The 144179-nt window shown below is 45.3% G+C and overlaps 3 protein-coding genes across 5 annotated transcripts; 1 reads left to right on the forward strand and 2 right to left on the reverse strand.

Moving 5' to 3' along the window:
- The first annotated feature begins 14236 nt into the window (after positions 1-14236).
- Positions 14237-19143, forward strand: TTR (transthyretin). The gene is made up of 4 exons (XM_017661751.3): positions 14237-14396; positions 15206-15336; positions 16877-17012; positions 18880-19143. Exons 1-4 carry the CDS (start codon positions 14328-14330, stop codon positions 18985-18987), a joined length of 444 nt encoding a protein of 147 aa, XP_017517240.1. The 5' UTR covers positions 14237-14327; the 3' UTR covers positions 18988-19143.
- A 46721-nt stretch (positions 19144-65864) lies between these two features.
- Positions 65865-119929, reverse strand: B4GALT6 (beta-1,4-galactosyltransferase 6). 3 transcript variants are annotated; one of them, XM_073212720.1, is made up of 9 exons: positions 119677-119929; positions 100820-100936; positions 94951-95064; positions 83894-84018; positions 78803-78919; positions 73137-73324; positions 70045-70167; positions 69659-69760; positions 65865-66139 (listed from the first exon to the last, which is right to left on the reverse strand). In XM_073212720.1, exons 1-9 carry the CDS (start codon positions 119789-119791, stop codon positions 66121-66123), a joined length of 1020 nt encoding a protein of 339 aa, XP_073068821.1. In that variant the 5' UTR covers positions 119792-119929; the 3' UTR covers positions 65865-66120. The 3 variants fall into 3 exon arrangements, with proteins under 3 accessions (XP_073068821.1, XP_073068820.1, XP_036860639.1); XM_073212719.1 differs by having other exon boundaries at positions 65865-66630; XM_037004744.2 differs by lacking the exon at positions 65865-66139 and adding an exon at positions 66488-69136.
- Positions 110373-117190, reverse strand: LOC108394374 (RWD domain-containing protein 4-like). The gene is made up of 2 exons (XM_037004745.2): positions 112962-117190; positions 110373-112622 (listed from the first exon to the last, which is right to left on the reverse strand). Exons 1-2 carry the CDS (start codon positions 113177-113179, stop codon positions 112238-112240), a joined length of 603 nt encoding a protein of 200 aa, XP_036860640.1. The 5' UTR covers positions 113180-117190; the 3' UTR covers positions 110373-112237.
- Positions 119930-144179: the final 24250 nt, after the last annotated feature.

Consider the following 144179-nt stretch of genomic DNA (forward strand, 5'->3'; position numbering starts at 1 on the left):
CCCAGGCAGCCCTTAGGACCCCTCTTCCAGATCCCACCTCACTCCAGTCTCTCCGCTAAGGCAGGGGCGCATTGCAGCTGACTCAGTATACCCTCTGTGGAAGTCGCCTGCTCTAGGCCCCCCTCGTTCTCTGCTAGTGGTGGTCACAAGCCACAAGACAGACACCAAGCCAGTGGGACCAGCTGAGGGGATGGGAAGAGGGAGTGGGGAGCTGAGCCTGCAAAGGCAGGCTCTGGATGGGCCGTGAGGCCTGGAAATGTCAGGACTGAGAGCCCATCTTCCTTCCTCTCCTCCTTTCCCTGGGTCTTCAGCTCTTACGTGTTACTCTAGCCCCATTAAACTCTTTCCCCCACAAAGCCTTCCTTGTAGTGCTGCAGCCCCACACTGGTGCCACTCCTCTGCCCACGCGCATTGGGTGACCTCGGTGTGAACTGCCTGCCAGGCTCTACATTCCACGCCTCCCGTTCCAGGTGCATAAACCTCATTCCTAACAAGGGGTTTTAGCTGCTCAAGGACAAAATTAGGCTTGAAGTTTCCCTTGTAGCTGAGACCTGGTACTGTACTTTACCACAAGACATGCACTGACTGGGTGCTGGATGCCCCCCGCCCCCACCCAGCATGCACCCCACCCAGCATGCACCCCACCCAGCATGCACCCCACCCAGCACACCCGTCACAGATGCAGGCATTGAGGCTCTGGCTGGATTCACGAGAGCTGCCCCTTCAGGACCAAGTCTGTGACCCCAGGGACCTTGTACACATGGCACAGGGCCTGCTCCTCAACCCAGCCATTGAAGGTGACACTTCACCCAGACAAGGGGTTACTATTTTTCAAACATGCACACACACATTTGATTCATAAAATACAAAGTTATTTCATGGCATCGCTGACTTTTTTGACTTTTTATTAACTTCTCTTCATAAATTTTTTTCTAAATAGGTAGATATTAGAAGTACAGATCCAGGAAATATTTTTACATTGAAAAAAAAATTCCTATGTCTATTAGAAAGGGCTGGAACCACTGAGCCATACAGCACATGCCAAAGAGTCCCTCCTCCACCCTGCAATTCACCAAACAACAAGCTGCTCACTGGGGCCTAGGGTCCAGATGCCCTAGATGTAGACTCAACCTGCCGCAGAGTTAGTTCCTTTAAACAGGTATTTTTTGAGCTTGCTTAGGACAAAGTTTAAATGCTGCTGATGCAACTGTCACCCTTGACCTATTCACTGGGAGCTGCAATCACATAGTCTAGAGCTGTGATTTAAAATGTTCTACTTAGCCGACAAGGAGCAACAAGTTCCAGTCCTGCCCACTTCCCAGGGCAGACCACCCATCCCATCCTTGCGAGACTAGGGGAGGGAGCCCACAGCTCCGCCGTGTCTCCCAGCACTAACAGAAACAACAGGCTCCTCTCCCTCCTTGACCTAATTCACTGCCTTTATTTCTACTGACTATCTGGCAAGGTTGCCACCCAGCAGAGTGAGGCCCACGGAAATAAATGGGCATCACTTGAATGTCCTGAGAATTACATTTCCACATGCTTCATAATAAAGAGGCAGCTACCAAATTAATAAATGTCCAAATTCTGACAGCACTTTCAGATTTTATGATGTCAGTGTCTACATTCTGGGCAAACATGAAGTGGGTCTTAAGTTGTGTTGTGACCTAGTGATTCTCACCTCCAAGTCTGAGGCCTGGGAACAGACAGCCATGCGCTTGCAATCTCTCTGAAGAATATCAGCAACAAGCAGAGCCAAAGATTAAATTTCTTCAACAAAAATTAGCAGTCTGCCAACCTCCCCATCCACCTCCACTGACAAGGTCTAGGAACTGCTCTGTGCCAGTGAGCATCCTGTGCTTCTTGCCCCTCACCGCGGGGGTTCCCCCTCACAGGCAGATGCTGCTCTTATCGCTGCTCAGCAGAGAAGGCCATGAAACCTCACAGGTTGTGTAAGAAAACCCAGGTAAAACATTTCACGTGTGGCCAAGTGAGAGGCAGACCAAGCTTTCTGGACTGCGAGCCCATGCACGTTTTACTACTCTTTGTCACCGCCTCTCAAGAGAAATATGACTTCTTGCCCAGCAGCCCTCACAGCCAGGTGGGTGTGGACATATCTGGGTATGGCCCTTGTTTAAGATGGCAGCGAGATGCTTGGAAGGGTTAAAAAGTAGTGGTACCAAAAATTCAAACCGCCTCCTTCACACAAGAGACCCAGCCTAGGTTTTAAATCAATAGTCTCTCAACCTGCCTGGCTAAGACAGAGATTTCAAAAGCCAAATATGAGTAGAAATGTCCCACCTGCTTATATTTATAACCTGATTGAGAAATGGTCAGTGAGTCACCAGTCCAGAGCTCCGAGTGCAGAGGCTGTTTCTAGCTGCTCGAATGTCTGGGTGGTGGCTGTCAGGGAAGGGCCCTGGGGGCTGGGCCTGATACAAGAGGGGACCGCTTGCCTGTCTCGGGAGCTGACTTCTGTCCCGCAGCAGCCACAGAATGCAGTAAGAGATTGCAAACGCTGTGGGCTGACAGCAGCGGTGCCGTTAGGAAGCTGCAAACCCCAGGCAGCTGAGCAGGTCTCACCATCAGGGCTACTTCCAAGCAGTTCTCAGGACTAAACCACAGGGAGGAGGCCAAGGGGGGTTATTCATGACTCAAAAAAGCTATGGGCATATTTATTTATTTTTTTATGCAGATGTTTGTCCCAACCAAAGAATTGTAGTATTGGCATGAATGTGCGTTTAAAGAATAGAAGCTCAGTTGTGTTCCAAGAGAACAACTTGGGCTCTGCAGGCAGCGAGGGGCATGGTTTACTTCTCTAGGAACAGGCTCCTGTTCTCAGAGCGGCCTTGTCATTTAAATTCCTTACACTGGGAGCACAATGCGCGAATGAGCTCCTGAATCCCTAAGTGACTGTCTGTCCACCAAGCCACTGCCTGGCTCATTCTTCCGCCTGTTGAAATCTGGGTTGATCATTGTTCATGCACCAGTCTTCCTAAGCTATTCATATCTGCAGGTAGTTCTTTCTATACTGGTTAAAGAGACACTGACTCAACAGAACTCATATGTCGGGTCATTTGCTTAGCCTCTCTCAACACAGAATTTGGCAAAGAGCAAAGAGGTCTCTTGTGCCTCACAGGCACCTGGCCAAGTGGACATGTTCCTGAGCAAGGGGGGCACTAGTGGTAGCCATGCGCCTGGTCGCTAGCCAGCCTGCACAGCCCAAAAGCTCAGCCCTGCTCGCTGATGCCATGGGGATTTGTATCATCTTTGCAGGTGCTCACGGGGCCTGAGAATGCTCTGACCCCATGTGTGATCAACTGATTGAAGAGTTTATCTTAGAGGGAAAAAAACTAAGGGCCAGTGTGGTTAAGTAGCTTGGCCAAGCAAGGTCACCCAGCTAGGAAGTGGCAGAGCTGTTAAAGAAACCAGACAGTGGGCTTCATGGTCTGACCCCTCTCCTGAGCATGAGTTGTATCTAAGACAATGGTTTTCAAACTCCAGAGCACATCAGAACCCCTGGTGAGCTTATTACAGCAGACCGCTGGATACCCCACCACACACACACATAGGGTTCCAGGTTCAGCACATCTGGTGTGGGTCTCAGAACCATACATTTCTCACAAACTCCCAGGAAATGTGGATGCTCTTGGTCGGGGACCAGCACATCAAGAACCACTGAGCTCGGATGTTTGGTACAGAAGACATTGCTCCTCTGAGCCCCAAAACACAAAATATTCATCTAAAAACTCAGAATAAAGCAGTTTGTTCCAGTTTTCAAATTGGTTCTGGACTAAGTAAGTTAGGTGACATAATCCTCTAGGATGAGTGTTCTAAAAGCAAGTAAATATCCAGAGGAAAGGCTTCTATTCATCATGCTGACCACGTGTGAAGGAATTTGGGGTTTGAGTCTGTAGTCAAAGATGAAGAAATGACTCTTCGAGCAAATTCATGCCGGATAGATGCCCATGGAGAGTAACCCGGGTGAGGGTGAGAGTGGGCACAGGGGAGCAGGCCGAAACAAGGGTACCTGTCAGGGGGCTGGACCCAGAGATCAGAGCTCAGGTGCAGCTGGGCTCGAGCTGTGCAATAGAGAGCATAGGAAATGGCAGATGGCTGAGTTATGCGAAGAAACGCCAGAAGTTAGCCCAGAGGACAATGTGAGTGTTGATTCACTGAGAAGGCAAAGCCTCGCTTCAACCAGGTGCAAAGAGGTGACTGCATATTCATCTACTGACTGGCTCCATGAGCTGTTAGGGACACTTCCTACCACTGGGCCCAGCTCTGGGCGCCGGGGGTGAGAATAAGATGGCATTACCTCTGCTCTCAAGGCACTAGCGCCCCAGGAAAAGAAACCGTGAATACCAACAGCTCTGAGGGATGCCGTAGGTGTTTAGAAGAAGCACAAAGGAGAAGCTTCTGCCTGGGAGAAGCCTCTGCTTCCAGCCCGTTCTGCTTTCCTCGGCAGCGAGCTGTTGGTTTGCCCCAGAGCTCCAGCCCGGCTTTGTGTCGTTACTCTGTGTCCATGGCCTCCAAATGCTGGGATCCAGGCTGTGGGCTCAGCACTCCGAGTCTCGGTCTCCGGCTGGTTCCTCGCAAGCTTCACCTCCCACCGATCCCCAAAGGCCATCTGGGCACAGATGCCTGCCTCTCAGCCCCTTGGCCTCAACATGCCCAAACCTAGGTCCATTTTCTTTCATTCTAACTGTGCGTGCGAATGATTTTATCATCTGAACAGCCGCCCGGGGCTAAAATAATTGCATTGTGGGGCTCTTCGCTCCTCTCTGAAACTGCCGTAAGGCTACCCTCCAAGGAAGACTCTCTTTCACACGATAAAGGGCCTCTGGGAGGCTTTGCTCACCCATTAGACAGTTGGCTGTATGGGGAACGGATGAGGAAGGGGTGGAAGGGCACGGGGGTGGCATGCCATGGGATCTGTGCAAGGTTCCACTGCTGGTTGGAGGACCACAGCAATAGATGAAGGTGGAGAAGGAGCACAGCTTGGCCATCTCTAAACATCAGGCAAAGGACATTGACTTTATTTGGCTGGCCACCAGGAGTGAGAGAAAGCTTTTGAAAGACGTGGTGTCATCAGTTGTGTGCATTAAGAAGTTTACTTTGGCAATGGCTTATTGAAGAGATTATATGGAAGATTGATTAGCAGTCAGGAGGCCAACCAGGACACACTTGCAAAAAGCTACACCATCAGCAAGCAAGGTTTGAACTCGGTTGGCAGCTGTGGAAACTGAAAGCAAGAGATGGTGGAAATATTTTGGAAATAGAATTGAGATTACTTTTTAAATACGTGCCAAAAACAGGGAGAATTTAAGCCTAGCTCCTGTGGTTCTAGCCCTGACTCCCTAGGAGAGCATGAGGCCGCTTGGAGAAAATGACGGGTTACAGAGAGATGGTCAGGGGTGGCAGTAAGTGCAGAGTTCAGATTTGGGCACGTCGAGCATGAGGCACTGCTGGGGTGCCAAGGGAGTCACCGGGTCAGGGGCGAGTTGGGCAGAAGGGTGGGAGGAGGGTGCCCCTACACGGAGGTGCCCCTACACAGAGGTGCCCGAGCAGCTGAGGAGGAAACGGCCTCCATGGAAGGCTGGCAGAATACTTTGGCTTTCGTGCTGATAGAACAGCAGCACCCGTGGTCACCAAGGGCCCTGTGAGAGGGAAGTGGCAGGGAGACTAGGCCGTCACCACCGTGCCACGCAAGGAGCCACAGTGGTGGTGTGGACTCTGCAGCAGCCACGGGAACGAGTAAGGTGGAATCAGCCCAAGGATGGGGGAGACCTGTCACCTCGAGTGACATGAGCTGATTTTCAGGCATAAAGGAAAGAAAGAGGTGGGAGACAGTGGTGAAACTGAAATAAAGAGCAGATCATGGGTGATCCCAGGAGAAGGAAAATAAGTGGAGACCAGCATCTGAGCAAGAGCATTAGTCTGGAAAGAGGAATGAAGGGGGAGGGGTGACTCCAACGAAATACTAAGCTCTTTCTGAAGCAAAAGGAGAGTCAAGAACCAACTCACGGAAGAACGGAAGACTGAGTGTTTATTCCATCTTTGAAAATAAGTAGGAAGGGCAGCAAGGAGCTGTCAGGCACAGGTAGGCGTATAAGGGTTACCAGGCTGTAATGAAGGTGACACGGAATTAAATGAATTCTTTCAAGAGTGCGATCAAGGTATTTGGTCACTTTTCCCTTGGGCAAGCTCAGAACCTCTCCCGGGTGTTCTCCAGCCAGATGGTGGGGGGCAGCCAGCATGGGGAAATGGCAGAGGATCTAGGAGATGAGGCTTCCAGGTGCCGATGAGGGGGACACAGACAGGACCACGCCCGGGAGAAGCGCAGGCTGGGAGGAAGGCAAGGGAGCCGAGGGCATGTGGCCAGGGCTCCCGGGATTCCTGCTGCTCTGGGGAGAAGGCAGGTTTCAGCTAAGATGGAGAGTAGACGGGCCACGTGGGGCGCCAGTTACAGACACAAGGGAGTGTGGGCTTCACAGGACTGGAGTTTTCTGGGACTCAGGGGATGTAATGGGCAGAGGAGTGACCTACACAGCAGTGAGCCCAGGGAACACAAAGGCTGGAAAGTGAGAAGACACAGAGGAGTTGCATCCGCGGGGTTGCAGGGAGCAGGACTGATATGCAGCTTAACCCCTTCGGTTCAACGACTAGGTCTCCAGGTCCTGCCAGCTTGAGAAGTCTATCAGTCATCCCCATCTCTGAGCAATGAAGCAGATCAACCTAAGAAGGCCCCCAGTGTCACACCTCATGGTCCCCCCATCTAGAATGGCCTCCTCGAGGACACTAAGGGCCTTGTTTTAGGAAAGCGTGGCTGCTGCAGGGATGTCTGACTGGAGTGGAACCTGCTTGGTCTCCTTAGTATCTGTCCTTAATCATTCAAATATTACCCATTCCAAAACTGAGACCTTCCGCTTACTGAGCTACTGTTTTGATTCACTGCCTTATGTCTCTGTCTGAGACCCTCTCCCATCTTAGGTTCTCAGATGGAGAATCATGTTTACTCGCCCATGGTCCTTGGCACCCTGTGCCTCTGGCATCACCTGCTTAGCACTGTCTGTTGAGCTAGTCCCTTCCTTCTAAACCAGAGCCGCCTGCTGGCATTGCAGGAGGGCCTTTTGCTGAGGTCGGTTCTCCAGGTCTTGCCCTGCTGGCCCTCTCCCTGGGGGGCTTTTCCTGGGTGAATTCACCAGTTCACATTTTGACCAAGGTCCAAAGTCAACTGTGGAGCCGCCGTTTCATCTGAAATTTCAGAGATGGACTCTGGCTAGCCAGGCTTACAAACTCTGAAGTATAAATAAGAATTTCAGTGCAGGTAATAGTTCATAAGAAAACCAATAGTCACAGAGTTTAGAATAACTAACTTGTTCTCTATCTCCAGGGGAAGTCTTTGCAACGCTCTTTCCTACCCCAGTGAAAGTCCTGTCCATAGAACTATAAACAGCCAACCCTGCAACTTCCTCTTTATTTCCTTCTGCTAATAACCATTCCCAAGGATGTCTGCCAACCTCTCCCTTAGATACGCTAGTCGGTTCCACTAGATGACAGCCAGGCCATGATGGAGTAGAGGCCATTCTGTCTCTGCCCAAGTTCTTAGTCTCATTGTGCACAAAATTAAACATAGACGATTACCAAGGAAATCAATGACATGAAAATGATACTATTAAAATATTTTTCAAATTGTGATATAGTAATATGTGTGCATCCTTATTAATTATACCATTAATAACTACCTTAATTTCAAAATAATGATGAGCATAAAGGATATTTTATCCTAGATGTGATACAAAACTAGATACGACATGAAAATATCTGTGTTTCCACTGGTGACAAACTCCCAGCTACTGCTAATAACTATGTGCTTTGCCATCGACATGCACAGTATAAGGAAATGCTAAATTGCTGCCAGGTATTTGTGTACATAAGGATGTAATTTTTTCCCATGGGTTTCAGCCTCCCTGAATTTTACCCACAGATGCCAACCGTTTGTAGACCCCAGGTTAAGAATCCCTACTAAGGTGACTTGGAGTGGTTCCGTTTTTACCATTACATCCTGATTTCATAGTGTGTTTCTCACATTGCAGTTTCTAAGTTCTTGCACAACTCTTTCTAGTCCATCCACAGATTATAAGGCATGGTCTCTATCCTCTCAAGAACATTGTTTCTTACATTTAAAATAGAGGAGATCATCACCAAAACCTGGAGCCAAATGAGGGCTCCACCAGAGGGCTGAATGGATAAATAAATGGTGGGATAGCCATTCAAATGAATACCATTCAAAAATTAAAATGAAACAACTAATAAAACATGCAACAGCACGGGTGAATTTCAAAAGAATTCTGTCAACTGAAAGAAGCCAGAATCAAAAAAATAGTGTGTGATTCCATTCATATGACATTATAGGGCAGGCTGAACTCCAGGGACAGAAAGCAGATCAGTGGCTTCCAGCGGTGGGGGTCAGGGGAGGAAAGTCACTGCAAAAGAGGGTGACCAACTCTGGATTCTGGGTAGTTGTGTATTTTTGTCAAGATTCATGAAACTGGACACTTAAAAAAGAATTTTTCTCTCTGTAAAGGATACTGCAGTATATCTTTTAAAACCATGAAAAAATATATGCGACCTTGACATAACTGAAATCGTATTTTTCCTAGCTGTTCATAAGGAACTACAGCTGTGCACAGAGACTCAAGGATCCTCCATGACTCCAGGACGGGGGTGCAGGTGACATTGGCCTGGACGCTGGAGACCAGACAGCCATATCACTAGCTTCTTAAATGGCCCCTCAGCCTGCAGATTTTCCTCCTCCAGATGGCATCTTTTTCCCACTCAATCTTCACAGTTTCCATCCTGCCACTCTATCACCCAGAACTCTCACTAAACCCTTTATACTGATTTTTTAGTGGAGGGAGATTTGAAGGTGACGAATTTCCATCCCCAGTCCACTTTGGAGCCCCGTCCCCAGGATTTCTGACCCATGCCAGTGAGCTTTCCCAAGGACACCCTAGTGGCATTGGGCTCACTGACCCCGTGAGGCAGATCACGCATCATTCCTGTACGTGCAGGAGATCTGGGGAAGCATCCAGGACCCTCTCAGGTCCACATGCATCAGACCTCAGGCTCTGGAATTCCTCCGGACCTGCTCACTCTGCCGTCTCCACTACGCGCCTATTGCCTCATTCCTGGTCTTAACCTCTTTTTCTAGCCTTTAAAAGTGACGCTTCTGTGAGATTTTATACTTGGTTCCTAACTGTGGGTTTCAGGTTTTCCTCCATTCCACGCCCCACAGGATGCTTGCTGCTCACATCCGAGGTGGAGGAAGAGGCTCTGGGAGGAAGGAAGAAGGCTTCCCAGGTTCTCCTACAGTCTGACTGAAAGCATCTCAGAAAATTAGCCAAGTCCCTTTGCTCTAATTCCTTGCTTGCTCAGCAACCATGGACTATTAATTAAATTGGTATTATGGTTTTAAAATTAGTCTTTTATGATTTGCTTACCATTAATCAAACCTCTAGGGCTTATTCACCTCAAGGGCACTAACAAAATGGAATTTTTTAGCCTGCAAAGATCCAGAGCCCCAAAATACGGTCACCCCCCACCTCCAGCCCCCAGTCCAAGCACTCAGCCAGCCCACTCTCCACTCTGGCTGACCAGCTTACCTGCAATACCATTAGTGGGCATTTCAGGGTCAGTAGGTCATTGGTTAGCAGTTGACATGCACCCTCCACAAGTAAGTGAAGGAGAGTTTATCTATGATATTTTTTAAAATTAATAAATAAACCTGGCAATTACAAGGGAGAGGGCAAAAGATCCTTAAACTAAAAGCAGGCTTAAGTTGTCCATTAGCCACCGCACATTCTGGAGAAGGAGGAGGCGCATCACCACCAAAGTTGCCTTTTTTTAATCCAAATTAAACATCTAGGCAATAGCCTGATGGCCAGACTGTGAAGAAAAACAGCACATAACTAAGAAAAGACATAAACAGATAGCGTGAATGCTTCACTAATGCACATTTTGTTTTCTGGCTACTGTGGCTGCTGGTTCATAAGGAACTACACTGGTGACAAACTCCCAGCTACTGCTAATAACTATGTGCTTTGCCATCGACATGCACAGTATAAGGAAATGCTAAATTGCTGCCAGGTATTTGTGTACATAAGGATGTAATTTTTTCCCATGGGTTTCAGCCTCCCTGAATTTTACCCACAGATGCCAACCGTTTGTAGACCCCAGGTTAAGAATCCCTACTAAGGTGACTTGGAGTGGTTCCGTTTTTACCATTACATCCTTTTACCATTACATGGAGTACAGGTGCCCCAGCAACCACTCAGGACTCCAGGAATGTGGTGACCTGTGACCTCCATGCATCCCTCGAGGCTGATGCCCTGTAAACGTCTTCCTAAAAGAGCTTTCACAACTCAGATAAACAAAAGAAAGGCAGACCCTCTTATCTTTGCATGGATATGCTTATCCATATAAACCTCTCTCTTCATAAACTGCCTCTCAGGCAGATGACAGTGGACGTTTCTTGTGTTCATACAACCGTGCCTTCGACCAAGAATGCCTTCCCACTCCCTTTTTTTGCTTTTCCCCTCTACCTTAGGCTTGCTCTTCTCTCACCTAAACACTGTAAGCTTCTTCTCCTGGAACTTTCCTGCTTTAACTTCACACTCTCTGCATTTGATCTTCATGTCTCTGCCAAAGTGTTTCTCTTGTGTTATTTAAATTCAAACTCTATTAATAATTTCCAGATCAATGACAGTTCAGAAGGCAAACAAGTCAAGGTGGCCAAGGGCTTGGAGGGCACCCTAATACAGGACTAATAAAAGAATAAGTATCAAATGTTGTCAATAGGATGGAGAGGCAGGGTGGAGCTCATAGGATGAGATGATCAAATGTCTGCTGGGTTCCCATGTTTGGTTACCATTCATAAATGATAATCACAATGAATTATCACCTCACACCTGTTATAATGGCTCTCATCAAAAAGAAAAGAGGTAAGTGTTGGCAAGGATGTGGAGAAGGGAGCCGGCGTGCACAGCTGGTGGGACTGTAAGTTGGTGCATCCCCTGGGAGAACAGGATGGAAGTTCCTCAAAACATTAAAACTTCAACCGTCACTTGATCCAGCAATCTTACTTCTGGGCAAATAGCCAAAGGAAGTGAAAACAGGACATCAAACAGATATCTGCTTTCCCATGTTCCCTGCAACCTTATTCCCCACAGACAAGATACAGAAACAATAAATATAAATATTTATACCACATAAATAGAAACATACCATATAAATACAATGGAATATTATTCAGCCATGAGAAAGAAGATCCTGTCACTGCAACAGCGTGGGTGGGCCCTGAGGGCATCATGCTGGGTGAGATGAGCTCCAGAGAGAAAGACAAATACCACATGATGCCACTCATGTGTAGAATTAAAAAAAAGCAAAACTCAGAAACAGGGAGTAGAAAAGTGATTGCCAGGGCTGGGGCACACAGGGAGAGGAATTGAAGGGTACAGACCTTCAGTCATGAGATGAGTAAGGACTGAAGATCTACTGCAAGCAATTGACTATAGTTGTTAACACTGACCATGTAACTGAAATTTGCTGTATCAGCAGAGCTTAAACGTACGCACCTGCGCGCGCGCACACACACACCCACAACGTACATAAATATGTGGGGTAAAGGATGTGCTGATTAACTATATGGCTGGAATCTTTTCACAATGTGCACATACATCGTATCACCACAGTGCACACTTTACATATCGTGCAACTTTGTCAAGTAAACCTTAATGAAGCCGAAAAAAACAAACTTCATGAATGATACAGCATAAGCTGGTGACTATATGGCGACACAATATGGTGGCTTCAGGTCGGAGTGGGTCACGTCACGGTGAGGGGGCGGCCCCAGGAGCAGAGTCCAAACGCGCGGGCAGTGGAGGGCTTTCCCAAGGACTAAGGCTCCGCGTCTGGCCCAAGTCCATCCGGTCACGTGTCCTGACCACCCTCTTTGGGGAGAAATGCTGGCCAGTGGGAACATGTCAGATGCAGAGGTTCTGAGTGGTCAGGGTTCCAGGAACTGTGTGTGAAGAGGACTCATTCAAAGCGAGACTATTTGGCAAAAAGAGCGTGGGCCACCCCTCGCTATTTCAGCGACTGTCCGAAGATGAGCGATCGCAGACTCAAGCTTCCAAGGAGCCAGGGAGGAGCACCTACGGGGGGAAAGAGGGCCTGCGGTACACAAGTGCAGCTGGCGGCTGGCGGTGCGGCGGGACACGCTTCCCGGCCTCCGCTCAGACTGGCCCTGGGAGTCTGGCGCCTGAGGGCAAGAACCCCCTGCTTGTCGTTGTGCATCTAGGCCCAAGGCTGCCGTCTGTCCTAATTTCTCGAGAGGAGCCGGGAACCCAAGTATTTACACAATGTGTCTCAATTTTTAATTTTGGCAACTATTTCAGATTTTTCCAAGAACTATTCCACAGGCCAAATATACTACGTCCGAGGGCCAGCGGCAGCCTGGGATTGCTGGTTCTCGATGTTACAGGAGATATTTCTAGGCTTCAACAGCGCTAAGATGCATGGACGGAAGATTTGCTTGGGATATGAGAGAATTTTTAAATGTTTAGAATTCATAGTCAGAAAACAGATTCCCCACCCAAGTTCTGAGCAATGGGCAATAGTCCGGAGAAAACTGCATGGCAGTATATCAGAGATGTTAGAGAAGAGGTTTTCTCCCTAGCAGAGATGATGAGCCAAATCGTGTTATACTTTATACCAGGAGAGTGAATTACCATTTCCAAAGGGCTTTTGTATCATCTCATATTAAAAGTTATTAGCATAGTCCTTTGAAGTAGAGACATAGGTATTTATGTTTTACACATGCATAAGCTAAGTATCTGAGATATTAAATATAACTCAGAGAAGGTCATCCCAGGACCTGGGCAGCAGAACTGGGAATTAGACGACTGGTCCATCTAGCTCCAAATTCAACACTCCTTCCAGGCCTACTCCGGAGCCAGACACCAAGGCACACAGAGTCCATTCTGAGCTGTGCTGTCAACTGGATTTGCTCACTGTTGCTTTCCTGTGGTCAACTCACTCTACCCAAGTCTTCGCCTACACATTCCCAGGTTGCTGGAACACCTTCCGGTCTTTCCGCTACACCCTGCAAGCTCTTATCCATCATGATATCTTGTTTCTTCCAGACTGACTTTGTCAGCTATGGAATGTTCCTCAGCCCTCCATGCTCCAAACCGGACTCACCCTTGACATGATTTGTCCAGAATTTTTGCCTGTCTTCTCTATGTCTTCTACATATTTGTCTCTGTAAGGAGAAAACATGTCTTAATTAATCCATGGACAAAACCACATACACATATGTGCACACATATACACACAGGAGTTGGTACTTGATCAGTAAGTCATCAAATGACTGTAATTCCCAGACTTGTAAGCCGCCAGGAGGAAGAGAATCTGCTGTCAAGGGGGGCTTCTGATTTTCAAAGTCATCTCCATTTCCTTCCAGAAATTTTGATTCTCACTGAGATTTAAAACCCAGCCAGGTAGCCTAGTTTTTGCACAGCCAATACAGAAGGGTCGGTAAAAAATATATGGTCCTCTGAATTTCAGGCTTTTTGATGTCAGTTTGAAATATGTCATCATTCCTTGGGTTGAGATGAACCTTGTCTGGGAAGAATACAAAAATTGTTGAGAAACTGCTAACTAAGCAAAGCTTCCAAACAACTCAGTTTGGCTAAAACAGCCTTTTTAAAATGTAAGCCCTGCAAAGGGTGCTTCCTGGTGACTCACGGACATGTATCAGGGCAGTGGTGTTTTCTAATGCAGATGCACTGTATTTAACCCTGTGCAGCTAAGTGTCATTCAGTATGAAATAAATTACTATGATGTGAATCTGTCATCTAAAATGAAAGACAAAATGTATAGAAAATGGAAAACATGGATAAAAATCAGAAAGGGAGGGAAAATAAAATCCCAAGAATGTTGCTGGATCCCAAGAATCCAGCTAAGAATAATTTCTACTTAGTTTTGTTTGTCTGATTTGTTTTGTTTTGGTGACCTCGCTGGTCAAGTGACCTGTTAAGAATAAGAATTATTTCATAGAGCTAATGTTCCGTTGCTCTAATCTCTCTAGGCAAGGTTCATATTTGTATGGGTTACTTATTCTCCCTTTGTTGACTAAGTCAATAATCGGAATCAGCAGGTTTGGCATCCCGCTGGCAGGAGTCCGCAGCCTGGCTTGGGACAAGTGTGCATAAAAGCCCCAGGCTGGGGCGCCCTCCCAGAGGCCCCCAGCTCTCAGCAGGATGGCTTCCGCGGGCCTGCAGCTCCTTTGCCTTGCTGGACTGGTGTTTGTGTCTGAGGCTGGCCTGGTGGTGAGTATTCGATTCCATGAAATCCTTTTGTGTGTCTCCCATGCACACTAGATACAGAAGTGAATCCCAGCCATGCTCGCCGGCCTGGTTCCTAGGACAGGGTACCCGGCAGCTGTCAGACAACAGCCATTCAGGCTGGGGGCTCAGGCGTTGGTACCCCCAATGGCCCTGCTGCTCTGGGGCTGCGGGCCTGGCACCTCCCCAGCACTGCCCCACGGGAAGGTAAAAAGGAAGATACAATGTTCATGAAGTGATTTAGGTTAACTCTTCAGAAACACATCCTTTTACCAAGTTTGTTTCCCTTTAGCTAATCAAAATGTATTTGTTGTTTCATCTTTGAAAGGCTTGGCAGACAATATTCAGGTCAGGTACCTAATTCTTAAGCGTTCTGGAAGAATAAGCTAATACAATTAAATAGGTGATAAAGTTGCCTGACATTATTTTAGGACGACAAGTAAGAGGGAAGGGCTACAGCCACAACCGACTGAGACATTCTCAGGAAAAACGGTGTGACCCTCTTGCACATCAGGTACTTGCAGGGACTCTGCTCGGTGGCAACTGCCCCTGGGGCTCTGCTCCGCTAACGTTCACCACGCAAGGCCCCAGAGGATTACAGCTGCCCAGACTTTGGGAACAATCAGGTCTGTGCTGTGCAGGGCAGGGAAGCTCATTCACTGTGGTGCTTGTGTTGCTGAAAACGAGACAGGCACAGACTTCCTGCCTTGGTCCTGATTCCCAGCACCACGAACAGGAGACCCTTTGGCTCTGATCAGCCTTGCTGACTTTTCCCTGGTCCTCTCTACACCCAGGGCGCCGGTGAGTCCAAGTGTCCACTGATGGTCAAAGCTGTGGATGCCGTGCGAGGCAGCCCGGCAGTCGGAGTGGCTGTGCGCGTGTTCCAGCAGGCAGCCGACCACAGCTGGGAGCCGTTTGCCACGGGGTAAGGGGCACGCCCGTCACCAGTGGGCCGCAAACAGGCAGGGCCACGGGGACCCTGAGGGCAGGACGGCATGCAGCAGGGAGAGGAGCCTCTGCCCCCGGGGTGCGCCGCCAGTGTGGGCCCCACACCACTTCACATTGTGGAAACTGGACTCCGCGCCCTGAGAAATAAGCAGGCGCGCACATATACATGCACATACATACACAGTCTCACACATACAACGTATGCACACACACACATACACAAACACACATGCACATACACAGTCACACACATACACACAGTCACACATATGCATACACACAGTCACATGCACAGTCACACACATGCATACACAAATACATGCACACGCATACACAGTCACACACACATTCACACACATACAGCCACACAGTGCATACACATACACCCACTCACATACACTCACACACATACATATACAGTCACACACCGAATACACACAGACACACACACAGTTACAAAGTCACACACACACATACACATAAACACACATACGCACTTACAACATGCATGCACACTCATGTACACACAAGCACACACACATGCAGCTGTAATTCCAGGGGCGTCACAGATTCCCTGGTGCCCTTGCATAGCACTCGAGCTGAAACTTAGGGAAGGCGTACAATTCGTGTTCATTCATTCATGAAGGGAAAGGGACTGCAGGGTGGCGCTGACGGGGCCTCTGTCTGGGATTCATGTGCATCGCGGAATGCAGGGCCCCTGACAGGCCATGTGGGGCTGGGGCTGTGGCACTCAGGGAGGAAGGGCATACAACAATACATGGCAATTCAATAGTTTCTTTCTGTAAAAGAAGAAAAGTTGAAGTGTGTTGGTCTGAGTCAGTAAAAACAACTCCATTTTTATCTGTCTTAGATTTTGTGGTTAGTGGAGAGCAATTTCCAACGTCAGCCTTGAGCTGGTACTTGTATGGAAATAACGTCGCCTGTTAAATCCTTGTATTTGTGGTCGGCAGTCACCCAGGAGGTCACGTGTATAGATGAGGAAAGGGTCAGGAATGGCTGGCTTCCTCTTTGTGCTTTGGGGTCCCCTGAGAGATACCCTCACACCATAGGGGAGAAGAGTGAGACCCGGGGCTATGGGAGCTGCCATCAGGCCGCTTCCAGGGGCATTCAGCCGAACACCAGCCAGGAATCGCAATGACTCTCTTAGAAGTGAAACATTATCTTGCTCTGTATCTTATTCTCATAAGAAAAAAAACCTCCAACGCGCTTTTGAAACGTTTCTACAAATGTCTTGTTCATTAATTCAGACAGTTATTAGAATTTTCCCTTTCTTGACCTGGTTGAGAAATATATATAAATAGATGATAGATAAATAGATAGATAGATAGATAGATAGATAGATAGATAGATAGATAGATAGATAGATAGATAGATAGATAGTTTTTTTTCATATACATAAACTGTGTGTGTGTGTGCGTGTGTGCATGTGTGGGCGCATGGTGTGACAGCATTATTCCCTTAATGCCTGATTTAATCTGGATTTTTGTACCTTCTAGGAAAACCAATGAATTAGGAGAACTCCATGGGCTCACAACCGATGAGAAATTTGTGGAGGGGATATACAAAGTGGAGCTAGACACTAAATCCTACTGGAAGGCACTTGGCATTTCCCCATTCCATGAATATGCAGAGGTGAGCGCATAGCATGGAAGCAGGTTTTTCCCTCTGTTTCCAGTCCCAGGAAATGAGCTGTTTGCACTCGCGTGCCATGGAAACGTCTTAAGGAAGTAGTGACCCTGAGCGGTTCCCTTCCCATTGCTACAGTCAGACATGTGCAAAGCTAAAAAGCAAGTATTTTTCTAGGTTTAATGAAAACTCATTTAGTAACGTGGCCTGAACCTACGTAATGCGCTCTTGATGGTCTTCATTCATTCCGCTGTGTGTCCGCATGGCACAGGGCTGGTAAAGGGAGTAACGGGGATGTTTGCCAAAAGGACCCAGGCTGTGGAATATTTGTTTGCTTACAACCCACTAAGGGGGTTATGTATCAAAAGGTACATGCATCATTTTACTTTTCTGAAATCTGAAAATTCTTCATTCCAAAACACATCTGGCCCCCAGAGGCTTGGATAAGTAATTTTGGGCAATTCATATAGAGACAGTGAATTCAAAATAATAATGGCAACACAATAGATAACATTTATCAAGCATAAACCAAGTACCAGACACTGTTGTTTTTCTACTTAACCTGTTTAACCCTCATAAACAACCTATTGCATTGATCTAATTAGTATCCCCATTTTATAGATGAAGAAGTAAAGCATAGGGAAGTTAAATATCTTGCTAAAAGTCACAGGGCTAGTAAGGAGAGGAGCAGGAAAATTAGCCAACAGGGCCCAGGCTGGATGTAGCCTGACACTTCTTCTTATAAGAAGCCAAGCTAAAATCATAATAGCAAAACCCCACTTGTAACCCCTGGCTCACACTCCCATCCTCTGCGTATGTGGCAGTAGGAACCTCAGGTATACATGGGCCCAATCTCCCTGCCTCCTCCTTGTCTGGAATTCCTTAAGTCATTCAAAACAGATGATTGTCATGGAAATAGAATCCAGACATGTTGGTTGGAGTTAAAGATCAGCTAATCACTTCAAAAATAGCTTGGCATGAGAGGGGACCAGTCTCTCTGGCTTAGTCATAGATGAGTCCATCAATGACATACAATGGTTACTTGTCACACAGTGTTGCCAGGGGAACGAGAGGGGCCTGTTTGACTTCCAGGGCCCACAAATCACCGAGGGAGTCCCATTCACCAAGGAGCAGGCCTCTGGCTGCTCCTCGGCCAGGCAGCAAGACACAGCGCCCGGTCAGGGGTAGGGGCAGGGGCAGGGTTTAGATGGTGCCCACCAGAGGACATCTGCCTCTCTTCCGTCCCTAGAACCTCCCTGGAGCCCTGCCCGCCCTGGGTCTCAACCTGATGAGACCACCTGAGACGATTCCTGTCCCCCTGGCCATTAGAAACCAGTCCTCTTCGTTAGATGTTAGCCTCCTTGCTGGGCAGTCATTCCTTGAACATTCATTCAACAAACATTTTGGAAATAAAAACTTTGATGTGTTAAACATTTTGCTGGATGCTAGAGATTCATAAGTGAAAACACATCCTTTCCTGGGCGTAGAAGCGATGGGACTGGTGCAGGACATACCCGGCAGGGCCGTGAGCCCAGCTAGGAAGGGAGCCTGAATGGCCACAGGGAATGAGAGCAAGCAAGGAGACAGGCTCTCTGACTTCCCTCAGTCAGGCAGGGGCCATCCTGATTTGCAATGTGAATTTGCAAAAAAAAAAAAAAAGAGCCCTGATTATCCAGGCAGCAATGAACGACAACATGAGACTCCAGCAGCTTAACTCACTAGCATATTTGATTTCTGCCTTTTGCACAAACTGCTCCAGAACATGAAATCATAAAATAAAAATAAATGATTTGGCACAGGACTCCCAGTGGTGTCTCTGTGACTCACGTTCGGGGGCTCATTAGAAATGGGTCCTGTCTCTGTTCTCTCCCAGGTGGTGTTCACGGCAAACGACTCCGGCCGCCGCCACTACACCATCGCTGCCGTGCTCAGCCCCTACTCCTACTCCACCACAGCCCTCGTCAGCAGCCCCCAGAGCTGAGGAGCAGCCTCCGGGCACCGGAAGGACGGCCGACAGGATGCCGTGTGACCACTAGGATTCCATTGTTATTAGACTTTTATTAAAATTTATAAAGCTTTCACTTTGTAAGCTACAGTAGAAACGTGGCAGAAACAATAAAACATTCCTATTAAGGCACTTCCCATTTCATCTGAACTTGCTTTTTTATTCCCTTCTTGAACTCTCAAAAAAAAATATCCAGATTTTACCAAGAAGCAAGGGAACTTTAAAAAGTCTCTGGTTGAACTTGGAAATGGAAATTTCCAAAGTCTTTTAGGCTAAACAGACATTCAATATAGCCCACAGCCATTGAAAACGCACATTCTGAAAATGAGAGGGCTTTATTTTCCTCCAGCCTCCAGTGGATAACAAGACAAATTGTAAGGGCTCCCCCCTTTACTCTGCGCATTCCCCTCGATTTCTGTACAATTTCAAGAGCAGCACAGCTCTTCTGGGACAGACCTGCAGAGACTCAGGCCCACTAGTCCAGGTCAAACCTGTTACGCCCACCGCCAGCTGAGAGGCCACACACCCTCAGCTCACACTAACCCAGAGTTCATGTACTGAGAGACTGTCTTATATGCCAAGCACTGGTTTAGGTGCTCTGATTACACAGCATAGGTCCAGTGTCTGCACTGAAAGCTTACATTCTTTCGAGTCGATAACTGTCCATGTGATTTGACAGAGGCTCTGGTACAAGGCACAGCCAGGGTAGGAAAGACAAAGCAGCAAATAGCCTGGAGAATATATATGAGCCTCCCACGTGTATGGGAAATCAGAAGAAGTCTCACAACCTGAATGTTGGTTGGTTGTCAGGTAAAAAAGGGGAACGGTGTCCGAGGTAGAGAGCAAGGACAGCAAGGCCAGGCCGAGTGACACAGCTCGGCTGGGGGCAGGAACAGAAAGCACCTTGGAACCCGTGAAATCCAAGGGCTGTTGAGTGGGACTGATTAGCAGCCCCTAACTCCGGGCTTCAGCAAAGTTCCCCTGAACTCCTGCCAAATCTGAGGCAGATGTTCTCGGTCTGGGGGCTCTCAAAGATGTCCTCCAGGTGTCGACTCAGGCCCCAGTTCGATTTACTCTGTAGATTCAAGGAGCACCTAGTCACAGGCTACAGGAAGGGAGGAAGGTCTGGACTGTCCCACAGACTCCCACTGACACCCTGCCTGCTGGACCAGCTCACGGTCCCACTCAGGTGCTCTGCACAATGTGGCTCCCAGCTGGGTGTCGTCCCCCACAACAGCTCTACATTCTGAAAAAGCATCCCTCCAGGGGGGCAGTGAGCATCTCTGCCACACTTCGGCAGGTTGGGAGCAGAGGGAACCGGGGCTGGAGAGAAGCCTGATGAAAGGCTCTTGTTAGAGCCGCAAATTTATCACAGAGAGCATGGATCCACTGATGGAGACCCGGGGATCTGGGGTGGGCGGGTCACTTCCCGTGTGTAATTTCCAACTGGGATTTTCCAGGAAAACCTGGGTCAGACCTAACGCCCAGGCCCAGGAATAATGAAGCAGACTTCCCATTTTTCTCCATGGTCACATCTCCAAGGTCAGGGGGCTGCATAGAGGGAGTATGAAATTTGAGGAGGGGAATGTAGGTTTGGACTACTTAACATGTACTGAGTTTTCCCACAAACACATAGATGATGTTTGATTTTATTCAATGAGTTAGCAAATCCTTCCTCCATGTATATCAAGTTAATCCAGGTCAAATTGCCATTTTTGTACAACCAATGGTCAAATATTGGTAATTTCATAAGATTCAATCTAATACAGTGATTATATTGATCACTGACCTATTTACAGAATGCTACATTTCCATTTGGCTGCTATTAAATAGCTATGGGTTTTTGTAACCCAAGCAGTTTGAAAATATGAATCTCCCATATGTATACGTATGTATATGCATATATATCTGAGTTGAATTGAATTTTCCTGCCTCCATTTCCTCTTGGTGTCAGCAAACTTGATCTTGTCCACTGAATTCAGCTCAGCCTGACCTCCGCTTTAATCCCACCTTCTCTTTCTGGATTCCATCTGCCTTCTGGAAGCTCTTGTAGCATCTCTGCATAAGGTGTAATGCATTGTCTGGTCCCTCAGAGTCCTCTGTTCATGCTGTTTCCACTGAAATGATCCTTTTCTCCTTTTCTCTTGGTCATTTGGTGTTAATGTCTTGGCTTATGTGCTTTCATGACCACTGTTATGGGCTAAACTGTGTCCCCTAAAAAGATATGCTGGAGTCCTAACCCTAGAACCCATGATTATGACATTATTGGGAAATAGTCTCTTCAGATGTGATCAGTAAAGATGAGGTCACTCGGGTGGGCTCTAACCCACATGACTGGTGTCCTTACAAAGGGAAAATTCAGATGCAGACACACAGGGGGACGCCCTGGGCTGATGGACAGGAGTGCAGTGCAGGCTGGGGACAACTGCCAGCAACAGGCTCTCCCCCATCACAAGGAATGTGGCCCTGCTGCCACCTGGGTTTTGGGCTTCTAACCTCCAGAACTGTGAGGCAGTAAATTTCTGTGGTTTGAAGTCCCCTGACTTGTGGTGCTTTGTCATGGCAACACTGGGGAGGTGATAGAACCTGTCGGATTCTTCCAGATTTTACCCTGGATTTTTACTTATTGAAATCTTTGCCATTCTGGCAGTCAAAATTCACATTAAATATTAGTTTCAATTTCTTTTTTTACTTAGTGAGACTGGACATATTATTTTCTGTTTACTGGCCATGTGAACCACCTTTGTGAAGTGTGTGTCCACACCACAGACGTGTCATGTGGGGGGCCCACCAATGTGACACTGATGGATGAAACCCTCTGTGTACTAAAGATATTACAGGTTGTACTTGAAAAGTAGATGTGACACAGACAGGAATGGTTGGCCAAGCTGTAGAAAAGCCCAGCAGCCAAGAGACCTTGATCTTCACAAAGAGGAGGGTGGGAATGGGGTGGCCCATCCCAGTAACAAGGAATCGGTGGGTTAGGAGCAGGCCACAAAGTCCCTGAGGCCAGACTTTTCAAGCTTTTTTGGGATAGCAAAGCTGAGATGCAAAAGGCTTAGTAATTTGCTCACGGCCATGCAGGGAGCTTTGGAAAGCCCTGAAAGGCCAAGAAACAGATTATTGGCCAGAAGGCCTCCAGTTCCCAGTTAATTTAGGTGGTGAGAAGCTGCTCACCCAAAGCCTTAAGATAGCCAGGAATGCCGGTAAGAAAATCCTGCCCATGAGCCGCAAACACAGAAATGGTGCTTCTCACGCACCAGCCTCGGTGGCCTCTGGGCTGCTGCCCTCTCCTTCTCGTCAGGACACCCAAGAGAGAAAACAGTGTGTTAATTCCACGCATGCCTTCCTCACTAATGAGAAACACAGCATTTTGTACTTTCCTAAAGAAGAGGGTGTTCATCATGTTTATCAGTTTCCTAGTGATGTCAGGAAGGAGGACGTGGCCCAAGATTTGACCTTGAGATGAGTAATTTTAGGAAGAGCAGTGTGGTGGTGATGGATTCAATGTGTTGGCTAGGTTGGTCTTGGTGTCCAGGTTTAGTCCATGTTGCTCTGGGGGCATTTTTTGTGTGAACATTATTTTTAGACATGATTAACATTTTTTCTCCAGCTTTACTGAGACATAGCTGACACATGACATTGTGTATGTTTAAGGTAAAACAGGATTATTTATCTATTTACATACATATCTATATGCATACAGATACACATGCTCAATAAGGTTAGTTAACACAGTCACCACCTCACAGTTACCTGTGTGTGTGTGCGTGTGATGAGAACTTTTAAGATTTATGCTCTTAGCCACTTTCAAGTGTACAATACTGTATTGTTAACTGTGGCCACCATGCTGTACATTCCACCCCCAGTATGTATTCATCTTATAACTGAAAATGTGTGTTCTTTGATCATCTTAGACATGATTAAGTTTACATCAGTGGACTTCGAGTATGCATATTGCCCTCCATGTTATGGGCTGGCCTCACCCAATCGTTGATGTCCTTAACAGAAAAGACTGACGCAGCCAGAAGAAGGAAGCATTCTGCCTTCAGACACAAAACTGAGCCCTTAACTCTTCTCTGGGTCTCCTGCAAATTTCAGAGTCGTCAGCTCCCTCAATCACCTGAGCCAATTCCTTAAAATACATCTTCCTCTCTCTAAAATAAGTCTCTCATATATGGAGACAGTGTCTAAATAAAAAATATTCAAGTAAACATAATATTTGAATGAGACATTTACATGCAAGAACCTATTTCAAGATTATACATTTATGAACCTATATGCATTTATATGACAGAAACTATTTCAGGATTACCTTTGTTTAAAGTTTCTCCTTTGCCATGTATTATACTATCAGGAACCAGAGATCACCATCAGTGGGATGTCTTGAGATATAAACTAGAATTCACATAAAATTATCAGTCTGATTGCATATAGATGAATTGACTAGTACTTTTTTTCCCATTCAACTTCCCTGATATTTCAAGATGTTACATCACTAAAACCAAAAGAATAATTTCTGAGGTCTAACACCAGCCATTCAGCACTTTGGGGACACATGAGAGAAGAAATGGAAGAAATGTTGGAGATGGGAATATTGTACTCATAGTGCTTGACTTAAAGACTAGAAAGAATGCAGTGCTGCTGGACTATGTCTAAAAGTGGTTTTATCTCTCTAGCTATCCTCTCCTCTCCTCTCCTCTCCTCTCAGGGCCCAGACGGCACTTTGGGATTCGAGGAGGCAGGGGCTGGCACTGAGGACTAGAAGGAAAGCAGCAGGGAAGACACAAGGAATGAATGGAGTCATGTAAATCCCCACTGTGGAAGGGGAGGCCTGGACGTGAGCATGTGTGCTCAGCATGGCTGGAGAGCACGGGGCAGAGCAGGACCAGCAGGCTGGACAGTGGACACAACACGTAACAGATTTTACCATCTTCACCATTTTCGAGTGTACCTTTGATGTGTTAAGCATACTCACATTGTCGTGAAACAGATCTCCAGAAAATTTTCCTCATGCAAACCTGAAACTGCTTATCCATTAAATAAAACTTTCCTTTCCCCCTCATCACAGCACCCTGGCAACCACTGTTCCACTTCCTCTATGCATGTGGTTCTGTGGATCCTCATATAAGTAGAATCACACAATATTTGTCTTTTCATGACAAGCGTGATCCCATCTTAACTAATTGCATCCAAATGACCCTATTTCCAAATAAAGGCACATTCTGGGTCCTGCAAGTCAAGACTTAAACATAGGTTTTTGCAGCAAGCACTTTCAACCCATATCACTTGCTTTTGTGACCTGAACACTTTTGAAGAGGCTTATCGGTTTTTTTGTTAGAATGACACTCAATTTGGGTTGACCTGACATTTTTTCAGGATTGGAATGAGGTTATGCATTTTTCATAAGGAAACTGCGGAAATGATGCCACATCCTTCCAGCAGTTTGTGTCATCAATGTGGCATATTCTTTGCCCCGTTTGATGAACAGAAAGTCTCACCCAACGTGCTGGTGGGGTGGAGAGGCAGTCTTGCAGCCTGTGCACAAGGAGAGCGCGCGTGACGCGGCTGGTGGTGCTGGTAAAGGCCAGGATTCGACCAGAAATGCAGCGAGAACGGCGTCAATACTGTCCAGCCAAAATCCACCCAGAAGACAGCTGTGTCGCTGAACCAGTGGGTTTATCGCTCTTTCCAGCGAGAGAGAACACAGCACGGAGAATGGTGCGTGAGGCGCGGGGTCTCCCTTAGGGTGTGCTAGAGAAACTGCCATAGGGTTTGGGCCTCTAGTAGAGAGATATAGGGGAGAGTCTAAGGAAGGGGAACTTGGTCTAGATTGACACTGGCAGAAAACAGGGACAAGTTTATGATTCACTGTCTCCATGGTTTACCTGCATCGGGGACAGAGCAGTGCCGAGAAAGAGCTGTAGCTGGTAAAGCAGAAGCTGGCGCTCCTGTCAGTGCAAGGGGAGGTCTGGTATTTCATGGACGTCCCTGCGATTTTGTTTTCATATCACTTTGTCACGGTCGCAGAGCAACCCTGTTTGGCACTGAAGTTCCGTGGGGGTGTCGTGCCCCAGGGACAGCCCAGCCCAGCTGGAGCCCGTTGTAAGGTGGAACCCATCCCTCGCGGCCGGAGAAGCTTCCCCGCTGCCGCCTTTCCCCGTGTTTAGGATTGCAGGCCAGCAGATACTGGGGCTAGCTTTGTTGCGGGGAGACAAGAATTAGAGGGACTCACGAGCCTGGGGCATCCATCCCGGCCAGCAGACCGAGTGGGCCGGCCAGCAACTGAGCTCGGAAATACGCGCAGAGGCGCAGATCTGTGGTCAGCGATGGTGCGCTCAGTGTTGGCCATGCTGAGCTTGAAGCAATCAAACCAGCTTTTCATCTCGTACCTTGGAGAGTGGCATTGAGTGCACACACATAGAAAACAGCACCACTGTTAAAACACCCCCGGAGCATTTGGATGGCCCCTCAGGTAAGGGCTCAGACCATTTATGCTTCAACTGCATTGTCCTCTGAGCAGCGCCTCTCAGGGATTTCCCCCAGACTTCTCCCCTAGACCCTCGGTTTTCCAGCCACCCCTCCTCTTCACTTCCATTTCACTGTTGATAGGGTACCCCATCTCCGAACCCCGTTCCTTGTTCTTCCTGCCGCTCAGAATGGAAATGAACTCAGAAGCAATTCCATTTCCCTTGCTCCCCATTCTCTGTGGGCTAGAACTCCCCCAGTTAATTTAAAGCCAAAGCAGGTGGTAATTCATCCTTGGCAGTCAGCGCAAACGCTGAGGTCTGTCCTGGAACCGCTGTCAGCTAGCGAGGAGAGAGGGTGGCGGCAGCCTGCTCAAATGAGCCCTGCGATGTGGCGCCTCCTCGGGGCTCCACAGTCACCCCTGCGCCCCTGTCCTGGCTGCGCTGCCGTCACCCCAGGAGGCCGCAGGTGTGACCCGGGGTCGGCACTGAAAGGAAAGGAGTGACACACAGCAGCAATTCACCGGAGAATTCCGCTTTATTAGGGAAAGGTGCTGGGTCATATAGGAAGGGGCATGGGGTGATTGTGGTGTTACTTCTACGGGGCTGGTGGCTATTGGCTAGGTGCTGGGATTGGGAGGGGGGAGAGAGGTGATTGGGCTACAGGTGGCGCCGGCGGGAACCGAGGATCCCCCCTCTCTCCCCCCCCAAAAGAAGCTCGAAGCTCGCCATCTTACCGGTGGAGGCCCTTCATTCCCCCCTTTCTCCTCTATGGGGTTGTGGACGTTGCTTTCTCTCTGACTGCTTCCTGCTGAACGGGGGCGGAGAACGGAGTGAGGGCTTGAGGATTGGGAGGAAAGGGTTGATAGGACTCCCCACAGTAAGGATGAGTAGATGTGGACTTCTTCAGGTTTGGAAATCAATGAAGGTTCCCTGTAACCATAGGTCGAGGACCTGTTGATTCCAATGGTGCCAAGAGGATATGAATGTCAGGAGCCAGGCGTCTGCGGCCATTGTTTCTAGGAACAGTTTCCAGTGGAGAGAGGGGTCCATCTCAGAGTGTGGTGAGGAGGTCACGTGAGGGTGAGGGATCTTCTGTGGCCAGAAGCTGGTAGTTCCTGAGTAAAAGCTGGTGGAAAGCTTGATTAGGGATTTTTTCTGACTTGGGATTTGATGAACTTTATTATACAGGGTAAGAAGAGACAGGCGAGAAGAATGATTATTATGGGGCCTGCAATGGGCCAGAGCCAGGTGAGGAGGAGGTTTGTTAGTATTGAAGAGAATGGGTTGGAATTGGAAGCAGAGTGGAGGCTGGAGGCAAGGTCAGTGAGTTTGGTAATGTCCGTTTCTACAATGCTGGATTTGTTGATGTAATAGCACCACTCCTCTTGAAGGAAGATGCAGGTGCCGCCCTTCTCCACTGTAAGCAGATCTAAGGCCCGCCGGTTTTGAAGGGTGACTTTAGCTAGCGAAGTGACTGTCTTTGGAGAGAGGCCAGGGAATCGGCAGTGGATGTCAGGGCTCCCTCAAGTTTGGTGTTGAGATCTTTAATTGCCCATAGAGAGTGACCCAAGGCTTCTCCCGAAAACCCTGCCCCAGTGGTTGAGGTGATCAAAGAGATACCGACCATGATGGGAAGGAAAGCAGCCCTTTTTGTGCACAAGGACAAGGGAGGTTGGAGCTCAAGAAATTCTGCCATGCTGTAAAGTGTAAGCTGTGGGATTAGGGTGACGAGAATGCAGGGTGTATCGGAGTTGGGAGGCAGTGAGTTGAAAAGACTGCCATTACACCAAAAGAAGTGTCCCGGTAGCGTAAAAGTCTTAGAGCCGGAGGTAGGGGTGTAGATAGAGAGGCAGTGAAGTGCACTGGAGGGGGGTGGAGTTGGGCCTACACAGTGGTGGATGGTGAGATTATCTGCGTATTCTGGTTCCCATAGGGGTATGTCTGCCAGGGGGTGGAGGGGTTGTCCTTCTGCATGGAAGGAGTAGTTGGAAATATTAAAGGGCACGGCGGCCAGCAGTGGGCGCTGTAGTGATGCACACAAGAAACAATTGGCGATGTTGAGGGTGTGGTTGAGAAAGATGGTGTCTTGAATGAGCAGTAACTAAGAGTAAGAGGAATAGGCGCCGTCAAGAGTTTGGATAATGACTTTTTAGGAATGTCCAATAACTGATGCAACTTGAGAGATCTGGGAGTGAGAGGGAACATACTCTCGAGAGATATGAAGGGTACCGTGGGGGGTCAAGGACCCCCCGTAGTAAACTGAGGCTGTGACTCCGGCGGCTCATCAAGAGTCCCAGAGATCTGGGATTGATAAGGAGAATGAGCCGTTGGGATATTTCATGAAGAGGTTGGAGGAGTAATACTGTGGGTACTGGGAGTTACCCATGTAGTGAATGGTGCAAGACCAGTAGGGACATCCCCCGTAAGTGTCTTGCCATCGCCTGCAATAGGCTTGTCTTTGGTCATAGAGGAAGCAGAGGTAGGGAGAATAAAGGTAGCTGCTAGTGAACACTTCGGTGGAGGGAGGAAGGTGGAGTTATAAAGGCTCAGAGCAGCCTTCCAGAGGGCAGTCTGATGTGGCAATGAGGGCAGTAACTTTTGTTTGATGCTGTGTGTAAGTTTGTCTGACTTTGAATCGCCATACAAAGGAGGGTGGGGTGGTGGGGAAGACAATAGGAAAGAGGAAAAAAAGCGAGAGAGCAGTAAAGGAGGAAAAAGTCATGATTTGGGTATGGATGATGAAGGGGGTAACGGGATTTTGGAGTAAAGAGGACAGTAAGGTCATGAGTCTGGAGGGAGGGAGAGATCTTTTAGGTGATGTGGGGACAGAATGGTTAGGGGCCCCCTGAATGTCAGTTTATGAGCTTCCTTCTGCAAGAGCTGTCTAGCAGCTAATGCTTGTAGGCAGGGGGCCAATACCCGAACTGTGAGGTCTAATTGCTTGGAGAGATAAGCTACTGGGGCAAAGGATGGGTCATAATATTGGCCTAGGACTCCTAGAGCTTGACTGGACCTCTCATGAATGTATAATGAGAAGGCCTTCGACAAATCAGGAAGATGGAGAGCTGGGGCTTCCACAAGGGCTTGATGGAGCTTAATGAAGGAGTGTCGGGGTGAGGAGGATAATGGTTCTTCAGGGGGGCCCTTGCTGAGGTTGTATAGGGGTCTTGCCAACAGGGAGAAGTTAGGGATTCACGCTCTAAAATACCTAGCCAGGCCTAGAAAGGAAAGGATTTCTGTCTTGGTTTTGGGAACGGGCAGGTCAGAGAGGAGCCGTTTTCTGTCTAAGGTAATGGACTTTCTTTGTTGAGATAGAAGGAATCTGAGGTAAGTGACAGGAGGGGAAGAGATTTGAGCTTTGATGGGGGATACTTGGTAACCTCTGGAAGCTAGAAGGTTAAGTAGGGAGGCAGTGACAAGTTGAGACTGTTCTCACGAGGGACTGCAGAGTAGAAGATCATCTACGTATTGTAATAAAGTGGACTCAGAGTGATCATGATGAAACTGTTTGAGGCCTTGAGCTAGGACCTGTCCAAAAATATGGGGACTATCTCGGAAGCTTTGTGGCAAAACTATCTAAGTAAGTTGTTCAGAATGTCTTGTGCATGGGTCTGTCCAGGTGAGGTAAAAAATCTTGGGAGGAGGGGTCCAGAGGGATAGAAAAAAATGCGTCTTTGAGATCTAGGACTGAGAAGTGGGATGCCGAGGCAGGGATCTGCGATAAAAGGGTGTATGGATTTGGAACTAAGGGATGGCTAGGGACAACAGCCATGTTGATGAGGTGAAGGTCTTGGACAAGGCAGAAAGATCTGTTGGTTTTTTTAACAGCTAATATGGGGGTATTAAATGGGGAGTGAGTGGGTCTGAGGTAATTTTTGTTTAAGAGATCTTGAATGATGGGTTGGAGGCCTATGAGGGCTGAAGTGGTTAGGGGGTATTGGGCCTGACAGATATACTGAGAGGGGTCACATAATTTGATAGAGGCAGGAGGACATAGGGCCACAGAGGGGCTTGTAATGTTCCAAACTTTGGGATTTACAGGGTGTATGAGGGCAGAACCGGAGCTTTCATTGGGTAGAGGGGGTCATCGGCTATGAGGGCCATCAAAAAGGGAGTACTGGGGACTGTGGGAGTGGATATAGTTATGGAAATGTGGAGGAGGGAAAGGATGTCCATCTTAGTAAAGGGATGGGACACTGGGGCATAACCAGGAAGGAGTGGGAGAAAGGTATGGGATTGTCTTGGATTGTGCATAAAAGGGGGGGGGTTTTAATGGGAAAATCTGTTTACTTCCTACCCCGACTACAGGGGTAATGGCAGGTGTGGTAGGGCCCCGGTATTCTCGCAAGACTGAGAAGGTGGCTCCTGTATCTAGGAGGAAGGAGATGGGGTGACCGTCTACTGTTAAAGTAACCCTGGGCTCCTGTTTGGTGATGGAAATGGTCGGGCGAGAAGCCCCAGGCCCCGTCAATCTTCTTCTGCCAGCCCCACTACGGTGGGCTTAGGATGGGGGTTGTTCGTCCAGCCACCTGTTCGGGTGGTTGGGCAATGAGACCCCCAGTGGCCCTTTTTGTGGCATCTGGGGCATGGGGTGGTAGGAGATCTGGGGGAGGGTCACGTCCTTGACCAATGTCCCTCTTTTCCGCACTTAAAACAAGCTCCTGGGGCGGGGGGGGCTTGTTTGTACAGGGGTGCCCAGGTTGTGATTTTATCAGCTGGGCCAACATTTGGAAATTGGCCTGATCAGCCTTTTGTTTACGGTGTTCTTTCTCCTCCTCCGGGTTATGAAGACTTTAAAGGCCACTGTTAGGATCTCAGTCTGTGGGGTAGCGGGGCCCTGTTCTAACTTTTTGAGTTTAGCTTTAATGTCGGGGTAGCTTTGAGCTAGGAAGTATGTCATAGGGACATGTCTTCTTTCAGGTGTTTCTAGGTCTAGGCTGGTATACTGTAATAGGGCTTGAGTGAGTCTAAGAACTCAGAGGGGGTTTCGTCTCTCTTTTGAATTATGTCCTGGAGCTTTTGAAAATTGACTACTTTAGGAGCTGCCTTTTTCAGACCTGCTATTAAGCAGGAGGCAAAAATATCTCAAGAGCAGAGACCCACGGCAGTGTTATAATCCCAGTGTGGGTCTTGTTCGGGGACAGCAGTGGGGCCAGGGGGATTGGTGGGGTCAGTCAAGTGGGTTTCGGTAGCGTGCATTTGGGCAAAGTCCCAAAATCGTCTATGCTCTTCAGGGAGTAGAGTATTGGCCAGGAGCATGAAAATGTCATGATGTGTGAGGCTGTAAGACTGGAGGGTCCATTGAAACTCCCTGATGTATGTCGTGGGATCAGTGGAAAAGGAACCTAGGCATTTCTCTAGTTTGGCTAAATCTCCTAAGGAGAAAGAGACGTGAATGCGCATGATGCCTTCAGATAGTGCTACCTCCCGGAGGGGGGCGATAATTTTGGGAGGCCCTCAGGACTGAGTCTGAGGGGGACTGCAGGGTTCTCTGGCTCAGTCTGTGGAGGAGTGAGGCGGTCTAGCTGCACCTAGTCGAGCATGTCCTGAAGTGCAGAAGGGGGTCAAAGAAAATAAAGAAAGATAGAATCAGACCCATGTGTCACCAGCCAGCAGCCCAGCTGCTTGCCTCTGCCGCTCTAGTTGGGCTTGAACTCATGACTCTAAGGTTAAGAGTCCCATGCTCTACTAACTGAGCTACAGCAGGGCTCCAGTTAATTGCTTATGGACTGCATAAACAGAATGTTCTTTGTACTCCATTCTTGCCACATCAGCAAGTGGGGGAAGGGCATATTTAGAAGCAGGGGCGGTGTTTCTACACATCTTCAAGGTCTCCCTATTTTCAGAGTGTGGAGTCTTGGCTCATCTTCGAGGATAAGATATGTTTTTGTGGACAGATAACTTCCAAGGACTGCACTGGTTGTTCTCTAGCTTGTGCTTTCCCATGCTGCATTCAGACATGGGGGAAGGTGTTTTCCCATTCTCCCTACAAACATGTGAGAAGACAAAGGCGGTCCCTAACAGGGGAGAAACAGGTGATGAGGGCAAAGACGGAGGAGGCCCCCAGGACCTAGTTCAAGGGTGGGGGCTGAAAGGCTCAGGCTTAATCTGCAGGGGACGAAGGCGGAGGAGGTGAGATGGGGGAGGAGATGGTGGGAGAGGAAGGGAGAAGGGCTGTTGTAGGAGAAGAAGGGGAAGGGAGTGAATGGGAGGCTTCTGTGGGGGCTTGCAGTCTAGGAGAACTTGGGAGGGGGCGGGGGGAGGAGGAGGCGGAAAGCTTCGATATAGGGAATCTCCTTCCATTTTTTCACGCACTGGCAGTAAAGAGATTGTGAGTGATGTTAGGATCAAGAGTTCCCCCTGCGGGCCATTGGTTGTTAATTGTCTCGGAGGTATGTCAGCCAATCTTGGGAGGAATATTTACGGAGAAGTTTTGGTTTTATATTAGGCGTCAGGGAGAGGGTAGCCAGATGCTTAAGCAGGCATTCAAGAGGTGAATTTTCAGGGAGGGATGAGGAGGCTCCCATGGCTAAAGGACAGAGAAGGAGACAAACAGGGGAAGACGAACGGAGATCCTCAGACTGGAAGCAGACCACAAGGAGACAAAGGGCGTCCCTGATGATCCTTGGTGGTCTGCGGAAACTCGTATACGAGTCAGAATTTCTTAGGAAGTGTGGGTTGTCACCCAGACTTCCCTAAGAAGGCAGAGTGCCGGAGTCACGAGGTACCTAGCACTAGGAATTTTTGGCAGACAGAACGGATTTCGGCAGGCAGAACGGAAGGAGGAGGGAGGGAAAAGGGAGCGTTCTCATCTGCAAAGGAGTCACCTCGTTTATGGCTGTCGGAGGGGGGGCCTGAGGGTCCGCCGCATCCATGAAAGGCCTGAGGCGGGGAGAGTTCCCTCCTCATCCCCGAGCGTCAGGGCCTTGCAGGACGATCACAGTCAATGACATTGCGATAGCTCGGGGGAGAGTGGCCCACCCCGGGGCAATTTTGCCTAAAAAGTTTTGGCACTGGTGGAAGGAGCGGTGAATGCGTTTATGACTGTTGAAGGAGGGGCCTGAGGGTCCACCGCAGCAGTGAAGGCCTGAGGCGGGGAGAGTTCCCTCCTCGTCCCTGAGCATCAGGACCTTGCCGGACGATCATGGTCAATGGCACTGCGATAGCTTGGGGGAGAGTGGCCCATCTCGGGGAAATTTTGCTTAAAAAGTTTCAGCACTGAATTTTATTGTTGTTAACAACCATTTGATCAATGAGAGATGCCCTCTCAAAAAAAAAAAAAAAAAAGTTTCAGCACTGATGGAAGGGACTGTGAGTGCGTTTATGACTGTCGGAGGAGGGGCCTGAGGGTCCGCCTCAGCCGTGAAGGCCTGAGGCAGGGAGAGTTCCCTCCTCGTCCCCTAGCATCAGGGCCTTGCCGGACGATCACGGTCAATGGCACTGTGATAGCTCGGGGAAGAGTGGCCCACTCCAGGGGGAAAACTTACCTAAAGGCCAGAGAGGAGTGGTGAGTGTGATGAGCCAGTGCCGGAAAAAGAGGACGAGGGCAAGCTGCTGCTGGTGTCGGGGGGAAGATGGGGCCCAGTTGGGTGTCCCGTCTCCCGTGTTTCGGCACCAATGAAAGGAAAGGAGCGACACACAGCAGCAATTCACGGGAGAATTCCGCTTTATTAGGGAAAGGTGCTGGGTTATATAGGAAGGGGTATGGGGTGATTGTGGTGTTACTTGTACGGGGCTGGTGGCTATTGGCTAGGTGCTGGGATTGGGAGGGGGGCGAGAGGTGATTGGGCTTCAGGTGGTGCCGGCGGGAACCGAGGACCCCGAAGAGAAGCCGTAAGCTCGCCATCTTACTGGTGGGGGCCCTTCAGTCATGACGGGAGGGAACCCTGCGGCTGGCCCCGGGGCCCCAGTGCCACCTAGATGAAGACTTGTGCTGAGCCGAAGGAGCCCACCTCCACAGCCTCCCCGGGAAGGTGTGTTCAGAAAATGTGCTGGAATGTATTTCAGAGTACCTGCAGAACAGTCCTGAGCACAGAGTCAGGGCTCACTCCGTAGCTGCTGAAGGGATAAATGAAAGGCTTGGCTCCGGGGGAGTGGGGGGAAAACAGTTCTCATCTGAGCCCTCACAAGCCCCTTGGGGCTTACCAGGCTGTTTTTAGCTCCCCTACAGGCATGTGAGAAAGGACACCATTGATGCTGGGGTTCTTGTTTGTGGAGTCAGAGAATGAACTTCACAAACATCCAAAGTAGAGAGCCAGGGAGAGGCTTCTATTTAGAGATACAGTGAGGACAGAGCTCCTGGCCTGTGTCAGGAGGGGACAAGAGAGCCCGGGGTGGTGCGTTGTCTAGGGGATTTATAGGCAATTGAGAATTTTTGGGAACTGATAAAGGGCTTAGGGCATGGACTTGTACCACCTGTTCTTCCCCCAAGGTGGGCTTAGTTGTCTGTTTGCTAGGGCTGTTTACAGTGAAGTCACGGGTTATGCTGAGATAACCTTCTTTATTTAGGGAACACTCAAAATTCCAGGCCAAGTTGCTCCTGGCCTTTTGAGCTTTAACTGATCTCACTGAAGATGTCTATATTCCTAGTCTGTATCTTTACCCTAGACCTTGACTTTGCATAATGCGTAACACAGAGTTTAGATAGGGACTTCTTTGCACATTGTTACATTGTTCTGACTATAAATACTCTGCCTCGCTTTTCCCGGAGGCCCTCACCCTGCTCTGACTACACCCATGGTCCCCTGTCTCACCGTGACCTGCCAATCTCCAAGAAGCAACCAATTTTGGAGGAAACACTGAAAGACAGCTCCTGGGAGTAACTAGTTCAAACTCTGAGAGCCAGGTGCCGCATTCTGGATGGCTTCCAAGAACTTAGTCACTGAAAATGTTTAAAAATGGAAACAATCTATTCAAAGTTCTTTCTGCCTAGGGCCAAGGCCAAAAGAACAAAAGGGTGGCTTCAGCCTCTGGCAAAGCAGGGCCCCTCCCAGGCCCCCAACCAGAGAAGCCTCCTGGGAGGGAGGCTGTCCCGGGTGGGCTCTGCAGGGTCAGCCTCCTGAGTGGGAAGAGAATGGCCACCCTCAGGAGTCAAGGCCCTGCCTGCTTGGGATTCATACCCAGGAAAATAAATCCATGAATGCTCTGTAACGAACAGTCTGGCTACAGCGTCAGCATCCATTCCGTCCTCCTTACCTTTGCCAGGGTGTTCAGTCAGGCATGCACGGGGACCTGAAATGGCCCAAAGAGAAACCCAGTGCTTCTCATGCAGGGCAAAGATGTGGTGCCTCCCTGGAGGATGCAGCCCTGAGGAGTCCTGGCAGCTGTTAGGCAGGAAAACAGGTATGAGCGGGGTGGAAAGAGAACAAGGTCAGCAAAGCCCCCTAGAAAGGACTCATTTAACCAGTTAAAACTAGGAAGCCAGAAATGACTCAGAGTTAATGAGTTAAAGCTCAAAAGGTCAAGAGCAATGTGGCCTTGAATGTATGAATATTCCCCAGATATAGAGAAGTATCTGAGCACAGCCCATGTCTTCACTGTGTCAATTAGATCATTGTAAGATTTACTCTAGCCTGCTAAAAGGCCCACCTATAAACAGCATAATAAACACTGGGAGATCCCACCTTAGAGCCAAAATTGCATTTTGAAAAAAAAAAACCTAGTAAGCTTAAGAAAGATTCTTAACATATTCTTTAGCAAACAAATAACTCTGCCCACCTTGAAGGAAGGGCAGACAGTCTTGATTCATATGCTCCCAAACCAGGAAGCTATCCTGGGAGGGGACCAGAGCAATGCATTTCTTGTGTTAAGCTAATTTTGCAGAATTACCTGGAGGACTGATAAGAAATTTGTCTCATCAGACACTTGAGACCACTTAACAAGTCCACACCCCTAGCTTTTTGTCACATTCCTGAAAAATTCTTAAAAGGGGGAACCCCCAACCTTTCCAAGCCCTCCTCTCTCTGAGGTCACCTGCACTTTCTAAGTAACTTTAAATAAAACTTACTCTGCTTCACTACTGTGTCTCTGCCCTTCAATTCTTTGCCGCGGGGACAAGAACCGAGGAAAATACACAGTGCCTCCCCCCAACAGCAGCCGTTTGGTGAGGGCGGCTCTGGGTAACAATGCTAAGCAGCTGAAGCACAGTATTTTTCCAATCTTCACTGGCACTGACCAAGTTTCCTATTTTTTATGTGAGTGTCAGATTTTTTAAAAATCAATTTTCCTTTAGAAAATGAACAATTTAGAACAATGACTTTTTTAAAATTACATATATGTTTTTAAAGTTCTTTAAAATAAACTTTAAATTTTAGAATTAAAATTAAACTAGATTTATTGCTTTGGTTACTTTGCTACTTGCAACCTAGAATGTCTCAAAGACACAGCCAGAGGACTGTACATCTCCCCGGGGGAAGCTTGTAGAGGAGTGCAGGGAACAGGGCTGAGCCACCCAGTTTTCGTAGAAACTACGTGAGGCTAACATTCCTGGACCCTACTCTAAGTTAGATAACTAGAAGTAAACGACCCCCCTGGGGTCAAAACTCGTGATAAGTCACATAGGAATGCTTGTGCAAAGGTCAGGCACCTGGTGTATCCCTGTTCCAATTTTATTGGCCAAAGTATAGAATGTGTCTCAAATTCACTGGTTGGGGTAATGTGCAGGCTCTGGTGCAATGACTGTAGAAATCCCATATAAACCGTACCTAAAGTTGCTTGGGGGTCGGCAGCTCGGACTCGGCCTGCGTGTCAGGGGAGGTGCTGTCGACCCCAGCTTGCTGGCTGAATAAAGACTTTGCTTGGATTTTCATCTCCGTGTCTGTGTGTCTTGTTCTCTGGGAAACCCCGGAATCCTGTACCCTAACAAAGCTCACTACAAAAATCCAGTAACAGCTCTGAGACAGGCTCTCTCATGCATGCTACTAAATTGGAAGGTTCAATCTCCTGAACTGTGGAGAATAAAACTGGTGGTTTTTTTATAGGTAATTATTTTATTAAACTTTCATTGGAAGAAATTACTAATGTTCCAGAAACTAAAATTATAGTAACCCTTAGTTGTACCCCAAGAGAACATTTTTATTAGTAGAATACCATAAACATATTTATAGAAAGTTGCCACAATATGAAATTGTTTTCATGCCTTATTTTATCATGAACAATTTCTCATACTTCTATGTAATCTTTGTAATGTTTATTTTTTTTAAGTTAACTATCTTAAGTAATAAATTTAATTATACTTCCTTCATAACATGATATACTTAGTCTCAACTTTTTGTACTTGGAGTTAGGGCTGCAATGACGTCGTGGTGAAGCAAATGACTTTTTGCTTCTGTTGCATGAAGCAAGTGGCCTAACACTTCTAGGAATACATGACTCCTGCGCTGAGTGGGGCGGGGCCTTGGGCTCCCACTGCCTGGGAAGGAAACCTGGATCCAACATTACCGAGCTGTTTGATCTTGGACAGATATCATATGCTTTCTTGGTCTTTTTTTTTTTTTTTATTGTAAAATGGGAATAATCATACCACCACCTCCAGAGGGTTATTTCAAAGACTAGTCGCCATAATGCACCAGTACATAGCAAGTTCTCAAGAACTGTATTATTATTTGGAGTAATATTAGAGTATGAGCACATGAATGTAATAAATTTGGTAACACGATGCCTTCCTTGTTCTGCTTATTAAACTATCTTGCCACTTTAACAGATATATCATTGTATCACATGATTGCTTTAATTTTATTTCTGTGGTTACTATGAATGAACATTTCTTCTGTACTTTATTTTTTAATGTGTATTGTCTATTGTCTTTAATAATTTTTAAAGTCTGTCTAGTAGTCTAATGGTCCATGACAATTCATATAGGCATGTGTATTAGCTTAGTATCATTCCTGTAATAACAAGTTACCACAAATTCTGTGGCTGAAAACAACCCAAATTTACTCTTAGAGGCCAGAAATCTAAAATCAAGGTGTTGATGGAGCTGAGTTCCCTCTGGATACCTGGCCCCAGGTGCCCTCTCTGCCTTTTTAAGCTTCTAGAGGCCACTTCTTCTATGGACCCTGTGATTACATTGGGTTACTCAAATAATACAGGATAATTTCTGTATCCCGATATCCCTAAATTAATTGCAGCTGCAAAGTGCCTTGTTCTGGTTACAGGAATTACCCCGTGGACACCTTTGCGGGCAGGGGCATTGTTCCAGCTACAGCACACAGGGATGGAGTTATTCAGCTCATGCCTGCTGAGCACCTGCACCAGGTGCTGGAAAGCAAGAAAGGAAGTGAGGAAGATGGAAAAAAGGAAGAGGGAGGGAGGAAGACAGAGGAGGGGAAGAAAAGCAAGCTGGCACTGAGGTAAAAACATTCCCAGTGCCAGCATAACAGAACAGAAAAGGTTGTGCTGCTTGCTGGGGGCTGCAGGCCTGACAGGGCACAGAAGAGCTTCTCAGGAGCAAAGCAGGAGGCACCAGGCAAACTGCAAAGGCCCTCAGTCTCGAGCTTACGTCAACTGTTCAGTGAAGGCAAGTGACTGGGTTTAGTTAGAAGCCGGTATTTCATATCCAGCAGCAGGAGGCTGACGCTAAGGGGTGGAGGAGCACATGGGTCACGGGGAAGCAGCAAAATGATGGGGAAGGTTTTAAGCCCCAACTTGTGGCTGGGGAACCTCAAGGCTGCTCACTGAAAGCTGTCCAGGGAAGGGGTGGTAAATTCCATTTATATTTCTTTTCATTTTAATTGATGTAAGGCTGGAGGTACCAGAGGGAGGAAAGCAAGGACAGTGCAAACGGAACAAAGCACCAAGTAGCTCTGTGCCATACAAGGAAGGAAGGACAGCTCTTCAGGGATTCCAGTCCCGTGACCTGCTGACAAACCCCGGATGCAGACCCCCTCCATCCAAAAGGAGGAGACCTCTGGCTGTCCATCACCAGACCCTGGACCAATAAAAATTCCCCACATACACCTAGGGCCCACTTCCCGATCCCTTCCCTGTTTTCTTAAAAACTCCCCACCTCCCCTCCTGGGCACGACTTCCCCAGTCTGTGTTTCAGACTGGTGAACCTCACCCGGGAATTACACTCAAATAAACTGCCTGGCCCATTGTTGCCTCTTGTCGCCTGCTTATTTTGGCTAGAATTTATCTTACAATTGATATCTGATAAAACAAATGGAAAGAAAAGGAAATGAACAAGATAGTTGTAAACTTCCCCTCCTCATCTAAAAACCCGGAGGTGCCATGATGCCTTTTCACCTTGGGGATTGGTAATTGTAATTCTTCAGCTCCTAGGCCTGGAGTAAAAAATTATATTAACCCTCTGGAAATGACTTACAGAAGTTTTTAGATAAGCAGCTACTAGAAATGATTATTAAAGTTTAGTCAATTATTTCCTCCAACGAATACTAGAAAGCCTTTGGATAGACTGTTTCCTTACAAAAATGCAGTAGGAAACTGAAGTGCCCTCACCCATAAGATGGCGAACTTCCAGCTTCTCTTCCGGGTCCTCATTCCCGATGGCGGCACCTGAAGACCAATCACCTCTCTCCCCACTCCCAATCCCAGCACCTAGTCAATAGCCACCAGCCCTGTAGAAGTAACACCACAATCACCCCATGCCCCTTCCCATATAACCCAGCACCTTTCCCTAATAAAGTGGATTTCTCCGGTGAATTGCTGCTGTGTGTCGCTCCTTTCCTTTCATTGGTGCCGAAACCCAGGAGACGGGACACCCAAACTGGGCCCCGTCTTGCCCCCGACACCAGGAGCAGCATGCCCTCATCCTCTTTTTCCGGCGCTGGCTCATCACACTCACCACTCCTCTCTGACCTTCAGGTAAGTTTTCCCCCGGAGTGGGTCACTCTTCCCCGAGCTATCGCAGTGCCATTGACAATGATCGTCCGGCAAGGTCCTGACGCTCGGGGGCGAGGAGGGAACTCTCCCCGCCTCAGGCCTTCACTGCTGTGGTGGACCCTCAGGCTCCTCCTCCAACAGTCATAAACGCATTCACCGCTCCTTCCATCAGTGCCGAAACTTTTTAGGCAAAATATCCCCGGGGTGGGCCACTCTCCCCCAAGCTATCGCAATGCCATTGACCATGATCGTCCGACAAGGCCCTGACGCTCGGGGATGAGGAGGGAACTCTCCCCGCCTCAGGCCTTCACGGCTGTGGCGGACCCTCAGGCCCCTCCTCCAACAGCCATAAACGAGGTGACTCCTTTGCAGATGAGAACGCTCCCTTTTCCCTCCCTCCTCCTTCCATTCCGTCTGCCGAAATCCGTTCCGTCCGCAGAAAATTCCTAGTACTAGATACCTCGTGACTCTGGCACTCTGCCTTCTTAGAGAAGTCTGGGTGACGACCCACACTTCCTAAGAAATTCTGACTCCTATACAAGTTTCCACAGACCACCAAGGATCATCGGAGATGCCCTTTGTCTCCTTGCGGTCTGCTTCCAGTCCGAGGATCTCCGTTCATCTTCCCCTGTTTGTCTCCTTCTCTGTCCTTTAGCCATGGGAGCTTCCTCATCCCTCCCTGAAAGTTCACCTCTTGAATCCCTGCTCAAGCATCTAACTACCCTCTCCCTGACACCTGATATAAAACCAAAACTTCTTTGTAAATACTGCTCCCAAGATTGGCCGACATACCCCCTAGACAATAACAACCAATGGCCCACAGGGGGAACTCTGATCCTAACACCACTCGCAATCTTTTTGACTACTGCCAGTGCCTGAAAAAATGGAAGGAGATTCCCTATATCGAAGCTTTTCGCCTCCTAGCTCAAAATCCCAGCCTCTGCACCACCTCTTCCCTGCCCGAAGTTCTCCTAGCCTGCAAGCTGTCTCCCTCCTCTCCCCAAACTCCCAGTCCCTCTTCGATTACCTTTGACCCAGCTGACTAACCTCTGCCATACAGACTTCCCCCTTCAGCCCCTCCCCCTACAACCCCTCCACCCTCCAATGCCCCAGCTGCCTCCACACCCGCAGAAGCATCCCGCCCTCTCCCTTCCCCCTCCTCTCCTACAACAGCCCCTCACCCTTCCTCCACCACCGTCGTTGCTGCTGCCTCCGTCCCTGCAGAAGCCTCCCATCCTCTCCTTCCTCCACCACCATCTCCTCCCCCACCTCATCCCCTCTGCCTCCATCCCCCTCACCTTCCCCCCTCCTGCAGATTGAGCCAGAGCCTATCAGCCCCCCTCTAACTAAGTCCCAGGAGACTCCTCCATCTTTACCCCCTCAGACTCGGTCCCAAGGGCCTCCGAAAATTATGGCGTCTTTGCCCCCATCACCTGTGTCCCCCCCACAGACTGAGCCAGAACCCTTCAGTCCCCCTCAGACTCGGTCCCGAGGGCCTCCCAAAATTATCACCCCCCTCTGGGAGGTAGCAGTATACAAAGGCATCTAGCGCGTTCACGTCCCATTCTTCTTAGGAGATTTAGCCCAACTTGAGAAACACCTAGGTTCCTTTTCCACTGACCCCATGATATACATCAGGGAGTTTCAATGGAACCTCCAGTCTTACAGCCTCACACATCATGACATTTTCATGTTCCTGGCCAATACTCTCCTCCCTGAAGAGCATAGATGAGTTTGGGACTTTGCCCAAGCACATGCTACTGAAACCCACAGGACTGACCCCACCTATCCCCCTGGACCCACCGCTGTCCCCCAACAAGACCCACACTGGGATTATAACACCGCCATGGGTCTCCGCTCTCAAGATATTTTGCCTCCTACTTAATAGCAGGTCTGAAAAAGGCAGCTCCTAAAGTAGTCAATTTTCAAAACCTCCAAGACATAATTCAAAAGAGGGGCAAAACTCCCTCCGAGTTCTGAGACAGACTCACTCAAGCCCTATTACAGTATATCAGCCTGGACCCAGAAACTCCTGATGGAAGACATGTCCTTATGACATACTTCCTAGCTCAAAGCTACCCCGACATTAAAGCTAAACTCAAAAAGTTAGAACAGGGCCCCGCTACCCCACAGACTGAGATCCTAACAGTGGCCTTTAAAGTCTTCCATAACCAGGAGGAGGAGAAAGAACACTGTAAACAAAAGGCTGATCAGGCCAATTTCCAAATGTTGGCCCAGCTGATAAAATCAAAACCTGGGCACCCCTGTACAAACAAGCCCCCCCCCCCAGGAGCTTGTTTCAAGTGCGGAAAAGAGGGACATTGATCAAGGGCGTGACCCTCCCCCAGATCTCCTACCACCCCATGCCCCAGAAGCCACAAAAAGGGCCACTGGGGGTCTCATTGCCGAACCACCCGAATGGGAGGCTGGACGAACAACCCCCATCCTAAGCCTACCATAGTGGGGCAGGCAGAAGAAGATTGATGGGGCCCAGGGCTTCTTGCCTGACCATTTCCATCACCAAACAGGAGCCCAGGGTTACTTTAACAGTAGACGGTCACCCCATCTCCTTCTAAATACAGGAGCCACCTTCTCAGTCTTGCGAGAATACCGGGGCCCTACCACACCTGCCATCACTCCTATAGTTGGGGTAGGAGGTAAACAGATTTTCCCATTAAACACCCTCCCTTTTATGCAGAATCCAAGACAATCCCATACCTTTCTCCCACTCCTTCCTGGTTATGCCCCAGTGTCCCATCCCTTCACTAGGATGGGACATCCTTTCTCTCCTCCATGTTTCCATAACTATATCCACTCCTACAGCCCCCAGTACTCCCTTTCTGATGACCATCGCAGTCGACGACCCCCTCTACCCAGTGAAAGCTCCGGTTCCGCCCTCATACATCCTGTAAATCCCAAAGGTTGGCACATTACAAGCCCCTCTGTTGCTCTATGTCCTCCTGCCTCTATCAAATTACGTGACCCCTCTCAGTGTATCTGTCAGGCCCAATACCTCCTAACCACTTCAGCCCTCATAGGCCTCCAACCCATCATTCAAGATCTCTTAAACAAAAATTATCTCAGACCCACTCACTCCCCATTTAATACCCCCATATTAGCTGTTAAAAAAACCAACAGATCTTTCTGCCTTGTCCAAGACCTTCACCTCATCAACATGGCTGTTGTCCCTAGCCATCCCTTAGTTCCAAATCCATACACCCTTTTATCGCAGATCCCTGCCTCGGCATCCCACTTCTCAGTCCTAGAACTCAAAGACACATTTTTTTCTATCCCTCTGGACCCCTCCTCCCAAGATTTTTTCGCCTTCACCTGGACGGACTCATACACAAGACATTCTGAACAACTCACTTGGACAGTTTTGCCACAAGGCCTCCGAGATAGTCCCCATATTTTTGGACAGGTCCTAGCTTAGGACCTCAAACAGTTTCATCATGATCACTCTGAGTCCACTTTATTACAACACGTAGATGATCTTCTACTCTGCAGTCCCTCGTGAGAACAGTCTCAACTTGTCACTGCCTCCCTACTTAACCTTCTAGCTTCCAGAGGTTACTGGGTATCCCCCGTCAAAGCTCAATCTCTTCCCCTTCTGTCACATACCTCCAATTCCTTCTGTCTCAACAAAGAAAGCCCATTACCTTACACAGAAAACAACTCCTCTCTGACCTGCCCGTTCCCAAAACCAAGACAGAAATCCTTTCTTTTCTAGGCCTGGCTGGGTATTTTAAGCATGGATCCCTAACTTCTCCCTGTTGGCAAGACCCCTATATGACGTCAGCAAGGGCCCCCCTGAAGAACCATTATCCTCCTCACCCCAACACTCCTTCATTAAGCTCCATCAAGCCCTTGTGGAAGCCCCAGCTCTCCATCTTCCTGATTTGTCGAAGGCCTTCTCATTATACATTCATGAGAGGCCCAGTCAACCTCTAGGAGTCCTAGGCCAATATTATGGCCCATCCTTTGCCCCAGTAGCTTATCTCTTCAAGCAATTAGACCCAAAAGTTCGGGGGTGGGCCCCCTGCCTACAGGCATTAGCTGCTGGGCAGCTCTTGCAGAAAGAAGCTCATAAACTAACATTCAGGACGCCCCTTACCATTCTGTCCCCACATCACCTAAAAGATCTCTTAACCTACAAAAGTTTACAGACTCTCCCTCCCTCCAGACTCCTGACCTTACTGTCCTCTTTCCTCCAAAATCCAGACATTTCTTTCCTCCCCTGCCAGCCCCTGAATCCGGCTACTCTTCTTCCTCTACCCTACTCTCCTCATACTCCCTCACATGATTGCCTAGAAGCCCTTCACAACTTCCTTCTGTGCCACTCCACAATCTCCGAAGGAGCCCTCTCACACTCCAACCTCATCTGGTTTACTGATGGTTCCTCCTTTAAACATGAGGGCACCCACTACGCAGGATATGCAGTAGTCTCCCTCGAAGACATCATTGAGGCACAAGCCCTACCCCCTGGTACAACCAATCAACAGGCCGAACTCATTGCAGCCACCAGAGCTTGCACTCTGGCCCAGGACACATCTCTCACACCCTACACTGACTCCAAATACTTATTCCACATTCTCTTCTCTCACGTGGCAGTATGGAAAGAATGAGGCCTTCTCACCACAAAAGGAAATTCCATAACTAATTCAGCCTTACTTACTAAACTTCTAGAGGCTTCACAACTCCCACACCGACTAAGCATAGTCCACTGCAAATCACATCAAAAGGATGACTCCCCCATTGCAAGAGGTAACAACAAAGCCGACAGAATAACCCGGTCAGTTGCCCTATCAGAAGACATACCAGACAACAATCCGTCTGCCCTTGCGGTTTTAGCCTTATCACAAGACACCCTCTGTTCCCAGGACAAAGAGTCTCTCTTCCGCTTCTTACATGATCTGTTCCATCCTAGCCCCCAATCCTTGATCCATTTCTTACAATCCTTTTTTTCTCTCTCTCCTGAAGATAAAACCCTACTTAACCAAATCACCTGCAGGTGCACCATCTGCCAACACACTAACCCAAATACCCCCCTCAAGGCCTGACCCTTCCCAGCTCATCAAGCAAGGGGCAATGTCCCTGCCGCAGATTGGCAAATAGACTTCACTAACATGCCCCCTGTACGGCGTACCAGATACCTACTCGTGTTAGTAGATACATTTTCAGGATGGGTCGAAGCTTTCCCCACCACTAACAAACGAGCGTCTGTGGTTGCCTCTATCCTCCTCACCCAGATCTTTCCTAGGTTCGGGATGCCCACTTCCCTCCAATCAGATAACGACCCTGAGTTCACTGCCCAAATTATCCAGAACCTCTCCAAGTTGCTCTCGCTCCCCTGGCATTTACATTGTCCTTATCAACCACAGGCTTCTGGAAAAGTAGAAAGAACCAATAGGACTCTAGAGGACATCCTGACCAAACTATCTCTAGAACTATACCTTGACTGGGTTTGCTTACTTCCCTTAGCTCTACTCTGCATTCGGGCCCTCCCAAAGAAACCTTCCTTCTTGTCGCCCTTTGAGATCATGTACGGCTGCCTGATTCTACCCCCGGGGCTCCCTTCCCACAAAGGACCGATTCCTCCCAATATGGCCCTTCTCCTGCTCTCTCTCCTTCGCACTGAATTGTGGAAATATCAGGATTGGCGCTTTCCTGATCCATCCACCTCCCAAAATCCTCCTGTCTTACAGCCCGGCCAACTAGCGTTTTTTTGTTTTTTTGTTTTTTATCGAAGGGTAGTTGACACACAGTATTACATTAGTTTCAGGTGTACAACACAGTGATTTAACATTTATATACATGATAATTCTAGGTACTAGCTATCACCATACCAAGTTGTTACAATATTTTGACTATATTCTTTATGCTATACATTACATCCCAGTTACTTATTTATTTTACAATTGGAAGTGTGTATTTTTTTTTTGTTTTTTGGTGAGGGTATCTCTCCTATTTATTGATCAAATGGTTGTTAACAATAATAAAATTCTGTATAGGGCGGTCAATGCTCAATGCACATTCATTAATCAACCCCAAGCCTAATTTTCGTCAGTCTCCAATCTTCTGAAGCAAAACGAACAATTTCTTACATGGAGAACAAATTCTTACATAGTGAATAAGTTACATGGTGAACAGTACAAAGGCAGTCATCACAGAAACTTTCAATTTTGATCATGCATTATGAACTATAAACAGTCAGTTCAAATATGAATATTCATTTGATTTTTATACTTGATTTATATGTGGATACCACATTTCTCTCTTTATTATTATTATTTTTAATAAAATGCTGAAGTGGTAGGTAGATACAAGATAAAGGTAGAAAACATAGCTTACTGTTGTAAGAGAGCAAATGTAGATGATCAGGTGTGTGCCTGTAGACTATGTGTTAATCCACGCTAGACAAGGGCAATAAAACATCCACGTATGCAGAATATTTCTCTCAGAACGGGGAGGGGGGTTATGTTCTAAGCCTCACCTCTGTTGATCCCCATTTTCTCACCTGATGGCCCCCCTGCAACTGTGCCTGTCTTAGGTTGTTCCTCCGTTGAGGAATCTTACCCATCTCTGGCTAACCAGTCATCTTCCAGGGCCATACAGGGAAATGTTTAGTTGGTAAGTGAGAGAGAAGCCTTATTGTTTGAAAAGGTTAGCTTTTTACTTCTTTGCATGTTTTATGCCCTGTGGCTTCTATGCTCAGCATTTGTCTTGAGGTGTCTTTACCACTTGGAAGAATTATGATACTCGGTAAATTCAATATGAGGCACAAATTCTATTTAAGGGTTGTAATTAGGAAGGAAGAAGAAAAGCTATAGAGGTAGCAGGTGGAAGAAAACATGGGAAGATTGATTATTTCTTTGACATATCTTCTTGTAGAGTAACATAAGCATGTAAAGGTTTTAAACTACTAATTAAACTGCGCACACACATTAACATAATAGGAGTACAGTTACATAACCAAAGCATACTTGTAATTACCAGCCATCTCCAGTGAAACCAAGAAAACCAGTTAGGGACCTTAGGCATTTGTGAGAACTTATCTATAATACAGTGAATATTATCCAACTGAACTTGAATAGTCTGAGAAAAATCAGACAAATTAAAACACCCCATTCCTGGGGACTGTTCACATCCCATATGTTCTTTTAACAGTAGATAGTCTGTAGTTGTAAGATTTTGGAGTGCTACAATTTGCACTTCTCCTAATTCTTGGTTGAGTTCCAACAGTTTAGATCCAGTCAAATTTGTTTTGCTGTATGCACAGGTCAGCTTAGATATCTCCTTCTTCATTCCCATGGCAAGTCCAGGAATTGGTGGAATGAGTGCATCTACACCTGTAGCAGTGCATGGATCTTTGTTGGGGTTTTTTGATGGTCATCTTCTGGCATGAGTCTTCCCGAGAGTGCTGATGTTGGAAGTTCTTTTTCATATCATATCTTAGTTCATTTTTGGGGTAGCCAAATTAGGCTTTGATCCTCTGTATAAACACAAACAGACCCTATACCTACACTTTTATATGCCCTTTATATCATTGTGTAGAACTCATTGGAGGTCACCACACAGGAACTGCTTTTTTTTTTTATCATTGATCTACACTTACATGATGAATATTTTGTTTACTAGGCTCTCCCCTATACCAGGTGCCCCCATATACCCCTTTACAGTCACTATCCATCAGCATAGCAAAATATTGTAGAATCACTATTTGTCTTCTCTGTGTTGTACAGCCCTCCCCTTTCTCCCACCCCCCATGCATGCTAATCTTAATACCCCCTTTTTCTCCCCCTCCCTTATCCCTCCCTACCCACCCATCCTCCCCAGTCCCTTTCCCTTTAGTATCTGTTAGTCCATTCTTGAGTTCTGTGATTCTGCTGCTATTTTGTTCCTTCAGTTTTTCTTTTGTTCTTATACTCCACAGATGAGTGAAATCATTTGGTATTTCTCTTTCTCCGCTTGCCTTGTTTCACTGAGCATAATACCCTCCAGCTCCATCCATGCTGCTGCAAATGGTAGGATTTGCCCTTTTCTTATGGCTGAGAAGTATTCCATTGTGTATATGTACCACATCTTCTTTATCCATTCATCTACCAACGGACATTTAGGTTGCTTCCAATTCTTGGATATTGTAAATAGTGCTACGATAAACATAGGGGTGCATCTGTCTTTCTCAAACTTGATTGCTGCATTCTAAGGGTAAATTCCTAGGAGTGGAACTCCTGGGTCAAATGGTAAGTCTATTTTGAGCACTGTGATGTACCTCCAAGCTGCTTTCCACAATGGTTGAACTAATTTACATTCCCACCAGCAGTGTAGGAGGGTTCCCCTTTCTCCACAGCCTCGCCAACATTTGTTGTTGTTTGTCTTTTGGATGGCAGCCATCCTTACTGGTGTGAGGTGATACCTCATTGTAGTTTTAATTTGCATTTCTCTGATAATTAGCGATGTGGAGCATCTTTTCATGTGTCTGTTGGCCATCTGTATTTCTTTTTTGGAGAACCGTCTGTTCAGATCCTCTGCCCATTTTTTAATTGGGTTATTTGTTTTTTGTTTGTTGAGGCGTGTGAGATCTTTATATATTCTGGATGTCAAGCCTTTATCGGATGTGTCATTTTCAAATATATTCTCCCATACTGTAGGGTTCCTTTTTGTTCTATTGATGGTGTAGTTTGCTGTACAGAAGATTTTCAGCTTAATATAGTCCCACTTGTTCATTTTTGCTTTTGTTTTCCTTGCCCGGGGAGATATGTTCAAGAAGAGGTCACTCATGTTTATGTCTAAGAGGTTTTTGCCTATGTTTTTTTCAAGACTTTAATGGTTTCATGACTTACATTCAGGTCTTTGATCCATTTTGAGTTTACTTTTGTATATGGGGTTAGACAATGGTCCAGTTTCATTCTCCTACATGTAGCTGTCCAGTTTTGCCAGCACCATTTGTTGAAGAGACTGTCATTTTGCCATTGTATGTCCATGGCTCCTTTATCAAATATTAATTGACCATATATGTCTGGGTTAATGTCTGGATTCTCTAGTCTGTTCCATTGGTCTGTGGCTCTGTTCTTGTGCCAGTACCAAATTGTCTTGATTAATATGGCTTTATGATAGAGCTTGAAGTTGGGGAGTGAGATCCCCCCTACTTTATTTTTCTTTCTCAGGATTGCTCTGGCTATTCGGGGTCTTTGGTGGTTCCATATGAATTTTTGAATTATTTGTTCCAGTTCATTGAAGAATGTTGCTGGTAGTTTCATAGGGATTGCATCAAATCTGTATATTACTTTGGGCAGGATGGCCATTTTGACGATATTAATTCTTCCAAGCCATGAGTATGGGATGCGTTTCCATCTGTTAGTGTCCCCTTTAATTTGTCGTAAGAGTGACTTGTAGTTTTCGGAGTATAAGTCTTTCACTTCTTTGGTTAGGTTTATTCCTATGCATTTTATTTTTTTGGATGCAATTGTGAATGGAGTTGTTTTCCTGATTTCTCTTTCTGTTGGTTCATTGTTACTGTATAGGAAAGCCACAGATTTCTGTGTGTTGATTTTGTATCCTGCAACTTTGCTGTATTCTGATATCAGTTCTAGTAGTTTTGGGGTGGAGTCTTTAGGGTTTTTAATGTACAGTATCATGTCATCTGCAAATAGTGACAGTTTGACTTCTTCTTTACCAATCTGGATTCCTTGTATTTTTTTGTTTTCTCTGATTGCCATGGCTAGGACCTCCAGTACTATGTTAAATAACAGTGGGGAGAGTGGGCATCCCTGTCTAGTTTCCGATCTCAGAGGAAAAGCTTTCAGCTTCTCGCTGTTCAATATAATGTTGGCTGTGGGTTTTTCATAAATGGCCTTTATTATGTTGAGGTACTTTCCCTCTATTCCCATTTTGCTGAGAGTTTTTATCATGAATGGATGTTGAACTTTGTCAAATGTTTTTTCAGCATCTATGGAGATGATCATGTGGTTTTTGTCTTTCTTTTTGTTGATGTGGTGGATGATGTTGATGGACTTTCGAATTTTGTGCCATCCTTGCATCCCTGGGATGAATCCTACTTGGTCATGGTGTACGATCTTTTTGATGTATTTTTAAATTCGGTTTGCTAATATTTTGTGGAGTATTTTTGCATCTACGTTCATCAGGGATATTGGTCTGTAGTTTTCTGTTTTGGTGGAGTCGTTGCCTGGTTTTGGTATTAGGGTGATGTTAGCTTCATAGAATGAGTTTGGGAGTATCCCCTCCTCTTCTATTTTTTGGAAAACTTTAAGGAGAATGGGTATTATGTCTTCCCTGTATGTCTGATAAAATTCTGAGGTAAATCCATCTGGCCCGGGGGTTTTGTTCTTTGGTAGTTTTTTGATTACCGCTTCAATTTTGTTGCTGGTAATTGGTCTGTTTAGATTTTCTGTTTCTTTCTGGGTCAGTCTTGGAAGGTTGTATTTTTCTAGGAAGTTGTCCATTTCTCCTAGGTTTCCCAGCTTGTTAGCATATAGGTTTTCATAGTACTCTCTAATAATTCTTTGTATTTCTGTGGGTTCCGTCGTGATTTTTCCTTTCTCGTTTCTGATACTGTTGATTTGTGTTGACCCTCTTTTCCTCTTAATAAGTCTGGCTAGAGGCTTGTCTATTTTGTTTATTTTCTCGAAGAACCAGCTCTTGGTTTCATTGATTTTTGCTATTGTTTTATTCTTCTCAATTTTATTTATTTCTTCTCTGATCTTTCTTATGTCCCTCCTTCTGCTGACCTTAGGCCTCATTTGTTCTCCTTTTTCCAATTTTGATAATTGTGACATTAGACCTTTCATTTGGGATTGTTCTTCCTTTTTTAAATATGTTTGGATTGGTATATACTTTCCTCTTAAGACTGCTTTTGCTGTGTCCCACAGAAGTTGGGGCTTAGTGTTGTTGTCATTTGTTTCCATATATTGCTGGATCTCCATTTCGATTTGGTCATTGATCCACTGATTGTTTAAGAGTGTGTTGTTAAGCCTCCATATGTTTGTGAGCCTTTTTGCTTTCTTTGTACAGTTTATTTCTAGTTTTATGCCTTTGTGGTCTGAAAAGTTGGTTGGTAGGATTTCAACCTTTTGGAATTTACTGAGGCTCTTTTTGTGGCCTAGTATGTGATCTATTCTGGAGAATGTTCCATGTGCACTTGAGAAGAATGTGTATTCTGTTGCTTTTGGATGTAGAGTTCTGTAGATGTCTATTAGGTCCATCTGTTCTAGTGTGTTGTTCAGTGCCTCTGTGTCCTTACTTACTTTCTGTCTGGTGGATCTGTCCTTTGGAGTGAGTGGTGTGTTGAAGTCTCCTAGAATGAATGCATTGCATTCTATTTCCTCCTTTAGGTCTGTTAATATTTGTTTCAGGTATGTTAGTGCTCCTGTATTGGGTGCATATATATTTATAATGGTTATATCCTCTTGTTGGACTGAGCCCTTTATCATTATGTAATGTCCTTCTTTGTCTTTTGTTAGTTTCTTTATTTTGAAGTCTGTCTTGTCTGATGCCAGAATTGCAACACCTGCTTTCTTCTCTTTGTTGTTTGCCTGAAATATCTTTTTCCATCCCTTGACTTTAAGTCTGTGCATGTCTTTGGGTTTGAGGTGAGTCTCTTGTAAGCAGCATATGGATGGGTCTTGCTTTTTTATCCATTCTATTACTCTGTGTTTTTTGATTGGTGCATTCAGTTCATTTACATTTAGGGTGATTATTGAAAGGTATGAACTTATTGCCATTGCAGGCTTTAAGTTTGTGGTTACCAAAGGTTCAGGGTTTGCTTCTTTACTATTTTACCGTCTAACTTAACTCGCTTGTTGAGCTATTATACACGCGGTTTGATGATTCTTTCTTTCTCTCCCTTCTTATTCCTCCTCCTCCCTTCTTCATATGTTGGGTGTTTTGTTCTGTCCTCTTTTTAGGAGTTCTCCCATATAGCGCAGTCCCTATAAGGTGCCCTGAAGAGGTGGTGTGTGGGAGGCAAATTCCCTCAACTTTTGCTTGTCTGGGAATTGTTTAATCCCTCCTTCATATTTGATTGATATTCGTGCTGCATACAGTAGTCTGTATCTGTTTCACTGCATTAAGTATATCATGCCATTCTCTTCTGGCCTGTAGGGTTTCTGTTGAGAAGTCTGATGATAGACTGATGGGTTTTCCTTTGTAGGTAACCTTTTTTTTCTCTCTGGCTGCCTTTAATACTTTGTCGTTGTCTTTGATCTTTGCCATTTTAATTATTATGTGTCTTTGTGTTGCCCTCCTTGGATACCTTGTCATGGGAGTTCTGTGTACCTCTGTGGTCTGAGAGGCCATTTCTTCCCCTAGTTTGGGGAAGTTTTTGGCAATTATTTCTTCAAAGACACTTTCTATCCCTTTTTCTCTCTTCTTCTTCTTCTGTTATTCCTATAATGTGTATATTGTTCCTTTTTGTTTGGTCACTCAGCTCTCTTAGAATTCTTTCATTCCTGGAGATCCTTTTGTCTCTCTCTGAATCAGCTTCTCTGCGTTCCTGTTCTCTGTTTTCTAGACCATTAATAGTCTCTTGCATTTCGTCCATTCTGTTTTGAAGTCCTTCCAGAGCTTGTTTTATTTCTGTATTCTCCTTCCTTAGTTCTTGCATATTTCTCTGCAAGTCCATCAGCATGGTTATGACTTTTGTTTTGAATTCTTTTTCAGGAAGACTAGCTAAATTTATCTCCCCAGGTTCCTTCTCAGGGGAAGATGTAGCAGATGCCGAAGCTGTCTGCGTTAGTCTTGTCTGGATCATAATTGTTTGCCTTTTCATGTTGACAGGTGCTATTGACTGTCAGCTGGGAGGGCCAAACTTGTCACTTGCTACTGGCCTTTCTCTACTGGGACAACTGCGTCCCCTAGTGGCTTTTGTTGGGTAATTGTGTGTAGGCTGGGTCTTTGTGTCTTGCCCGGCCGAAGTGTAGGAATTTTCCTTTCTGCCTTTCTGTGGGCATGTTTTGCCTTAGGCTGTTTCTCTGCTTTTGCAGCACCGGGAGGGGTAATGGACTGGGGGGGGGGGTGGCTATTTGGCTGTTTACCTTCATGAGGGGTCTCAGAGCTGTTGCCCAGGGGGTTAGTGCGCCCAGTTTTCCCTATAATTTCTAGCCACTGGGCTGTGACCTGTGTTGTTTCCATCTAGCTATTAACTCCCTGTCCCTTTAAGACTTTCAAAGAGCACTGGCTTTTCTTTGTCACAGGGGCATCAGCTTCGGCACCCTCTCAGAGGTCTTGCTGCCCTATTTCCCTAGTTTCCAGCCCTCCACGTATGCAGTGTGTCTGCACTCTGGTGTGGGTGGCTGGGGCTGGGTGTTTAGCAGTCCTGGGCTCCCTCTCCCTCCCTCCGGGAGCTGGGGGGAGGTGTTCTGGGGTCCCGCTGGCCGGGGCTTGTATCTTACCCCTTTTGCCAGGCGCTGGGCTCTCGCATGTGTCGATGTAGTCAGGCTGTTGTCCTGTGTCTTCTGGTCTCTCTTTTAGGATTAGTTGTATTTGTTGTATTTTCAAAAATATATATGTTTTTGGGAGGAGATTCCCACTGTCCTACTCACACCGCCATGTTGGCTCTGCCCCCCATCCAACTAGTGTTTTATAAGCCGCCAGAGGATCAGCCCTCTCTCACCCCGAAATGGGAAGGTCCACACCCAGTTATTCTCTGCACCCCCTCGGCCGCCAAGCTCTCACTGCCTGATAACTCTGTCATCCCTTGGATTCATATCTCCAGGTTGAAACCAAATACCCAGGACCCACCTTCTCTGGACACCCAAGACCCATCAGTCACAATCCAGAGTCCTTCGGATACAGCCCAAGATGCTGTCTACTCTACCACGCCTCATCCCTCTGATCCCTTGAAACTCCGCATCTCCCGTTCACCCCCTTTGCAATCTATACCCAAATCATGACTTTTTTTCTTCCTTTACTGCTCTCTTGCTGTTCTTCCTCATTCCTATTGTCTTCCCCACCACCCCAGCCTCCTTTGTATGGCGATTCAGAGTCAGACAGACTTACACACAGCATCAAACAAAAGTTACTGCCCTCATTGCCACATCAGACTGCCCTCTGAAAGGCTGCTCTGAGCCTTTATACCTCCACTTTCCTCCCTCCACCGAAGTGTTCACTAACAGCTACTTTATTCTCCCTACCTCTGCTTCCTCTATGACCAAAGACAAGCCTATTGCAGGCGATGGCAAGACACTTACGGGGGATGTCCCTACTGGTCTTGCACCATTCACTACATGGGTAACTCCCAGTACCCACAGTATTACTCCTCCAACCGCTTCATGAAATATCCCAATGGCTCATTCTCCTTATCAATCCCAGATCCCTGGGACTCTCAATGGGCTGCCGGAGACACAGCCTCAGTTTACTATGGGGGGTCCTTGACCCCCCATGGTACCCTTCATATCTCTTGAGATTATGTTCCCTCTCACTCCCAGATCTCTCAAGTTGCATCAGATATCGGACATTCGGAAAAAGTCATTATCCAAACTCTTGACGGCGCCTCTTCATCTTATTCCTCCTACTCTTGGTTACAGCTCATTCAAGATACCACCATCTTTCTCAACCACACCCTCAACACCACCAATTGTTTCTTGTGTGCATCGCTACAGCGCCCACTGCTGGCCACCGTGCCCCTTAATATTTCCAACTACTTCCATGCAGAAGGACAACCCCTCCGCCCCCTGGCAGACATACCCCTATGGGAACCAGAATACACAGATAATCTCACCATCCACGACTGTGTAGGCCCAACTCCACCCCCCTCCAGTGCACTTCACTGCCTCTCTATCTACACCCCTACCTCCGGCTCTAAGACTTTTACGCTACCGGGACACTTCTTTTGGTGTAATGGCAGTCTTTTCAACTCACTGCCTCCCAACTCCAATATACCCTGCATTCTCATCACCCTAATCTCACAGCTTACACTTTACAGCATGGTAGAATTTCTTGAGCTCCAACCTCCCTTGCCCTCCCGCACAAAAAGGGCTGCTTTCCTTCCCATCATGGTGGGTATCTCTTTGATCACCTCAGCCATTGAAGCAGGGTTTTTGAGAGGATCCTTGGGTCACTCTCTATGGGCAATTAGAGATCTCAACACCAAACTTGAGGAAGCCCTGACATCCACTGCCAATTCCCTGGCCTCTCTCCAAAGACAGTCACTTCGCTAGCCAAGGTCACCCTTCAAAACCGGCGGGCCTTAGATCTGCTTACAGCCGAAAAGGGCGGCACCTGTATCTTCCTTCAAGAGGAGTGGTACTATTACATCAACGAATCCAGGATTGTAGATACTGACATTGCCAAACTCACCGACCTTGCCTCCAGCCTCCACTCTGCTTCCAATTCCAACCCATTCTCTTCAATACTAACAAACCCCCTCCTCACCTGGCTCTGGCCCATTGCAGGCCCCATAATAATCATTCTTCTCGCCTGTCTCTTCTTACCCTGTATAATAAAGTTTATCAAATCCCAAGTCGGAAAAATCTCTAATCAAACTTTCAACCAGCTTTTACTCAGGAACTATCAGCTTCTGGCCACAGAAGATCCCTCACCCTCACATGACCTCCTCACCACACTCTGAGATGGACCCCTCTCTCCACTGGAAACTGTTCCTAGAAACAATGGCCGCAGACGCCTGGCTTCTGGCACCCATATTCTCTTGGCACCATTGGAATCAACAAGTTCTCAACTTATGGTTACAGGGAACCTTCATTGATTTCCAACCTGAAGAAGTCCACATCTACTCGTCCTTACTGTGGGGAGTCCTATCAACCCTTTCCTCCCAATCCTCAAGCCCTCACTCCGTTCTCCGCCCCCGTTCAGCAGGAAGCAGTCAGAGAGAAAGCAACGTCCACAACCCCATAGAGAAGAAAGGGGGGAATGAAGGGCCCCCACCCATAAGATGGCAAACTTCCAGCTTCTCTTCCGGGTCCTCGGTTCCTGCCAGCGCCACCTGAAGCCCAATCACCTCTCTCCCCCCTCCCAATCCCAGCACCTAGCCAATAGCCACCAGCCCCATAGAAGTAACACCACAATCACCCCATGCCCCTTCCTATATAACCTAGCACCTTTCCCTAATAAAGCGGATTTCTCCGGTGAATTGCTGCTATGTGTTGCTCCTTTCCTTTCAGAAAGCCTTGCCCAACCCTTTGTACCAGGAGCCACCGCCCCTCAGACTGAGACAGGGACCATGGATGTAGTCAGAGTAGTGTGAGGGCCTCTGGAGGGGGCAGGACAGGTTATTTGCAGTCAGAGCAATGTAACTACATGCAAGGAAACCCCCCTACTAAAACTCTATGTTAAACATCAAGCTCTAGAATCATTCTTCAGTGAGATCAGTTAATGTTTCCCAGATAAAGAAGAGTAGCAATGTTTTATTATGCTAACCATTTATAATCATGTGTAATATTCGCTTTCGCATACTAAAAGGCCCAGGCCTATGTGCTGTCCTTCCTCCTTCAGATCTGAGGAGGTAATTTTGCAAACTGGGCAACTAATTTAGCAAATAAGCCCAGGCATAAACAACACAATAAAAGGCAGGAAGGATTCCATCTTAAAGATAAGATTGCATTTTAATACCCAAGAAGTTAAGACATTAGAAATTTTTAACTTACTCTTTAGCAAACAATACCTCAGCCCACCTTGGGGGCTGAACAGGTGGCTTTGTTTAATATGCCCCCAGACCAAGATGCTGGTATCTCACGGAGAAATCATAGGAGGAAGTTGCTGGTGTTAATTCTAAATATTCAGGGACCACTTAACAGGTCCACACCCCTGTTTTTTCCATGCTCTCTCTCAAAAAATCCTCAACTGCATCACCACAGACTCTATTGAGCTCTATTCTCTCACTTTATTTCTAAATAAAAGCCTGTACCTTGCTCTCCTACCTTGAGTGTTTGTGAAGCTCATTCTTCGGCTTCATAAACAAGAACCCCGGCATCAAGACCACACACTTGGAAGATTGATTCATGTTTGTTTGTTGCTGAGGTTTTTTTCTTAATTTTAATAAATTGTTGGACTTTGAGGTTAAAGTCTGGAGTCAGGAATTTGTTTCTAGAAAGTTTTTTACAAAGCCTGTGAATTTCTGGTGTTTGTACAATTTCCCACCCACACCCTGTTTCTTATCCCACTTCCGTAGGTCCTCAAACCCCCCTCAGCCACTTCCATTTTCTGACTTCCCTTGAATGGACAGCATTTAACTCTCTCTCCTGCCACTGGGCCTCTTTCCTATGGCTTCTTGACCGACCCTTGCTGCACCAGTATGACTGGTTACGTGGGACACGCTCACAAAGTACCTGGCTCACTGGAGGCGTGTAGTATGTGGAAGATTATCATCAATGGGCAGCTTTTTATAAACTGACACATTAGCCTATGAAATGTTCAATAACCTTTCAGGATAACTGTCGTGTTAGGAGTCTCCAGAACCCTCTTCTCTGAAACAATCACAGTTCATGACCCAGCTAGGGGAAGGGGAGGGACATGCACGAGATAAGCTCCGCAGGTCCCCCTGAGGCTGTTGTGGCTGCAAGCACAGCTTCTCGAATGTCAGTCTCTTGGGCTGGACAAGGTCACCACGGGTGTGACTTCGCATCAGCCACAAGGCCACACCAATGATTTAGTGTCTGCCGCCGTTTTTAGTCTCAGGTGCACTGTAGAGTCATTTGGGAATATTTTGAAGAATATTTGTACGTGGACCCCAACCCAGACTGAATCAGTTCCCTGCAGGTGGTGCCCAAGTAACTACAGTTTAGAAAAAGCTCCCCAAGTAATTATAATGTCAGCCAGCATGGAAACCTGCCAGCTAAGAGCATCATCTCATTAAACATGTCCTCACCCTGCAGAGCCTGAGTCAGCTTCCCAGAGAAGCCCTGCTGAGGGCCCGCGCCCTGCGGCACTGTTCCTGGCTGCCCACAACACCTCCAGTCCAACTCAGACTGAGGCTGTGCCCACCCCACCCCAGTCTACATTTGGTTGTTTTAGAGAAAGTTTAAAAACTCAAAAGGATACAGCTGAAAGTTTCATTTGTCAAGTACTTACTGAACTAGGAGCACCAGCTGACTTGAATGGCAAGGGATTTATTTGGGATTCACAGACCCTTCATCAAACACTAGTGGGACGGAACGGGCCTCCCAGTGCCCGGGTCCAGAAAGCCATCAGGAACGGGAGTCACCACCCCCTCCTCTTGTGTCTGGCCTGCATGATTCCCAAGAGGGTCTTCATTCTCTCTGCAGACCAGCTTCTCTGCTCACTTAGCCACATGGAAAGATGTTTGGGCTCAACCCCACCCCACCTGCAAATAAACTACCTGGGTCCCTGTGCACCTGCAAATGCCTGAGACTCTGGTTGGCCTTGCTGACCTAGCGCTCTCTCTGGGCCAGCCTCCAGCCCTGGCACAGCGGGCTGCAGCTGGGAAAGGCACAGGGTGTCCAGGCCCCCTCCTCTGAGGAGGGGGTTACGGCAGGTTCTCTGGGCAATGCCCATGGGAAGGGCGGCCAAGCCTACAGAAATGGCCACAAAAGGGTAGTTATTTCCTTTGGTATGTGGATCATACAAAGTTAACTGTGTGCAAAAATAAAATGCACAGTAAAAGCAGGAAGGAAAGAAGACCATGTAAAACATGCAAACACAGTATTAGGGATGTTCATGTAGAGCAGGAGGAGCCAGTGAGACAGGGACCGTGGATGTAGTCAGAGTAGGGTGAGGGCCTCTGGAAGGGGCAGGGCGGGATATCTGCAGTCAGAGCAATGTAACTACATGCAAGGAAACCCCCCTACTAAAACTCTATGTTAAACATTGAGCTCTAGAATCATTCTTCAGTGAGATCAGTTAATGTTCTCCAGATAAAGAAGAGTAGCACATATTTTATTATGCTAATCATTTGTAACCATGTGTAAGATTCACTTTAGCATGCTAAAATGCCCAGGCCTATGTGCTGTCTTTCCTCCTTCAGATATGACAAGGTGATTTTGCAAACTGAGCAACTAACTTAGCATGCAGACCCAGCTGTAGACGGCATGGTAAAAGGCAGGAAGAATTCCATCTGAAACATAAGATTGCATTTTTTAAATTTTGTTATCATTAATCTACAATTACATGAAGAACATTATATTTACTAGGGTTCCCCCTTCACCAAGTCCCCCCCTATATACCCCATTACAGTCACTGTCCATCAGCCTAGTAAGATGTTATAGAATCACGACTTGTCTTCTCTGTGTTGCACAGCCCTCCCCATTCCCCACCACCACCACATTATACATGCTGATCGTAATACCCCTTCCTTCTTCCCCACCCATATCCCTCCCTTCCCTCCCATCATCCCCAGTCCCATTCCATTTGGTAACTGTTAGTCCATTGGTGGGTTCTGTGATTCTGCTGCTGTTTTGTTCCTTCAGTTTTTGTTCTTATACTCCACAGATGAGTGAAATCATTTGGTACTTGTCTTTCTCCACCTGGCTTATTTCACTTAGCATAATACCCTCTAGCTCCATCCATGTTGTGCAAATGGTAGGATTTGTTTTCTTCTTATGGCTGAATAATATTCCATTGTGTATATGTACCACATTTTCTTTAACCATTCATCTACTTTTGGACACTTAGGTTGCTTCCATTTCTTGGTTATTGTAAATAGTGCTGCGAAAAACATAAGGGTGCGTATGTCTTTTTAAAACTGGCTGCTACATTGTTAGGGTAAATTCCTATGAATGGAACTGCTGGGTCAAATGGTATTTCTAGTTTGAGCATTTCAAGGAACCTCCATACTGCTTTCCACAATGGTTGAACTAATTTACATTCCCACCAGCAGTGTAGGAGGGTTCCCCTTTCTCCACAACCTTGCCAACATTTGTTGTTGTTTGACTTTTGAATGGTAGCCATCCTTACTGGAGTGAGGTGATATCTCATTGTGGTTTTAATTTGAATTTCTCTGATAACTAGTGATGTGGAGCATCTTTTCATGTGTCTGTTGGCCATCTGAATTTCTTCTTTGGAGAAGTGTCTGTTCAGCATCTCTGCCCATTTTTTAATCGGATTATTTGCTTTTGGTTTGTTGAGGTGTGTGAGCTCTTTATATATTTTGGATGTCAAGCCTTTATCAGATCTGTCATTTATGAATATATTCTCCCATACTGTAGGGTACCTTTTTGTTCTATTGATGGTGTCCTTTGCTGTACAGAAGCTTTTTAGCTTGATGTAGTCCTACTTGTTCACTTTTGCTTTTGTTTTCCTTGCTCAAGGAGATACGTTCATGAAGAAGTCACTCATGTTTATGTCCAAGAGATTTTTGCCTATATTTTTTTCTAAGAGTTTCATGGTTTCATGACTTACATTCAGGTCTTTGATCCATTTCGAATTTACTTTTGTGTATGGGGTTAGACAGTGATCCAGTTTCATTCTCTTACATGTAGCTGTCCAGTTTTGCCAGCACCATCTGTTGAAGAGACTGTCATTTCCCCATTGTATGTCCATGGCTCCTTTATCGTATATTAATTGACCATATATGTTTGGGTTAATGTCTGGAGTCTATTCTGTTCCACTGGTCTGTGGCTCTGTTCTTGTGCCAGTACCAAATTGTCTTGATTACTATGGCTTTGTAGAAGATTGCATTTTAACACCCAGGAAGTTCAAGAGGGAAGATTCTTTAGCAAGTAGACAATACCTCAGCCCACCTTAGGGGCTGGGCAGGCAGCCTTTTGATGTGATTCCGGACCAAGGAACAGGTGTCCCAGAGAGAAATCAAGGCAGGAAATTCCTTATGTTAATTTTTAATATTCAGAGACCACTTAACAAGTCCACACCCCTAAATACTTTTTCACGTTCCCAAATATCCTTAACTGCCTATAAAACCCCCTAGGCAACGCACCACCACGGACTCTCTTGTCCCCTCCTGGCATGAGCCAGGAGCTCTTTCTTTTCACCTTATCTCTAAATAAAAGACTGTACCTTGCTCTCCTACCTTGACTGTTTGTGAAGTTCATTCTTCGGCTTCGTGAACAAGAATCCCGGCATCACCAGGACTGAACAGGAATCATCTACCCTACACTTGCTAAGGTCCATCATTAGTTAATGAAAGAACAAACTCCTAAACAACTCTCATTCTTTGTTTACAAACTTTTTTAAATGTTTCAATTTTAGAGTTTGCTCTGAAAATTTTTTCACTGCCAGCCACTTTTTTGTAAAAAAAATAACCAAATACACACATAGTTTTATTCCCTCTCTTTCATTCACAAAAGGCAGCATTTTATATAGTGTATTGACCTTATTTTCCCCACAGGGCATTATTAGCCTGGACACCAGTGCATATGAGTACATGCCCCTCTTTTACATGGCTGCAAAGTGCTCCATCGGGTCAGGGGTGCAGAGGGGGGCGCCAGAGCCTGTTTAACCAGCTGCCTCTGCATAGACATCCATGTGCTTTGTCTTTTCCTACCCTGAATACCACCTCTGCAAAAAAACTTGTACTATGTTGTTTTATAACTGTAGAAATGTGTCTTTTTTTCTCTCTTTTTCTTGGTAAGTCTGGCTAGGGGGTTATCTATTTCACTTATTTTCTCAAAGCACCAGCTCTTGGTTTTGCTGATTATTTCTATTGTTTTATTCTTCTCTATTTTACTTATTTCTGCTCTGATCTTTATTATGTCCCTCCTTCTACCGTTGGGCTTCATTTGCTCTTTTTCTGGTTTCTTTAATTGTGAGATTAGACTTTATTTGGGATGGTTCTTGTTTCTTGAGGCAGGCCTGTCTTGCTATGTACTTCCCTCTTAGAACCGCTTTTGTGGCATGCCACATATTTTGAATGGTTGAATTTTCATTTTAATTTGTCTCCATGTATTGCTTGATTTGTTTTATTTTGTTCATTGATCTGTTGATTATTTAGGAGCATGTTGTTTAGCCTCTGTAGACATGTGTCTTAAGGGTAGATGCCTACAGAAAAGAATTCTGAGACAAAGGGTGAAAGCCTTAATGAGTCTGTTGGCCATTGCTAAATTCCCCTCCTAGGGGTGGTGACATTTTGCTGCCCTCTGTATGAGTGCACCTGGCTCCCACAGTCTCATTAATAGTGTTGGCGAAACACTGGGATTTCTGCCAATCTGATAGGTCAGAATTGGTGTTTCAATATTCTTTTAATTTGCTTCTCTCTTTTTGTGAGTGGAGTTGATCATCTTCCAGATAGGACCTCTTTTCTAATAAAGTTTTTTATTTTGAGGAAATTGTAGACTCGTGTGCAGCTGTGACACAAAGAGAGCCCTGTGCCCCGTGCACCCGGTCCTCGTCCCCATGCTGAAGTCAGAGGCAATGTCACGGCCGCTATACTGACATCAGTCAGTCAACAGACAGAACATTCCCTTTCTTTTTCTGAGAGTTGGACAATATGGGATACACGCTTTCTGGCCTGTTCCCTCATGGACCGCCAGACCACAGCCATGAACACACCCGACCAAGATCCAAGAGGTGAAGTGAAGGCCCGCTGTCCCCAGAGCCTGGGGGGCTGCCCCCCCTTCCAGGCGGCCTGAGACTCACCCAGCTTCTTCTTGGGTTTCCAAGTGGGCTCCGGATTTGCAGGAAAAGGGGTCTGGCCCCTGGGAAGCCCTTGGCGAGCATCGCCCTCACCAGGGTGTAGCTCACCTGGGGAAGGAACTGCACCTTACTCATGCTCAGCACCCTTGAGCAGCACAGGGCCTGGGACACAGCAGGTGCTTAAGAAAAGCCCAAGATACCCAAGCAGGAGAGACTAGCAACAAGGCTGCCAGAAGGTGCTGGAAAAGTTAAAAGCCTGTATCATTACCCAATACTAAGTGACATTTATGCAAGGCCAAGGGACAAAAGGATAATGAAGGCCAAGCCTGATTGCCATAGCAACCCTGTTTTGCCTGAACAATCACTCTCACAGGATTTCATAAAGATGCCAGGAAAAGTAAAGCCACATGATTTTTCCTGAGTCTAACAGCGGTGGTGGAAGCGAAGAACAGAGAAGGAAAAGAGGGGGTTGGGAGGGAGGAAGGGGAGGGAGGTGCACAAAAGAAAGTCAGAAGCCTTGGAAATGAACTGAATGTGTTTTTTAACTACCTCAGATGGAAACTATTCTAGAGGAAAAGGAACATCTTCGCTTTGGTCAGTAAACAGGCGTCCGACAGGCACGGCCTCTTAGACGCTAAGCACATCTTGTGCCATTTAGGATGACTTTCACTTGCCATGTTTGATTTCTTTTTTAACACAAATTTTCTCAATGGTGAATACTTCTGGTTTTCTTTTACAGACACATCTATATTAAAATTTTAAAGCTCAGTAAATTTTAAAAATACGTTGAGTAAAAAGACAAGCCTGACTCTATTCAGATGTATTTGTAAGCAGGTCAAATGCTTATGATGGCCCATTAGAGTCATAATTAAGGCACTGGTCTTACTTGACGCAGTTCAGTAAGTGGATATGACATGTGCATTAATGGGACAGTAACTTAGAGTGCTCTGCCCTGTTAGGCAGCAAATACTGTTCCCATGACAGAACCATCCACTCACTGAACTCCGTGCTAGATGCCGGGAGTACAGACCACTGCTCTTCAAGAACCAATAGTCTCTGAGAGAAAAAGAAAATATGCAAACAAGCAAATGTAATAGTGTAAGGCATGCTCTAAACTGTGGACTGCAGGGCAGGAGTGCAGGGGAGGGAGTGGCCAATTTCACTCGGGTTGGCCCGAGGGCTTCAGCAAAGCTTCTGGAGTCCTAGGAGATAAACAGCAGGTCCTCAGTGGATGAGGGTAAGAAAGATGGTTTGCAGGGGCAAAGGGGCATGATGGAAGCCCCTGGGAGCAGGTCACAGGCAGCTGGAATGAAAGGGCCCAGTAGGGACAAGCAGTGAAGTTCTGGTCCTGGAGAAGCAATAAGTCCAATCATCACGGAGTTGGAGCGAGAAGCAGAACACGCGGACCTTATCCCATAGCCAACAGGGAGCCACTGAAAGATTTTAAGCAAGATAGTTTACAAAAGATACAATTTCTGTGGCAATATGAAAGATGGATTCAAAGATGACAAACCTTCACAGTAAGACAAGACTGGGGAGGATCGGGCAGTTGTGGAAACAAAAGACCATATGGACTGGAGAGAGACTAAGAGGCAGTTAATGCTGACCACACAGAGGAGAAAGGGAAGGCGACTCACAGACTGGTCCCTGAGTTACTAAGTGGGTGGTAATATCGGAGGAGGACTAGGTTCTGAAGGGGGATACGAGATATTCAGCTTCAGACATGCTGAGTTTTAAGTCTCTGTGAACAAGCATGTGGAAATAACTAGTAAGCTGATTATGTGGGTCAGAATCTAAGAATTCGGAGCTAGAGATATGGCTTGGGAGTCTGCTGCATCTACGCAGGAGAACGTGCAGTTGAGCTTTGCAGGAGCGAGAGATCACCTGCTGTATGTGCCTAAATATGTTATTTAAAATTCAATGAAATTAAAACTCCAGCTCCTTAGTCACACTGGTCCCATTTCAGGTGTTTACCAGCCACTTGTGGGTGTTGAGCCCCATACCTGGCAGCAGCCAGAACATTTCACCATCAGGGAACATTCCACAGGAGTGCTAGGAAGTGGTCCGAGGAACTGAGTCCTTGATCAGAGAAGGCAGGCAGAACGGAAGGCAGAGGAAGCAAGTCTGCCAGGGAGACTGAGAGGACAGGCAGAGAAGCAGGCCCCAGGGCCGAGGCTGACTCCCTCTGCTATGATGCTGAGAGGCCTTCTGGGAAGTAAATATGTAAGAGGTGCTTTCCATGTCATCTAAACCACACAACCCTGAGGAAAAGGGGCCTGATTCCCACTGGCTCCATTCCTTCTCATGCCCATTTCTGCCAAATTTTAATTATTCACTTTAACAGTTTTACTAATTTTTACTATTTAACATGTCTAGGTAATCACTGACTTCATTTCCTAGCAGAATTTAAGAATGTATTGTCATTCTTAAAAGAGACCCAAAACGACTTGCATGGAAAGCTTGTTACTCTAAAGCTGACAACTGACTTCATATAAGCCAACTTTTGCTCAGTGTCTGGCACAGGGCTAAGTGCCCTATTAGAATGAGCTGATTTATTCTCTGCAATGATCCTCCACTTAATTCCTATCAACTGTGACATCAGGAAACTGAGGGCCACAGAAGTTTATAATTTTGTTAAAATTTCAGAGCCAATAATATGGGGTCTCTGAATTCAAACTGATAAGCTTGATTTTAGAGTCTTTGCCTATAACCACCACAGTCTACACAGTTAGCTGCAAATCTTCAAGGTGTCTTTCGGAAAAACAATGATCTCAGCTACCTTTCTGAAGTGGTAGCGTTTATAGCAAGGCCTGCAGAAAAACTGTTCCTCATATTGCTTTAGTGAAATGCAAACCCAGTGTCTGCGGAGACACTGAGCACCTCATTGACCGCATGAGGGTTTTCGGTCGTTCCCCCTGTGGCAGTCCTACACGCAGAAGACGATAAGCTCCTTGGGGGCAAGCAGTGTCTGATGCCTCTCAGAGATCCTCCAGAGCACAGACTTCACCTGATGGGATTGGAGAGATTAAATTAGCAATGGCATTCAGGTCTGCCAGAACATGTTATAGCAATGTGTTAAGAAACGTGTGTTTTATTTTTCAACCCATCTATTTTCCTTTTAATTGTAGTAATACTTTTGAGTGATAAAGCATCATCTTTTCTGAAGTCAGTTAAACCATGGACGATAGAGTGCATGCTCCTTAGGAACAGCCTCTCTTAATAAAACCATTTTGGTCCAGAATGTCTCGACACCCTTAAACCCATGTAGTTAAAGGCAGGACAAAAAAAAACCTATACAAGATCTTTAAACTGAGCTGGCTTGTGTCATAGGTAGGAACTGGAAGCAGACTCAGCCAGTGCAGCTAGATGGCTGTGTGCAACTTAAATGACTAGGTGATTATGATTTAATGACTGGCTTTATTTGTGAGGTGTCCTTTACTTGTGACAATATCCTGGGGGCTTATACTATGAATAAAAATTAATACTTGAGTTCATTACACAAATAATTTAAGTTAATAAAAGTCATGATCTCACAATCTAGTCCCAAATAGAAATTGAGTCCCGAGATGTTTTTGAGATTTGACCGTTTGCCTTAAAGATCTTCAGTAGTACTTGATACCTGAGGACTGGGGAGGCTGTTGGACCACAACATGCCAGCTTGGTTTACTGAAGCTGTGCAGGAATATATTATGCTGAAAGTGGTTTCTTAAATATTCACCTCAGCAAAGTAAATTACTAACTGTCTTGATGAAAAAATGTAAATATTCCCGTATCTCTTCTCACGTAAAACCTATGAGGGGATTGCGACATGGACTTAACTGAAACCATCTGAAAGGCAGGCGCCGCGATCAGCTTATGGCTGTGCTGAGAGCCTAGTGGCGTTCATCAGCGATTCCCGAGATTGAGGAAAACACACACACACACACACACACACACACACACACACACACACACACACACCCAAGAAACCCAGATAACCCCAAAAAAGGTTCTGAGAGAAAACAATTACATTGTCACACAAAATCTTCAGAACATTATATTTCATAAAAGATAATGATAAAAAAGTACAAACATTTCCATGAGAAGCAAAAAAAAAAAAGAGAGAGAGAGAGAGAATACAAGAAATCACTAGCATTTATTTTCAGTGCATTTGTGTAGAAGCCTCTCCGGTCTCAGTGAGTCCAGTGACATTAGGTGCCCTTCCTCGTTCTGACAAACGTCACTGGGGGGCCATTCTAGTCCTGTCAGTGCCACGCTTGCACACACAAGGCCATATATCTTAGAGTACCAGTATCTGGCTGAAAAGCACAGAAAGAAATATAACAGATGCAAACAAAGGTCACAAAAAATGACACAAGACCTGCTCTCACTTGTAGGGAACCCCAAAGAGGAGAAGATTGTATCGGATATTTTTCCTTTTTGTTTTAAAATGGCTATCAATGTGTTGGCTGGGAGAAGAGTCTAAGCTAGTTTTTAATACATAATTTTGTATTTAAATAATATTGTAAATGTTTTCTTATTGAACACATTTTTCACAAAAATACAAATAGAAAATTAAATTTAGATTTAAAAAAATATTCATTAAGCCCTAGTTTTGGCAAAGACGTAAATGACCATCTCCACTGTGAATCCGACATGCCGCCACGGCAAAGCTGTGTACACTGCCGGTCCTTTCCTGTGAACAGGCCAGTTAATCCTTCCTTCCTTCTCTGGCTGAAAGGCACTGTGTAAGCTCCCCGGGGTGCCGCACCCCCTGATACTTGATGTCCACGTGTGTATGACTTTGAAACTAAGAGATACAACAGGTCATTATCAGAGGATGTGTTCATACCTTCAGAAAGGTTTCACTGGCTCAGCCAGATTTGTATAGAAATTAAATACTTTTCAGTACATGTATCTACCTGGCATCGCACATGACACAGAGTGAGCCATAGGTACATGTTCTCTAATAAAGCTGCCAAACTTAAATCATGGCCCATTCCTAAGACCATCACTCTTAGACGCAGTCTAGGAAAATAAGACAGATACTAGTAGAAACAAATTCTCTTGAAACTGTAAGATTTAAATCAAAATGAAAAGATTCCAAAATGTGGGCAGCTTCACATTAAAAAGAAAAAAAATGTTTTCCTAATAAGATTCAGAAACAGCCCTAATTTTCTCACAACTAAAATATTTAAGTATTATTGGGTCAGTTGTGCTCCTGCACCCCTACTACCTCATTGGTGTTCAACAAATGTCAGTGCTCCCAACTATGTCACTTCATCAAATTAAAAAACTACATTACTTAGAAAATGAACAGATACACAAATTAAGAACAAATTTCTTACTTTTTGGAAAATTGTTTTCATAATTTTGAGTATCACCAAAAAAAACGAAAGATAGATATTTTGGGAGTACTTCTAAGAAATAAATGTGAAAAAAAATTTCTTGGTATTCATAGAGAGAGAGAGCTATCGGTTTTCTCAAAGTATAAGAATTTCAATTACTTTATGATTTTGTCTGTGGTCATCCGTGTTACCAATATCGCCATAGAAACAACACTTCAAAATTATAACTGTAACCTGAGGCCAGTAACCACATTCCTGATGCAGGTGAAGAACCCATGAGGCAAATATTATACAAACATCTCTCATCTACAGAGTTCTAGTGCTCATTACTGTTGAAGATTCACTTTATAATATGTAACTTTCTGTAATAAATTTGTGAAAATATCAAGATACTTTAAGGAATCTTTGGCTAACTATAATTGATAAGTTTTAAAGTAAGGATATTTTTTGTTTTGCTATGAAAACCCCATCCAAATTTAAGGTACAGTAAATATGCCAGATGCCAGGTAAGACCTGTTTCCAAGAAGTGTTTTACAACATCAATGCATTTAAATAACTGATTATGTATTTAGTTCTATTCAATTATGCTTTTAGGGAGGAAAATTTTCAAGTAAATACCAGAGATGTAATTTCTTAAAAGCAAAAAAATTACATACAGTTCAAATAAAACTGGCTAACATTCAAGGTTCCCTTTGAAACTTGAAAGTCTGAGTCTGAGAATTAAACTTAAAATCTGTTTTTATCTACTAAGCATTTATCATCATAAAAATAGAACATTTCTTATCTAACAGTATAATTCATTTGTATATTTTAAGTACTTATGGGTTTTCCATAGTTTATTCTTTTTTACAAAAACTGTTTTGATTTTTTTAAAGGGAAATTTTTTTTGGCTCTTCTGAAATAGAAATAACAAAAGTGCTGTTCACTATGACTAAAAAAAAAAACTACAGTGTACAAACACATACTACCTCAGGGACATTTTTGAGGCACAAAATCCCTGATAACACCAGCAGTACGTGAAGACTTTTAACATAAAGAGGTCCTTTATATCATGTCACATCACAACTTTAAAGATTTTCCTGGTAATACTCATGCAATATGCATAAATAATGTGGTTGTGATTTAGCGAATGTGATGAGGCCACAAGCAAGGAAAAAATCAGGTAATCCTGGAAGGAAGAAAAGCTGTTTAAGCCCTTCCTTCTTATGCTTTAAAACCCTAAGAAAACTGTGGCTTCTTCCACACAAAAGGCTGAAGGTCTAAAGCTGCAGACGAGCACAAGGGTTTCCTGGGTGAGCTGTCATTGACAGTCTCTTCATTTCACATAGAGGTCAACCTTTGTTCAGGGACATTAATGTACAGTGCTTTTTTTTTCCGTGCAAGTAAAAAATGGTCTGTGAAAGTCCAATAAAGGCATAACCAATCACATGCAAAACTGCAACACATCTTATTTTTCAACAATGTGAACACATTAATTTACATCACATATGTACAAAATGTTTAAACAGAAATAAAGCATTCTCTTGAATTAAATTAGACTTTAGTATAAAAATTTTCTCTTTGCAAGGAGCTCTCTTAACTTCCCAACTTCAGCGGTGACCTCTAGTCTCTGCAGTGCTCATCATGGGGTGTGTCTCAGGGCAGAGGATGGGTGATGGGTGGGAAAGGGCTGGCTGGACACAATCCCACGGGCAACACTGCGGGCTGCTGGCTCTTTGCCCAGAGCAGGGCACCGGGCACACCCCTTCCTGCCTCCGCAGAGAATACGCTCCCATCCGTGACCCGGCATTGTGGTCCGTAGGCCGAGAGAGCAGCTTCTTTTAATAGTCTTCAATCAGGGCTAACTCTGGCATGAGGTGTACAGATATATTTGTATACAACCTATCAATGAGTATTTTTGGCGTATATATTAAATTGTTTAACCCATCGATGTACTGACGTTCTTTTGAATATCTTAGTAATTTATACCTGTAGTGTTAGAGTAAAAAAGGAAAAGTAACAGGATCATGTTCAAAAAGAAGACCTGATGAGGAATATGCTCAAGGTTATTCTTATAATTAAGGTATTTAAAGCTCTTTACAATTTTTGTTTTTCATGCAAAATTTAAAAATTTCCTAAACCATTATTTTAAAATAGCAAGTTTGCTACTCTTAAAATGCCAGCTGAAAAAATTATTTGGCATGCTTACAACTTAAACATCCTTAAGAAATAAAATGTTTTACGTTATTGTTTTATAAAGTAATATTTTTATGTTAAGGAAGCACTTTTTATATAAAGAATGCCTCTTTAATGTAACACAAATACATATGTACATGTATTATCTCTTTTAAAAAGCACAAAAATGTTTCACTTCTATAAAGGAAAATGCTATCAACAGAAAATTCCCTTCAGAAGACTTTTTTGGGGGGTGCAATGGTGCAATGCTTTTTAAAAACTCTTTCATCCATTATTTTGAAACCTTGTTATATCTGAAGACAATATTACACTTACCGTCCTAAAAACTGGACTTCACCTCGATGGTGATGAGGAATAGACTTATATTTTCCCAAGTCTCCCTCTGGTCTTGTGACATTAAATCCAGCATAGTGAACTCTACAAATACAGTATTTATGGAAATAAAAATATAAAAAAATTAAATTTGGCATAAAAATTGATTACATAAGTTCAATTTAAAATAAAAAAGAAGGCTTTAATGTATATGCTAACTGTAATTTCAGAAGGCACTCTTAATGAAGAAAGAAGAAAACACAAAATAGGATTTAGGAACCTCAAAAATTTTCCACCCCAAAGAATCTATTCTTGGAATAACAAAGTTCAATTTACCGAATATAAATTTATAGAAATTCTATTCTTCAGCGATTTGTACCTCAACATACCTATTCCAAAGGTCATCGTCTTCTCCTCCCCATCCCCAGAAGGCGTTAGGAAAACCATTGATCTTTCTAAATTGTTCCACGGTCAGTCCACTGACACCACCAAAAAACTCTTTATATGGAAGGCTATAAAGAAAGCAGAACACAGCATTCTAAAACCGAAATCAAGACAGTCTGCCTCACACAGTCAGGTTTTCAGTCTCTCATGTACTCTGCGAAGTATACCTGTGTTTTCCACACAGACAAGTGTGTTGATTAAATCACATTCTGGGAAATATGATATGCACCAGGAAAGAAACATTTTTATACTCCAGTGGAACAAGTACATCTAAACGTGTTATGTAAAATACAAAACAAAGCTGTAATTTAATATTTAGTATTAGTACTTTGTAAGACTTAAAACTCAGAGCTCAAAAACTGTGCAACATCTTCACTCCAATGTAAACTTGATGAAACATGCCACAGCTGTTTATACAATGTCAGATGTGGTTAAGCTCATATGATTTGCTAAATTAGTTGAGCTTGATTATAAATGTGCCATTTATTACACAGACCAGGATAAATGTAAATTTGTAAAGACAACCCCAGCATTTAAGTTTGAAATGACTAGCAGCCTATTCCTGTAATAATCATATCTGTTTGGATTATACTCTCAAAATACTTGTGGATATTCACAAACATATTTATTTTTAATGCACTAACATTTAGAGAAAAGACTTTTTAATTAAACTGCAATAGACATGTAACACTGTACTAGTTTCAGGTGTACAACATGATTTGATATATGTGTACAATGTGAAAGGGCCAGCCCAGTAAGTCTAGTTAACATCTGTCCATACTTAGTTACAAAATTCTTTTTCTTGTGATGGGAGTTTTTAAGGTTCACTCTCTCAGCAACTTTCACACGTACAGCACAGCAACTACAGTCCGCACGCTGTACATCACTCCCCAGGACTTACAACTGGAAGTCCTGACCCCCTTCACCTATTTTGCATACCCCTACACCCCTCATCCCTGGTAACCACCAGCCTGCTCTCTTTATCTATGAGGTTTTTTCTTTTAGATTCCACATGTGAGATCACACAGCATATGTCTTTCTCTGAGAAATGACTGTATTTTTTAATCTGGGTTTTATCTTCTTTATCTTTCCCTAACCCTTACTCCAAGAACTTTGTCAAACTAAGCTGTTCATTTAGCTACAGACTGGTGTTTGGTGTCAAGGCAGTGCCCCAGACTTGCAGTCCAGAATAAATGCCTGCTCTCTCAAACGTACCATGGGGCAGTAGTGAGCGGGCACCCCCATGGGTCAGGCTGATGGGGGGCCAGTGGGAAAAAATACAGCTGTAGCATCAGAAACAGAGCTGTGGGAAACCCGCAGGGCCGGAGCAAAGCTGCCTCCGAGGAAGGGAGAGAGACTTTGGTTTTCCTGGGGATGCTCGCCCCTTCCCTAGGGGAAGGGCCTAGAGCAGCCGCAGAGCACGGGTGGGGCAGCTCCCACGTGGACCTCCAAGGTGGCAGGAGGCAGCAATCCTGAGTGTGTAAGAGCGACACTGACTCCAAAGGCAGCCACAGTGTCCCTGGTCACCTTAGGAAGTTTACGCCTGGGAAGTTAACACCAGTTCGGTTATTCTTGCCCAGGCTAGTGGTGTGGGAGAAATGTGAGATCAGCAGAGAGGTAGATGTGCGTGTGTGAGTTCACTGACATGTATGACCTGGTGAGCAGATGAATTCCATTTATTGTGCTTAAGTAGAAATGATCAAGTGAGATATACCCAGCATGGGGAAAGGTCAAATGAAGGTACAATAAACTAAAGAAGGGAAAATGGAAGCTCAACTAGCAAAAATCTAGTGGTGTTTGTCCTACACTGTCCAAAGGGAGAGAGACACTCATCTGGGGCCTGTGCTGGCTGGTCAGCAGCCACCACCACCTGTGGGCACCACTGGGGCACATGGATGTCCATCCGGCCTCACCCCATGGCCTGAGGTCTATCTGGCCCACCACTCCCTGAGCTGCTGACATGCTTCCTTAAGCCACACTGTAACTTCAACTCAAACTTCCAAGATACTCTATGAGCCCCGGGAGCAGTCTGGACAAAAAGGAGCATTTTATTCATTAGCAATTTATATTTTCAAGTAAAAAAATTTAGAATTCTTAGTTTATATGACCTTTATATTCTTTAGTGAAAATCGATTCCCCTGCCTCTAATCGGACCCTTGGGGGCCAGCCAAAACTGAGTTCCTAGAAGTGCTAAGAACCAGATCCTGACTCTCAATGGCTTCCTCCAGGGTGACACCAGACTTGTACTTCATATTCTGCAGTAATAAGGACATGGCTTTCTTCCTAACGATAATGAGGGGACTTTTTCCTGTTTAGCGCTGACCCCCCGGGTCAGGTCACCAGACCTCCCGCCTCTCTGCTCTGCAGGTGGGCAGCAGGCAGTGCATGGCGGAGGCCGCGAGGCCCCGCTCCAAGCCGTCTCTTCCCTCTGCCTCGCTGCCGGGAACGCCCATCTCCCCCAGGTTAGGCCTGAGGCTCCCGCACGGTCTCGGACCCTCTCACAGCCAGGCCGCCCACCACTGTTTACCTCTCGAGGCCCCTCTAGCCGGGAATGAAAACCTTTCTTCTGTGTGAAAGGCAGGGCAAGAGTCGTGGCTTAGGAAGAAGGTTCACCGCAGAGGGCAGGGCCCTCCGTGCATGGAGACTCCCCGTGTGGGTGGAGGCCAGGGGGCTGGGGGCTGTGCCCCGGGTGGGGCAGCCAGGCTGGGGCGCTCCCCGCACCACAGGAGCGCTGACACCCCGAGGACACCAGCCACTAGCCAAGCCCTGCCACTGGGAGACGAAACCCGAAGTCCATTCCATGTCTGCTTGACCTCAGGAGCCAGGCTCTCTTTCCATCACTGCACACTGAACCTCTAAGGGCGTTCACGCAAGGAGGCTGGGTGCCGCCCCCGGCCCCCTCGGAGGGCGAGCTGCAGCTGCCAGTTCTCTGTAGTCTCCTGACCCCCTCAGGCCCAGGCACATGATACTTCTGCCGTTTCAGTGTTAAGATCTGCAGGCATACTGTACAGCGTCGGGAGTACTGCACATCACTTACATATACATGTATTTATCCAGCTTTGCTGCGAAATGACGCGGCATTTCTCCACATCCGTAATAGTTTCGGTCATTTTCAGGTAGATGATCCACATCGTGGAAGATTACACAGTCCCACACGCTGTCTTTCATGGCCTCTTTGAAGCCCACGTTGAAGAGCATTGCACGGTTAAAAGGCTGTGTGCCAGTCTCCACAGAGAGAAAAACAGAAAAGTACTCAGGCTGGTCATCTAACCTTTTTCTGTATTTTTCTAATCTGTGGAATCATGGTAAAATAATAACAACAAATACATCCAAATCAAATAGATAAAATATAAACATACTTCAGGATTTTCAAATACACTGTTTAAAAGCACTACATTATTTTATACTTGGGTAACATACAAGAAAACATTGTTATTACTTAGAACATTGGTAGATCACATTCATATAATGATATAATTTGTGTTTCTGGATATTAGTTCTTTATGACCAGGAAAGAAAAATAAAGCCATTAAAAATAATGCAGCTTGTGTTTTATTGCATCCTTCCATATGCTGCCAAGACTAAGGAGAAGCAGGAAGCTAAAAGTGACTCAATAGGCAATAATCCTTCTTTCATATAACAAGGTCATGGAGAGAAAATTTTGTCTTATTAATGCTTGTAATGAAGACATTTTTAGAGACAAAACAATGGAACTTGTTACACAAAATTCAACTTCCTTTATTGCAACTATTTTCCTTTATTATTAGGGAAGATACAACAAAGTGCCTGTGAAACAGTTTCTGTTCTTATTACTCTTGCTTCTGATAAAGACCAATAGCATTTAATGGGAGAAAAAAAATGGGAACTTACCACACAGAACCCAACTTTGTATATTATAACCACTTCCCTACAAGGAACATTATACTAAGGTGCTTTGGCAACAAAAATTTTCATTTCCTGTCTGAAGACAAAGAGCAATTATCTATGCCTTAGAAATACTTCTCAAAATCATTTCCAAAATACAAAGCAGAAAAGGATTCTGACAGAAGCAGACGAGGTATATTATGTAGGCACCACAGGGTCACAGGCTCCAGTGCGGAAAACTGCTCATCTTCCATCCTGGCTCCTGCACCAACTTGAGATAATAGAAATCGCTTTTTACAGCTTCATTCTTCACCCATGAAATGGGGAGAATAAAAGGGACAGGGAGCTAAATTATAATGTCATTGCTGGTACATCGCCATCACCTTCTTTGAGGTTTTAAAAAATTGTTTTTACTCATGTGGACATCATACTTCATGGCTTATAATAAAAAGAAGCAACTCTATGTCAGACCCATCTTCTTCCTCCAAGAGTGATATGTTTTAGCTCTTCCAGAGGTTTATTCTGGTACTTAGCTCCAGCATTTCCAGCCTCATTAACTTTAGACATTGTCTACTGGCTTCTTATCACAGTCATTAAGCACTTACACTACCACACCCATTGCCTCTCCACCCATTCTCCCAGTCACATCTTTTGGTGTATCAGGCAGTGTTTGCATTATTAGGACTGCATGACTATTTCTTGAGTGCTGAGTGAAAACTGAGATGTCTTCTGTTTCCTTAGTTTTCCATATGACTATTTATTCCTTTGTACAGAAGCCCCAATAGAGATGCCCTCTACTAATTAACATTCTTATTAATCAAACACACCAAGTCATCTTTCAATTCCTTCTCCACCCACCAAGCCCAGCACCAGCTCCTACTGCCCTTGATTCTTGCTCCAGTCTGGCCTGGTCTGACCGGGTCCGACTGCCACCTGGAAGTTCTCTCTCTCCCCACCTCATCCATATCTCCTATGTGGCTCTTGCAATTTGCTCAGGCACATCCTTAAGCAGCTTCCTTAAGTAAAGGTCCATGGAACAATACAAAGGTAATTTTTTAGTCAATGAATGATTGAAACTGATAGTCTCCCCTTACACTTGATCGACTTTTTGGCTGGGTAAAATATTCTAGGTTAAAAAATCACTTTCCCCTAGAATTTTAAAGGTGTGCACCACAATTTTCTAGCTATCAGCATTGCTGAGAAGGTTCATACGATTCTGATACGTAACCACTGGTAATTTTCCTACAGTTTCTTTGATAACTTTTTAAACTTTGTATTCTAAAATTTCAAAATATTATGCTTCATAGCAGATTTGTATTTTATTCATGAGCACACACAGGCCCTTTAATCTGAAGACTCATGTCTTTGTTTCTGGGCAGTTTTCTTATTTGGTCATTTTTTTCCCACTCCTATAAGCCCCCGATTTTGTCTGCTGTATTTTTCTAGACTTTTGATTAGTAAGTATATTAATTATCTACTGACTTGTAACAAATCACAGTAAAAACTTGGTGGCTAAAACACCAACAGTCACTTATGTTCACAGCATCTGGGTTACGAGATCCGAGCGCACATCTCTGCTCCTCCATGTATGGCCTCACTGGCAGCCCACTCCCAAGGGGGCTCACACAGTTAGCAAGATGATGCTGGCAAGCCGGTGCCTCCCCGAAGGGTTGCCTGAGGGTCCTTGTGACATGCAGGCGGCTTCCTGGGGAGGTAGATCTGAGAGACCGAAGCAGAAGCAGCCACGTCTCATCGCCAAGCCTCAGAAGCCACACTCTGCCACCCCACAGGCTAGCTGACCACACAAGGCAACCCTGTTCACTTGAGGAGGAGACCAGAGCATGCTTGAGAATAAGGCTCTAAAAAGCTGGGCCGAACCTCCACATATGTACACGAGGATCATGCAGAATACCTCTCTTGGTCCATACACGTACACCCGACATACACCCGGCGCACACGCGCACAAGCAAATTCCCAAAGCAAACTCAGTGAAAACACAAACACCTCCTCATTCTTCCCCATGTTCTGCGTGTCCAAAGCTCAGAAAGCGACAACGCCCTTGCTCAAGGCGGAAGCCCTGGTGCCACTGTCGTCCGTCTGCCAGCGCTCACAGTGCACATCCAAGTCAGCAAACACCACCGCTTCTGAACCCAGTGTAGCCCAGACCACCTCCCTGCTCTCCTTGTCCACCTCCTCAGCAGCCCGACCCTGCCTCCTCCTGCCCAGACCTCCGAAAAAGTTTTCCAACTGCTCTCATTTTAGCCCTTGTCCACACAGTCTCCGCACACTCGCTTTTTCAAACCATCAGTTAGATCACATCATTTGTTTCAAAACCCGCCAGCACCGTCCGACCTCACGTGGGATAATCCAAGTCTTCACCCTGGCCTGGCAGGTCCTTTGTCACCTGCTCTGACCTGCCTCTGATTTCCTCCCTAACAACCTCCCCGACTCATCGCTCCGGTGACACTGACCTTTTTACACACACCGTCCTGCCTTGCCTGGAATGCAGATCCCCCGACATCAGCACGGCTTGTGCCTCAGTCATTCAGGGGTACTCTGACCTCACCGACCCAGGAGGCCTCCAGAGACTGTGTATAAAAGAGCATGTCTCTCTCCCCTTACCACTCTGTCTGCCACGTCTCTCAGCCCCGGTCCCACCAGACATAGCACACAACTATTTATTGCCCATCTCTCCTCAAGAGAACAGGAGGGCCCGTACCTGGTCTGTTCACTGCTGTCTCCCCTTTATGAATGAACAAAAGTGGGCTTCATGGAGGTAATAAAGTGATGAACTAGCCTTGCCCTTTAGGGACTTCCAAATATTAGATCAGGCATATCTTGCTCCTGGGCTAATCTGTTTCTCTAATGAAGATGCCACTCTTGCTCGGCCTCAGCTAGAGGGTTGGGGGAGATTCATACCTAACTGCTGGCTTCAAAATGCTCAGCAGGGAAAAAGCCTGAGGTGCCCAGGCTCAGCCCCTCTGCTCTGAGGCCCCACAGCTCCACTGTGCTGGCAACTCAGGACCTCCTCTGATGGGCTTTCTCTGGCGGGTAAGCCTCTCCTCCTCCACAACACAGCCATCACCTGACACACACAGAGGAGGAACCGGGGATCTGACTGTCTGTAGTCACAACTTTTAAACAGTCCCTTTTCCCCCAGTGCTTCAGTCCATCTTCCATGACATCTTTCAAGTGCCAAGATTCGCAGGGGTCTGTCCAGCAAACGGACTCCATTCTGGGTATGCTCACCCTCAGAAGCACGTGAGTTTGTGCTCAAATCCTATGCTAAGGGAATTTCTGTGCCCCAGCTGCTTCCTGACCAACTTCCAAGTGCATGATGAAATCTCTCAACTATGGCCATCTCTTTTGTCCTTGTGGCTTAATGACTTTAAAGTCTTTTCTTTCACACTCATTTTAGGAGTTTGGAAAGGAGAAGAGGTAAATATGTATACAAACTCCTGTTATCTGAGTAGGAGTTCTGAGCTGCTCTTCAATTGTTTAGCACGTCTGGGCACCCGTTCAGCAGATGGATGACCCTTCTTTTACGTGGTAAAGATGTTACCAGCTCAAAACCACACACTATCAAACATAGGGGCCTGAATTAATATGGATTCAGGCTGAGATTCAGATTTAGCAGGTTTATCAAATTCGGATCTTAGCTGCTTTGCAAAGATTTCTTCATCACATACACAAATAATTCAATGGTGCTGGACGCTCAGGAGAACACACCTTTTAAACACAGAGGCAGATATCTCATCTCCCAACACATCATGAAGTTTCAAAAGAGGGAACTGACCTGGAAGTTTATATGACTGCCATGAAAGTAGTTAAAATATTTTGATTTGCTATCAGGTAAAAAAAGGTAGTCAATTTTCATAAAATAAGTTGTTACATTAGGAAGTATAAATGCCCTATATACATTATTATAAGCATGGGAACTAACCATAAAAGGGGGAATTACATACAGAGAAGTTTAAGTAATAATAAATACTACTAAGTATTTCCAGGAGGAAAAAATACAGGCAAAAAGCTAGGAGTGAAAAATTAAAAAAAAAAAAAAAAAAGATCTAAGCCATGGAGGAGCTGTGAAAACACATTAAAAATAACTATCTTAGGAATAAAATTTGTGTATTTTTCTACCAAAAAAAGAAAAAGAAAACCCAGAGGCAATAAGCTGGTCACTTACTGTCTACTGGTAAATAGAGAAATACACTTTCAGTCATGCTCAGTGTGAGTAAAAAAGAAGGAACTATCAGGAAAAAATGAGGTCATCAGTGTTTAGACCAAAAAGTACCCAAATTACAATGTATTTGAAACATGAACAAAACGCACCATTTTAGAAGTGCTACACAGAAATCAGTGATAAATTCAGCAAATACCCTAGGAGGTGGGAGGTGGGGTAGGGGAAAACTAAGAAGGAAATCACAGACAATACTTTAAGTATAAAACTCGGTAGTGACAGATGTGGAAAAAAATATAACTATGGAAAATACATCTCCAAAGCACTCACATAAGACTGAAAATTGTATACATGGAATATTGAGATATGGAAAATATTTTCAGAGAAAAATCAGCTGACAATATAAAGAATAATCAGAGACAAATATTTCACTTTAATAGGTAAGACATAGGATGACTCAAAATAATAGGAACATGTGAACTGATAAAATGGATTACCAAAAGTACTACATAGAACATGCTCAATTCAAAATGGAATTTTACCCAAATACTTTATATTTGAGAAAAGCCAAGGATTAACCTTATAAAAAAATTTTTAATCACACCATATCTAAGAATTTATAAGTTCCACTTAATTAACATTTAAAGAAATATTCTCACCTGTTCAATGACATAAAAGGCAAATTCCAGCCTCTGTTTCTGGAGCATTGGAATCAGATGTAAGAAGAAAATTGGAAGATGCTCGTGGCGGTTACGGAAAGGAATGAGAACGGCCACCTTTAAAGAACAAAACAGCCACATATGTAAATAAACACAGCCACTAGCCTTGGAGGGACAGATCAAAATTAATCCTAAAAATTTCTGGTGGCTTTAATGTTTACACCCTTTGGAATTTTCTCACCAGAGACCCAGCAGTGAGCAGATGCAACCACGTGCCCCTTGCCATCTGGTGCACCTGAGGACGTACAAACAGGCTCTGGGGGCCGTACTGAGGATGGTGCTCTTTAAGCTGGCTTTATTTGAATTGTTAATTTTCTAATAAAAACTGAAATTTAAACAAATATTTCTCTATAGCTTATAAATTATAAAATAATTAGATTTTCAAAGAGTGCAACAGTCAAAAATATCTACTTCTACTTCCAATATTTATATGTCACTCTATATTCTGCATTTTCAAATGCAGTCTAAATTGGTTGTAACAAAATTATGTGAAAACATTGAATCTTGGATTTATTAAACTTTCACCTATTCCAAATAAATTTTACTCATGAATGAATAAATGAAAGTATTGAATACATGTAGGTTTAGGACCTAGTCCTACTTGTAAAATCATGATATAACATTAGATGCTGGCAGTAGAAAATAGAAACATTTACCTGCGTATTTCATATCACCAGGATCATGAGGGAAATTTTTAAATTATTAAAATAACTTTATTTAAAGAGAGAACAGAAGATGGTTTAGAAAAACTGAGGATGCCGAACCTGGGAATAACACGCTAGCTCCCTTAATGCTGATGAGAGGTGGGAAAGGAAAGAGACAATGGCTAGGAGGACGACGCTTTCTGTCCCCGTTGTTTTATATTTGGTAAGCGGTAGGGGCAGAGTTCTGGGGCCTCTGCTGGCCTCACTGTGGCTCCATTCCCTTTTGTTTGCCGCCCAAAGCCCCCGTGGCTGTGAACCTGAGGCGCACGGGGCAGCCAGAACAGTCTGACCCCACCTGTGCGGGGCCCCCGCACCCGCACCCGGGCCACCGCGGGACCTGCTCCTGGGCCCCAGCAGCCATGGCTGCACCTTCACAGAATTCCCAAATCAAACAAGTCCCAGTGCGGCTCAGGGGCCCTGGGTGTACTCACAGCCCAGGAAACTGCTCGAAAAGCAAAGGAGAGGAGGGAAACAGTGAGCACAGATCCCCAGCCCACCCTTCAGGTCTATCAGTGCCATAACTTCCAATAAAATAAGGGTCATGTTTACCCTCCCTGGTTTTGAATTTGGCCACAAACTGGCCACTTGTGACATTATGTAAATGGGCTTTAAGAGCAGTGAAGTTGAATTATAAATATTTAAGGGGAGAAGCACTATTAAATAGCTGCAAAGTCCATATTAATAAACACAGTTAATGTAAGAATTTGTTCTCCATGTAAGAACTTGTTCGTTATACTTCAGAAGATTGGAGACTGATGAAAATTAGGCTTGGAGTGGAGTAATGATTGTGCATTGAGCATTGACTCCCCTATACAGAATTTTATTGTTGTTAACAACCATTTGATCAATAAATATGAGAGATGCCCTCTCAAAAAACAAAACAAAAAAACAAAACAAAACAAAAGTACAGACCTCCAATTGTAAAATAAATAAGTAACTAGGATGTAATGTATAGCATAAGGAATATAGTCAAAATATTGTAACAACTTTGTATGGTGATAGCTGGTAGCTAGAATTATCACGTACATAAATGTTGAATCACTGTGTTGTACACCTGAAACTAAAGTAATACTGTGTGTCAACTACCCTTCAATTAAAAAAAATTAAAAAATAAAATAAAAAATAAAAAATAAACACAGTTAGACTGAGCAATGACTCGAACATAAGAATACGCAAAGACACAGACCCGAACATAGTGATTTCTTCAATGAAGCATTTAAAATATCCAGAGTTATTTTTTCTTAAAACTTACAAGGAAACTGAGAATACAAGAGAAAGAAATTACCAATGTTTTGGCAAATTTAAATAAGCAAACTCTCATTTCAATCGCAAATAAATGTCCACATTTTAATGAGACAGTTATCAAAGACTTTGAATATGCCTAAAGCAAAGTTTTTACTAAAATTAAGCTAAATCATATCTTAAAAATTCATTTGGCATGCCCCTTACGGCTGTGAAATGACTCTCAACAGCTTACAATTAATTGTCTAGAAAAAGATCTGTCTTCTGTGATAATTCTGTGATAATTCATTTTGTTTAAGGACATTCTTTCTGACATGGCCCGCATTTGCTGATGGAGCTGCTCTCCTATTAAAAAAACACTTCATCAATCCCTCCTCACTACCTCTCATACAAGCAAAGTCATCCCATTCAGGTTGCTCACACTTTAAAACGATGAATCTTACTGAATTTATGAACCTATTTTTCTCCCTTGCTTATTTACTCCCATACTCACCAAGAGGAGATTAGCAAGAAAACTGTTCACTACATAAACTTCCCCTGCCAAGTTCTGGGCCCACCTGCAGCCCGCGTCCCTAAGTGACATGCTTCAAGCTAACCTCCCATCAGGGTGTGCTTGCCCTCTGCCTGACACACAGCTACCCAGCTCTCACTCCCCTGCAGCACGCCCTGGTCCCTCTTCCTCCTCCTCAGTCCCAGGGCCGACAGGAGGCACTTCACACAAAATGCAGGCTATCGTCCCTTCCCACCAACAGAACCCGAATATCTGAGGACTGAGTTCAAGAATTTTCATCTTTACCAAACACCCCAGGTAGTTCTGAAGCACGTGGCTAAGACCTGTCTGAGCAACTTGGACCAGGACTAGAAGTTCAGGTTGCTGAGCAGATAACCACATCAAGCAGCTGCCTCATTCCTTACGCCTTTAGACTGAAGCGGTACAGGCCTCCCCCCAAACCCTGAGTGGACAGACAACGCCACAGGTGAGCACTTCGCTTTTAGGGACCTGGAAAGCATTGCCATTCGCCATTCACCTTTTCCAGCCTCCCTTTCAGAAATAAGCTTGCCCCTGTAAGGCATCCTACCTTGCTGGATCTCCCCCTTGAGCCTGCAGTGTCCAAAGTAACTAGGGATTGCTGATATCACCGGTCTTAGATCTCAGTTCCAAATAATTGGCTGTCAATGAACTCATTGCTTTTTCTAAAGCAAAAGACCCCAAATATTAAAAGCAATTTGGTGGCCTATAGTTAATGAAAGTCCAGTTATCTCTTCTTTCCTTCTCTCTCAGCTCTGTTCCAAGACTAAAACGGGACATTACTGGAATGCAAGCAGGCTGGGTAGCGGAGGAATTAAATAATTAAATATGGTACATACAGGTCACCCAAATGATTCTCAAATTCATCTCATACTTTTAGCTGCAGGGCTCAGAACTAGAACCTATTCTGAGAAGGTTTGTGCAGAGCTGAAGCAAGAGCCACATCACCACCCCGTTCCTACAAAACGAGCTGACCTTTAGGTCTCTGAATGAGCCTGTTCTAAGGGGAACACTCAAGACTTCCAACTACTGATTCACAGGGAGGTTAGAGCCTAACTAAAATCTCTAAGGTGGAACTGCTCATGCAGGATACACCTCTCCTGCAAAATGAGAAGAAAGCACACCACAACATCTTAGATCTAACATCTGATGCAAACCACTGAAGAAAGGACAAGGGTTAATTCTTCCAATCTGACATCACTCCACCACTACGCCACACAGCACACATCTGAGGGGTATGTGGTACCCCACATGGATACAAGTCCAAGCACCCACCTCCATGCTACCCCCACGGCCTTGGTAGTTAACTGAATATGCTTTCTCTTCCATTAGCGTTCAACATACTTATTCATCACCCAAGTAAGAAAAATAATTTATTTGCCCAGGACATCATTAAAGAGTGGGATTAAGTAAATTGGGCCATATTTTACATATAAAGGGGAGGAAAATCAATGGAAGGATTCATTTAACTGAATCTGACCTTGGAAATAGACAAGACAACTGTGAAATAGAAGCTTTGCCAAAATTTGTACTGGGATCCATTTAAGCAGCTTTACAACTTGTCTGAGGAGAAAAAAATTTACTTAATAATCTGTAACAAGGTTATTTATTTGTCTCATAAACTCCTTCAACAAAACTGGAGTTGGTGCTTACCTCCTGCTAGACACTCCATTCTGCATTATGGACGCAGATCGCAGTAACACACATTTCCCAACACAAATGGCTCAAGGCCAGCTAAGTCAGCGGGCTCTTATCATAAGCTTAATAGCATGTAATTCTCCTTCCCAGAAGGGATTCTTTTGGGGGGGTACCAAAAAACAAGTATCTTAGTAAAATACTAATTCTTAAAAGAGGAACTGAACACCATTTCCAGATTAAGGCTACATCAAAATCCTTCAGGATGTAACATTTGATTTTATCATATGCTATTTTCACATGAACTTCATAACTGCTCTTTCCTACTCAGACATAACAGCATATTATGAATGCACACTCATTAACCAGTGTCACAGTACTGAAAGCAACCCTAACCCATTTTTTAAGCAGCAGAAGCAAGTTCTAGTTTATAGCTTTTCAAACAAAGCATTAATTTGAATTCTGACATGTCAAAAAGATTTAAAAAGCTGGTGTTCTGCCTTCTGAAACATAGGTGAAGAGTGCAAAATTCTCCTTTCCATGTCCCACAGTGACCTCTGAGCAGCCACTTTAGAATTCTGGGGCCATGAGGAGCCCCTTACCAGACCCAGGGGGAAATCACTGGTTCCAGGCCCCAGACGCCTGCAGGTGTCAGTAATCATTATGGATGGCTACAGGAGGCAGAGAAATCACAGCCTCTCTCCAGACAGAATACAACAGGGGAAAAAACCCTGCTTTCTGAGCCACACTCCAGTGAGGAATTTACTCCAGAGCCTCCAGGAGTCTGAACACATGAGCATGTATTCTGCATATGCTGGGCGCAGTGACAGTCTCCACATATTTCACCATGTTTCTGAGTCACGCACGCTTTCCCTCAAATGCACAGCAATAATCACGTAACGTTTCAAAACGTGACCTCACCTTCCATCTGGGTTTACAGTCCTTAGGCCTCCAGTGACCTCCTGGCTCAATATCTAAATCCTTGGAGAAGAGTTGATGAATTTCATCAAAACTAATTTCACTTACATTGACATTGAAGAATCCGCCTAGAAGGTAAAAAAATGCAAAGATTTGGTTTAAAATGAAGTAAGACAACAATCAGTAGGATGTCGCATAAATTTGCTGCCATGATGGTATGGTTCATTCCTATTAGCCCCATATAACTGTTAATGTCACCCCTTTCAGTTTTAGTTTGGATGATAAATTATATGGTCACCCTATTATCTTTGGTAAATCAGCCAAAGAAAACCCAAGTGTTTAAACTTTTTGCTTTGAGTAATATAGTGAATATTTTCATATTCTGTGGGAAACATCTGCATGTTATTACAACAGTTTATTATTGCAATTTAACAACTAGGTAAGTCAGAACTGTTTTAAATTTCAACATAGTCAACATAGAGGACATGAGAACACAATATGTAAGAGTTAATTACGCAGACAGATTGGGAATTCAATCCCAGCTTCTGTGTATTAGGGAAATTATTTAACATTTCTGGGCCTCAGTTTCCTTACCTGTAAATGGGAATGGGGATATCTAACTCCCAACACAGCTGTATTCGCTAGATGAAATAAGGCAAAGGTACACTCTCAATAAATGTTAGCACTACTTCTGTCCTCAACTTCAGCAACATTTCTTAGGAAAATTTGCAAACACAACTCAACAAATTTATTTTGAGTACCTACTATGTATCCCCTTGATTTGCAAAACTGAAAACATATGGACTTGTGAGGTGTCCCTGGTCTGCCAGGCGCTCACTCTTCCAATTAACAAATACATGATATTACTTGGAGCTGTTTTGCTAATAGTTTTTCTAATATATACCGCTGAAATAGGAATGACTTGGATGGAAACCCATTCCCACTAATCATTCAAAAACAGAACCAAAATGTAGTAGAACTAGTTCTTTCTAACCTTATCCTGTAAAATACAAACCAACACATGTTTAGACGTCTCCCATTTCAGTCTTCTGAGCCCCCGCGGCCATGACCCCACAGGGAGATCACTCAGCTACTGCCCCAAGGAGAGCTTTCCCTCCCTGCTGTTCTGCCCTCTGTAAGGCTTCTCAGCCACCTCTCCTCCCACCCCCCTTCATCCTAACTAGGCAGGAAGATCCATAGCTTCCACTAAGCACTGAGCAGAGTCTCGTAAAATGTAAATGCCCATGCTTCTGAGTAAGATAGGAAAAAACTCTGCCATCTTCTAGCGCCCGCCTGTTCCCCTGACGATGTCTGTGGCCTTTCAGAGCCGAATACCCACTCTTTAGTGGAACAAGATATGCAAAGTAGCTCATGTTGGGAAGGTCAGATTTACCTAAAGGAAGGAGTACCCCACGAACCTGCAGAGAAAGGATAATAAGTCAAATGTAAGGTTGACCAAAGTGGACTGTCATGGCTCAGCTGATAAACACAGGCCCAGCACTGTGATCAAATAAAGCACACAGATGAATCTGATGCATTAGTGTTATGCATGACTGCTAAAAAGAGAGTAATTAGTCTAACTAATAATCAGTTTGCATAAGTAACTAAAGTTGGTATTCTTCATGCACTGTTCAACCAGATTTTTTGCCTTTTTTCCAGCTGTACTGCTTCAACAGCTGTAATCATCACTGTCAGCAGTTTCCTCCAGCATCATTTGCAGTTTAATTTTCACCTAAAACACACATGTGCTGGCAGATGGAGAGGCAGGCCTCCTCTCTCCTCAATGAACAGGGCCTCCCATGTCCACCACTTACTATCTCTGCTGCCCAGATCCCCAAAGTGACTGCCTCCCACCCTTCCACCCTCAGGGCCCCTCGACACTTCCCACACGCTTACTGCTCTTTGCTATGAAACTGATTCACTGGCTGAAACCAGTGACGACCCAGTGGGTCAGTCAACCGACGGTAATACCAACACCACTGTTGGGGGGCAAGGCGGGTAGGCAGTACAGGTGGAGGGCACAGGGACAGGCTTCCAGGACAGGCACTGCCACAGGGTACAGTAAATAAGTGATCAGAGAGGCAGAGGGGAGGAAGGATTATGGGCCAAGGGAGGGGGTGTGTGATGAGAAAAATAACTTCATTTTTCTGCGTTGCTGCCAAGGCGTTTTACCAGATAACCAGGCCCAACCCAGAGTTTGGACACATAGATAAGACTTGAGTTCAGGATTCCCGCCATAAAGTTCCCTCTGCTTTTGCTTTTCCCAGAGTACCTTGTAAAATAACCTTAGAGTTAAGCCCCTCTGCCCCAAAGCCCTTACAGATACGGTGCTCGCACCCCGGCTCTCACCGGGACAGGACGCCCCTCCCCGGCTCACTGCCCCCCGCTTCTGGGGTCCCCGAGGAAGAACCTGTGCCTCTGCTTCCTTTGTGCAGCAGTGTTGAAACTGCACCCTCAATCCAAATGACCGCATGGGCTTCGCACCCGCAGTGGAAGCTGGATGCCAAGGGGGCCCCCTGCTCACCCGTGGGTGGCCTGTACCCCACTGTTTAGCAGGACATAATCTATAGTCTTCATTTGATACAGGAGCCCTGGCTCCTCGGCACAGCTGGTGAGGAGGATGGCACTGTGGGTGCAGCGTGTACCCCAGGAACGTCCTGGGGCTGCACACAGTCCGCGACAGCCTCTACCAGGCCCCTCGGCCTCTCGCGGCGGAACCGCTTTGGCCGCTGTCACAGCGCATCCCCTGCCCAACTGTCAGGGCTCAAGAGCTCAGACAGGCCGGCGGACCTCAATCTGAGGGGCATGCTTTCCTGTTAGTCTCCAAGCAAGCCCCTCCTGGGTGTCTGGGCTGGACGTGAGGGCTGCAGACGCGCCCGAGTCCAGCTCTGAACAGGCGAGCTAAGCAGCTCGGGGGCCCAGCATCTCCTCCGTGGTCCGGCCAGTCCGGCCGCCAAGGGGCGCCCCGCAGGGGAGCGCTGGGAGGGGAGGCGGCTCGGCTCCGGGGCCACGTGCCTGGGCAGGCGGCGCAGTGGGGAGCATGCAGGGCCGGCCACCCGCGGGGGAGGCCGCCTAGCAGGGCCACCCTGCTCCCTGGGCGCAGACCTGCCGAGGCGCCGCCTGGGGTCGCTGCGCTTCTTGCCGCTGCCGCAGATTGTCCCTCAACCCCACAGGACACGGGCAGTCTTAAGCTAACATTCAGTACATAGGAATTACCCATATTTACATTTTGTCTTACATTTCAAGTAAACCCAGCGTGCCATTATCTCCAGCTAGAGAATTATTTCCTCTAAAAATCAACAGCTTTCAAAGACCACTTCATTCAGTTTGGGGCCCATGTCTGTTTCTTGGTGTCTTAACACCTAATTCCGGATACTGTGGTTTTTGCCACTGTTTTACACTCAGTTTCAAAATATGTACCCAAAGATCTGATGACAGCATCAGGGAAAGACCTGAATTTTTCCTAGAAATAGCCCATCAGGTGAATTCCTCTTCGAAGCCAGAGATGGTGTTTGGGGTAAGACAGCACATTCCCTCCCTTGTCTTCCGGGCTGCCGCCCAAGGCAGCTCCCAGCCTGGCCAGTGCAGGAGGCACCTGCCTGCCACCCACTGGCCCCTCTGCAGCTGACACTTAGAAACGGCCCACCCCCAGGGCTTTACTTAGGCTTCTCTACATCTGCAGTTTTGTGACGTCTGTTCACACACGATTTCTTACTGAACTATACTCTTCAAGCGACCACATCAAGAGTATTCTAAACATAGAACGGTTTTTCGTCCCGCATCCCTAGTACTGAGTGCAATGCTTGGACACAGGATGAATGAGTGTGTGTGTGAGTGTGTAAGAGTGTGAGTGTGAGTGTGAATGAGTCAATGAATGAGTGAATGAGTGGAAGTGGCAGAGCTGGTGTGTCCAATCTTACCTCACCTCTCTCTCTCTGCTTCCTGCCCACCTGCCTTGCCATTGCATGGCTCCATTAGGAGCTAAAATACGCCTTCCAGACATTAGTGCAGAAGGTGTCCCACACGGAGACTGATCCAAAATTACAGCCCCCCGTGTGGCCCGAGTTCTTGTCCCCTGACCCTGGCCATGGTGTACAACTCCTAACACCCAATTTCCTCCCCTGATGGTTTTTACTTGCTTCCCTCTGAATGACCAGCCACAGCCTCCCGTTAAGGCCTTGGAATCCACCCGCTTAGCCTTCAGCCCACCCCTGGAGGCCTCACACCCTTCACACTCTTCCAGACCTTTTTCCTTGCCCCTGACTATCAGCAGACGAGCTCCTTTAATGTTGTAACCTACAGCCACTATCACCAAATGTCCTCAGTTCTGAGACACGCACCCCCTCACGTGCAGCATCCTACCCCGATGGACCTTACGGTGTGTGCACTGAATGGATGTACTGCTCCTTTCTTGTTCCCAAACTGCCATTATGAAATGTAATGATATATCTTGTCAAGAAAATACGGCATATAGTATAATCCTCCTGCTTTTCAAATATGTTTTCAAATGTATTCGGTTGCCAAGACATTTCCAGATACAGTGCTTTAGTGATTTTTCTAGAAATACCTCCATCCTCATCTTAAGTGAGAGTGTCCTCCTTCCGAGCTCTGCTAAGTGCCCACTTTCCCAGGTCTGCATCCCCAGAGCCGGGCAGCAGAGGAGGTACTCTGCACCTTACAAAAGCCATCTGCTTCTTCCTTCTGCAGATTTACCTCCTTTGATGTTTATGACTGTTAGCCATATGCCCAATGCCCTGCTGTGCTAGATAGGCAGCCTCCCAGCCCCATCCATCATCCGTGTCCCCCAGCAGTGGAGAGCGATGGTCATGTGACCAGAAACGCCTGCAAGAGACTTTGAAGCCAGTGAACTGAGGACATGCGCACTTTGCAAAAACCATCCTTTAGTAAAGGAGGTAGCAGAAGGTTCTGGCTTTAGGGGCACCAGGAGGGGCCCCTAGGGCCTCCAGACCTGAGCACTGCTGGTGGCAGGAAAAACCCAGCAGGGTCTGGGCCTTGTTCTGCCTGCTCAGTCTCTGGACCTAACTCTGTGGCCCTCAAGCATTGAGGGCTGCCTGACATCTTTTCATGGATCCCCTTTGTCTTAAACTGAATTAAGTCATTTTCTGCAGTTTGCAACCAAGAAACCTGACTTTCTCTTGGGCCTGGGGTGTGGCTTAGAGGCCTGCGTTTCTAACCAGAACCCCAGCTGAACATCCCTGAACCACACAGAGAAACACAGTTCCGTGAGCCTCACCCAAGCACAGCCCCCTGCGATGGACTGATGCTTGTCCCACCACCCCAAAATTCTTATGTTGAAATCCTGCCCACCAGTGTGATGGTATTAGGAGGTGGGGCCTTTGGGAGGTGATCAGATCATGAGGATGAAGCCCTATAGATGGGGTTAGTGGACTTATAAAAGACCCTAAAGGTGGCCCCCATCACTTCCACGATGTGGGGCACAGTGAGGAGACAGCCACCTGCATCAGGAATTAGGCCTTCACCAGACACAAACCTGTCAGCCTGTGACCTCAGACTTCCAGCCTCCAGAACTGTTAAGAAGGATCTGTTGCTTAAGCCCTCCAGTCTATGAGATTTCTTGCTTAGTAGCCCAAATGGACTATAACACACCCATGCTCTCACAAATACTGTTACTACCCTGCCCTTCCTGACCTGCCATGCTCAGCAAATTGCCTGATCAGCAATTTTCCATGCTCAAATTCTCCACCCAGTAAATACCACTGGAGAAAACCACGCAGGCACATGGACTGTCCCACTACTGAAGGGACAGCACCTGATCCAGGGCCTGGAACACAGGAAGCTCCCATCGAAAACAAGCCGCAGCCTACATGTGCATCTGCATCCCCGAATAGGGAGGGGGCTGACCGGGCTAACCAATTAGTCACCTTTAACTTATGCTTAGTTGACTCCACTTTGGATTCCCTACAACACCTTGTTAAATATTTACTCCTGCCTTTCGAGCTGCTGGGCCCCCCTGGCCATCTCCATACAGATGCAGAGGCCTGCACCCTCGGCATCCCCGCCGCTCGCCCACAGGCAAGCCCTGCCCTCCCGGGAGGCGGTGACTACCTGTCCAGGGCCAACCCTGTGGCCGGGACATGCACGTTTCCGCTGGTGCTCTCCCGGCACTCAGGGGGGTCTGCCCTCTGCACCCCGCTCCTTCCCACCTCTCCTGCCCCACTCCCTCCGCAATGCCTCAGCGCACACAAGCCCGCCTCTGCCTCAGGCCTCCTGCCTCAACAGCACCCCTCCCTGGTTCCTGACCCCCACCTCCTTCCCTTCCCACCAGCCTATTTTTACCCCGGCTTGTTTCCACCACACAGGAGCCGCTCCTCAGGACGGCCCGTTTGGCTATCTGTACGGCTCTTCCGCGGTTGGGCTCGCGGTGGCCCCCGGGACTCGGCGGCCTGTCCCAGTTCCACATCCCACCTGCCCTGGGGGTGCGACCGAGGTAGACCTCTGCTCCCCTCCCTCGGCCGCCGCCCTCTCCCGCCCAGGCCTTCCCGGTGAACCTCAGACCCCAAGTTGACTCCCTGTGCCTTAAACAGAACAGGCCCAACACCGAACTGCCTTCCGCGTCCTCCCAACGGGATGTGCAACCTGTGCCTCTTGCACAGTCAGCACTCACTGAGCCAGAAACCCGTCACCCACCCTGGTCCCCCCACTGGTCACCGTGCCCCGCCGACAGGGCCCTGCAGCTCCTGGGGCGCCTTCCTAAGGGCCCTGCCCTGCGTGAGCTCCTCACTGGCTCCGCAACCTGGGCTCGCCCCCACCCATCTGTGACTTCTCAGGAGAGCAACGTCTCTGAGCCCCACCCCAGTCCCACCACTCATCTGCCTACAGTAGTGTGTGTCACGGAAAGCCGCCCTGGTCACTGTGCTCACGCCTCTGCTCCCTCTGAGGCCCATTTCAGGGCGCCTAGGGATTCGTGGCGCCCTTGTGGCACTCAAGCTGGTTGGTCCTTTACACAGGAACTTCCCTTCCAGTCCAACCTCGCCTCCCACATGCCCCACTCCACAGCCCCTGGTCACGGTGCGCCACCCCCTGCCCGGAATCCAGGGCCTGTCCTGCCCCAGGGTGTTCCCCTCGACCACCAGTGAACTGTCCTGCAAGACCCAGGCCCAACGGTCCCTCTCTGAAGTCCTCCTTCTCCTTCCAGAATGAACTGCTGTCTGCCTTGGTCGCAGAATGACCTTTCCAGAGCAGTTAGCACACTGCCTTCCTCCGATGCTTCACCTGCTAGTCGGTACACAGGGGACCACATGTAGCTTCGATTCTCCTCTGCCTGCACCTACCAACAACACAGGGCCTCCCGCACACGCAGCCCCCCGATTGCCAGCCGCAGGTTCACTCTAATGCCCCTGCCTCCCTTCCACAACAAATCTAAGTGTGCTGGTCTGTTACCTTGAGCATATTTCAGCTTTTTTGAGGTTTATTTGCTTATCTTTGTGCTCTCTGCTGATCTTCATTTGAATGATTTAAACTCATCTCAGAAAGCCCTGTGGCTCTTGTTCTGTTCCTAAGGCTAGCCACCATAGAATGCCAGGTTGAACCATGAAGGGAACTATGCCACAAACAGTGAGGAGAAAATGCATACACTCACTGCAAGTGTGTTCTATTTGACCAAGAATTTAAAGGTGGATGAGCCATAGGCAAATCCATCTTCATTTTAATGTGAAGTGAACAACTGACATCTCCCATTCCTACCTCACCTGGAAAAATCAAAACATCCATGCAAAGCACTCACGGCTTTTCAGCTATGGATAAAGAGAAAGTTCTGCTACTCTGTTAGCATGGAGAGTCTCACATAAACTTGATAAAGCTGAGAGTGGATTTGCCCTCTAGGGAATCTATAAATACTACTAATAACAAAGAGGTATCCACTCATATTGTATAAATAACACACATTAAAATAGATGTTATACTGTAATTGATTGGATGTAAAATATTGCTGAAATCCATAAAATCAATTTAATCTGAATCCCAATTGGAAAAGTTCAAACATCGTTTGAACTCTATGATAATCTAGTGTCAGCAGTACCACTGCTACACTAGACGAAAATCGAAAAGAACCTAGAGCTAGATAATCCAACACAAGTTTTAAGCCTCAGCATCACTTTTGGTGATTATAGGAAAATTAAATACTGACATCCTTGACAGGTTTCACTTAAGAAGATCTTCTTACACAGACCTCCCTTAACTATTATTGGAGGAAGTGTCATATTCAATTGTTTTGTGTGATGTTATAATGAGATTTTACACTTGGGATTTTATTATGCTGTTCTCTATTACGAGCGGGAAATATTCCTGTTAATTAAAAAAAATTAAGGATGTATAGCTAAGTATAGAACTCCTTAACACCACACATTTCCCCTAGGTCTCTCACTCCTTGACCATTGTAAAGTCTGGCTCCATCAGTCGAAGTGAGGCCAAGGAACAGGAATATCAAATTAACGTCTATCAAGCCTCAAGCACTGTGCTTCTCTTCATCCTCACAACACGGTGGAGTTGATATTATAAACCCAAATTTTACAGATAGGTAAACAGAGGTCCTACTTTGCAGGGGCCACATACTCAGTGAAGAGGTAGGGCCTCTGGGAAGGAGCCTCATTATGTTGGCAATACCCGGAGCCCCTTTCTACGGACTTGTCTGTATGTGGCCGTGTTTTCTACTAAGTAACCCCCATCACACTGGCCACAGCTAACTGGACAACGGATTGAGGCTGACCCAAAGCGAGCAACCCGAGAAGAGGCCCTCTGTGCAAACATGACTGTCCAAACCTATCTGATCCTCTCTTGTAGGAGAATGCAACTCTGAGGGAAGCAGAGAGAAGGAGCGCCCCACGAAGACATGCAGTAAAAACGCAGCGAGTGCCAACCCTGGGACGGGGCTGCAGGAGAGGAAGGGCTGGCAGGCAGATGCTTTTAAACAGGGTTTAATTAGTGCCCATAAAGCTCTAATTAAGAAAATGACAATGAAAACAAGAACAGAAAGATTTCCTAAAACCATAAACCACTGAATATGCAATTTATGAAAATGAAATTATTGTAATCAATATTTCAGCAGAACATTACTCAGTTGTTTCAGCACTGCACAAAAACACTCATTTTTAGAAAACCAACACAGCAAACACAAAGTGATGACAAGTATGTAGCCCCCAAACCCCATCACCATTTTCTGTCTGTGGCAGCAAGGAGCAGGCAAGATCACAATCAACTGAGATTTTTTTTTTAAATATCCAATACCCAGGCCCCCTGTCAGATTGATGAAATCAGATACCCAAGAACTGTACGAGTTCCCCAGGCCACGGTGCAGCCGGATCCACTCTCGGTCAGTGGGTCCAGGACCACCAGCTTTAGCCTTACATGGGGACTTGCTTGAAAGGCACGTTCCCACTGTTCTGAACCTGAAATTCCATGTTACACGACCACCTACGTGATCCCGATGGACCCCAAAGTTTGCGCCATGGCCTCGCGACCTATCACCATATCGGAAGGTGCATCTTCCTTTTTAATTATGGATTATATAACACCAATCGACGGTAAACTGGAAAAAAGTCCGACAAACAGGACAAGCAAATGCTAATTTCCTCTGGAAACTCATGTAAACCAGCAAAAAACAAGTGTAGATACTGAGGACCTCAGAACACAAGGATACACGAGCAATTCCAAAACAATATTTATTTACATTTTTAATTATGTAAGATTTAACATACAAGCTTACATGCACAAAGTAATGCTTAAAACTGAGGGGAAGGAGAACAAAGAAAAAAATGCCAAAATGATGAACATGTGGCTTCTGAGTGGTTGTAGTGGGTTTTTTAACGATAATATATTATCTTTATAATTTTGAAAAAGCATATGTTTAAAATACAGTATATTGATCCCTACCTCATATTACACACACAAGTTAAAAAGAAAATTGTAAAATTATTAGAAAAAGAAAGAGTGTTTGTATGGTCTTGGGATAATAAGAAAAGCTTTCTTAATATAAAAAAAGCAAAATCTTAAATAATATGATTGGTGCCCTTGAACACATCATAATTTTAAACTTCTGTAAAACAAAAGCCTCCACAGACAAATGAAAAGAATTCAGGAACTGTGACAAGACGTCATGACACATATGGCAGAGAGCAGCTAACCACAGGAACATACACAGAAAACCCCCACTGACCAATACAAAACCTACTAACCAACGAGAAAAACAAGATGATGACGTGCACCACGAGGCCAGTCGCAGGCAAGAGAGCCTGGCGCTGCGCCCAGAGGCGCGGAAAGTGGCTCTGGCCAGCGCGATGAGGAGTGAGACCTGAAACAACCTGGGAGACCATTTTTATGTCTATCAGATTGGCAAAAGTGTAACAGGCTGTCAATACCCCGGGCACATCAGGCTTCGCTGCTGGGGATACAAACTGCCTGGGGGCACAGCCGAGCTCCCCACCCAACAACACTGCTCCCAGAGAGGAGCCTTCACGCACATTCACGGCCGGAAACCTGGGCCACGCAGCTCCTGAGAGCTCTGCTCTGTGTCGGCAAAAAGGGGGGCGACCTGAATCTCCACAGCAGGCAAAAAGGTAAATGAGATGTGGCCCATTTGTCCAAAGAGGTACTATAGGTGCAACAGTGAGGGGAAATAAATAGATCTGTATGTATCAACACGAGTAGTTTCCAAAGAGTTTTTAAGATGGCAGGTTACAGAATGAAATGCAATTTTAAGACCATTTACGTATATTCTTCAATATATATAAAACATTATATATAATTTCCTAGCTAATAGCCAGCTATATAAAAAATAATTTAAAAATAAACTGTAAGAATACACATTAAACTCACAATGGATGTTACTTCTAAGTTGGGAATAAGCTTTTTCTTCAGTTTTTCAACCCCCTGCCCCCAGTCCAAAAAAGGTTTGCAAAAAAAGGAGTCAAATAACATGAACATTAGCACCCACAGTAATGATCTGAGCAGGTGTGCTCGAATCCTATGATTTTTATTACTTTATTACAATGCAAACAGTTGAGTCAATATTAGATGACACTTACGCATGTAAGGCAGCTTTTCTGGGCAGGGGAGGTATGGTGAATATGTGAAGTTTTCCGGAAGATAGGTTGTTGTTTGAATAAGATAATCACTTGAATTATTGCCTTCAGGATAATCTTGGAGAGAGAGAAAAAAGTTACAACCAAGAAATTGCCTTTCTGTTTCACTCCTTGTATAAAACGTCATTATGGTTCTGAGAAGACCTATAATATGCAAGCAACAGTTGTTAAAAGCAATGATTATGAAGATGAAGAGAAAAGCGAAAAGCAAATGCAGCTGACGTGGCTACTCTCCTACCCAACCCTTCAACGCTGCAAGGATGGCCCTCAGCAGGATTTCCCAAGGGGGCTACAGGATAAGCCCAAAGCAGCCTGGCCTGGTCACCCATGCTTATGTAGCAGGCCTGTTTGCGAGGTGTTAGCACACCTGCTCCCAGCCTCCCACCTCTGAGCCGGAGGCAAAGAGAGTGTGGAAGTATGCCAGGGACTGCTCCCTGCTATCCGACCGCCTAGGGCACTGGGGGTGACCACAGCCCCCACCAGCAGAGGGTGAGATGTGTTCTCACCACCTAACACTTAAGAGCTGAGATATACCTACTCAACTTTTGAAAATCATCCCATTTGAAATCCTCAGTCATTCCCATCCCAGAGGCTGCAGCCCCTGGGGAGCCCTGGAGCTATCCTTCCATTAGACACGGTCTCCTGATGCACTGAGTCACACAACACCAGGGCACTGGCGTGGAGACCCAGGGTCACGCTGAGTGCGGATCCTCACTCCAGCACACCCTAGCTTGGAGGCACTCCGCAAGGCCACGTAGTTTCCCATCTGTGCCAACGACATGTTTCAATTAGACAAATGTACAAAGTGCTTAGAACAATGCCTGACCCACATCCATACTCAGTAACTGCAGCTGTGAGTGGCTGGTTTCGAGATGAGAACCTGACCCAACAACCTGGGACAGTCAGAGCCTTAGGAATTCTGAACTTGGAGACAAAGAGATCATGTTTCAGTCCTTTCTGGAACAAAGTTCTCAGATGCAAGTCTGGGAACCACAACCTGCCAGTTTCCTGCCCTACAAGAGGAAGCTGGTCTCCTGAGAATGAGACCAACATGCCGTGAGTAAGAGATAGAGATGGAAACAGCTGATTAAACTACATCCGTATCCTGGATCAAAGCCATGTACCTGCAGAAAGAAGCCATAGCAGATGCTTTAGGAAAAGGGGAAGGTAATTCCAAATCTTCAGTAATCTGCTCTGATGACAGAGATTCCTGTATGAACTGGCCTGCATGGAAAGAGGGACAAGAACTGGCACAGGGTTGAGAGAGACGAACCTGTCTACCAGTGACCAGCAAGTGACAGGCTGGAAGTCTGAGTCATACACCTTAGTGAGCTGCAAAAGCTAAGCCTTCTTCTCACTATGGAAAAATGGCAGAAACCTGGAAACTGAGTATCAGGTATATGAGGCAAGTCAGAGAAAACTAAACACCTGCATGTACCCCTTTTTCCTGGCAGATATTCGTTCACCAAAACAGAGTTGCTGGGGCTATCACTGGGGAGCGAGGCTGGCACTTTGGAGCAGGCACCCCTTGGCAGGCCTCCTGCTGGAAGGGGCCCTGGGTGCTGCCCACACAGATGCATAGGGATCCGGCCGGTACCAAGGGAGAGAGAACAGGAGAAGTCCAGTTGCCAAGGACTGCATGGAAATCCTAGCTGTGAATTCAGCAGGGCATCAGTATGGCTTTAAGGTAACTGTACTGCCAGAAGATGCCAACGTGGTAAACAGGGACTAATGAGGGTACTCCAGCTAAGGCCCATTCCAGCAGGAAGTGGGAAGGCCCCTGAGAACCCTGCCCAGGGCCTGTCTACAGAGGGTCCTCTCTCCAGGGGAGCCCTGACGTCCTTGGTAAGGAAGGAGGCGGACTCTGGGGTAACTGTATGCCCAGGGACAGACTACCTCCATAGAAACCCCTTAGGAGCTAATTCTCTGTATGTTCCCCACAAATATCTGCAAAATTTGAAGATACTAAACATAAAGTAAGTGCAAGGAAGTGCAATAAGGTTCGCATTCTTTCCTTAAGATGTTTTTTTAAAAATGTATCTAGATATATATCAAATGTTTAAGTAATATTCAAAAATATGTTTCTCCTTTTCTGGGGACCCTACCTAGCTAAGAATCTTCTATACACTGCACACCTGTAGGAGCTGAAAAGAGGTCAGGTTGTGCCCAGGAGTCCACTGCCTTTGCACTCCAAGAACTCACAAACCCTACAGCAGGTGACACGCCAGTGCAGTCCGCCAGTGATTTCTTAGTGTCATGCAGCTAACTTTAAATAAGAGTATTTTCTTACTCTGCATGAGTTATTAATCCTTGTCATTAACACTCAGGCCCCATCCCTTAGCTACGACTGGATAAATCCACAACCTGTTCACAGAAATGTGAAGCGCTCTAGACATTTCTGCAGAAGAAACTGTTAAGAGCAGCTCTCCCTGGGGAGTCTGGGGTGACAGGAGGACTGACATGTTGTTCCACTGGCTGTTTCAGGGCTACAGTGACTGAATCTTTGGAGAAAGAATCCATGTTATCACTTTCATTAGTTTCTAAAAAACCAAATTAAGAAAAAAACCCTTAAAGACATGCAGTATCAGTACATTCACTTCCTTTAAGTACAAGTTTTGACACTAAACATGCTATTCTTGACCACATCATTTTTAATGGTCATAAGGATCTCAGCTCGTTGCCAGACTTAATCTCCGCACTCCTTGGGTACTGTATCCAGGGGCATTTACGTCATCCCAATATATTGTGTATAGTAAGTCTATCCTCCCTCTGCCACTAGTCAGACTGCCTCTTCTATGAAATCAAATTGCATCTGATTTCTAGTATCTAATAAAGTATCTAAAACATAAAAACTACGGTGCATGAACACTTTACAACTGATAATATAGCCAACAATAACTGAAGCTTTTGGAGGCCATACTGTAATAAACCCACAAAATCATTATTCCACCCAGTATGACCACTGCTTTCAAACTTGGAAGCCATGTTCCCAGGTTGTGCACAACAACATGCGTTTGAGACTTGCCCACCACAATGGCTGGAAAACACGGACACCGTTTCATGCGAATGGATGAAAACACTATGAGGTCTGGGCCCCCTGCCTTCGCCTCTTTCCACAGCCACCCCCAAAGGGAAGCTCAGGATGAAAAGTGCTGGACAGGTCCCTCCTCCATTGGCCCCATCACTCAGGGGAAAGGATAAGAGGACCAAGCAGTCTTTCCAGGGATTCGTTTTTCTCCCCACAGCAGCTTAAAATAGGCAATAGAAACTCAAAGAGAGCTCTGGCCTGTTTACCACAACCTGTCGCATGAGTCTAGCAGCGTCTGAGGAGTGCAGACCGCATGCCCACCACATAGGAAGTATGCTGGGCTGTTTGCAACAGACTGACGGTTCTAACATTGCATGACCCTTACTATCTGCCCAGTAACTACTCACTGAATATATCTTGTTTTCTTAATTTGACTGATGCCAGCCAAAAGGGTGACTTCTTTATAAAAATACTACATATAGTGTCTATACACACTTGATGCTTCAAAAAGTTGGGTACAGGATTAAAATTCCTTTTTGAAACCAAATGTACTTGGAAATACCACAACGTATTTGCCATTAAGTATTAAATTTTAAATGAGCCAGTACATGTTAACTAAGGCTCTCCTAGAATTCAATCAGCTCTTTGTATACTTATTGGCCATTATCTCCTTTCTGGAAGACTGTATCTATATAAGTCTGTGCAGAAATAAACAACTGCACTATAACTATTTATGTTTCTATCTCTCCCAGAAGCCTGGAGATCCTCATATAAAGGGAGGACATTTTTATTAACATTATGTTTCTAATATCTAAATAAGTATACTATGTTAATCGCTCAATATAAATGAACATGCCAGAGCCTCATGGTCACCTGCTCAAACCCACTGTCCCTCTCTCCTCAGGTAACAGAACCCTGATTTCCCTCGGGGTGCGAGCATGCCGGCTCAAAAATGGTGAGGTCCCAGTGCCCTTACGACAAAGTTCTGGCCCGTGAGATGTAAGCAGAAATACCCTGTGGGACTGCTGGGAAGGCTCCTTAAAAAGAGTGCTCTGTTCCTCTTCCTGGCCTCCTTCTTACTGGCCCAAATACAAGCAGGAAGACAGGTGCCCCAGCAGCCGGATTAGGCTGTGAAGCTGTGTGACAGAGCGTGAGATGGAAAGCGTGTGAACTTTCTCCACAGCAGCCACAGAGTCCACGTGCAGGCTTCTCACGGCGACACAAAGCCTCAGGGGTCAAACCACTGTGGTCAGGCCTTCAACAGCCAAACCGGCTGCTGAGACAATGACTGGCTGTCTCCTGAGAACAGTTCTTCCACCCTGAAAAGTCTCCAAAGGTCCCCACAGTAAATGTGTTCTGACCGGAGCCTCGGCCAACAGGTCTCTCGTGGAGGCACGAGGGGTGGGGAGAAGAGGGCGCCCTCTCTTTTTTTCTTTTTCTCAGATGAAGGGTGCTGGGGGGATAGCTATGCTTTGGCCGAGTAATCAGTTCTCCTAGTCCAGCTCAAAAGTCACACATGTAACTTTTTCCTACTCCAGGAAAAGAACGAATTTGCTCAAATTTTCAGCGCTCACTCACACAGATATACCCAAAGGTGCCCATCATGTCTGTTCAGCTGGGTGAACTTTTAATACTCTCACAGTGAACTTATTCAGCGTTCCAAAAAAGTTTTTAAAATGTTTAAACTTCTCTTAAAATTGGCCTATTACTCAGAAGACCAATTAAGGCAGACTTTTATTGTACTATTAAAATAACAACTACAATGAGAGTCTGAAAGAAATGCTTTGAAAGTTAAAAGGAAGGAAACCATTACATGGCATCATGAAACAAATTAGGCAAATGACTAGAATGGATTTTACAGAAGCACATGTGAGATTAAGAATCAATGTGAGACAGTCTTGAATTTTTAGAAGGGTCTAAAACTTCACCTGCCTTAAAATGTTTTAAGAAAGAACATTTATGGTTAGGAAGAGAAGGAGGTCCTGCCAGTAGAGGGTGTGTGTGTGCGCGTGTAGTTTACAGCTGCCCAGTGGAGAGCTGTTGACACAAACTGAATCTTTAATGTTAACTGTTTAAAATGAGAGTACAGAGGATGACAATCAGCCACTGACCCCTTTCAAGTGACACCTGATGAAGCTTCAGGCACCAGTGCAAACTCTCCCCCACAACAGTCAAATCCATTCATATCAATTCTACCTTCATTAAATCTCTCATCTGGCCTTTTACTTAGGCTTTAACCTCATGTGATGGAAATTCTATTTCCAGATAATTTAAAGACAAGAGCAGCTACTGATTTCCAAGTTTACATAATCTCTCCTTTAGCCTTCCAAAAAGGTCATAAAATTGTTAAGAATTCTCTATCATTAAAGCAGTAGTTTCTCAACAGAGTTGGACAAACATTTTAGGAATTAGAATGGGCATAAAGGAAAATGCCAGAAAGGCTAATCTGGAGAAGTTATTCTTTTTGTGGTTAATTTATCTTCAATACAGTAGGTGAATTTAAAAAGTAAAAGCTGCTTTTCATATTTTGTTGCATTTATATCTGCAATTAACTTAAGTATCCTTGTACAAAACCCCCATCCCCTTGCTGGCTATGCCTTTATGCCTCCTAAAATACATGCCCACCTCGGCTCACACAGGCACTGTGAGAGACACCTTCATCCGTAACAGGCCTTGGGAGCGAAGCCAGAGCTGGACGCCTCAGTTTGCAGCTGGGCCTGAGGGTCTCTGGTCTGCACAGGTGAAGGCGGAAGCTGAGCAAGACCAAGGAGGAAGCGACCTTACCTGTACCGTTGGTGGTAGCGTTTTTATTTGTGTACAGCCTGATCATCTGCCCTATTGTTTTCACATTTTCTTTCAACATCATTCCTCGAGCTTGTACCATGAAGAGATATGTGTTGGCTATAAAAGAAAAAAGAGGGCATGTTGTTATTCAATAAGCGGCTTGCATATTTAATAAAATAATATTCAGAACTGGGAAACTGCCCAATAAACCCAAATTGACCCAATTAGCAGAAACATAAAGTGACTATTTCCCATTATCAAACAATGACAAACTGCTTTTTTAAAACAATAAAAATGAAAAAGTTAAAATAGTAAAATCCATCAAATAGGAGACTTAAGGAACAAACTGAAATATCATAATGAATTCTCTTATTCATAAATGATTTTCTACCATATGATATACTTAGAAATTTCAAAAGGCATTACAGATATTCAACCATATAGTTATAAAACTCATTTTCTCTAATTCTGTACTAATCCTGCACACCCCAGCCCCATAAACACCAGGACCCCTTATCCAGTCCTAACCATAACCATACCAAAACCACAACTGTACCCTGACGCACATACTATCAAGCACAGATGTGGACCTTGCGAGCTCTCAGTGTGTCTGGAGGGACACAGGGAGCATGATGACCTTGAATCGATACTTACATAGGTAATTTATCTCTAAGAGTTAATCACTGAACTTTTACATTCCCTTTCAGTCACAAACCTACCCATCGGGACTGTGAGAGCAGGGACAGTGAGAGCAGGTGAAATCAAAATCAATGTGCGTTTCCAAGTTGGCCACTTTAATTTTTATAGTAAAGCACTTCAAAAGCAGGCCCCTCACTTCTTCCTCTGGGAGGAACTGTGAAACTGGCAAAGCTCACACAGTCCCCTGCTCCGTGAGGGCCCAGGCCTCCCCAGAGGCACAGAGCAATCAGAAGACCCCTTCTTTCTTTCTCGGTCCTGATCCGACCAGCACGTGCCAAGCTCGGACAGCTGGCCGGGTCTCAGCGTCCTCAGCTAAAATGGGCAGTATTGCCCAGATGTCCTTGAGACCTCCACTTGAAACTCTCCAAGCATAAAGCCAAAAAAATCATATGCTCTAATCAGACAAGAGGAGGAGGCAAACCAAGAAACCTGCAAGATTCAGTTAATGACTCAATTTTAAGATAAGGCAACTCTGAACACAGTAATGGCACTCTTGAAAAATGAATACCAAATGGAAAAAATGTTAGATGCCAGCTAATATTCTGGGCCCTGTCCTATTTCTTCAAGATGGTACAAGAGAGATGAGCAAAATATGCTTACTACCTCCCTTCCCAAATTTTATGTGAATTTGAATTTGCTCAAAGTACACATGAGCAGAGTAAATAGAACCAGCAGAGAAGCAGAGCGAAGCAGCACCTTCGATCCATGCGAGAGGAGCAGAGACCCAGGCTTCACGTGAGCTTTATCACGTTATTTCTAAAAGCATGTCTGCATCCCCACTAGAAAGCAGTCCTGTAATCAGATGTGACTTTGTTTAGGCTTAAATTTTTTATATCAGGGTTACAAACACTGCAAGTTTTGATTACATCTTCACTCTTGAGTGGACTTTAAAAAGAAGAAAAGAGACAAAGTGAAAATTGGAAACAAAAAGGCAGCCAACAACCAAAAAGACAGGAAAATGTTCAACAAAAGCCAAGCTAGCATTAGCAAGTCTACCTCAACAAGACCTAAAATTCAACTGCAATGATGCAAGAAAAAAGCACCAAATAGATCACTGATGCCAGAGCACCTTGGAGCATTTCATCCCAAAGTCATATATGAAATTTGTTATCTGTGACAGAAATATCCTGTTCTGCACCAAACTGTAAAAAGACCTGCCCTGGCATAGAAGCGATGAGCCAGGGGTGAAAACCTCAGACCCTAGTAAGAGCATATGTGCATTACTGTGTGTCTGGGAAATGGAATTTAAAAAAATGATACAGCTGTTACTCTGAATTAAGACACCTACTTGTATGGAGAAAACTGCTGAGCATCCGAAAACCATGTCAAATATAAGTAGCAAGGAAATGATCTAGCATAGAAGTGAATACTCGAAGACACATTTTCCTAAAAACTCTCAAAATAACAGGTAACAAGACTATTAAGAAAAAAAAAAGATTCCCAGTGGCTCCTGTGACAAACCACTCCCGACAGAGGCAGGTCCCGCCCACAAGCTGGACACAGAAAGAATGAGAGACACCAAGATCTCCAAATGGAAACTCTGTTAGCTTCTTTTAAATCATTTACAGCTAATTGAGTTACATTCCTTTGGTTAATGGTCCTCTGTGGATTTAATCCCTAAAGAGTAAAACCTATTAGCAATGAAGCTGTGTTTAAACAGTCACTGTTCACACAGGCAGTGGGGTGTCCGTGCTGCAAGGCTCACCAGCCCAGCTTCCAACGGAGAACGGTTCCGACTATCTAATTCCCAGCACCATAAAATTATGTGACTCACACCAAATAACTGGATGGCTGCTCATTATCATTAACATAAAATGTAATGCCTTATTGGTAAGCCAGTGGAAGGAAATTGTTGTCCAAAATTTCTATTTCAACTGAGAGGAGCTACATTTCAGAAAATAAGTAGGGAGACCTTTTACAGCCTTGCCCTTCAGTCTCAAGATGACTCAGAAACACACTAACAACTCACAAGGCAAAATTAAAATCATGCCGTGGTCTCTTAGTTCATTTGCTATTCGCCTCTATATTGAGACTTAAATTTATTTACCAAGTTCTGCTTTCCAGGGGAGAAAAACTACAACTTAAGAGAAAAAAAACCTTCAAAAATTAACAGTTTACAACACCTTCTGGGCATCCTACCCTGGGCATGTGAGGAAAGAGGTTTATGAACTTGTGTTATTATCAACAAAAGGACCTAAGAACTAAGGCACCTGTTTGCTGTCACTGTGCCCCCCACTTTTCACATCCAGCTTTGTTCAGCAAAAGCACAGTAATTATTCAAGGTCAGGAGAGTATGACAGCCTGTGGTGACCTGCAAAGGTTTCCTCAGCTTCAAGGACCCAAACACAACATCCCTCGGACCCCGATACCCAGGTTCCTAACCCCCAGGATGCACTGCCTCTGGTCCCTGAACAAGGTGAGTCATGTGAAGAACTGATTTTGAGGGAGATTTCACTGGTCAGAGATCCTGGTACACAGTTAATAAATACAGGATTGGAGTGAAGAGGGGCTAGAAATACAATTTGGAGAGACATTCATATAGAAGTGGGAACTGCAGTGGTCAATTACCACAGGGAAGATTATCTAGAAATGAGATAAGGGGAAGTTCAGATGCATGGAAACAGACTACAAATAGGAGGCACAAAGATAAAAGGCCCCAACATGAATTAGTCTGAGCCAAAACACAGTGAAGGAAGTGGGGATGGTCAAATGCAACAGTGGCTAAGAGAAAAGACTAAAAAACAATAGCTTAAAAAAATAAAAGGCTAATATTTAGTGTAGACTCTGCCAGGCACCCTTTGGAGAGCTTTACATACACTAACCTATTTCATCCTTACCAGCAACCCTGGAAAGTAGGTACTAATATTATTCCCATTTTACAGATAAAGAAATTGAGGCATGGACTCAAGTAACTTGCTCAATGTCACACCGTTCCTACCAAGAGGTGGAGCTGGAATCCAACCCCAGCAGTTGGCCGGAACAGTCCAGCTGTTGACCACCACCACACTGCACAGCCTCCTGGAAATGCCATGGGTAACCACTGTCCACCCTGATGGGGGCAATTTCAGGAGAGCAATGGAAACAAGAAGAGTAAAGAGCGGATAGTGACAAAGTGACAGCAGTTAAGTTTCAGAAAAGATAAGTAAGAACAAGGTCAAGGGGAGTTTTTGGAACAGAGGCAGCTGGGCATGACTGTGGCCTGTAGGGAAGGAGAAACAGTAAATGTAAATTTAAGGCACTGCAAGAAGTTAGAGGAAGGAGGACAATGAACATTTCTGTGGGCAGAGGTGCAGAAGTGGAGGCTCTGAGGTGCACAGGTACAGGGCATGTCTAGGGACAAGCCATCCGACTTGAATAGAGTTTGTAGCAATGAACAATCGGCTGTGAAGGTCCAAGCGGATGCATGGTATGAGGGAACAGCAAGAAGGTCACTGTGGAGACGAGGGGTATACCACGTGCAAGGTGACAACATGCCAGCAGCAGAAGGTTCCAGAGACTGGGGCTTGGGGAGATGCAGGGACAGCAGGCTGCAGCGGTGAGGACTAGGTATGCCAAGCCAGTAAGATGAAAGACAAAGATTAGATTTCCGGAAGGTCGCCAACAGGGATGCCAGTGGGGACAGAGCGGGACTGGAGCCTTCTGAACTGAGGTCATTCGTTTCAGGCCACCTCAGGAAAATGAGTCCAAAGAATCTGGGGTTTCCCAGGGTGTATAAAACTTATATTTACACTGTAGTCTATTAAGTATGCAGCAGCATTATTTTTTTAAAAAAAGCAACATACATACCTTAATAAATATTTTATTGCTAAAAAATGCTAACCATCATCTGAGCTTTCAGTGAGTGGGAAGCAATCTTACTGCCGGTGGACAGCCTTGCCCCACCTTGATGGCTGCTGACTATCCACAGGTGGTGCTGAAGTCTGTGTGTTGTGGCAATTTCTTGAAGTAACAATGAAACAACCCATCAATTCTTTCTATCACCAACTATTTTCTGTAGCATGTGATGCTGTTTGATAGCATTTAACGCAGTAGAATTTCTTTCACAACTGAAGTCAATCCTCTCAAACGCTGCTACTTTTCATCAACTAAATTCATGTAATTTGCTAAAATTCTTCCTTGTCCCTTCAACAGCCATCACAGCCTCCTCCCCAGTAGATTCCACCTCGAGGAACCAGTTTCTTTGCTCAGCCTTTAGAAGTGACGACTCATCTGTCAAAGTTTGCCGCTGGGATGCACCCCAGCAGTCCCACCTCAGGCCCCACTTCTAACTCAAGAGCTCTTGCTGTTTCCTCACACCAGCTCCCGTCAGTCCCTCCACTGAAGAATCAACCTCTTCCAAACTCTGCTAATGTTCATATTTTGAAGTCTTCCCATGAACCACAGATGTTCCCAGTGGCATCTAGAATGGTGGCTCCTTTCCAGAAGGTTTCCAATTTGGTTTGCCTGGACCCATCAGAGAATCACTACGGCAGCTGTAGCCTTAGAAAAACTACTTCTTAAATAGTAAGACTTGAGAGTAGAAATGACTCCTTGATCATGGACTGCAGAATGGATGCTGTGTCAGCAGCACGAAAACAACCTGCATCTCATTGTCCATCTCCACCAGAGCTCTTGGGCGATCAGGTGCACTGTCAGCAAACAGTCATATTTTGAAAAGAATCCTTTTTTCTGAGCAATAGTCTCCACTGTGGGTTTAAAATATTCAGTAAACCATGTTGTAAACAGATGTACTGTCATCCAGGCTTTGTTACTCCATTTCTAGAGCACAGACAGAATAGATTCAGCAGAATTCTTAGGGGCCCTGGCATTTTCAGAATGGTCAGCGGCCACTGGCTCCAGCTTGAGGTCCCCAGCTGCATTAGCCCCTAATGGGAGAGTCAGCCTGTCCTTGGAGGCTGTGAGCCAGGCACTGACTCTGCCTCTCCAGCTGTGAAGATCCCAGATGGCATCTCCCAAAGGACGCCATTTCCTCTGCACGGAAGGTCTGGTGTCAGTGCAGCACCTTCCTGAGCAACCTCAGCCCCACCTCTGGGGTAACCTGCTGCAGCTTCTCCATCAGCGCCTGCTGCTCACCTGTACTTCTGTCATGGAGACGCCTTTCCTTAAACCTCAGGAGCCAACCTTGGCCGGCTGCAAACTTGTCTTCTGCAGCTCCCTCCCCTGCAGGGCCTTGCTCTGGATTAGGCTTTGGCTTAAGGGAATGTTGTCTGGTTTGACCTTCTATACAGACCACTCACACTTTCTCCGCATCAGCAGCGAGGGTAGTTTGCTTTCTGAGCTCTCATGTGGTCACTGGGGGAGCACCTCTACTTTCCTCCAGGCCCTTTCCTTTTGCGCCCACAGCTGGGCTGACTGGGGCAAGAGGCCCAGCTTTCAGCCCATCTCAGCTTCAACATGCCTTCCTCACTGAGGTCCATCGTCTCTAGCTTTTGACTTAACGTGACAGACGTGTGACTCCTCCCTACACTTGAACACTTAGCGGCCATTGTAGGGTTAAAATCGGCCTGATTTCAATACTGTTGCATCTCAGAGAACACTGAGGCCCACGTGTGTGGGGGGAGAGGGGCAGCAGGCATCATGTAGATGTCTGAAGACATCATGTAGAGAAGAATCCAGAGATGAGATCATCCTGGATTATCTGGGTTGGCTCTAAACCCAGTGGCACGCGCCTGTACAGGAAAACGCAGAGTGGTATTTACACACACACGCGTGTGCACACACATGCACGCAGGGGGTAGAGCACAATTTATCATCACGTTCACTGTCTGATGTGGGCGTCGTTCATGATGCCCAAAAACAATTACAAGAGTAATCAAGATCACTGGTCACGGATCACCACGACAAATGTAATAGTGAAAAACCCTGACATACTGGGAGAATCACCAAAATGTGACACGGAGACATGAAGTGAGCAAATGCCGTTGGAGAGATGTGGCCCACGGACTTGTTCAGTGCAGGGTTGCCACAAACCTTCAACCTGTGAAAGTCATAAAGGGAGGCACGACACAAGGTGGTCCTGTCAGCCGCTGAGGCATTCCGGAACGCAAGCGTGGGGAAACACCAGTGTCTAAAGAGAAGGGAAGTGCATTAACACACACAGAGTACTTACACCAGTCAGGCACTGAGCTCGATCCACATACAGATATATGCACGCACACCTATTGCACCTGATTCTCATGACACATGTAGGTGGCAGGGTGGATGGAGGCCACCAGAACATGTGCGCACGTCTTAATCCCCAGAACCTGTGAATGTTATTTTATTCAGAAAGGAATCTCTGCAGACATCATGTAGAGAAGAATCCAGAGATGAGATCATCCTGGATTATCTGGGTTGGCTCTAAACCCAGTGACACGTGCCTGTACAGGAAAACGCAGTGTTATTTACACACACGCGCGCGCGTGCACACACACGCACACAGGAGCAAGCAGTACAGAGACTGGGGTGCTTTGGCCATAAGCCCAAGGAGACAAGATGCCGACAGGCCCCTGGAGCCTCCAGGAAGCGCGGCCCTGCTGACACCTCGGTCTCAGGCTTTTGGCCTCCAGAGCTGCGTGGTAAGATTTCTGTTGTTTTAAGCCGCTCAGTGTGCGATAATGCATGTGTAGCCCTAGGGAACTAAGAAGCCACTCCATGACGTTGGTACAACTTTACTCATGATGAAATCAGGAAGCAAACCCAGAAGTTAGTTATGCAGGTAGGATTCAAACAGCAGGACTCGAGCGCAGGCCCACATGACTCTGTAGGGTGGCAGTTTGGAAGGAGCAAAAGCTGAGTCAGAGGAGAGGGGGGGACAAAGAAAAGGAAAAATCTTCCATGTAAAAAGATAAGAGGGAAGTGAAATTGGGAGGGATAAGCCAGATTTCAACTACTGCAAGGAGGAGGAGGAAGTCAGATGCCACATGAAAGATACAAGAGAGAAAATAGTTGCCCAAATCACCTACGGAACGTGTAAGGAAACACACAATACGGAAAAGAGCAGGACACCTCTTCTACATGCTCCCTGAGTAACTACAGATGTGAGCCAGTCTGAATTTGTGAGGACCCCCAATAATCCAAATGTGTCAGATGCTTACAAGTTTTCTTCTTTACACATCCAGCCTTTTGTTCAACAAAGTTCCAGAAATTATTCATCCAAATTGGTAAAATGAAGATGATAATCTCCATAATGATATAAACCCTAGGATTAGGCCAGACTACCCATGAAGTATTATTTATACTTTGCCCAGGATCAAAGTATTGCTTGGGTTAAAAACAAAAAAATAATGAATTACTAGGCTATGCCAAGCTGTAAAACAAATGGTTCCCTTAATGTCAAAGTATTATTAAATAGAGTATCTTACCAAGGTGGAAATAACTCAGAGCCAGGCATGTGCTCAGGCAGTCTTCAGGGCAAACACCACCAACCTGGCACAGCCCCTTCCCATCTTTCAAGTACACCATGGGCTGACTAATGAATACAGGGAAGAAAAGGTTTCCGTGCTCGGAATACCATTTTATCCAGCAATAATGAATGAGGTGATCTATTTGTGTGTTCGCTATTATAGACCCAGTGCAGATCTCCTTCAGATACCAGCCAACAGCCACAGTTTTACAGAGGCAGACACTAAAAATTAACAAGAAATTCTTTATGACAGGTGCATTTACCATGTCCACTCTGCAATTTAAAGTTTTAAGTTACTTCTGGAGATAATTTGTGTTTGAATACTGATCAAAGTGAAATTTTCAATAAAATTTGACTTTTCCAACAGTCTTATTAAAGATGTTCAGGGTGGAGATGTGTTTATTCAACAGATATTTATCGAATGCCTACCATTTGCCAACCAGTACCAGAAACTACAGCCATGTGGGGTTCCTTTGTTAAAAAAAAAATCCTAAAGCATAAACTGCCTAAAACATTAGAAATACTTTTGCAAAACCAGATGAGTAGTTCAGCCTAGTTTAAACTTAGCTGACAATTCAAAAAAGAGTCTCTGAACCAGAAATATGAAAAAACACTAACACAAGACAGCTACCAGTCCTGTCATTTGATTCACTTTTCTGTTCTTAAACACATGCTTCTTTAAAGCATGACAGGAGCGCAAAGAGTTAAGTGTTACAAACCACACTGGAGAAAAGGAAAAAATTAGGAGGAAATGAGGAAACTGGAGAAGGAAGAATTCAGGCAAATTAAATAGATTCTTAAAACCTAATCAGTATGGAAACTTACTTAATAAAGTTCCAGCCTAAAAGACCAAACTATAAATAAACAACACACCCAGGAAACATTACAAAATTGTTGAAATTTAATGACTTCTGGGTACACTGTGAAATGAAACCTCTATCCATTTAAGAATTCTATCATGAGAAAAAATAAAAGGGACAACTGTTTGAGCACGGTTCTACAATCATCCCCAATTTCCTCGTGTCTTCACAATTAAAATACCAACTGAAATTTTAACTCATTTATTTGTGAAAGGACAGGGACTCTAAAACAAGCAGAAGAAACGGGGACACTGTGGGAAATGAATTTCCAAGTTTTTCAAAGTGAGAGCCTATTTCAAATCAATAACAAGGCACCTTATACTTCTCTACCTTGGGTCCTGGATTCAAATGAAAATGAGGTCCAAATCTCTTCCTCTGAGTCAAATTGGAAACTGTGTAAGTCATAATTTCTGAGCAGTGAACTTATCAGGAAGACAGTACATATAACATGGATTCAGTAAAGTCATATTAACACTAGCATGCCTCAGATATTTAAAAATAAAGCAAGACATGATATTTCAATCAAGATACCAGGTCAAAGTAACAAACTCACATAACTCTTTACAAAGACTTTTCTAGTCAAATGGTATATAAAATGTTTGGAAATTACTTCCATTGGCTAACATATAAGGCCTCATGCTTTAATAACTTTTGCTGATCTTGTTAAATAAATTACAATGTATATTGTTTTTTTTGCAAGTCAGATTTTATTGCTTATTAATATGTCATTCCATACAATTTTAAGTAAACAGACTGAGAAAATATACTAGGAGTATTAAACAGATAATGGCAATATAGATGAGATTGTTCAAGTGTTTTACATAAGTAGTAAGAGGCACCACTGCCATCACCCCCCAATATTTGTACATTTGATATGTAAAGAGTAAAAACAGTTCATTGGCATTGACCTAGCATTATTCTTCGTAATCTATGAATCACAAAAGCCTGAACAATTCCGGAATCTTCAGAACAAAACAGTTATTTCCTTCCACTAACAGATGTAGCAATTTAAGAAAACCAGGCAAACAAATCAACACAACAGAAACTACACACATAATCCCCAAAGTTGGCATATTCCAGTGGTTCTAAATTTTCATGTTTCTATCACATTAATTCAAGAAGTCAAACGTAGTTCAGCTTTTGAATGAGATTAAACTTCTTCACCATAATTATAACTTACTTTATAATTCAAACGATTACTGAAGCCAATGTTAACCCAGTAAAAACCATGGATAAACTTACATTGCTCTTATGCTAAAGAAACTGCTTTCAAAATTAATTATTCTTTAAATCCTTAGCCCATCACTGCCGAGGTCTGACTTAAGAAACCAGCATCTGCCTTCCAGACACACACACAGCAGTAGTAGTTCTAAGTGTTTTTAAAGCTGGGCAGCATATACAGAATCACTGTCACTTGCACATATACATCAATAACTTTCTGGTAAAACAATACTAAATAGCTTCCCTTATCAATGTTTAAAAACAAAATCAAGCATGTACTACCACTCAGCACTTGAAAGACCTTTATGTCTATTATTACAAAGATATTCAGGCTGAGAAATACATTTGGTACATGAAAAGAAACAAGATTTGAAATGTGGTTTTAATATTAAGCCATTTAGAAGACCTCAGGTACCAAACAACTAAAAAGAGACAACAGCGGATAAATAAGAATTTATTAAAACCACTGTCACAACAATACAAAAATTAAACATTGAGGCATCTTTTACTCCCATCCTGCTATATGCAGAAGAGAGAAATGGGAACCAGTACTTCTATATAAAAATGCTTTCTAATGTATTTGGCAGATTTGGTCTTACATTCTCCTATTCCACATACCATTCAAAGCTCATGATCAAACATTGTGACCCAAACCAAGAGAAAAGTATTAACAGATACTCATTTATTAAAAAGAAGTTCATCCTTGAAAAATAAACTAAAACGAATATTATGTATAAAATCCAAATACCAATATTTAAATTTCTCTAAAACAATTTATACTTCAGCAATTAAGAGAAAGAAAAGGTGAAACTTTTATTAAGATGAAAAGCCTATTAATGTGGATCATGCCATGGAATAATCGTTCACTCAGTGTTCTGCTCCACTGAGGTAAGCGTTTGAAATGGGCTTCATACTCCTTTAAGAAAATATCACATCCACTAGAATAAGATCATATAAATTAACACTGATTATTTATTATTCTCAATGTTTGTCCATTTACAAAGTTCAACTGCTTCATAAAGTATACTGAACAGTAACATTTTCACCTTTTATTAAGGCACGTTTGTAAAAATAATTTAATATGACCAGAACTCTTAATGAACTTTCAGCTTCAAACATTTTTTATGTAAGAAACATACAAAAAAATTCTGTTTTATAAAAAGCCACCTCAATAGAAGAAAGTGAAAGTAATGAAAGATTTTGAACCAGGTTACTTTTTGAAGGATGTTCTCGCATTGTATCAAACTCCAAGCACTATTCATCATCTTTTGAGCCAGTTTTGCTTAAATGTTTTACCACATCAACCCAGTTCCATCCTCGAGGAAGTTCTCCTTTATGATCTGTTTTGTCTGCCAGCTTACGTTTCTGGGCTTTTGAAAGTTGTTCTTTCTTGTCTTTTTTCTTACTTGACGGGGCTCTGTTAGGAGTTTCAACTGAGACGATATTGCTTATGGGTGTCACAGAATTAATGGGATGGTGATTCTCCATGAACTGCTCTTTATTGTCCTTGGCATATTCAAACAAAGTGTAAGTCATGGCGGTCCCGAGGTTAACTTCCACTGCCTCCTGTAACTTGGCTAATATACTCTGCTTTACAGTTGATGATATGGTGTTGTTAAAAAAAGCATTCATAGAAAGGGAGAAATGTGGGATTCACATATAAATCAAGAACAAAAATCAAACGAATATTCATATTTGACCTGATTGTTTATAGTTCATAATGTGTGATCAAAACTGAAAGTTTCTGTGATGACTGCCCTTGTACTGTTCACCATGTAAGAACTTATTCACTATGTAAGAACTTGTTCGTTACGCTTCAGAAGATTGGAGACTGACGAGAATAAATAAGGCTTGGGGTGGATTAATGATTGTGCATTGAGCATTGCCAACCCTATACAGAATTTTATTGTTGTTAACAACCATTTGATCAATAAATATGAGATGCCCTCTCAAAAAAAAAAAAGCATTCATAGATATAACTGGAGGTGTCTGGGGATATGTTTCTGTCCAGGAAATCTCTATTAAGAAGGCTTTGGGATCACCATTTTCACCTATCCTGCACTGAAACGAAACTGGACTTAATTCCCGGAAAGTTTCATCTCCTTCATAAATTGAACGTAATGCTCCTAGTTCCATCTCCTGGTCCTCGTTGCCACTCATCGGCCGGTCGGGGGGCGCCACCCGGGCGGACGGCATTCGTGACAACGAGGAAAAAACGACAAATGTGGCCCTGAGGCCGGGGCGTCCCCCTTCGGCGCCCTCCCCAGCCCTCCCACAGTGTGAGGCCGCCGCCTGGGGTCTATGCGCGAGGCAGCGGCCTACAATGTATATTCTTAATAGTTAAAAATCCTAAACAACACATTTAAGATCCACCTGTAACTCAACCACGTGGTCTTTACAGACTCACAAAGAAAACACAGGATCCTGTTTATCTTAAACAATGTATCTGCCTTGTCTGTCCATTGCTTTTCTGAAGGAAAAAATTCTTCACCACAATAGCCATCTCTAGCTCCAGTAAAAAATGATGCTATAAACAAGTTAACCTGGTTTTTTAGTTCTACAAAAGATCAAATGATGTAAGATAATCAATTTATAAAAGTAAATTGGCACTTAGTATCTTTTAACTCCATCACTCAGGGTATTTGTCAGAAACAAAGTTCCTAGGGTAAAGAATTACCAGATATGTAGTGTATTAAAAGTTAATCAAAATAGGACTTAGAATTTGTGGTGAGAAGTCCTGGGACAGACGTATGAAAACCACTTGAAGACTTAAGCACTTTCATGTTCTAAGGCCATTGCTGGTAATGCACCTCTATACATCATTAATACTGTTAACAAGCAAAAAAGAGTCTTCCTTTAATATCAATTTAACTTCTATTAAATATACCCTCTTTTATATAGCATTCTAATTTATGCACAATTCACTCAGACACAGAAGAATCTATGTTTCATCCTTACTGAGCATATAACACAACAGTTTGGTGGAGCCGAAGACTTTTACTAACTCAAGTCATCAATTGTAAAAACAAAGGTGTGATCAAAAAAGCCATGTTGATTATGCTCTAGAGAAAAAAAAGTGAATTAACAATTTTAAGATTTAAAATTACTATTTTTCCTAAACATTTTGCTGTGCAACCATAGCCAAAAACGTAACTATTGACAAACATCCTTCAAGCTATCTTTTCTATTTTAAGTGAGGACAGTATTTGCTGGACCTTTAAACAAAACTTTGCCAAATTTTGCTGGGACTGAAAAAAGTCTGTCTGTGAGACAGCAAACCGAGGTCCATTTAGAAGATTTACATTCCAGATGACAATGAAATTGGGGTGCTCTCTGAAGTTCTCCAGTGGCCCAAGACATGAGGTAAGAAGATCTACTGTTAATTGGGATCAACTTTTAATTTTCCAAAGGCATGCTACGAGCATCCTCAGAAAACCTACTTTCAGTCTTCAGTGTACCAGATCTTCCACGCAAACCACAATCCTTACCTCTGGATTATTCTGTGTTATTATTCTGACAAAAGGCAGAGATGGAAAGAAAAGGTATTTTAAATATTAAATCACTGTGTTTCAGGAATTAAGAAGAAAAACTGATTCAGAGGACAGTGAGAGCAGAGTGAAGGACAGAGCAGGGACAGGCCGCTCTGGTCAAAGTGGCACCTGCAGTCCCAGGCAGTGGCGACGGGAGCCACTCGGTCCACGGCAGCAGGCTGACAGGGAGGACAGCGCCGGCGGAGCAGCAGAGAAGCCCACCGGGCTCTCCCTGCTCATGCCTGGACGCGGCCCAGGAAGCCCAGCTCCAGGGGGCGTACTGGCGGTGTGCCCCCTCCACAGCCGCACAGCAGCCCCCCATCTCCACACCGTCCCCGAGGTTAAGCCAACTGTGGACAGCAGGCGCGAAAGGGACAAGGAGCCACTAGGTGGTGTGGATGGCGGGGCCCTGCGGGGGAGCAGGCCCAGCCCTCTGCTGGGTGGGCCAGGGCCGCAGAGCTCGGCACAGCCCAGAGAACGGGGCTCTCCTGCAGCACCTGCCTCGGCGACCTTCTTCATTCATCCTTTTAGTCACAATGTGCCCTCTCTTTCCTCGCATGGTCTTGCCCTCCTTCCTCTGCCTGCTTCTCCATTTTCCCTAAACCTGTTAAATTTCCCCTTCTCTTCAGTCTCCACAAGCCTCCTTTCGTGGCCACCTGAACTTTCCATGGTGTCAACTCCCATTTGGGACCAGGAATGACAGCACCTCATGGGAAGTTTTTCCAACTACACTTGGGCCTCCTCAATATCCCAATTTAACCCTACAATCCCACGTTGAAGGGTAACTTAGGGAGTCATTTCTGCTGACAGAAGTCAGTTTCATCACTCAGCTGTGTTGGGAGGGAAATGAATTACGTGCAGAAGACACCCACCCATCTCTGTCCCGTTAGACCTTTCCTCCTGGGTTCCAAGCCCTTCTTTTCATCCGCCTTCCTACTCACAAGTTCTTCCTGGATACCCCATGGACATCCAACACAATGGCTCTGAAACCAAAGTAGCCCCTCAAAGCATGTGCCTTTCTGTGTTCCCCATTACCAGCCACCTACGATCTGAGCTAGAATACGGGCAGTGTCCCAGAGCACCCCCCTTCCTTCACTCTCACTGCTCACAGCCTCTCGGTGCTGCCCTGGCCCCTACTGCCTCCTTGGGCAGGTTCTAATCTTGTTGTCTGAGCTACTGAACTAGCTTTCTACTGGGTCTCCCTGCCTCCGGTCCTGCCTCTGTGACCTGTACTCCATGCTAGGAGTGCTCTAAAGCAAAGGATTGCCTCAGTCCCCTTCTCAAAACTTCTGATGTTTCCTGCTATACGCAGGACAAAAATTTTAGCACAGGATGTGTGGCCAGCAAAGCAAATTATAACAGCTTGAAAAGAACACAAGAAGGCTTGGCAAACTAGGGCCGGAGGCTCAAGGGCTATGGTAAGAGGGCTGCAGGGCATTTGACTTCCTTCTGAGCGACTAGCAAAGAGACCCCGCAAAAATGTGGGGGTGGGCATGAGCAAGGACTTAACTAAGCACCCTCTCCTCCAACACTATGTCTGCACAAAAAACCCGAACCCTGATGGCCCATCCCCACCACCAGACACCCCAGCAGAGCTCAGATTCCCCAGAGGCCCAAACAACAAAGCACTTGGACGGGTCATTCCTCAAAGGGCCAGAGGAATTCAGGCCAAAGTGACCTGACCAGATTCCACCTCTGCTCAAAGGAGAAATTGGCCTGTTGGCTTGTCCAGGAAAGGTCAGGGTCTCTGGTGAGTCAAACGGACAGTGAAATGCCCTCTACAAAGGGAGCTGTGCAATCTCCCCCACATATCACCCCCGATTACAGGCACCTCGACACCGTTCTTAATCAGCGACAGCTCAGAAAAGCCGTGTGCGCCCACACCAGTTTCCTATCAGGAATTTTAGGGACCTCAAGCACCAGAATACCCGGCAGAGACAGAAAGCCCCCAACTTTTCCCAGTCTGGCCATCTGCTACCTCACGCCCTAAGTGGTAGCCGGATGGAAGGACTCCCGTTTTCTGGACATCTCTGCTCATGCTCTTCCCTCTGACTGGAATCCCTTTGCTCAGTCCAAACGAATCCCATCCATCCTCAGCGGCCTTCCAAACACCACCTCCCCTTGAAGTCCTCACCCAGCCCTCACATGGCCGGGTGTGTTCTCCAAGGACTTGCAGCTCTTCCGGGGAGCTCACCCCACTGCAGCGGGAGGGAAGGGACCGCGGCTTAGTCACCTGCCTCCCGTGCCTCCAGCGAGGTCTAGTCTATCTGATGTGCTCCCTTCAGGTCTGCCGAATGAATCTGCAAGTCAGCTTCTCTTCTCCTGTGATACTAGAGCAGGAAAATAACTATCTGTGTTGGAAGTTAGACCAGAAACTTGTTTCACAGGGAACGGAATTCCCTCTCACCCCAGTCAGGTCAAGGCCTTGGAGGGAAGCGGCACTCATTTTGTCACCATACAGAACAAGAAACAGTTAGTGGCTCCTGACTGCCGGGAGGCCCGGGGCAGTCTGTCCAGGACTTCCTGCAGGGCTGCGTGTCTGCAGACCCGTCTCCCTCGTACTGTAGTTCACAGTGTAAAGACTATCCCTGTAAATTTCAAGGAAAATATTTCAAACTATTCTTAAACTAATGAGCTTTGAGTTTGATGGATCTCACTGCATATTAAGAACCAAATGGCCAAAAAATTGTTTAGCAATATGAGAAAACATTGGAAACAAAACAGATTACACTGTCTACAGCTAAGGGGTACTCTCTGCTCAGAAGGAAGAAAGGGAGGGATGAGTACAGGTGTAGAAGACTAAGAGTAACTAACAAGAAAAAGGATTACCTGGGAGAAGGCATGTAACCAAAACAGGTCTCTGGGTGTAAAAGGTAAGGAAATATAATTGATGTCTACTACACAGGTATATGTGGATAGGATTAATAGGGACTTTTTAATAGAAGAAATTTGAAACATTTACTTAGGATCAATAAAAAGTACACTCTTATACAACACATGTTTTAGTCCTAGGGGAATTTTGTCCGAAGACGTAATTCAGGCTAAAATATAAGTTATTTCAAGAAGATTCTATGTACATCTTATGTAAACTACTAATAAGACCCTAACGAGTTCTGGGTACATCTTATTAATAAGAAATCTGGGATGACATGGGAAGCATGCATAAAGCATTTCTGCAGCGTAACAAAGTACCATGTTTGTCTTGAAAATCAAGTTGTGCTTTGGGAGCTGCACTGTGAGCTGAACTAGCCACGTTTTTCATGGAACTTCATTTTTACTCAAAAAGACAACTGACAAACTATGGTTGCTTGGACTTCTGTATTTGACCTACATTTCCCCAAAAACGAACAAAGTGAGCCTGATACTTCAAGAAAAACTTACAGTATTTGTTGCCAATGATAAAATTTGCAAAAATGTGAATGTTGGAAAAATGCTCTCCAATACTTCAAAGATAAACTGGGAGGCTTTTTTTCTGCTCAGTAATATTGGGCTTGGGAAATAGATTCAGTTTTAACAAACTGATAACATTTTATAAGCTTTGGCTTCCATCCTTCTTACTGGCTTTAATCAATTTTTAAAGTTATAAGACTTTAAAACAGTAGTTTAAACTATGTCAACCTAAGTGCCTATGAGAAAATTACAAAATTTTTATATAGCAGTTATAGTCTGACAAATATTAAGCATACAAATAAGAAAAATGTATTATACTTAACATCAACTGAATTTTAAGGATCTATAGATAATATTAATGCACTAAAAAAATAAAACAGATGCCTAGCAAATGACAGACGGAATTCTAATTTCCTTTGGTTAGCTTTTTAAGTAACATAACATGTTACTCACAATACCAAGAAAGTAAGAAAGCTTTTATCTAAGTGCAAAAAAGCTTTTTCTCTAAAATCTCTCAAAGTTAAATGCCTGACAAAATAACATCCCCCAAAAAGGTCCAACCTTTCAAGTGAGAAAGTAGAAATTGCTGTAGAATGAGTTAATTAATAAGTCTTCCAAAATGGCAAAGGATTTTAGGAAAAGTCTGCCAAATATTTTGGCTAACTGTTGTCAAATCCACTGACTACCCACTGTCAATTTCCACCACAGGCTTCAAGGAGTTTTTTATTTAGCCTGAAGGAAAAAACTGCATTAAAGGAAAATAATATGTTAAAATATTCATACTTCTTCAAAGGTTAACCTCAAACTGTTATTTTGGGATACATCAAGATTTCAACAATATTTATGTTTTCCCAAGCATCCTGATCTAAGCTTGTACATCTTAACTTGAACCTGAAAATTTAATGAAGAAAAAGTCATGTTGTAGGAAATGTTTTGTTTTAGGAAATAAACCAGTCTCCATGAGCTATCTGCTTCATCCTTCTTCACCGCAATGCATTACAGTAATCTATTACCACGCAAAATAATAAAAGGTAACGATTCCATGTCAAAATTCTGCAGGTGTTTCACTCTTAAGAGGCCATCCATTTTTAGCTAGCTCGGCTCAGCGGACTAGTAATGTTTAAAAGTAAGTGACAGCTGACGCACACACCGTTCCTAAGTAATTTAAGTAAATTAACATCAGACACAAACTGACCCGAGGAAACTAAGAAAAGTTCTGGAGACATTAAGTGTTTTATCATCTACGTGAAGTTCCTATTTTTCATTCATTAGAATGCTCCCATGGTGCGTTTTCAACCCGAGGGGCCTGAGGAGGTAGGTATTCAACCAAGAAGCCAATTCAAGCAGATTCTACACAAGTGTACTTCGGACCGAAGGCCAAAAACTGATAAACAGGCTAAAATTTTAAACTACAAACCATCTTACATAATTGTCCCTTTCATCATTTTACCTCGGAAGCCGACCAAGCAGCGGAGCCCAGTTTTCACGGAGCAGCTCGCAGCCCGGAACCCCTCGGGCGGAGCGGCGGCTCCCGGGCCCCCCACCCCGAGGCGCCCCCCCCGGGCCCCACACCCCTAGGCGCCGCCGCCGCCTGCCTCTCCCGCCTGCCGCAGCCCCTCCACCCGGCCGCGGCACCTGCCCACACGCCGGGCCCAAAGCGGCGCCTCCGCCGCCCCGCGGGGACACTTCCAGCGACGCGCTGCCGGGCCCGGGAGCGGCGGCGCCTCCTCCAGGGCGTCCACGCGAGCGAGGCGCGAGGGGTGCGGAGCTTACCGAGGCCCGGGGCCACGTAGATGAAGTAGAGGCAGGACGAGGACAGGGAGAAGAAGAAGATGAAGGCGAGCAGGGAGCGGTTGGAGACGCGGAGCACCCGCCGCACCGCAGACATCGTCTTCGCCCGCCCGCGGCTCGGCGGCGCCCCGGCCAGGCCGCCCAGGACACGCGCGGAACCCCCGGTCGCGACGCCGCGCGCAGGAGGGGGGCGGCGGCCGGGACCCCCGGGCCCCGAAGAGCCGGGGCGGGAGGCGCGGGCGGCGGCGGGCGAAGCGCCGCGAGGCCCCGCGGACAGGGAGGCACCTGCTCCCGGCGCGCCCGCCCCCCGGGCCTGCGCTGCGCTAGCGCGGGAGCCGCCGGGGCCCCGCGGGCCGAGGGACTGGGCGCTCGCCGGCGCGCGGCCCCGTCCTCATGCCGCGTCGGGCCCGGGCGCCCCGCCGCGGCCGCCGGAGCCGAGCGCAGGCGAGGACGGTGTCCCGGCCCGCGGTGCGCGCGCTCCGGCTCCGGCTTCGGGCCCCGCCCGCAGCCCGCCCAGCCGCAAGGGCGGCAGCCGCAGGATCATCGCCGCCTCCCGGCCAGCGCTGCGCCGCGCCGCCACGGACCCGGACCCCGGGCGTGGAGCGCCGGAGACCCTCGCAGGGGCAGAGCTGGGGCGCCGTCGGAGCCGCGGCCGGGTCGCAGGGGGCGCCTCCGAAAGGGTGGGGCGTCCGCGCCGCGGGAACTGCCAGCGTTAGTACTGCCGCACCGGCCGCCCTGGAGGCCCGCCCCGCCCCGCCGGAACTCCGCGCCCGCCGATTGGCCCGCGCCCTGCGTCAGCACCGCCCCCGCGCCCGGGCCCCGCGGTCGCCGCGGTGCGGCGGGCGGAGGACGCGCTGGGCTCGGTGCACCCCGGCGTGGAGCGGCGATGGGTCGGTGCGCCCGGGGAAGGGGGTCTGGAGGAGGGCCTTCGGCGGTGTCACTTCCTTCCGGGTGCGCGCACGGGAGCGGGGTGCCTTCTGCCCCGCGTAGCGAACCCTCGCTCCGCATCCCGCGCTCCCTGGAGAGGCGCGCGGTCCCCGTGCTTTGGCTCGTGCGTGTCCGTTATAACGGGATCTGCCCTCCCCTCTGAAGGCGAGAGCCGGTAGACCCCCTGCCGCGGCCCGTGCAGGCTGGGCGGGCGGAAAAGGCCTGGGCAGCCCCCAGGCCACCGCACCAGCCGGCTGCAGGGGGCACATCGTTTAAATCCGCCTCCGGGCCGTGGTCTCTCTCTGTCCCAAAGCCGCTTCTTAACGCTGGCTGAATCAGTCCAGATCCTTAGCTGTATCCCGCTTTTCCACCGTGTGTACCCGTGCTTCCTTTCCAACTCATCCTGAAGGAGGCGGCTGGATGCCCCCTGCTGCCATTATTTGCTATTTCCAGAGGCAGTGGTACTGAGCCATCACTTGATTGCCAGCAAATTGGTCCCTTCTTGGCAAGATATTCATGCCTTAGATAGTCTCCGAAACAATACTATCGTAGGTGGAAATGGGACACCTGAGTTTATAACTCCTGGTAAACTACCACACTCTTTGCAAGCCTATTTTGTGGAACAATAAATGGTGGGTGTGAGACCACCGTGCAGTGCTGTGGAATTAAACTGCCTGTGTAAAGTGCTAAGCATGATGTCTGGCATGCAAGACACAGTACATCCCATTAGTTGATTGAATGGCGTTGCCAAGTTCAAATTCATTTTTTAATATTTTCTTTTTGGAGCATTTGCACATTACTCAACTTCTCTGGCTAATTTGATACTTAATGGGAATGGAAGTGACTATTTTGTTAACATATTTAGATGCACAAGGGGAATCTGAAATACAAAGTTGGAGCAGTATTACTAGCACAACTGGAGAGGCAAGATGTGATCAGCCTGGCTCTGTGCCCTTTCCACGCACCGCGCCAGCTCCTGTTTTCATGCAGATTACGTTGCCTATCAGAGACAATGTCTTCTTTAACTGTAGTTTTCTGTTTTTCTAGAAATCTACACACTGTTGACTTTCTTTGCTGATTTTGTCTCAGACATCTGCAAACCTACTCGCAGCGCCTAGAGAAGTTGGGGGATCAGCTCCAGACCACCATGATGCAGCTAAACCAACAGAGCAAGCCGAACGCGCTCCCGGCTTTCCCGGTACACGCACACGTTACATCCACGCTGCACTGCAGTCTGGTAAGTGTGCAGTAGCGTTATGTCTAAAACGGCAGCATATACACCGTGGTTAGAAAATACGTTATTGCTAAAAAATGCTGACCGCCCTCTGAGTTTTCAGCGCATCTCCAGTCATTTGCTGGTGGAGGGTCCTGCCAACTGACCACAGCAGGGCTGCTGACGGCGGGGTGCCTGGGGCAAGTTCTTAAAACAGGACCGCAGTGAAGTTTGGCCCATCACTAGACTCTCCCTTTCTTGAGAGATTTCTCTGTCCCAAGTGATGCCTGTTTCATGGCATTTTATATATAGTAGTGCTTCTTTCACAACTGGAGTCAGTCCTCTGAAACCCAGCCACTGCTTTGTCAGCTAAATCCTTTGTTGTCATTTCAACAATCTTCACAGCATCTTCTCCAGGAGCAGATCCGTCTCAAGATACCACTTTCTTTCCTCAGCCATAAGGAGCAGCTCATCATCCATTCCAGTTTAATCATGAGATGCAGCCGTTCAGCCCCATCCCCAGGCCCCACTTCGAGTTCCAGGTCTCTTGCTGTTCCCACACCTGCAGTGACGTCCTCCACCGAAGCCTTGACCCACTCACAGACATCATTCAGGGTTGGAATCAACTTCTTCCAAGCCCCTTTAATGTTGGTATTTTGACCTCTTCCCATGAACCACAGATGTTTTTAGTGGCATCTAGAATGATGGATCCTTTCCAGAGGCTTTCAGTTCACTTTGCTCAGATGCACCTATGGCAGCTGTAGCCTTAGGAAATATATTTCTTAGGTAATAAGACTTGAAAGTAGAAATTACTGAATCATGGACTGAACAATGGATGCTGTGTTAGCAGCATGAAAACAACCTGCATCTCGTTGTGCAACTCCACCAGAGCTCTTGAATGACAGGTGTATAGTCAGTTAGCAGTCACATTTTGAAAGGAATCTTTTCTTCTGAGCAGGTCACAACAATGGGATTAAAACATTCAGTAAACTATGTTTTAACAGATGAGTTGTCATCTAGACCTTGTTGTCCCACTGACAGAGCAAGGCAGGGTAGACTCAGCACAATTCTTAGGGGCCCTGGCATTTTCAGAATGGTCAGTGGCCACTGGCTCCAGCTTGAGGTCCCCAGCTGCATTAGCCCCTAATGGGAGAGTCAGCCTGTCCTTGGAGGCTGTGAGCCAGGCACTGACTCCGCCTCTCCAGCTGTGAAGATCCCAGATGGCATCTCCCAACAGAGGCCATTTCCTCTGCACGGAAGGTCTGGTGTCAGTGCAGCACCTTCCTGAGCAACCTCAGCCCCACCTCCGGGGTAACCTGCTGCAACTTCTCCATCAGCACCTGCTGCTCACCTTACTTCTGTCATGGAGACGCCTTTCCTTAAACCTCAGGAGCCAAACTTGGCCGGCTGCAAACTTGTCTTCTGCAGCTCCCTCCCCTGCAGGGCCTTGCTCTGGATTAGGCTTTGGCTTAAGGGAATGTTGTCTGGTTTGACCTTCTGTCCAGACCACTCACACTTTCTCCACATCAACGGCGAGGCTGGTTTGCTTTCTGACCACTCATGTGGTCACTGGGGGAGCACCTCTACTTTCCTCCAGGACCTTTCCCTTTGCGCCCACAGCTGGGCTGACTGGGGCAAGAGGCCCAGCTTTCACTCCATCTCAGCTTCAACATGCCTTCCTCACTGAGCTTAATCATTTCTAGCTTTTGACTTAAAGTGAGAGACATGCAACTCTTCCTTACACTTAAACACACAGAGGCCACTATAGAGTTAGTAACTGGCCTACTTCCCATATTGGTGTGTCTCAGGGCACAGGGAGGCCTTAGAAGAGGGAGGGAGATGGAGGAATGGCCAGTCAGTGGAGCAGTCAGAACACACACATTCATCAATTAAGTTCACCCTCATACACAGGCAATTGTTCAGAGTCCCCCAAAACAATTACAACAGTGACATCAAAGATCACTGGTCACAGGTCACCATGAGAGAAATAACTATAATGAAAAGTTTGAAATATTGCAAGGAATACCAAAATGTGACCCAGGGACGTGAAATGGGCAAACGCTGTTGGAAAAATCACACCAGTAGGACTTCCTCAACATGGGACCACCACAAACCTTTGACCTGTAAAAAAATTCAGCATCCACAAAAATACTCAACAAAATATTAGCAAACCGAATTCAAAAATACATCAGAAGGATCATACACCATGACCAAGCCCACTTGGTCATGCCACTTGCATCCCAGGGATGCAAGGATGGTACAACATTTGAAAATCCATCAACATCAAACACCACATCAACAAAAAGAGAGACAAAAACCACATGATCATCTCCATAGATGCTGAAAAAGCATTCTATAAAATTCAATATCCATTCATGATAAAAACTCTCAACAAAATGGGTATAGAGGGCAAGTACCTCAACATAATAAAGGCCATATATGATAAACCCACAGCCAACATCACACTGAACAGCGAGAAGCTGAAACCTTTTTCTCTGCAATCGGGAACAAGACAGGGATGCCCACTATCCCCACTGTTATTCAACATAGTACTGGAGGTCCTAGCCATGGCAATCAGACAAAATCAAAAAATACAAGGAATCCAGATTGGTGAAGAAGAAGTTAAACTGTCATTATTTGCAGATGACATGATACTGTACATAAAAAACCCTGAAGACTCCACCCCAAAACTACTAGAACTGATATCGGAATACAGCAAAGTTGCAGGATACAAAATTAACACACAGAAATCTGTGGCTTTCCTATACACTAACAATGAACCAACAGAAAGAGAAATCAGGAAGACAATTCCATTCACAATAGCATCAAAAAGAATAAAACCAAGGAAGTGAAAGACTTATACTCTGAAAACTACAAGTCACTCTTAAGAGAAATTAAAGGGGACACTAACAGATGGAAACTCATCCCATGCTTGTGGCTAGGAAGAATTAATATCGTCAAAATGGCCATCCTGCCCAAAGCAATATACAGATTCGATGCAATCCCTATCAAGTTACCAACAGCATTCTTCAATGAACTGGAACAAATAGTTCAAAAATTCATATGGAAACACCAAAGACCCCAAATAGCCAAAGCAATCCTGAGAAGGAAGAATAGAGTGGGGGGGATCTCGCTCCCCAACTTCAAGCTCTACTACAAAGCCACAGTAATCAAGACAATTTGGTACTGGCACAAGAACAGAGCCACAGAGCAATAGAACAGAATAGAGACTCCAACATTAACCCAAACATATATGGTCAACTAATATTCGATAAAGGGGCCATGGACATACAATGGGGAAATGACAGTGTCTTCAACAGATGGTGCTGGCAAAACTGGACAGCTACATGTAAGAGAATGAAACTGGATCACTGTCTAACTCCATACACAAAAGTATATTCGAAATGGATCAAAGATTTGAATGTAAGTCATGAAACCATAAAACTCTTAGAAAAAAACATAGGCAAAAATCTCTTAGACATAAACATGAGTGACCTCTTCTTGAACATATCTCCCCGGGCAAGGGAAACAAACGCAAAACTGAACAAATGGGACTATATCAAGCTGAAAAGCTTCTGTACAGCAAAGGACACCATCAATAGAACAAAAAGGTATCCTACAGTATGGGAGAATATATTTGTAAATGACAGATCTAATAAAGGGTTGACATCCAAAATATATAAAGAGCTCACACAGCTCAACAAACAAAAAGCAAATCATCCAATTAAAAAATGGGCAGAGGAGCTGAATAGACAGTTCTCTAAAGAAGAAATTCAGATGGCCAACAGACACATGAAAAGATGCTCCACACTGCTTGTCATCAGAGAAATGCAAATTAAAACCACAATGAGATATCATCTCACACCAGTAAGGGTGGCTACCATCCAAAAGACAAACAACAACAAATGTTGGCGAGGTTGTGGAGAAAGGGGAACCCTCCTACACTGCTGGTGGGAATGTAAATTAGTTCAACCATTGTGGAAAGCAGTATAGAGGTTCCTTAAAATGCTCAAAATAGAAATACCATTTGACCCAGGAATTCCACTTCTAGGAATTTACCCTAAGAATGCAGCACTCCAGTTTGAAAAAGACAGATGCACCCCTCTGTTTATTGCTGCACTATTTACAATAGCCAAGATATGGAAGCAACCTAAATGTCCATCAGTAGATGAATGTATAAAGAAGATGTGGTACATATACACAATGGAATACTACTCAGCCATAAGAAAAAAAACAAATCCTGCCATTCACAACAACATGGATGGAGCCAGAGGGTATTATGCTCAGTGAAATAAGCCAGGCGGAAAAAGACAAGTATCAAATGATTTCACTCATATGTGGAGTATAAGAACAAAAGAAAACTGAAGGAACAAAACAGCAGCAGAAGCACAGAACCCAAGAATGGATTAATAGTTACCAAAGGGAAAGGGACGGGGGAGGACGCGTGGGAAGGGAGGGATAAGGGCGGGAAGAAAAGAAAGTGGGCATCATGATTAGCATGTATAATGTGGGGGGGGGGGGCACGGGGAGGGCTGTGCAACACAGAGAAGACAAGTAGTGATTTTACAGCGTCTTACTATGTTGATGGACAGTGACTGTGAATGGGGATGTGGGGGGGACTTGGTGAAGGGGGGAGCCTTCATGTAATTGTAGAGTAATGATAGCAAAATAAAAAAAAATAAAAAATAAATTTAAAAAATTTTGCTAAAAAAAAAAATACAGCATCCATAAAGCACAATAAAGTGAGGCTCAATAAAAGAAGGTATGCTTGTATATAAATTGTACCATGTGGTACATAAGTTAATACCCAACTTCCTGGTCCCATCAGTTGATAAGTTAAATAAGAAGATTAATAGATTGTGTTTGCTTATCCATTCTTTTTCTCAGTTTAATGTTAGGTTTTCTCAACAGATTGCTGGTTTTGCCTCAAAGGGAATCTGAACTGCTAGGCAACAGCCCCTGACTGGCCTCTGGGTGGCCTGGAAAAGAATCCCGTCCATGGCACATGGAACAAGAATCTGCTCAGTAAATGCGGTTGGAAAGTGGGGGAACAGAATGAAAAGACAGGAAACTGAAAGGGTAGTGAAACCACATACGAGGCAGCACCTGGTGCCTTCCATGGGAAGGGATGTCTAAGTGCCCAGCAGGGTAAACGCAGGCGGCTGCTTGGCCTGCCTGGGACGCCCCCTGCCAGGCCCCGCGCAGCCCTCTTGCCGGCTGAGGGAAGTGGAGCATCACAGAGAAGCGACCCGAACCCCAGGAGCCCTCGGGTGTGCGCACTGCCAGCCCGCTCAGCCCTGCACAGAGGTACGTGAACCTGACTGCTGCCCAGACAGCACAAAACCCAAAATCCTAAGCTGCCTGCAGTTCTAAGTGGCTGTTCGTCCTGGGTAATGGAAAGAGAACGTTTCTTATTGATAGACACATCCACGTTAGAAAAAAGGAAAAAACTATTTCTTGACACTGTGCCTAAGAAAGCATTTATTACAGTCTACATAGCCTGCCCTCCATCCTGTCATTTAATTCTTTAAAAAGTAATTTCCTGAATGCAGTTCTATTTTGATGCTGTACAGTAGTATCCCAGAGCCTACCACAGGAGCAGGGCAACAAATAATTACTGACTGAATGAATGAATATGCATAACCTTGTCCATAGTTCCGTATATTCCTTTGGGGTTAGTGTAACAAGGTTTACCAGTGAGCTCAGCTTCACTTACCCAGAGCTCTCATCAGCAGAGCCATCTTCATAGGTGAATGACTCATAAAGATAGACGATAAAACATACAGATGAATAGTAATACAGTGTTGAGGCACTCATTCTGTCAAGAATCTTACAACTGGCAGACAAAAGAAATCCAAAAAATGGAGTTGTGATAAGTAGAAACTAGTAATGAAGGACATTTGTAAGCCATTTTCTATCAATTTTTTAACTTTACTTAATGTCATAAGGCTCAAAGACTTCCTCCCTGTCCTTTCAGTAACTAAATCACTCAGGGAATCATCGGTCTCCATATATAATGAGTGTGTGCTTTACTACATGTATGCTATAACTCAATAATTTTTTTAAATTCAAAGTTATATTTTACAATTACTCAGTCAAAACTAAAGAAATAGAAGAATAGAAGAGTAGAAGAAAAATCTTTAATTTGCTCTTCTAAGCCTATCATTGTCATGTAGACATGAATAAAGATTTAGAGCAACAAAATGATATTGTTAATAATACAGTTTATCTAAAATGAATACGAGACTCCACACCCTGTAAAAAATATGCTCTTGCTTATGTTTATGAGACATTTGTAATATTGGTCATAGTTCTACATAGATTATCTTTTGTGTCATAAGATGGTGGCAGCCACATCCTTGATCTCTTGAGTGACCATGTAGAGCAGGGATCCACCTGCCACCCATCTGGACCTACCACCCACAGTAATATGGAATCCAAGCAAGAAATGAATCTTCTTTAAATAAAGCACCTGATTCTTCAGGAACAATTTATATTACAACATAATAGACTATTGCAACTAATAAATTTAGCTAATACAACAATAGAACAGAATAGAAATTCAGAATTAGACTCCAGTGAATATGGAAATTCAAAATACATGAAAGTGGCATTTTTCAAGTCATGGAAAATGGACACAAATGGTCAATTAATGGAGAAGGAACAATGGTAACATCTGGAAGAAACTAGACCTACTTAATTTTTTACACTAAAAATTTCCAGAGTTCAAAGTTTTAAACATAAAAATATCAAAAGTAAAATTGTAAAAGTACTAGAATAAAACAAGGTGATATTTTTTATTATTACAGAATAGAGAATGTATTTCTAACAAAGATATTAAGAGAAATTATTAAGAAATGTTACTATACTAAACACATTTAAATGTTCTTCATTAGAAATTTTCCACAAGCAAAAATCAATGACAATATGAAAACAAATATTTTAAATGCATAGACAAAGGATAATTTCCTTAGTGTATATAAAAGCTTATCCATATCAATAAGAGATAAGGAAAGGGAGTCCTCAGAGAAAAAAGAAAGTTTTAAATAAATAGAAAACTGTTAAACTTTTACTCAATTTTTAAAATGCAAATTAAAATAGCAACGAGATACCATCTTCCACTTACTGGTCTGGTAAGGAAAAAACTGTATTGGCAACATACTATTGGTGGCAAAATAATACAAACCTGTAAGGTGGCAGTTGTTAACATTTACTAATCTTTTAACTGCATATGGGTCTTTGATACAGCAATCGTTATTTTTACAAATTATTCTGCAGTTCTACTTACACATGTGTGCAAAGATATAAACAAGGCTGGATGTTTGTCACAATGTCATAAATACAGAAAAACTGGGAACAACCTAACAGTCAACATTAAGATACTGGGTAAATAAATTACATCAATGCAATTGAAAATTATGCTTGTAAAGGCTGTTTACAAAATTCAGCCAAGTAACTGTGAAGATCTAATTGGCTTTACTAAGCAAGCTGTGAATCTGGCAGCATCCCACCCTAGCGAGCAGAGAGAGGCTCCAAAGGGTTACGGAAAGGAAGAGGTTCCTGAAGCCAGGACAGGAAAGTCATAAACAGAAAAAAGTGTTATTTCAGGTGAGGTCACCTTCATTTGGGGACAAAGGGTCTTCCTAAGTAGAGTCCCTCATCTTCCTTTTGGGGATGGAGAGGGTACTTGGAACATTATCTTATCAATGCTGACCAGAAAATTCCTTTCTAACTGCATTTCTGGGGAAGGCTGAACTGCAGTGAGGTTCAGGTGTGAAGCCCTGACTCGGTGACTTGGCGCAGCAGAAGGGACGCCACGCTGGGGCTGTGTGTTTCTCTGTCACAAGGCGTAAGGTAGATGTCATGTGGATTGATACAGCCTGACATTTAAGCTCCAGAAAACCGCATACATGGTGTTCCCATTTATATCCATTTAGGGTTCCATCAGGTGACATTCAACTAGGCCATCCGAGGAGCCTTCCGAGGAGACAGTGTGAAACACCTGGGAGGGGTGTGGTGGGGTGCTGTAGACACAGCGCAGGCCGTGGGACCCACACACAGGCCTGAAGAGGTGAAAGGAAGTCACAGTTACCGGAACCAGCGGGCCCTGAGGAAGCCAGGCCAAGGCCCCACCTTTTTGTTCTCCTGCTTGGATTCTCCACCACGAAGCCAAAGGTGAAGGAGGCAGAGGATGAATCTGTAGTGGAGCTCTGAGCAGGGGAAGAAGGGTAGAGAGGGTAGAGAGCAGACCCGGAGGGGGCCGTGGGAGGACTCACCCTCTGCAGATAGGGTCTTTGCTGGAGGGCCGGAAGCAAATAATACTCTACCTGCGTTCTTTTTTGTGCTGTTGACATTTTTATGACCTTCTGCACACATTATTCTTTTGATTTTGAAAACTAGGTGGTGGCAGAATTTCTTTTAGGGAGAAAACTTCTGTTTTATAAAGCACCACGGTAGACAATCCTGGCTGAGGAAAGGGAGGTCTGAGAAGTGAAGGGGAGAGAAAAAGCAAAAGAACAACCCTGCTAATCACCACCGACACTCAGAATAATTTGGAAAGAGTGCGGGAGTCTGGAAGGGCAGAAAGTGAAGACTCGAGGCGATAGCTGAGAGCTGAGGAGGGAGGGAAAGGACGGCAGAGAAGTGGAAAAGCAGCTCACACCCTCAGTTGCACGTCCCCCAGTCCTTCAGCAAACCAGCTGCGTTAACCACCATGCGTGCACGGTGTGTGGTCAGGGCAAGTGGGGGAGATGAAGGGAACACAGGCTGTTTCCTGCTAGGCTGCTTGAGGACTGAGAATAAATAAGAGGTACAGTTGGACAGACACAAAACACACATTTCAGCCTATACCAGAAACTGGGACAGAATCTGACTTGGGAAAACATAAGCCCCTGGAACATCTTCCCCAACGTAGGAAGGAGGCTGACTTAGGCATATTTGAGGCCAGAGATCAAGCCAGTATTAAGAAAAGAGTGAGCTTACACAGCTAGAGTTCAAGGCTGCCTGGGGAGCTGTGTGATACACACAGGATTAGAGGGAAGCCGAGTAAATGTGTTGGAGGGCGGATCCGAGTCAGGTGTTCCGCCTGTCTCTAAAAATCCACATGGAGAAATACATAAAGCTATGAATGTAACTACTTTGCATTGACCCTTTTGCACATCAGCAGGGTTAAGAAGTTTAAATACTACCCTGGAAGTTGATAGCTAGCACTTTAGGAAGCAGAAGAGGCTAACTGCCAGACTTTTTCTATCACAGCAAATCATGGATCTAGGCCCAGGATTTTAATCTTTTGTTATCTGTATTTTCAGCAAACACAACATTAATGACAACAAAACTGGTCCTACAAGTTTTGCAGTAAATGATAAGTCAGAGTATCAAGTACAAACAATAATAGTATTAATAATAGTCACTAATCTGAAGAACCTTGATAATAATCATTGATAACTTTACAGTTAATTACTAATCTGAAGAACCTAGAAGGCTTCAAGATATAAAGGAATAATAGAATTGGTTAAGCAAAAAATATGATCATTCATAAAAGAGCATGAGATTTCTTTTTTTACTGAAGTATAGTTGGCATACAATATTATATTAGTGTCAGGTACACAACACAGTGATTTGATAATTACATACATTACGAAATGCTCACCACAGTAAGACTTATTTTGTAATTGGAAGTTTGTACCTCTTTGTCTCTTACCTGATTCACCCATCCCACATGCTGACCACAAATTTGTTCCCTGTATTTATGAGTCTATTTCTCTCGTTTGTTTGTTTGTTTGTTTTAGATTCCACATATAAGTGAAATCCTATGGCACTTGTCTTTCTCTGCCTGGCTTATTTCACTGAGCATACTGCCCTCTAGGTCCACCCATGTTGTCGCAAATGGCAGGATTTCATTATTTTCTACGGATAAGTAATATTCCATCATGTATATATAAAAGATCATCTTTATCCATTCATCTACTGATGGACACTTGAGTTGCTTCCATATTTTGGCTATTGTAAATAATGCTACAATATACATAGGGGCACATATATCTTTTCAAATTAGCATTTCGTTTTTTTCATGTAAATACCCAGAAGTGGAATTACTGGGTTATACTGTGGTTCTATTTTTAACTTTTCAAGGGACCTCCATACTGTTTTCTACCGTGGTGCATCATTCTACATTCCCTCCAACAGGCACGAGGGCTTCTTTGCAAGAGATTTTGTTGGTATCAAAAAAGGCCTGTATCTGTCCTTAGCACAGTTTTTGTTATGTCTAATCCTAAATATTTAAAAATCTCATAAACAGGTATTTGGATTTGTCTTCCTAAGAGTGAGGATGGGTTGCATTTTTAGAAGACATAATATGTAGATTTTTGTTGTCGCCTAAGCAATAATACATATTTTTGAAGTAACCAATTGCTTTAGGGATGCAGGAATGGCTACTGCAGAGTTTCTTCGTATTAAAGTTCAGCAAGCTCTAATGACCTTATTTGTACAATACATACAAGAATCAGTTGGGCTAAGTGGCCCAGAGCTTTGGGGAAGTGAAAAGAGAATCAGCTGGTTAATAATTAACTTACAATCTGAAAATGATATAGAGAGAACTGTACAAAGACATACAAAGTTAAATCTTTATACCTATAACTTTACATTAATATTTTGTTTACCTACCAAAATAATTTCGCATAGGCTGTCATCTAAAGATCACACATGCAGTACAGTGCCAGATCAGTCAAACAAGACCAGTAAGACAAAAGCCAGGTCATAAATATGGAACTATCCAAATGCAGCTATATTCAGTTTATAGACGGGAGTACAGAGCAGAGCGGGCCTGCTCAGTCTCGGACCATTTACTGCCTATAAACTGCGACTTAACATATTTGAATCTGATTTATGTCCTTAACTCTACCAAATTAATGAGGGCGATGAAAGTATTTGCACAACAGGGTATGTGAAAAGGATTATCTAAAACTTAGCTGTGAGGCAAAGAGATTGCAGCACATGCTTTCAATGTCTTAAACTGGAGCACTGTTTAGCCTGTCCCCTCACAGATTATTTCATTATTGAAGGGAACATTTCTTGGTTTGACTTTTGCACAGACTTCCTGTATGATTTGTACATGAATTAAGATCTTAAACGTTGTGGAGTTATATGTTAACTTGAAGGTAGAGGCAGTGTAGCTGCAAGTACAGCCCCAAAGGGTTATTTTTCACTGCCCTGCAGATCAACCTTATTCTACCATTCCTCTTAAATGCCTATAAATACCCAGGTACTCAAATTATGGTTTAAACAGCTTTATTATCTTTCTGATTCTCTTATTAATGAGTTAATAAATCTTTAGCATGTGTTCATTCTATGTTAGAAGGAGAATGATGTCTTCAGCTCTTTGAAAATTGTATTTAGACAGGTAGTTATGACAGTTAAATGAGACAAAATGCCTAGAACTTAGTAAATACTCAATAAATATTAATTTTATTAAGTCTCAAGCCCTAATTCTTCTAACCTTATAAGATAAAAATGTAACACTATTCACAGAGGAAATAAATATACACACACATATGTGTCTGTGTGTGTGTGTGTTAATGTTAGATGTGTGTATATATATATACTCACATATATACATATAACATGTATAATATTGATGTGTATGTCTTACACACAAAACATTTACTAGCAAGAACCTTATATAACTTCTGAAGAACTTCTATAAACATCCACTTAATGGATGCTTACTCAAGTGGCCCTGGACCAAAGGCAGAAGGAACCAGCACAGAGGAATATAAACAAACAAAGCTAATCTGCATTTTTCCCCTCTTCATAGGAGTGGCTACAGCAAAGTGTCTGGGAAGCTGTTTACCTTGCAGATAAAAATAGGAAAGCCAACTTTTTCTGAACTTTTTACTCAGGGACCTAAAATGATTAACTATACCCTTAGCTGTGAGAAATAGTAAACTGGTTTATTTTTAAACTTCTTTTTTTTAAACATTTAATGCCACCTAGAAAAACAGAATCTCTTTCTTCTTCCTCAATAACATACACACTTATTTTCCAAGATACTATAGTGTTAGAACATAATAAAATATTTCACTGGCACCTGTAACCCAAACAATGTATCTGGCTTGAAAAACAATACTTTTATTTCTTTCTCACTCATAGATGTTGGTCAAGTGGAGCTGGAGATTTTCATTAAGAGATACTGCTTTTACCACACTGAAAAAGGTGAGCAAAGAATTCTGTATTCTTTTCTGTCCTATGTGAAGAGGTTAATTTACTGGATAAGTTATAAACGTATGCTGCCTGTAATTTAGAATATTTGAAAAGAGCAAGCTCAGGAAAGAGATGAGTAAAACATTTTTCACAGTGATTAATTATTTAAATAGTATTAACTAATTTAATCACTTTCAGATGCTTCCCTGGACTTGTCATTTAAGAACAGGAGCCTCTAGGCAATTTCTTATTTTTAGTATTTTCCTCCAATTATGCATAGTTCATAATAGACTCATTATAAAATTTGAAAGCAAATACATTGATCAGAAAGTAGAAGTCTCTAATATCACTGTAGAACATTAGCTCTTTATTCTTCCAGATATTATATACATATATGTTGCATAATATGCTATATAATAGGTATGCTATATATTGCATACCTTATATATATTAGAAAATAAATGAGACCATCTTAAACCTGATCATTCTTTAACTTGACCTTTTCACTCAATGTATTGTAGACTTTTATCACAGTCATTATTCTTTTTTATGGCTGCATAGTATTCCTTTGCATGAAATAATTTAATGTATAATTAGCAAATTTCAGCTTACATTAATATCAACTGTGAAATTTAGTAATTATCCTGCTGCCAATGTTTAGCTTATATATATTTAGATTCAGAAGGTCTAGTGTGGGGCTCAAACATTCAGATTTTTAAAAGTGTTTAGAGGAGATTTTGATACAGACCAAATTTTGAGAACCAATTAATAACTTTCTTGTTGATGGAGATTTCATTTCTTTTAACTTTTCTGTACACAACACTGGAATAATATTGATACCTGGAAACAGAAGAAATAGAAAGAAAGTTGGGAAGAAAGAATCTTATTTTTCTCTCTTTCCCTTTCCTCATTTCCCCCCAGCCTCTGACCTTTCCACTTATTGAATGGAAGGAAAAATAGCAAAAGATTAGGTAGATTTTTTTGTAGAAAATAAAAGGCTGAAGAAAACTATGGCAAGAAAGGAGTTCAACTGGGAGATATTGGCAGAAGGAAAGACAGTGTTGTCAAGAAAACAAACAACTCATGTGTTCAACCAATATATTTAATTATAAAGATGCAGAATGGTGATGGTGGGCTGGGAGAGATCACTCTTAGGGTTGGGAATTAGTGACTGAAAAAAGATGAGACCAGGTTTGCCATTCTAGATGCATCATTATGAAATAGGAATTCCTATTTTAAATACATTTTCATTTCATCAGGACTTCCATCTATATATTTAATTTCACAACTGTTGCAAACTTACTTTTAAGCACTAAAGGTGAGTGGGACAAGCCATAGATTCTAGTTCTTTCTCATTCACTCTGTGTTATCTTTGACAAGTCAACTCTCTTGCAACAGATTTGTCTATAAAATGTTTGAGCTAGAGTTAATCTATAGAAACATTCACTTCTAACATTGTTTAATTCCATGAGAGAGCAATTTATTTCTTGTTGTAATTAACCCCATTTCAGAAAAAAGAGCCTTTTCTTTATTCTAGTGTAAAAGCCCACTGGCACATCTGCATCCTGACAATGAGCATTCAGCCTGCAAATATACCTCCCCCTACGACCTTTCTCACCCAAGCTCAGTCAGATACCATGTTTTTCTGAAATATGGAAGGTCATCAGTGATAGGAAGGTTTTAGCCTTTTAGTGGAAATTAATCCACAAAGACTAATAAGTAGGGAAATGATATCTTTAGGATATCAACAATTTAAAACAAGCTCTAGGCAAATAGAAAAATTCAGGCTCAAACTCAAAGCCTAACCAACAGCAAGTCAGGGACTTTTCATCTTTTGGAAATTAGAAATGTGTACATGGAAATTGTGCTTGTCTAATTAAAACAGTTGCCTTATAAGGATAAAACCAAACCATACAATTATAAAATGAGGAAAGAATGCGTACGCTGAAATAAGTACCAAGTGACATATATTTGAGTATCAGCAAACCATAAATTCATATAAACAAACAGTGCAGTGACCACACAAAAACCAGGTGGGAGGTTCCTGCCTGCTCACCGGCCTCCTGTCTTACCATGATTCCCCTTGCAGTGGGTTCAATGGTGGCCCCCAAAAGGTATGACCACCCAAAACCTGTGAATGTGACCTTACTTGCAAAAAAGGGTCTTTGGAAGTATAATCGGCACAGTCCTCAGTCTGATGACAGGTGTGCTTGTAATAGAGGAGAAGGCGATGTGAACACAGAGGCACACTGAGTGGCGTCTATAAGCCAAGGAGTGCCAGCAGCCACCAAAGGGAATGGAGGCCCGTGGACTGGATGCTCCTCGGAGCCACCTGGGAGACCACCCCAGCTGACACACTGATTTCGGACATCTAGATTTCTGGCCTCAAGAACTGTGAGAGCATAAATGTTGCCTGTTTAAACAATCCAGTGTGTGAAAATGTGTTGTGGCAGCCCTAAAAAACAAAAAGTCTTCTTTGGAAATACAGTTTCCAAAAATGCTTATCTGCTCAGAGTTCCCTGAACACTATGCACACATGCATCTTTAGGGATTAGATGAATCTGGCGTAAACCCCATGTCCATGAGCTGTGATAGCCAAAGCCCACGCACCCTGTGAGCCCCCATGCATAGCTCCTCCTGGGCGGGGGCCTCCACGTGGAGTTTGCAGGCCCTGCACTGCAGAAGGCCATCTAGCCGGGGTGGGGGGTGGGGGTGGCGAGAGGGCCCTGTCCTTGAAGCTGCGTGTTGCTGCAGGGTGATCTAGAGAAGAGCCCCCGGCTGCCTTGGGGACACAATGCTCTTTGTTTGCACAAAGCAACCACCCAGGCTCAGAAAGTATCTTTTTAAAATGTGTGCAAAAAGATTAACATCAGCAGTGGCCTTCGTAGCTCTTTATGTCTGTCCTCTTTCTCTGGTCCCATGGTCTCAGCTCTTGCCCAAGACTGGTATTCACAAATAATTCCCAAACATCAGCATTTCATAAGCCTAGTAATATTATTAAAGTTTAGGTGTAGCACAGAGGAAAGATCACATCACATACCACAAAATGTCGCCGTCGGGTTCAGTCTTTCTGTCTCGTTCCCCTGTCATTTCCAAACTTTCCCAAATTCTTATACACACCTCTGCTATTTATGTACACCATCCCACCAACTGTCTCTGTGCAGCGTATGAAGAATAAAACTATCTCTATCATTTTCATGATGTTAAGTCTCTGAGCCTTTGAACGGGCTGCCCCCATCTTGGAATCACTATCTCCCCTTGTCCACCTGGTAAACTCATATTCAACTCTTTCTCTCAAACATTATTCCAAAAGGAAAGAAATGGGATTATTGAAAAGTAAAGACTATGGATGCCCCTCCAAAGTGAAGGACCCCCACCAGTAAGATGGCAAACTTCCGGCTTCTCTTCAGGGTCGGTTCCCGCCGGCGCCACCTGAAGCCCAATCACCTCTCGCTCCCCTCCCAGTCCCAGCACCTAGCCAACAGCCAACAGCCCCGTAGAAGTGACACCTCAATCAATTCATACCCCTTCCTATATAACCCAGCACCTTTCCCTAATAAAGCGGAACTCTCTGGTGAATTGCTGCTGTGTGTCGCTCCTTTCCTTTCATTGGTGCCAAAACCCGGGAGACGGGACACCCCAACTGGGCCCCGTCTTCCCCCCCGACAACAGCAGCAGCTTGCCCTCGTCCTCTTTTTCCGGCGCTGGCTCATCACACTCCCCACTCCTCTCTGGCCTTCAGGTAAGTTTTCCCCCCGGAGTGGGCCACTCTTCCCCGAGCTATCGCAGTGCCATTGACTGTGATCGTCCGGCAAGGCCCTGACGCTCGGGGATGAGGAGGGAACTCTCCCCGCCTCAGGCCTTCACGGCTGCGGCGGACCCTCAGGCCCCTCCTCTGACAGCCATAAATCCCAGCCTCAAGCCTTTACGGCTGAAGCGGACCCTCAGGCCCCTCCTCCAACAGTCATAAACACATTCACCATCCCTTCCATCAGTGCTGAAACTTTTTAAGCAAAATTTCCCCGGGGTGGGCCACTCTTCTCCAAGCTATCACAGTGCCATTGACCGTGATCATCCGGCAAGGCCCTGACGCTCGGGGATGAGGAGGGAACTCTCCCTGCCTCAGGCCTTCACGGATGCGGCGGACCCTCAGGCCCCTCCTCTGACAGCCATAAATCCCCGCCTCAGGCCTTCATGGCTGCGGCAGACTCTCAGACCCCCCCCCTCCAACAGCCATAAACGAGGTGACTCCTTTGCGGATGAGAACGCTCCCTTTCCCCGCCCCCTCCTCCTTCTGTTCCGTCCGCCGAAATCTTCTGTCTGCCGAAAACGCCTAGTGCTAGGTACCTCGTGACGCCGGCACTCTGCCTTCTTAGGGAAGTCTGGGTGACGACCCACACTTCCTAAGAAATTCCGACTCGTATACGAGTTTCTGCAGACCACCAAGGATCATCGGGGACGCCCTTTGTCTCCTTGCGGTCTGTTTCCAGTCCGAGGATCTCCGTTCGTCTTCCCCTGTTTGTCTCCTTCTCTGTCCTTTAGCCATGGGAGCCTCCTCATCCCTCCCTGAAAGTTCACCTCTTGAATGCCTGCTTAAGCATCTGGCTACCCTCTCCCTGACGCCTGATATAAAACCAAAACTTCTCTGTAAATATTGCTCCCAAGATTGGCCGACATACCCCCTAGACAATAACAACCAATGGCCCGCAGGGGGAGCTCTTGATCCTGACATCACTCGCGATCTTTTTAACTACTGCCAGCGCCTGAAAAAATGGAAGGAGATTCCCTATATCGAAGCTTTCTGCCTCCTCGTCCCCCCTTGCCCCCTTCCAAGTTCTCCTAGCCTGCAAGCCGCTGCCCCCACAGAAGCCTCCCGTTCACTCCCTTCCCCTTCTTCTCCTACAACAGCCCTTCTCCCTTCCTCCCCAACCATCTCCTCCCCCATCTCACCTCCTCCACCTTCAGTCCCTGCAGATTAAGCCTGAGCCTTTCAGCCCCCCTTTAACTAGGTCCCAGGGGCCTCCTCCGTCTTTGCCCTCATCACCTGTTTCTCCCCTGTTAGGGACCGCCTTTGTCTTCTCACATGTTTGTAGAGAGAATGGGAAAGCACCTTCCCCCATGTCTGAACGCAGCATGGGAAAGCACAAGCTAAAGAACAACCGGTGCAGTCCTTAGAAGTTATCTGTCCACAAAAACATCTGCAGTCCTTAGAAGTTATCTGTCCACAAGAACATATCTTGCCAAGACTCCTCACTCTGAAAATAGGGAGACCTTGAAGATGTGTAGAAACACCGCCCCTGCTTCTAAATATGCCCTTCCCCCACTTGCAGATGTGGCAGGAATGGAGAACAAAGAACATTCTGTTTACGCATTCCATAAGCAATTAACTGGAGCCCTGCTGTAGCTCAGTTAGTAGAACATGGGACTCTTAATCTCAGAGTTGTGAGTTCAAGCCCACCTAGAGCAGCAGAAATAAGCAGCTGGGCTGCTAGCTGGCGACATGTGGGTCCGATTCTATCTTTCTTTATTTTCTTTGCCCCCTTTCTGCACTTCAGGACCTGCTCAACTAGGCACGGCTAGACTGTGTCACTCCCCCACAGACTGAGCCAGAACCCTTCAGTCCCCCTCAGACTCAGTCCTGAGAGCCTCCCAAAATTATCGCCCCCCCTCTGGGAAGTAGCAGGATCCGAAGGCATCGTGCGCGTTCACGTCTCTTTCTCCTTAGGAGATTTAGCCCAACTAGAGAAACGCCTAGGTTCCTTTTCCACTGATCCAACGACATACATCAGGGAGTTTCAATGGACCCTCCAGTCTTACAGCCTCACGCATCATGACATCTTCATGCTCCTGGCCAATACTCTCCTCCCTGAAGAGCGTAGACGAGCTTGGGACTTCACCCAAATGCATGCTACCGAAACCCACAGGACTGACCCCACCTGTCCCCCTGGCCCCCCTGCTGTCCCTGAACAAGACCCACACTGAGATCATAACATCGCCGTCGGTCTCCACTCTCGAGATATTTTTGCCTCCTGCTTAATAGCAGGTCTAAAAAAGGCAGCTCGTAAAGCAGTCAATTTTCAAAAGCTCCAAGACATAATTCAAAAGAGAGACGAAACCCCCTCCGAGTTCTTAGACAGACTCACTCAAGCCCTATTACAGTATACCAGCCTGGACCCAGAAACACCTGAAGGAAGACAGGTCCTTATGACATACTTCCTAGCTCAAAGCTACCCCGACATTAAAGCTAAACTCAAAAAGTTAGAACAGGGCCCCGCTACCCCACAGACTGAGATCCTAACAGTGGCCTTTAAAATCTTCCATAACCGGGAGGAGGAGAAAGAACGCCGTAAACAAAAAGCTAATCAGGCCAATTTCCAGATGTTGGCCCAGCTGATAAAACCACAACCTGGGCGCCTCTCTACAGACAAGACCCCCCCAGGAGCTTGTTTCAAGTGCGGAAAAGAGGGACATTAGTCAAGGGCGTGCCCCTCCCCCAGATCTCCTACCACCCCATGCCCCAGATGCCACAAAAAGGGCCACTGGGGGACTGATTGCCCAACCACCCGAACGGGAGGCTGGACGAACAACCCCCATCCTAAGCCCGCCGTAGTGGAGCTGGCAGAAGAAGATTGACGGGGCCCGGGGGCTTCTCGCCCGACCATTTCCATCACCAAACAGGAGGCCAGGGTTACTTTAACAGTAGACGGTCGCCCCATCTCCTTCCTCCTAGACACAGGAGCCACCTTCTCAGTCTTGCGAGAATACCGGGGCCCTACCATGCCTGCCATTACTCCTATAGTCAGGGTAGGAGGTAAACAGATTTTCCCATTAAACCCCCCCCTTTTATGCACAATCCAAGACAATCCCATACCTTTCTCCCACTCCTTCCTGGTTATGCCCCAGTGTCCCATCCCTTTACTAAGATGGGACATCCTTTCCCTCCTCCACGTTCCCATAACTATATCCACTCCCACAGCCCCCAGTACTCCCTTTCTGATAGCCCTCATAGCCGATGACCCCCCTCTACCCAATGAAAGCTCCGGTTCTGCCCTCATACACCCTGTAAATCCCCAAGTTTAGGACATTACAAGCCCCTCCGTGGCCCTATGTCCCCCTGCCTCTATCAAATTACATGACCCCTCTCAGTATATCTGTCAGGCCCAATACCCCCTAACCACTTCAGCCCTCATAGGCCTCCAACCCATCATTCAAGATCTCTTAAACAAAAATTACCTCAGACCCACTCACTCCCCATTTAATACCCCCATATTAGCTGTTAAAAAAACCAACAGATCTTTCCGCCTTGTCCAAGACCTTCGCCTCATCAACATAGCCGTTGTCCCTATCCATCCCTTTTTTCCAAATCCATACAGCCTTTTATCGCAGATCCCTGCCTCGGCTTCCCACTTCTCAGTCCTAGATATCAAGGACCCATTTTTCTATCCCTCTAGACCCCTGCTCCCAAGATTTTTTCATCTTCACCTGGACGGACCCATACACAAGACATTCTGAACAACTCACTTGAACAGTTTTGCCACAAAGCTTCCGAGATAGTCCCCATATTTTTAGACAGGTCCTAGCTCAGGACCTCAAACAGTTTCATCATGATCACTCCGAGTCCACCTTATTATAATACGTGGATGATCTTCTACTCTGCAGTCTCTCGTGGGAACCGTCTCAACTTGACACTGCCTCCCTACTTAACCTTCTAGCTTCCAGAAGTTACCGAGTATCCCCCGTCAAAGCTCAAATCTCTTTCCCTCCTGTCATTACCTCAGATTCCTATCTCAACAAAGAAAGTCCATTACCTTAGACAGAAAATAGCTCCTCTCTGACCTGCCCATTCCCAAAACCAAGACAGAAATCCTTTCCTTTCTAGGCCTGGCTAGATATTTTAGAGCATAGATCCCTAACTTCTCCCTGCACCCTGTTGGCAAGACCCCTATACGACCTCAGCAAGAGCCCCCCTAAAAAACCATTATCCTCCTCACCCCGATACTCCTTCATTAAGCTCCGTCAAGCCCTTGTAGAAGCCCCAGCTCTCCATCTTCCTGATTTGTCGAAGCCCTTCTCATTATACATTCATGAGAGGTCCAGTCAAGCTCTAGGAGTCCTAAGCCAATATTATGGCCCATCCTTTGCCCCAGTAGCTTATCTCTCCAAGCAATTAGACCCCACAGTTCAGGGATGGGTCCCCTGCCTACGAGCATTAGCCGCTAGACAGCTCTTGCAGAAAGAAGCTCATAAACTGACATTCAGGGCGCCCCTTACCATTCTGTCCCCACATCACCTAAAAGATCTCTTAACCTACAAAAGTTTACAGACTCTCCCTCCCTCCAGACTCCTGACCTTACTGTCCTCTTTCCTCCAAAATCCCGTTCACCCCCTTTGCCATCCATACCCGAATCATGACTTTTTCCTCCTTTACTGTGCTCTCGCTTTTTTTCCCCTCATTCCTATTGTCTTCCCCACCACCCCAGCCTCCTTTGTATGGCGATTCAAAGTCAGACAGACTTACACACAGCATCAAACAAAAGTTACTGCCCTCATTGCCACACCAGACTGCCCTCTGAAAAGCTGCTCTGAGCCTTTATACCTCCACTTTCCTCCCTCCACTGAAGTGTTCACTAGCAGCTACCCTTATTCTCCCTACCTCTGCTTCCTCTATGACCAAAAACAAGCCTATTGCAGGTGATGGCCAGATACCTATGGGGGATGTCCCTACTGGTCTTGCACCATTCACTACATGGGTAACTTCCAGTACCCACAGTATTACTCCTCCAACCGTTTCATGAAATATCCCAGTGGCTCATTCTCCTTATCAATCCCAGATCCCTGGGACTCTCGATGGGCTGCCAGAGTCACAGCCTCAGTTTACTACGGGGGGGTCCTCGACCCCCCACGGTACCCTTCATATCTCTCGAAAGTATGTTCCCTCTCATTCCCAGATCTCTCAAGTTGCATCAGATACCAGACATTCCGAAAAAGTCATTATCCAAACTCTTGACGGCGCCTCTTCTTCTTCTTATCCCCACCCCTCTTCCCATTTCTCCTACTCTTCATTACAGCTCATTCAGGACACCACCATCTTTCTCAACCACACCCTTAACACAGCCAATTGTTTCTTGTGTGCATCACTACAGCACCCACTGCTGGCCGCCATGCCCCTTAATATTTCCAACTACTCCTTCCATGCAGAAAGACAACCCCTCTGCCCCCTGGCAGACATACCCCTATGTGAACCAGAATACGCAGATAATCTCACCATCCACCACTGTGTAGGCCCAACTCCACCCCCCTCCAGCACACTTCACTGCCTCTCTATCTACACCCCTACCTCCGGCTCTAAGACTTTTATGCTACCGGGACACTTCTTTTGGTGTAATGGCAATCTTTTCAACTCAGTGCCTCTCAACTCCGATACACCCTGCATTCTCGTCACCCTAATCCCACAGTTTACACTTTACAGCATGGCAGAATTTCTTGAGCTCCAACCTCCCTTGCCCTTGCGCACAAAAAGGGCTGCTTTCCTTCCCATCATGGTCAGTATCTCTTTAACCACCTCAGCCATTGGGGCAGGGTTTTCGGGAGAAGCCTTGGGTCACTCTCTATAGGCAGTTAGAGATCTCAACGCCAAACTTGAGGGAGCCCTGACATCCACTGCCGATTCCCTAGCCTCTCTCCAAAGACAGGTCACTTCACTAGCTAAAGTCACCCTTCAAAACCGGCGGGCCCTAGATCTGCTTACAGCCGAGAAGGGCGGCACCTGCGTCTTCCTCTGGGAAGAGTGCTGCTATTACATCAACGAATCCGGCATTGTAGAAACTGACATTACCAAACACACCGACCTTGCCTCCAGTCTCCACTCTGCTTCCAATTCCAACCCATTCTCGTCAATACTAACAAACCCCCTCCTCACCTGGCTCTGGCCCATTGCAGGCCCCATAATAATCATTCTTCTCGCCTGTCTCTTCTTACCCTGTACAATAAAGTTCATCAAATCCCAAGTCGGAAAAATCCCTAATCAAGCTTTCAACCAGCTTTTATTCAGGAACTACCAGCTTCTGGCCACAGAAGATCCCTCACCCTCACGTGACCTCCTCACCACACGCTGAGATGGACCCCTCTCTCCACTGGAAACTGTTCC

The sequence above is a fragment of the Manis javanica genome, chromosome 9 (assembly GCF_040802235.1).
Source record: "Manis javanica isolate MJ-LG chromosome 9, MJ_LKY, whole genome shotgun sequence".
NCBI lineage: Eukaryota > Metazoa > Chordata > Mammalia > Pholidota > Manidae > Manis > Manis javanica.

Bases quoted from the DNA above. Each gene is read 5' to 3' on its own strand.
- TTR (XM_017661751.3), top strand. From the start codon at position 14,328: ATGGCTTCCGCGGGCCTGCAGCTCCTTTGCCTTGCTGGACTGGTGTTT. The intron at 15,337-16,876 runs GTAAGGGGCACG...TGTACCTTCTAG, and splicing joins TGGGAGCCGTTTGCCACGGG to GAAAACCAATGAATTAGGAG. The intron at 17,013-18,879 runs GTGAGCGCATAG...GTTCTCTCCCAG, and splicing joins CATTCCATGAATATGCAGAG to GTGGTGTTCACGGCAAACGA.
- LOC108394374 (XM_037004745.2), bottom strand. From the start codon at position 113,179: ATGCCGTCCGCCCGGGTGGCGCCCCCCGACCGGCCGATGAGTGGCAAC. The intron at 112,623-112,961 runs TATATCTATGAA...CCCACATTTCTC, and splicing joins TATCCCCAGACACCTCCAGT to CCTTTCTATGAATGCTTTTT.
- B4GALT6 (XM_073212719.1), bottom strand. From the start codon at position 119,791: ATGTCTGCGGTGCGGCGGGTGCTCCGCGTCTCCAACCGCTCCCTGCTC. The intron at 95,065-100,819 runs GTAAGGTCGCTT...TCTCTCTCCAAG, and splicing joins CGCTACCACCAACGGTACAG to ATTATCCTGAAGGCAATAAT. The intron at 84,019-94,950 runs GTAAGTGTCATC...TTTACCTTCTAG, and splicing joins AGAAAAGCTGCCTTACATGC to GCGGATTCTTCAATGTCAAT.